The 144,179-nt window shown below is 47.2% G+C and overlaps 1 protein-coding gene and 1 pseudogene across 12 annotated transcripts; both read right to left on the bottom strand.

Moving 5' to 3' along the window:
• Positions 1-9,320: 9,320 nt before the first annotated feature.
• LOC142577851 (very long chain fatty acid elongase AAEL008004 pseudogene) lies at positions 9,321-11,937 on the bottom strand (annotated as a pseudogene).
• Positions 11,938-27,868: 15,931 nt separating this feature from the next.
• LOC142579501 (very long chain fatty acid elongase 7-like) lies at positions 27,869-123,566 on the bottom strand. Of its 12 annotated transcripts, XM_075689757.1 has the most exons (6): positions 123,427-123,547; positions 122,799-122,971; positions 85,591-85,700; positions 84,792-84,893; positions 29,717-30,044; positions 27,869-29,144 (listed from the first exon to the last, which is right to left on the bottom strand). In XM_075689757.1, exons 4-6 carry the CDS (start codon positions 84,815-84,817, stop codon positions 28,629-28,631), a joined length of 870 nt encoding a protein of 289 aa, XP_075545872.1. In that variant the 5' UTR covers positions 84,818-84,893; positions 85,591-85,700; positions 122,799-122,971; positions 123,427-123,547; the 3' UTR covers positions 27,869-28,628. The 12 variants fall into 12 exon arrangements, with proteins under 12 accessions (XP_075545872.1, XP_075545871.1, XP_075545873.1 ...); XM_075689756.1 differs by lacking the exon at positions 122,799-122,971 and having other exon boundaries at positions 123,427-123,566; XM_075689758.1 differs by lacking the exons at positions 122,799-122,971; positions 123,427-123,547 and adding an exon at positions 122,301-122,449.
• Between the last annotated feature and the right edge of the window lie 20,613 nt (positions 123,567-144,179).

Below are 144,179 nucleotides of genomic sequence, written 5' to 3'. Positions count from 1 at the left end.
TTTGTGCATCATGCGCGTATTCGCTTCTTTTGTGCGCATTATCGTGCATTGCCTTTTGGTCAGCGTAATAAGCTTCTAGAAGTCGTGCAAACTTTATATCATTCAGCAGGACAACGTCCAAACACCTGCACGCCCGTCGGGTCGGCAGCATGGCATTTCATTTGGCAGTTAGTTATAAAGTTTCCTTTTCCTTGAACTAGTTTTGAAACTTAGTGTTCTTGAAGATTAACTTTTAAGCCGCCATTATTCTGGCAGCTGTTCCGTTAAAGACTGCTTGCTTTACAAAGCTCGACGAGTCATTTTGAAGACATTCGCTCAGGATTATCCACCATTTGATCCAAACCTTCTTCTAGAATTGATCTTTCCCTGTTCAGGGAGAAAAAAAGGAAAGGAAGGGAGCTTAACAAGTTTACAGCATGGTTTGCTACCGCACACTAGGGGAGGGAGAAGCGGGAATACAAAAATTGGTAGCGTCGTTGCACGTTCACTAAAACAAGTCCATAATGCGCATGGTCTCTTATAAGTTACAGTTGCGCTCAATGGGCGTGGCGATGGCAGCGATAGCAAGCTCGCCATGCCTGTGCTCAGCGTAAAGGGCACGTCGAAGCTTTCCAGGGATCATAGGCATATTTATTTATTATTTACTTTCAAATACTGCATCCCTATTTAAGGCCTATTGCAGGAGTGGAGTACAACAATACGCAAGAAACAAGAAAAGAAGGCAATTGAACATAATAAATAAAAAGGAACAGCGATCTTATCACAGTAGTGCTTCTACAAAATCAGACAGTGCCAGTTCACGAACAGAACCGCGTAACTCGTTCCAACAGTCGACAACTCTCGGGAAATAACTGTGTTTGAACGTGTTAGTGCACGCAAAGAAAGGCTTTAGGTTGAGGGTGGGACAACGTCTAGTTGGAAGGGCACTGGCATACGAGATGTAATCATGAGCGGATAGTCGACGACATGAGTGAATAATTGAATCTAATATCTTCATGGAATCTATATGCCGCCGAGTGCATATAAGAGATAAACTCAAGGAATTTATTGCGGATGAGGGCGAAAAATCACGATCGCAGCGATGACACATGAAACGAACACCCTTCGTTTGCACCGGTTCAACTTTGTTAATGTCGCAAACTTTATACGGGTTCCAGTCACATGAAGCGTACTCTAATACAGGACGAATGTGAGTTTTATACATTAGTACTTGAGTGTGTTTTGGCGATTTAGATAATGTTCGTCTCAAGCCACAATAGGTATAGTAAATATACGATCTCCCAAACTCCCAATGCCGGGAACAAGGCCAGGAAAAGCTTCCTTCGGCACTTTGTCCTTCCCAATAACGAGTGCGTGCCTCAGTTTGCGCAAAGGAACGTGAGCCACCTCAACGTCATATTTACTCAGCACGCATGATAAGGTATCTCTTATCCAGGGCAGGTTACGAATGGAAGCGCGTTTCTTCGGACGGGCACTGCCAGCTTGGGAAGGGCTGAACGAACGGCGTTCGCGAACTCACGGTCTGCTGCAGCGAAACACGCACGATTTGCGGGTCGGCGACCGTGTTGCAGGTTTACTTGGCAAGCGGCGTCCTGTTGGCGAGCGGCGTCCAGCTGCCGAGTTTCTTCGGCGACCTTACGAGCATTTTGGTCCGACTCCGTAGTTTCTTTGCCAGCCAGCTGCGACGCGCTCAGCTTCAGGAATGCGAGTGGGAGAGTTTGCAACCTGCGCCTCGAACGCGCAAAGGCGTTCTGCTTCACGCTGGCGTGTCTCTCGCCGAACAAAATCGAGATTCGCCCGTCGGCGCTGCTGCCTTTCTGCACCGCTTAAGCGCAGCAGTTTTCTTACTTGGTGCCATTGCAAGCGAAGCAGTATGTGGCACGTAAGCACTGCTGATGCATGTTGGAGCTGCACTCCGTAGGCGATGAAGTGCCGCAGGCTAAACGGACGTGGAAGGTAAACCACGTGCGCAAAATGTCAACACCAGGCCATACCGTGTTAAATCCTCCACTGTACGCTTTGTTTAGCGCTGTGACCATTGAGAAACATACTGCCGAAGTGCTCCCTGTCGGCGCTCGTTAGTGTCACGATGTAGTCCTTCGCTTCACAGCTCCTAACTCCATCTCACAAGCTGATTTCAGCACTGCCGAAGGTACAACGTGTACACAGGTAATCTGCTTGAGCAGGGGTATAGAGTTCCGGGCATAACTGGCTATAGATAGACATATTTTTATCCCTACGTGATACGGTACAGCGATACGTGGCATGTTAGCACGCTTGCGCGTGCACGTCGTATACTGAGAATTACTGTGGCCATTACCGCCAGTAACCATAGCAGCCGCCCTAACCGCAATAAACTATAGCAACATGGCAGCGGCTATAGAGCGCCGACCACCCACTTCGATCCGATTTCGCGCTTGTTACTGGCTCGCCGTCCTGTCAGCAAGAAACAAGCGTCGAAATCCGTCGTCGCTAAATCTATCTCAATCTGAGGCAAAATCATTAGGTATGTTTTGTCGTGATTATTGAGATAGGCTGTTTGTTTTCACGCTGATAGCACTGCAGACATAGAGAAAGAAATTTCTACAGACACGGCGCCGAGCCGTAAAACTGGTTTGATTGCTAGTTAGCAGATGGCGCCACAGCATTAGCATGAGTGATGCGTTGACGATGTGAAGCGCTATAAGAGCCTAATTGTTCACTGCATCATTAATTTACTACCCCGCTCTAGCATGGTACGTGATAACAGCAGCAAGCAAACGCCAAGCAGAAGCCGAGCCGATGCTGTGGCGCAAGTGAATATTTGTAAGGGCATTCGCCCGTACCACTTGCAAAGGAGGCTGCATGGGAAAGTGCACAGGTAAAGCGAAGCCCTGCTGTCACATGCATGTAAACGCAGCCCATGGTTACGGCGTGAAAGCATTTTTCTGTGTTCAACAAACGTGCAGCATGTAACGGGATGACGAGCAGACGCTGAGTAGACGACGCGGCGCGGATGAGCAGATCTCGAGGGGCATTCGACCTTCCTATTGGCTAAGAATTCGTGTAGCTTCCGCAGTGCTGCAACCAGCCAGCTATTTTGCTCCTCGGCGCCAACATCACATCCATTACAGGCAGTCAAGCGTGGACCCCTGCATAAAACACTTTCGTGTTAAAACTAATTCCTGGCTACGAGGGCCCTCACCGCGTACTACGTCAAGTCACCCATGTCGCCTATGAAATATTCCCCGCCAGCTCTACCATGTCATCTGGCATAACCTCACCTGACGTTATTCGCTTCGCACGGCTAAAGCTCTACCCCGTTATTCGTGAGGGTCCCGTTTGACCCGGCGGGACGGGCCTTTTTCCGCCGGAGCTCGTGTTACGGTGAGGTGAAGAAGATAACGAGGACGGCTCCGAAGGCGACGACAAGTCGACACAGCCTGGCTGGGCTCTTTTCCATCTCCGCGAACGCTCTGCTTATTTAAATACATCTTATAAATTGTTTTATACGTTTAACATCATTAAAAACTTGAATTGGATCATCATAAAAGTCAGGGCTATGGTCTGTTCCGTCTCCGCGAATGCTGTGCATACTTAAATGCATCTTACAAATTGTCTTATACGTTTAACATTATTAAAAACTTGAATTGTGTCGTCACAAAAGTCAAGTTCGGTTTTCTAAACTTCATAATGGTTATGTAGACCGAAATAACAGGCTTAAAATTATTGATTCAATTTACCTGATTTCGCATGTCGCACTAAGCGCGGTTCAAGGTGCAACACTTATGGGACGTAGAAGGCTGACGTGAAATGAAACTGCCGTCGCGCACTTCCGTCTTCCCACGGTCTGTTTACTTCCCATGTTCTGAGCTCCGCGCAGCTCCCAATCCAACACAAGGTCACTTTAGCAGCAGGGGGCAAGCCAGACCGCTTTATCTCGCGGTATGGGGAGGCTTTACTTTACGACACACCACCACGTGACACGAAGGTTACATCACGTGCCGTGCTTCGGGGTCCCACGTGTGTATTCACGTAAAGTGAACGAATAATTTGACGCCAGCTATTTGGGTCTGTATGGCTATATTGAATTGAGGAAACATGAAACTAGACTTCTACGCCGATTCTCTTCAACTTTCTAATATGAACTTGTGCCGTAAAGTTCGCTTATAAAAAGTGAATGTTTTTATTTATTTGGTTAATAGATTGCTTTCGTTTTTCTTGCAAACGATTCCAGCCTCGGAAGATAATCCACTTGTAGCGGCGAAATTCGGGTAAACTTAGTCGTCGTTCTAACCGTTCGAACTAAAAAAAAAAAGAAAGCAAACATCGACAGAGTCCAGGAAGGGTGATGAATATCTGAGCGCGCACGGGTTAAAAACTCTGCGCCATAATGTAGAAGCGAGCAAGAAAGCAAGAAACTCTTTGGAATGGACAACTTTCCAAGGGCACCGATGAACCGCTGCTACAGCAAGTTGCTCGGAAGTTGCACTAACGCCTTCACAGCACAACAAATTTTCGTTTAGAATTTCACACACACACGCACACGCACACACACGCACGCACGCACGCGCGCACGCACACGCACACACACACACACACGCACGCACGCACGCACGCACGCACGCACGCACACACACACACACACACACACACACACACACACACACACACACACACACACACACACACACACACACGCGCGCGCACACACACACACACACACACACACGCACGCACACACACACACACACACACACACGCACGCACGCACGCACGCACGCACACACACGCGCGCGCGCGCGCGCACGCACGCACGCACAAACGGACGGACAGACAAGGGCGGGCGCACACAAATTATGTCGAGCCTTGTGTTAAGCGGAATTGCTCACTATACTAGCGAGCGCGACGGACGCCTTGAGCGCATTATGGTTTCAGAGGCAGCATGCGCAATGTACGTGGCTCAATTGAAATCCGTTGTATCCACAAGAAGCGTTTACTTTCTCATTACCACGCAGCCGCTGATGTGCAAAGTCGAGATTTCTGGTTCTTTATTTCTTTTTTTCACTCCCTCAGACGGCCGGCGCCACAACCGCCGCGATGGATGGATGGATCGATGGATGTTATGAGCGTCCCCTTTGGAACGGGGCGGTGGGTTGCGCCACCAAGCTCTTGCTATTATTCTGCCTAATCTCCCACCTAGGTTAACAATGAAAAAAGAAAAAAAATATGAACTACCACGCCCAAGTTTTCTGATATCCTATTGCGAACTGTGCTTTTGTACGTCTCCGTCTTTTGTCGTTTCCCTACTTTCCTTCCACCAATCCTCCAGTCGCCTCTTACTAATGCCTATTGCGGACCTGTTTGCTTTACCACTGCTCCCGCTGAACCCAAGGGCTTGAAGGAGGCCAGTGGTGCCTAAATCGACCGCTGGGTAGACGTCTTCACATTCAAATAAAACATGCTCCGTCGTTTCCCTAGCTTTACCGCAGCAAGCACATGCTTCTTCTTCCTTCTTATATCTCGCTTTATAGGTGCGTGTTCTAAGGCATCCTGATCTCGCTTCGAAAAGTAATGAGCTTCCCTTTGAGTTATCGTAAATGGTTTCTTTCCTCATTTCGTTCTTTCCTCTTAAGTAGTTACTCGTGGCAGGTTTCTTTTCCATTGCCGCCACCCATGGGATTTTTTCAGCCTCTCTGACTTTCCGCTTGACCTTCTTTGTTGCTGTGTTGCCCACCCTACAGGCCGCATACTTGCGGGTAAGCTTCCTAGTTCTTTTCCTCCACTGTGAATCAATGTTTTTCCTGTACAGATACCTGAACACCTTCCCAGCCCATTTACTTTCTTCCATATTCCTCAGCCGTTCTTCATACTCAATTTTACTGCGAGCTTCCCTCACTTCAAAACTAGTCACGCCCATATCACTCTGCACACATTCATTTCTAGTCTTTCCGTCAGCACCCAATGCGAGGCGACCCACTGACCTTTGGTTCCCGTCGAATCCTCATTGTACCCCTGATTTAAAGCAAGCAACCGCATTTCCAAAAGTAAGTCCTGCAACCATTACACCTTTCCACATACCTCGGAGGACCTCCTACCTATTGTATCCCCATAGCGCTCTGTGCTTCATTACGGCTGCATTTCTCTTCCCCTTTACTGTTACGGTTTTTTCCTGTGTTTCCATATATCTATTGCCTTCGCTTAATCACATCATCATCATCATCTTGGTTACGCCCACTACAGGGCAAAGGCCTCTCCCATACTTCTCCAACTACCCCGCTCATGTAGTAATTGTGGCCATGTTGTCCCAGCAAACTTCTTAATCTCATCCGCCCACCTAACTTTCTGCCGCCCCCTGCTACGCTTCCCGTCCCTTGGAATCCAACCTATAACCCTTAATGACCATCGGTTATCTTCCCTCCTCATCACATGTCTTGCCCATGCCCCCATTTGTTTTTCTTGATTTCAACTAAGATATCATTTACCCGGGTTTGTTCCCTCACCCAATCTGCTCTTTTCTTATCCCTTAACGTTACACGTCCATCATTCTTCTTTCCATAGCTCGTTGCGTCGTCCTCAATTTAAGCAAAACCCTTTTCGTAAGCCTCTAGGTTTCTGCCCCACACGTGAGTACTGGTAAGACACAGCTGTTATACACTTTTCTCTTGAGGGATAGTGGCAACCCGCTGTTCATGATTTCAGAATGCCTGCCAAACGCACCCCAGACCATTCTTATTCTTCTGGTTATTTCAGTGTCATGATCCGGATCCGTGGTCACTACCTGCCCTAAGTAGATGTATTCCCTTACCACTTCCAGTGCTTCGCTACCTATAGTAAATTGCTGTTCTCTTCCGAGACTGTTAAACATTACTTTAGTTTTCCGCAGATTAATTTTAAGACCTACCCTTCTGCTTTGCCTCTCCAGGTGAGTGAGCATGTATTGCAGTTGGTCCCCTGAGTTACTAAGCACGGCATATCATCAGCGAATCGCAAGTTGCTAAGGTATTCACCATCAACTTGAATCTCCAATTCTTCCCACTCCAGGTGTCTGAACACCTCCTGTAAACACGCTGTGAATAACATTGGCGAGATCGTATCTCCCTGTCTGACGCCTTTCTTTATTGAGATTTTGTTGCTTTCCTTATGGAGGACAACGGTGGCTGTGGAGCCGCTATAAATGTCTTTCAGTATTTTTTACATATGGCACATCTACACCCTGATTCCGTAATGTCTCCATGACTGCTGCGGTTTCGACTGAATCAAACGCTTTTTCGTAATCAATAAAAGCTATATATAAGGGTTGGTTATATTCCGCACATTTCTCTATCACCTGGTTGATAGTATGAATATGGTCTATTGTTGAGTAGCCTTTACGGAATCCTGCCTGGTCCTTTGGTTGGCAGAAGTCTAAGGTGTTCCTGATTCTATTTGCGATTATCTTAGTAAATACTTTGTAGGCAACGGACAGTAAGCTGATTGGTCTATAATTTTTCAAGTCTTTGGCGTCCCCTTTCTTATGGATTAGGATTATATTAGCGTTCGTCCAAGATTCCGGTACGCTCGAGGTCATGAGGCATTGCGTATATAGGGTGGCCAGTCTTTCTAGGACAATTTTCCCACCATCCTTCAACAAATTTGCTGTTACCTGATCCTCCCCAGCTGCCTTCCCCCTTTGCATAGCTCCCAAGGCGTTCTTTACTTCTTCTGGCGTTACTTGTGGGATTTCAAGTTCCTCTAGACCATTCTCTCTCACATTATCGTCGTGGGAGCTACTGGTACTGTATAAATATCTATAGAACTCCTCAGCCACTTGAACTATCTCATCCATATTAGTAACGATATTGCCGGCTTTGTCTCTTAACGTATACATCTGATTCTTGCCTATTCCTAGTTTCTCCTTCACTGCTTTTAGGCTTCCTCCGTTCCTGAGAGCCTGTTCAATTCTATCCATATTATAGTTCCTTATGTCAGCTGTCTTACGCTTGTTGATTAACTTAGAAAGTTCTGCCCGTTCTATTCTAGCTGTAGGGTTAGAGGCTTTCATACATTGGCGTTTCTTGATCAGATCTTTCGTCTCCTGCGATAGCTTACTGGTATCCTGTCTAACGGAGTTACCACCGACTTCTATTATACACTCCTTATTGATGCCCATAAGATTTTCGTTCCTATCCTAAACACTAAAGTCCTCTTCCTGAGTTAAGGCCGCATACCTGTTCTGTAGCTCGGTCCGGAATTCCTCTATTTTCCCTCTTACCGCTAACTCTTTGATGGGCTTCTTATGTACCAGTTTCTTCCGCTCCCTCCTCAAGTCAAGGCTAATTCGAGTTCTTACCATCCTATGGTCACTGCAGCGCACCTTGTCGAGCACGTCCACATCTTGTATGATGCCAGGGTTAGCGCAGAGTGTGAAGTCTATTTCATTTCTAGTCTCGCCATTTGGGCTTCTTCACGTCCACTTTCGGCTAACGCGCTTGCGGAAGAAGGTATTCATTATCAGCATAATATTCTGTTCTGCAAATTCTACTAATAACTCTCCCCTGCTATTCCTAGAGCCTATGCCATATTCCCCCACTGACTTTTCTCCAGCCTGCTTCTTGCCTACCTTGGCATTGAAGTCGCCAATCAGTATAGTGTAATTTGTTTTCACTCTACCCATCGCCGATTCCACGTGTTCATAGAAGCTTTCGACTTCCTGGTCATCATGACTGGATGTAGGGGCGTAGACCTGTACAACCTTCATTTTATACCTCTTATTAAGTTTCACAACAAGACCTGCCACCCTCTCGTTAATGCTATAGAATTCCTGTATGTTACCAGCTATATCCTTATTAATCAGGAATCCTACTCCTAGTTCTCGTCTCTCCGCTAAGCTCCGGTAGCACAGTACGTGCCCGCTTTTTAGCACTGTATATGCTTCTTTTGTCCTCCTAACCTCACTTAGCCCTATTATATCCCATTTACTACCCTCTATTTCCTCCAATAACACTGCTAGACTCGCCTCACTTGATAACGTTCTGACGTTAAATGTTGCCAGGTTCATATTTCTATGGCGGCCTGTCCGGAGCTAGGGATTCTTAGCACCCTCTGCTGCGTCACAGATCTGACCGTCGCCGTGGTCAGTTGCTTCGCTGCTGCGGCGGACTGAGGGCCGGGGTTGGATTGTTGTGTTCATATAGGAGGTTATGGCCGAGTACTGCACCAGAGTGGCCAATCCTGCTCTGGTGAGAGAGTGCGTTACCGGTTCTGGTCACCGGGATCAGGCAGCACTCCAGGCCTGTTTGTGCAATTTTATCAACACGCGGATTTTTTTTTTAATCCGGTGGAAAATTGCGCGGCACCGGGATTGAAACCACGGTCCTCTTGCACGCGAAGCGGATACTCTACCGCCACCGCAGGAATTGTACGCCTCCTTGACCCTCCGGTGGTGTCTTCTTTGATCAGTCAAGGTGGACCAATCTGAGCTCGGTTAAACCGCGCAGGTGGCACTCAACTAGAGAAACCTGGTATTTATGACCTGCACCTGTGTAGCCGTGCGGGACATATACCAAGGTATTTATATTCTGTTACCCGAGGTATTTCTTGGCCCTGTATCTCCACTGCCTGTTCACTGTTTTCATCGAATACCATAACACCTGATTTTCTAACACTAAATTTCAAACCTAATTTGTTGCCTTCCTGTCCACAGATATTAGCCAGATGTTGAAAATCACTTTGCTTGTTGGCTAGAAACACAATGTCGCCCGCATTAAATAAAGCTGGGAGTTGCTGCTCTACTACTGTACCAGCCTGTTTGTATGAGAGATTAAACCCGGTATTACTATCTTCTAGTGCCCTCTCCATCCTCACCATGTACCTCATAAAGAGCAGCGAGGATAAAGGGCACCCCTGCCTCAGTCCCTTGTTGATATAAACTTCCTCCTCGCTCCTCATCCCTTCCCATTCAACGCAAACGGTATTTTCTAGGTAAATCTCTCTCAAAAGCTGTAGACAGTCGTTACCTAAGCCTTCCCCTTCCAGCATATTCCACAAAATGTTGCGGACTACGTTGTCGTAGGCTCTTGTAATGTCTAAAAAGGCCACATACAACGGTCTTCTTTCTTCTTTTGATATTTCAATACACTGAGTAAGAACAAACAAGTTATCATCCAAACGCCAACCTATTCTGAAGCCATTCTGAAGCTCTCCCAATATGCCATTATTCTCTGCCCATGCTTGAAGCTTTAATTTGATTGCCTGCATTGCTAGCCTGTATATTACCAATGTAATGGTCAACGGTCTATACGAGTGAATTCTGTTTTTTCTCCCCTTTACCTTTATAAATTAAATTTATTCTACTTTGTCGCCAAGTGTCTGGTATTCGTCTATCTTTTAAAGTTTTTTCCACTGCTTTCACCAGAGCTTCCTTACTTCTTGGTCCTAGTTCATTTATCAGCCTAATGGGAAACTCGTCTTGCCAAGTGGCTGTGCGCTTAGGAATTTTCTCTTCCGCTTTCTTCCAGTTTAAATTTGTTAGCACCAGCTCCTTTTCCACTTAGGTCTCTTTCATGCTCTTTTTGTCTTCAAGTACAACCTCGTCATTGCCTTGGAAAGATTCGGCTGTTACTTTTCGGATGTAATTTATTGCCGTTTCTCCTTCCTCCACTTTCTCCTTCGTGCTCCTTCTCCGCCTCCACGGGAATGCGTGGAGGCGTGCGCCATTTGTTGGTGTTGCAAGGAACACAGGAGCGCAAGCGGCACGCGTGCTCCGGTGTCATTGGTTGCCCTGTTCTGCAAGAGAACAGCCAGGTTACAACCACGGTCGCGAAACCCGGCGAAGTTCACAAAGAAAAGCTTCAATTTTGACAAACCTGTCAATTCGGCGAATTTCGCCAAACAACAACTAAACCACGAAACTCTATTTTATGTAGCATTGCACAGCAGGGTAACTCTGTACAGAAACAATTATGTCTTCAAAGGAGAATTCTGTAAGCATAAACAAGTATCTTCAACACACTTTCGGAAAGTCTCAGGCACTCTTTACTTTCAAAGTAGCCCAAATAACTTAAGTTCAAGAAACTTCAAGCAAAAAAAAACAGCGCATTTGTTCACTGACGGAACCTTCCATGGACCTAAAGCTTTTTCCTGGAGTAAGATTGAATGTAGAACACGACGAACCACACAAAGAACAGGATCGCGTGCGCGACCAAAGTCCACACGAAGAGGCCAACGTAGTTCCCATCGGCGAACACCATGCCAACGGACTGCGCAAACATGAGGACAAACTGCAGGATCTGCATCATGGTCATGTACTTCTTCCACCACAGCAGGTGCTTGTAGGCTGGACCGAGCGCCGCGAGGAAGTAGTACGCGTACATGAAGACGTGCACAAACGCGTTCAGGCACATTATGAACATCTCGTGCGACTGGCCTCCATAGGCCACGTTCAGCCACATGTTCCAGGCGACGGTCACGTGGTGCACGACGTGCAGCGCGCTGACCTGGTGGTTCTTCTTACGCAGCACAAAGAACACGGTGTCGGCGAGCTCGAAGACTTTTAACATGTAAAACCACCAGGACAAGTGCACGATCTCGAGGTTGGCTGGAGAGTCGGTCATGTCCAGGCCCTGCAGGAAGGTGTAGCCCAGGTCCCAGTAAGCGAGCTTCACGAAACGGCACACGAAGAATGCGCTGAGGAGGGTGGCCGAGAGGTTATAGACGAGGATGCAGGCCTTCAGCTCGAAAGGCTTGCGCCGGGACATCCAGCGGGGACCGGCCACCTTGACGAAGAACACATACGCGGCCGTGATCATGAGGAGTGGCAGGGGATTGCCAGTCAGCGGCCAACCTTCGGTCCGGTGGTCGCGCTTTGGCAGCCACACGCGGCTGGCGTCGTCAGAGAAGAAAAGCGTAGACGAAGTCATTGCGGTCGACGTCGTGCGTAGGCTTCGTCGAGCGAGAAGGAAGCACCGTTCCTCGATGAGAGTCCTGCAAGATCACAGAAGCATACTGCTCAAAGGCGGCTTTTCTTACCAGCAGTTTCAGCACGGCCCTATCGAACGACGCATTCGGTAGTGACACGTAGGAACACCGCCGGCTTTTCTTGGCTATTTACAGCTGCCGCGGTGGCTTAGCGGCTTTTGTGTTGCGCTGCTAAGTACGAGGTCGCGGGATCGAATCTATTATTCATAAGAAACAAGTAAAAGACACTTAGTTGTGAATATGACAGCATTAATTTCAAATTGAACGTCGATGAGTGGTCCTTCGAGTTGCGAAATTCTCGCGGGCAAGCGAGCGCATTCAGACGCTTGGCCAACGCTTCCGTTTAGTACGGTGAATAAGACACTCGGCTTCTCAGCGTGGGCTGGCAGGTTCAAAACTCCCTAACGCGAACGTTTTTTTAATTTCGAATTTAACCTGTTGATTATAGCATAATTTCTTCATAGCGATTACCGAGGAGAATTCAGAACGCATGCGAGTACTTGTGCGGGCGAGCAAGGCCTGGATTACACAGGCTTCCGAGAGCGAGCCTGACATGGCGTTACGGTAATGCCCTCTCCAGCCACGCAACAACTGGCGCGCCAGCGCGGCAGCAGGTGTTGCTTTTCGTCCGCTCTGCTCCGTTCAGGCGCGTCTGCGACGTGGCATCGCAGCCAATGGGCATTTAGGTTGGGCGTTTTCGTTAAAAAAGCCGTTTGATGCTTTTGCATCATAAATAAAGAAAGCTGTCAAGGTGCGCGTCAGCCCTTGGGGAAGGTGGTGGTGCCGACGGGGAACTGAGCACAGTGACCAATTTATTACATTTCTGCCTATAGTTGTACACGTATCGCTGGAGGAAACATTTGAGCCTGTTGCTGCCGGACGGAAACGCCGGTTTAGACTTGACAGGCAGGGATAACTTTGGCTATTGACCTGGATTGCAGATAGTACGCTTGACTGAAAGCCGTGAATAATGAGTGGCGCGAGCAAAAACGGAAATACATTCAGGAGCGTCTACACCGCTCGCCAATGAGCAAGATTCTGAAGATAGAAAAATAAATGACGAGCGCATCCACACAAGATATACTTTTGCACGAGTTATATGAAAGCGTTTACCTTTCCTTGGGAACTAACCACAATGTTTCGTGTCAAACTATTATTGTAGGCTGACCCCCGAAGCTATCGTCGTCTAACACAACGGTAAACACCTCACGATTGTACCACCGCACAGTGGTGGTACCGTGCATAATTCCGGGGGTGGCACGGTGGTAGGGAAAGCGTTCTCGTATTCTTCCCTCGTAACAGCTAGTGTTCGTAGGCGCTGTCGTCGAGACGCTGCGCCTTTGGTCTCAGAATCTCCGCGGGGTTCCTTCCGAACTACTCTTTGAGGAAGTGGCAATCGAAGTTCCTATTGCATCCCGCGTAAGGGCAAGGACAATGGATTTAGGATGTATTGGTAAAGTACAGTAGTAAGGGAAGCACCACCCATTAACATAGTGCCAAGCTAGTGCACAAATAATCACTTCCAAAACATGCTAAACGGAGTCATGGAGAACAACCGGGATTGGTGGTTTATGATTTTTGCCATGCTTTCTGTAGTATTGCGAATGAGATTGAACATGACCACTTAGACCTGAGACATCGTGATACTGGAGAGAAGTACACTCATCTGTAGCTCTCTGACTGCTTCCAGACGTCCTGATTGTTGCTGCCGTTAGACCACATCATTTTCTGGTTGGATGAACGAATGAATAGATGGTATTCCTGCCGCCTCACTATTAGAAGGTAAAGAAGTGGGAGCATGTAGATAACTTCAGAAAGATATGTTCAAACAAGAGCATGTCCAACGAAGCGAATGTTGAGTGGGGGGCTTAGTGGCAAACGCGTCCTCCTACCAGCTGCACATTGACGTATGGGCAGGACTTCTATACCTGGCGGCACTAATGAACATTTCTTTTATTTCGATGTGAATTATACGATCACTCGAGACGTGTTCCCGCCTTCGACGCTACCACCACCATAGTGCTATCACGATATCGACGGCGCATGTGCAGCCAGCCCGCGGACGATTAGAAGCATAGAGTTTCCTACAATTGCTAGAGGGAACCCAGGCGCTGGGATCGTTCAGCCACCACGTGTGCTCCTCGAGACGGAAGGTGACACAAAACAATCTACTGAGCACCAAACCGCGGTCCAAAACACGATCTTATGGGCGCCGGGACACACGGGGATAGCAGGGAACACAGAGGTGGACGGAGTAGCTCGAGGCTTATACTACAAGCCGAGCTCCCAGCGAACCCGACCGCGAAGAGCCGTCGACAGTCCCCAAGGAGTACTCGGCCATTCTAGCCCGTTAAAGAGGTATCAGAAAGATATACCCCCACTCACCTAAATTTCTAATTACAGGGCAGAGGCAGTCGACTGGAGACAACTTCAAAGAGGCACATTTCGCAACCTATACATACTAAACAAATTGCACCCTACACGATACGCAGACAAATGCTCCTGGTGCAACATGAAACGCACCCTCTATCACGCTACATAGGAACGTCATAAAGTAAATGCGATTACAATAATTAGAAACCCAAGTGCGTAGCAATGGGAGGCACTGCTGGCCAGCGACCACCGTGACGACTTAATCGAATCGGTCTAGTGCAGCGAGCTCACAAGGCGGCTGAGGCCAGCGGAACCCTGGATTAAGGGAGCAGCTGACCCTGCTGAGCCCAGCTGGGAAAAGAAACATCAAGGCTGAAGATCCCGGCGGGCAGCCGCGAAACACCTCTGTAAATAGAGCCAAATAAAGTTTAACAACAACAACAACAAAACAACGGGAATGATTGGCAGTACACGTATTTGTCTGATGCTCGTGCCTGGGGCTTCAGACGTTCTTGTGACTTCGTTTATTACGCTTAATCTGGGCCTAAATTGGCCTGAATTCCAAAGCAAATTATACATATCATACAAAGCCAACAAACACTGACAACAAAGGCAACACAGGGGAAATTACTTGTGCCTAATAAATGAAATAAGAGAGAGAGATGGAGAGAGAGAAATAAACTTTATTGCTGGAACTGGCTTCTTGAGCCCAAAGTTATGTGGCCTCCTCAGTACAGGTAGCCATGGCTCGCTGCCGCCGCCCGAGCCCTGTTCACCAACCGTAGCTGGCTGTCAGGGTCTTGCGTCACCAGCAGAGCTTCCCACTGGTCGTCCAATTCTTCGTCTGAATCCGCTTCTTTCTGCATGTTGTCGCCTGGTGGTGATGATGACGGTGGTACCTCTCGATTATTCCTGCACCCTCAGCACCATATGGCGCCAGGTGTTGGGCGTGTCCGGCAGGCAGAACTTGCAGTCTCGCCCTTAGGTGCCCGGATACATGGCCTGCAGCAGTGTTCCGTGTGGGTAGGTTTCAGCCTGGAGTCTTCTCCAGGTTACCGCTTGTTCCCTACTCATCGTCTTAAGCGCGGCCGGGTAGCGACGCCTCTGCTTCCTGTAGTGCGCGAAGATATCCTAGTACTTCTTGGATATCCGTTCATCATCCTCGTCACAGTCGTTGGTCCGTGTTCTCTGGTGTCGGAGATGGCTCGTCGGGCATGTTCTCGAACCGCGGCGTGCCCCGCCTGGTTCCCTGCGAGACACTCGTGCCCCGGCGCCCAGAGGATTTGTGCTGCTTCTATCTCGGTGTTGTTCAAGACCTGAAGTGCTGCCTTTCCGATCCTTCCATCCGTATACCTTCTGCATGCTTCTTGCGAATCCGTAACCATGGTAACCAGGGTCTTCTAGCACGTTGCGATGGCCAGGGCTATGCCCAGCTCTTCCACTGTGCTCGCGTCCTTGGCACGTATGGGTGTGGCTGTAAGTTGTTCGCCCTTCTCGTCGACCACGCTGATTCCAAATCGGTCGTTTGTTTTGTACGCAGCTGCGCCCGTATGTCTCACATTTTCTTCTTTGCTGTTGGTGCGTTCGAGTATGTGCTTGAGCGCCTGTATTCTCGCCTGTCTCCTTTCCTTGTCGTACTCGGGATATATGTTTCTGGGAATGGCACTTATGTGTAGCTTGTCTCTGACCTTGTGTGGGATACGCTGAGGTAGGTGCCTTTCACCCTCGACTAGGTAGCCCAGACCTTGGAGCAGCTAGGGCTCTTCCCGTCTTTGTCAGCTTTAGTCTCTCCAGTTGGTTGACGTTGTGCGCTTCCACGAGCTCTTCCCACGTGTTGTAGACTCCCATTTTGAGTAATTTTGCTCTGGACGTGGAGGGGGTCAGACCCAAGGCAATTTTGTAGGATTTTCTGATGAGGGCGTTTACTTTGTCTCGTTGACTGTTCTTCATGTCAACGTATGGGGTCCCGTACGTGATGATGCTCGTTAGCAGCGCTTGTATCATTCTCGTGCAGTCTTCTTCCTTGAGTCCGTGACTTTTGTTCGTCACTATTTTGATAAGGGGGTTTGTTTGTTGCACTGTTCTCTGAATTTTTTCCAACTCTGCTCCCCCGGCCCCGTCCGTTTGAATCGGGAGTCTGAGGATCCGGAGCGTCGTAACCTGCGTAATCATGATGCCTCCCACCTTTACTACCGGGTCTGGTACCTGCTGCGGTTGTCGGCCTCTTGTGCGCTTTGTTAGCACCAAGAGCTCCGACATTTCAGGTGCGCACGTCAGTCCACATGCTTCCAGGTACTTTTCCGTAGGGTCAACCGCTTCTTGCAGAGCGTCTTGCTGTTTACCTGTTGGCCCTCCCGTAGTCCAGATGGTGAGGTCGTCAGCGTATATTGTGTGACCAATCCCTTCTATTTGCTTCACTTGCTTGGGTAGCGAGCTCATCGCCAGATTGAATGGCATCGGCGAAATTACGGAGCCTTGTGGCGTTCCCTTTCGCGGTATGTCAAATGTCACAGAACGTAAGGTGCCTATCCCCACTGGGGCTGTCCGTTCTTTCAGAAAAGCTGTGATAGTTATAGATTTTTTTCGCCGCAGTTATATACGTTGAGGTGTTGCAATATGGCTTCGTGTGACACGTTGTCGAAAGCCCCTTTCACGTCAAGTGTGAGGATGGCTCTCTTGCTGTGCGTGTCCAGTTTGTCGATGACTTTTTCCTTGATCTGTAGCAGCACGTCTTGCATGGACAGGTGAGCTCTAAATCCGAACATGGTGTTTGGGACGTGTCCGTTTTCTTCGAGATATTCGATCATGCGGTTGTGCACCATGTGCTCGTAGAGTTTCCAGCACACGAGGTGAGGTATATAGGTCGAAGGTTCTGCACGCTGATGGGCTGTTTAGGTATCATGGTTACCTCAGCATGTTTCCATTCCGGTGGTAAGTTACCGTGTTCCCAGCACTCGTTGATGTATTCTAAGACAGCGTCTGCAGAGGGTCCGTCAAGGTTCTGGAGTGTCTTGTTGTTTATTCTGTCGCACCCCGGTGCCGTGTTGCGGGTGAGCTTGCTCAAGGCCCTTTCGATTTCTGCTTCTGTGAAGAGCCGATCGAGTACTATGTTTGGGTTGCCTCGATATTCGTCGAATTGCGGATCTACAGTTATGTTCCGCTCCGTACCGAGGAACGTCTCCTTCACTTCTTTGATAATGTCTTCCTCTTTCCCTGGGCGGTTGTGTATGAGTCTCTGCACTTTCTGTATTGCGGCGTTCTTGTTCTCCTTCTTTGATAGAAGAGTTTTGAGTACCGCCCAAGTGTGCTTGCTGCTTAAGGTCCCTTGAAGCTTGTTACATGTTTCGCGCCAGTTCTTTCTTTCAAGTTGTTCAGAGTACTCTTGCGTTTCCTTCATCAGCTTGGAGATTCGAATTTTGAATTTCCGGTTGCACTTTTTACGCTGGCAGCGTTTCGCGAGACCCCTGCGCGCCTCCCACAGGTGGAGTAAGTGGGGGTCGACCACGGGGGTGACTTGCGACAGCTGGATTGTCCTCGTATGCCTCTCGGCTCTTTCCACTACTCCTCTGATCCATATTTCTATGTCGTCTATCATCGCATTAATGGCACTGTTGTCTTTGCGAAATGCCTGCCAGTCCGTGATCTTGGCTTTTCCGATCTTCATCGTTGCTTTGTGGTGCGGAATGGTCGTTTGCACTATATAATGGTCGCTACCCAGATTCTCGTCCATGCAGCTCCATTCATACTCTTTGAGTCCGTGCACGAATGTGAGGTCGGGGCTGGTTTTTGTAGATACACTCTTGTCGATGCGCGTGGGTGTCTGCGGGTCGTTGAGTAGCGTGAGGAGGTGTTGTTGGGCTATGTTGTGCACATCTCCTTTTTTATTTCAGGCCGCATAACCCCAGGCCACATGGGGAGCATTAAAATCTCCAACGACTGTAAGCCTGTCACCCTTGCTCAGCTTCTTCCCCTCTCGCATTAACTTGTCTAGATCTTTTAGGTGGTCCTTTGGTGGGCTGTACATGTTTAACACAAAGAGACTTTGCTGCTGTTTTCTCTCGGCTACGATTTCGACAAGGGTGTAAATGAAATAAAGAACAATAAATAAATGTAAATGAAAGTGGATGAAAAATAAACAACTTGCCGCCGCTGGAGAACGATCCCACAACCTTCGCATTTCGCGTGCGATGCTCTACCAATTGAGCTACCGTGGCGCCGTTTACCCATCCACTTACCTGGGTTTTTATGTTTCCGAGTAGAACCCTGGGAGTGTTAGCCAGTGCCACCACTCACGGACCTTGGCGGCGGATGTAGAACATGCTTTATGCCGCGGGCGTCACGACAACGTGATCTTTTTGGGTGAAGGCAAGCGGTCAATAAACCCACACATGCTTCCTGAAAGCATCAGTGTTGGTGTACTAAACGAGAAGAAAGGGGTTTAACCGACGAATCTGATTTTTATTAGTCATATCATACGAAGCCTACAAACACTGATACTAAGGACAACACAGGGGAAATTACTTGTGCTTAATAATTGAAATAAAGAAACGATAAATTTATGGAAATGAAAGTGGCTGAAAAAGCAACTTGCCGCAGGTGGGAAACGATCCCACAACCTTCGCATTTCGCGTGCGATGCTCTGTGGGATCGTTCCCTACCTGCGGCAAGTTGTCTTTTCATCCACTTTCATTTCCATCTATTTATCGCTTCTTTATTTCATTTATTAAGCACAAGTAGTTTCCCCTGCGTTGTCCTTTGTGTCAGCGTTTGTTGGCTTTGTGTGATATGATTAATAAAAATCGGGCCCCTTGGTTAAGCCGAGGGGCCCGTCTTCTCGTTGAATGCAAATTATACGTCTTTTAATATAGAGGGCAATAAGACACTGCAAGCACGCATAATCGCTTCTAGTTGCAGTGGTGCTGATTGTCCATCCATCCGTGGCGTAATAGCTTCAATTTTGTGCTTGTGCGCTCGAGGTCCTGTGTTCGAATCGTGCCATCGGACAATTTTAATAATGTTTCTTTAATTACATACGACGCAGTGCTTTCTTAAAAACGATCACATTACGAAGTCACGAAGCCATATACAGCCATAAAGACGAAGTTTAGGCAAATTCATTTACAATCCATCATTTCTGTGATGGCTGAACTGCCCAGCTTGAAACACCCGTAGACACTATAGCGCCACAGATCCATTTACTTCTATGAAACACTACGGCCAAGAGGCCCCCGGGGACGCGAAATGCGTTTGGCGTCCTTGGCGATAAACTCGGCTGCCGAGGCAATGCTGTGCAAGCACACACCTATCGTCCTGCTTAACAGCCGTATTGAAACACTGGGTTAAGCGGAACGAATAGCAAATGTCAATTTAAAGCTATAGATTGTTTTCATTTGATGTCAGGAACGCAGCGTGTCGTATTACTCGATCGTGGCGAGCATGTTGACGGCAGTGACGCACCTTATCATCACGCTTACATCATATTGCTTTTTGCTTTTCCTTTTTTTTATACTTAATATTTTCACGTCACATTTCTTGTTTACGCAGCTTCTCGACGCGCTGGTACCCTAGTATGGCGGCCAGCGTGACGTCAATGAGCACTATACAAAGGGTGCCTCACGTAACTTGAGCCAAGCACTAAAAATACGCAAATTCCATGTAGCTGGGCAGAACCAAAGTACTGTTGCTTGCCGTCGCTTGGAGATACTCAGATTATCTTTTTGCATTCCGCCTAATTAGATAATTAGTCTTGATTAATTAATCATGTTCTCAAATATTATAATTAAATGGGAAGTGTTAATGAGGAAATTGTAGAGCAACATGGAAAACTCCCGCTACAGGTTTCTGTTGCTCGATACGTGCTACACATAAAAGTGTTTTTTCCGAGCGTGAAAGAAGCCCGGAAATACAAGCAAAATTGTCGCGCGACAGGCCGCTCGAGGCACTTTGCGTGTATTCGTGGGCTTCTTTCACGCTCGGAAAAAACACTTTTATGTAGAACGTATCGAGCGACAGAAAGCTGTACAGGGAGTTTTTCATGTTGCACTACAACTTCCTCATTGACACTTTCTATCTAGATACAATATTTGAGAAGTTGATTAATTAATGAAGACTAATTATCTAATTAGGCGGAACGCAAAATATAATCTGAGTATCTCCAAGCGACGGCAAACAACATTACTTTGGTTTGGTCCATATATGTGGCATTCGCATATAATCAACTTGCATCACGAGCTAAATAAAGCAATGGCACTGCAAAATTTCAGTGACTGTTTTTATTCTTTTTTTAACATTTGCATTGTTGCTGTCCATTCGATCACTTGGCGGCTGTAAATCCTTTGAAATATTATATTAAAATTATGCAGATCCAATGCACCTGTTCGAGTCCTTGTGAAGCGAAGCTTCAGTAAAGTGCGTAAAAAATGCTTTGCAAGTAACGACGATGCCTGCAATGTTGCGCACTTTTTTGTGTGTAACGTGTAATCTCATGGAATGCGCACGTGTATCCAGAGCAACGGTGACAATCTTATTATCATGCAAGTTTTACGTTTGCGAACTGCATCGTCCCCAGCTATGTCGAAATGCAAGCACCAAATCAGGTGAATGCACAATGTATGATGCAAAGGTTGTGGGTTCGGTCCCTACCGGCAACAAGCTATCTTTGCGTCCACTTTCATTTAACTTTTCTTCATTAATTTCTACATTTCAATTTCATTGAAGCAAAGCTAATTACCCTATGCTTTACTTGGCTTCCATTGCCTGTTGGTTTATTATGGTCGCTATACAGTTCCGCGGACAATATATGGGCGAATAGCCGTGGCACGCCGTCTAAGAACTTTACACTTACTATATGTAAAGCCCACATTGCAATAGCACAAATGTAGGTGGGCACCGCAGAAGCCTGAGGCCATTTACAAAAATTTCTAAGGCGTCATCAGTTCAGATATTTGCACACGTAAATTCACCTTTTTCCGCTCCGATTCCGAAGCGTGGCGTACAAATAGTAGCAGTGGCGTTGCCAAAGCGATGCGTCCGACGTTGTTCGGCTCCTCGAGTAAATGGGTTCACCACCTTTGCGTGCCTCTTTTCTCGTGGAGCTCACCCTTCGGCGACAGACGGAGAGAGTGCTGCTAGCAGTGCAAGTGCGCGACGATGTATTTGATGCCTCAGCAGGTCATCGCAACGAGCTGCGTTGCGTCACGACAGCGTATAGCGAATCACACGGGGACTGCATCTCCGTGGCCAGTTCGCGCGCAGTTGTCGAATTGGAGACAAGCAAGATGAATTTTTGTCGACGAATATCTCAACAACGAATGACATTCTTTTAAAATTTCGTAAAATTGCAATGCTCCAGTCTTCTGCGGAGGCTACCCCCCCCCCTCCCGTAATTCTATAGCGGTAATGTGAGTCCTAAGATCGGTAATTATAAATTTCGCAATCTAGTATTAATTAATGAAATGACTGCGACGGCTGGTATACCGTTTACAGCGTCCGTGTCCGTCGCGTCCGTGACCGTTTTTAAATCAGAAAAAGAAAAAAAAATGTCCTCCTATACACGCAGCTACTTGGCCCTTTTAAAAAGGGCGCCGTATCTCTGTCCGTAATGAAAACGAAAGAAAAAAAAATAAATGCCCGCAGATTTCACCGATTGTTCTGCCCCTGACTTCATTTACCGGGGACATTTGCGCGACATTCAGCTGCAGTTGGTGCGCCGCATCTGGAGTAGTGACACATTGTTGATTAAGCCAGTAGCTCGGGCTAGCTGGTTTTTCATACGGGGAGTCTGACTGGCGCTAAAAGCAAAGGACGGTCATAAGACAGGGGGGTAAGATAGCACCGTGCATTTTATCTGATGTCTGTTGCTTTCCTTTCAGTGCTACGCAGATCCCCACACTGGTGATTACATTGGCACCCAAATGTTTTCAACGCACACAGGGCCACACATGTGGCGTAGTATCTCCAGAAGCTGGTGTCGTTTTGCTTTTTTTTTTCCTGATGCTATTATCAGCTTAAAAAGCAACCGGAAAGTTCGGGTAGCTCTACCAGCTCGCTTTCCAAGCTGGTTACCCTCAACCGTGTGAAAGCTAATCATTCCAACTCCCACGCGGGGCGTGCAGCATTCCAAGAGTGTTTGCAGTGGAGCTATCACCATCACAAAGGCTAGCCTTGTCTTGGAGACTCCAATCACCCCGCACACAGGGAGACGACAAAGTGAGGGCAGATGGTGAGTGCGCATACTAGGGTGACTCTGAAACAGCGACTCCCATCAGATGGCCCGAGAAGAGAAGAGTGACAGAGGCGACCAACATGGCGGAGCCGGTTATCGACGACTCAGACCAATTAAGGGCAGCACCAATTCCTTGGTGACCCTTTGCCTCCAACCTCTCCTCTGATTGTTCCTTCTATGGAAGGGACCGTATTTAAGACCGTGAGGGTACACTCGAGACTCTGACGGTGATATCTACGTGTTATCTACCCTGTAGATAACACCTAAATATATTTATTTGAAGAGGAAAGGAAGCGAGACCTCAAACGGCACGTAAGACGAACAGGACGAGTGGTAACTAGCAACTCAGTCCTGTCCGCTTCTTCGTCTTACATCCCGTCTGAAGTCGTGGTTCCTTTCTTCTTTATAAATGTCAGGGGGCCAAACTGGCCCAAAATCTCCCCCTCCCCTCTTGAACGTAAATATATATTTATTGTTTTTAAGCATGAAATGCTTTTAGCTCCCGTTGTCGGCGACCTTCAAGTGACCTTCAGCCAAAAGCCAGCGCCGTTACCCGGGAACTCAAACGAGAACATCGGGGCACGCAAACGATAACATCCTGGCGAGTTGAGAGCACAAAACGAGACCACCCGCGCAATCAGTCAAGACCGCATTACATACGCTAGTTACTTCCCAAACAAGTTACAAAAGATATTGCTTTCGAGTTCATCCAAATGTTGGTTCACAACATCGTGCACTCAATCTGTAACTTCTAGTACGCTGAAGTTTTATTTGTCATTTCCAATAGCGACTTTCAAAAGGCAGATACAGGGCACTTTTCACTTGAGTGTCATCTTTTGGCGCGTAGACAGAGCTGCTTGTGCTCTTTTCAACGCCAGTGGTCCGTGAGGTCCGCGGCGCCTTCAGCCAAAGAGGTGTTGGTCCGGCGCGCCGGCAGCGTCCCAGCCGGTAGCGTCGAGCACACCGCGGATGACCGAGAAGAGACTTGCCGAGAAGAGACTTGCAATGAAGTTCTGTCTGTGACAGGAAACTATTGCATCCATATGGACCATTGCAGAGTATGGTGTGGTGTGGTGCGCCATCGCGAACATGCACTACACCCATTTTAAGACTGTGGTTAGTGTCATCTCCAACCAATCTGCTTTGCCAGTACCCATTTCATGCTTGCATCTGCTCTGGATTACGGGAGAGCCAGCTTTTTTCCTTTTTCTCGTCCTCAAGGCACCCGGCTTCGTCGACGTATTCTGGTCGTGCTCTTACCACCGACGCCTCGCTGTCTTACGTGCCACTTACCTGAACCTGGCCATCCAATGACCTGGAACGGCCTTCTTTGGCACGTTACCGCCATTATTTTTCCAACGCTGTTTTAAAAGGCCGCAAATGATCACTTCCGTGTTTAATTACTTGTAGATGATTTCTTTTTGATTTTTTCTCTCGGTCTCTTTTTTTTCCCACGCCTTATGAATAACTCCTTTGAGGTTGTCTTTAAAGTACTAACATGAAATGAAACGAAGTGAAGACGATCACGGGCCCGTTCCCTTGTTTATATTTCATACAAATCCTCCCGCCCCCTCCCACTGCAATAAATACCACGGAAGGAAGGAAAAAAGGACGTGTCACTACGCATTTTGTTACACCATAAATTTTCAGAAGGGAAGGACCCGGGTTTAACGCCCACCTGCGGTGCCTTCTTTCATTCCAATATTTTGTCTTGTTTTATCGTCGTCGCGACGACATGATGATGGTGAGTTATTGGAGTGAAGATATTCTTAAGCACAAGACACATCCACGCATCTTTGGCGCGGCACGCGACATTAGGAACTGTTCGCTGTATAAAGAAGCTAGCAGGGCAAGTAACCTTGCTCTCTATGCGTGTGGCAGGCTTCCCAGTCACCATATGTCTGCAATGTGCGCCTTCGTTTCGTTTGGTTTCGTTTACTTGTCGCGTAATAGAATTCGCTTACTAACCACTCCGCTGCAGCGGATAGGTATGGAGAGGAGTACAGCTACTTCAATAATGTAACAGATGATTATCTCATCGACCTATATAAGACTGCTGGCGGAGCACACTCTCACTGCTTCATTGGTATTCTATCCAAGAATCGGCTGAATACCTACGTCGGCATTTTATTTTATTTTTATTTCTTACTTCTGTAGACGGAGGGCAAATCTCACGAAACTCCGTATGAATATCAGCGATCTTAACTCGCAGTAGCCTTCTCGCATCGTTTGTTTCGGTTCTGTTTTGTGCGTTCGAGAGTCAGCAGCAGCGGCCCCAAGGCACTTTGAAGTCTGAGGAGGAGCTCCCATTCAAATAGGAATTACGGTATTTTCTATAGTCTATTATGAGCTCGTCGCCTCCTCCCCGTTTTGTTTCTTTCCACAAATATCTGTCCGTCCGTTCGTCCTATCTGAGTTCGAGGCGACGTAAAGAACACAATCAGGCTTGATGGAACGGAAGAGCAGTTTAATGTGGGCGAATTAGTTCATCTTGAAGGCACATTGAAGCAGCGTGATATGGAACGAGTGCATCCCCTTGTGCAGGTTTTTGCCCTCGTTCCATCGCGCTGCTTGGTATACCTTCCGCAAAAGAGCACGTTCTTAGGAGATAACAGAGTACCAGGATGGGAAAACAGCTCAATCGTAGGCAAAGGCAAGATGGTCTGCGCACAAAATGCTATCGCGAGTGAAAAACGAGAAATAAGTGCGGTGATGCAAGCAGCAATTTGGCTAACCCGCCCCTCACCCGTCGACCGTGCCCCTCCCAATCCTTATGAAGTTGAACGGCTTAACATTGAGTTTACCCATAAAAGAAATTATGGTTCTTGTTTCTTGTTGGGAGATTGCTATGTTGTTTTATTTTCTTCCAACTTACGCATGTTGCCATATTTTAGCTATAAGGGCGTGAAAAAAAATGTGGTGAATAGGTTCGAGTAAATGCTGTATATTGTTTGCGGGAACGCTGTATTCAATGCATTTACTGTGAGCAAGCAACACAGCAGTATGCAAAATGACGATGGTAATGGTTGTCACCCCCACCACCATCATCATCATCATGAAGCGGTGGTGATCATACAAAAGTGCGGCGTCGCCTGTACCACATCTACACAAACTGTCCGTGAAAATATTTTGATACAAAAGCATTAAATGGCCCATTTAGGAAAAAAGTTGGCGCCTGTCGTCTGGACAAGCGAAAAACGGCGCCTAAATTCCCATTGGCTGCGACGCCCTGTCACGAGCGCGCCTTGACGGAGCAGAGCGGGCGAAAAGGAACACGCGTGCTACCGCAATGTTGCGCCAGGTGTTGCGTGAGGGGGAGAGGGGGCCCCCCGACGCCACGTCATTCTCGCTCTCGGAAGCCCGTGTTATCTACGCGTTCATTGTCCGCGCAAGCTTTCGTCTGCGTTCTAACTGCACCTGAGTAATCGCTACAAAGAAATTAATCTATAAAAGAACAGAATTAATTCGAAAGGAAGAATGTTGGTGGTAGTGAGTTTCAAACTTACAACCCCACGGCCTGATACCGCGTGTCTTACCTGATGATAATGATGATGATGACGATCAGTGACCATTCCTTTTGTAACAGGTGGGTAAACTGTTACCCTGGTAAGAACAGATAAATAAACGTAATAGAGAAAGAACTAGACTATATGCACAAACGTGACGTACATTGTGACGTCCCCTATTCATTGTTCACAGTACGCCTCATCGTCGCGCTAGCGTCCACCACTCTGCGAGGCGTCGTTTAGTCGCTGCCACTGCGAGGCCCACGGTGCCCTCCCCGCCTGCACGAAAACCTAGCGCTGTCGGTAGCGCTGACTCCTCCTGCGGGAGTGTTTGCAGGCTTGCACGTCGCCTGACGATGTGTTCAATGACCTCTACTACCTTGCCACATGCCCTACACAGTGTGTATTCGACAGAGGTGTCGAAGTGCCTGCGGTAGGAGTCCCAAGAGTCATTCTACCCGCGCCTCAAATAACAGGCTGCAACCGACGCTCTTGTCCTATACTCGTGCCGACCAGATGTCCGTCTTCCAGGCTTTGTACTGCTGCAGCGTGGACTTTGACTCCATAGCTAGGCGCCGTGCCTCCCTCTCCTGTTGGCGCACCCGTTCGTTCACTGCTTTGGACCCTTTTTGGGCATTGTCCGCTCGCGTAGGGTCGCCGAAAAAGCTGAATTTCTGGACCAGGTGTTGAAGGCGCTTCACCCGGTGTGTGCGGGCGCAGTTCGTACTGATATAATCGAACACTTTACGTGACAGGCATTCTCTGTCATCAGCCGGCGTCCGCCATTGTACGAAATATTGCTACGCGCTTCTCTGGACTCAAAGCTACACCATCCGAGGGCTCCCTGTGCATCTACGGCTTCATTGGCGACCTTACCATGGCAGGCCCCTCCTATACGGCCCACCGCCTGCTGACCTCTCTCCGGCCGTTCCCGTGCTTGGGCTGTCAGACAAATGACTGCATTTGTAAGCGCGGAGACGTGGACCGCTGCGCATAACTCGCGAACCATGAGGAAATGCTTAAGGCCCCAGAACCTCTGTCTGCGGAGGATTTCTGACCCGCCTTGAAGCCTTTCCTCTTCATGCGCGAGCGTCTATTCAGGCTGAGCACACAGACTGACATCCAAGTATACCTGTACTCTGTCGCCTGCTTGTGTGACCTGGCTCCCTGGAAGAGTCATAGCGCTCGCCTTCCGTGGAACCGAAGCATGCCAACTCAGACTTTTTGGCGCTGAATGCAGGCCCAAACTCCGCCAGATTGTTCGCGCAAATGTTTATCTTGGTCTGAAATAGTGCTCCATCAGTAGAATTAGCTACCGGGAGTACTTACTATGCCTAATCATGCTTATTTGTGCAGTGCTGTTGAACAATACCTATTGGCGCGATGAATGTTTTCCACATTCGAAGTATGGGAAAGGTGCTTGTTTTACAAATGTGCCCTTTGCTTTCGGTTGGTGTTGCTTGTTAGATTTTGCATATGCATGCCCCTCTCCCCCTATTTTTTTTGTCTACGCAGCCATTCCACCACTGCGCTCCTTTGAGTGACTTGCGCTATTCACCATGTAACAGCTTCTCTCGGGTTTCCTAGTCAACATACTCAGACATTCTCCCTCCTAAAACCGCCTGTCATCGATCCAAACCCACAAATAGCACAAAGAAGGAGACAGTAGTGAGAATTTGGCAAAATTCTCTAGCAATAGACTTTCTGCTGGTGTATGTTTTTCATAACGAGACGCAAACCACCGTTGCAGAGTTCGGCAAAAGCAGGGTTAGGTTGTGGTAGCAAATTGGAATACATAGCGATGAAATAACATGAACCAAGGTTGAAATGAGCGTATATTGCATTGTTTATTACGGGCTATTTACAGAAGCCGCCAGTCCCACGTGGATACGGCGTGCGCAGACGCTGCGTTCTTCGAGGCGTGTTCCCCGCGGAACGCGGTCGAGGAGTCGCGTGGTTGAAAACGATGAACATGTTAGGTCTATGTATCGCGTAACAAACACGTTTAGGAAATATAAATAAGCCACACTTACTGCATCATTGCCTAGAAAACATTCAGGAGTAAGGCACCGTCCTTGAGCTTCCATCAGTTCTTCGGGACGCACAGTACCGCGTTCGCTTATTCATTCACTCAAACACGGAAGCAGACGCAGGCACCTACGTCGCGCCAGTTGCACAGTTGCGACGCATCGGCGCCGGCAATAAATGAGCATCGTCCTGGACCGTGCGTCGCAACACCGCGCTTCGTAAGCGCGACCACCACTCAGATTCATCACACATCGCACGATCGCCGGGCTCGGAGAGGTCACTTCGGCGTATTTTGCACTGCAAGGTCACTGTATACCGCTGAAGTCTTTCACAGTGGTGGGGGCCCCCACCGCCGTCCAATTTGGCAAGCGTTGGAAGGTCGATGTCGCGTGTTCCAAAGTAGTAGCCGGCGCACCGCGCCCGCTCTCCTACCGAGGTCACTCGGCGTCGAATCTGCCCCATCGGCGGCAACGAACTTTTCTTATTGCCTCGCCCCGCTCAGCGCGTCAGTTTGATGAGCGCGTTTGATCGGTGTGCGTTTTGCCTCGAGTTGCAGTTCCTCACTGGGCCTTTACCCGCTCGACCTTCCACTGTTCGTCGGGCGTGGAGCCGCCGCACTTGACAAGTCGGACAGTGTTGGACTTGTACGAGCGGATGTAGAAGCTGAGGAACTGAACGAAGAAGATGAAGCACTGCGACAGCATGAACAGCGGCAGCGAGAAGTAGGGCACGCCCAGGGTGAACACGAGGCACACGTTGCGCACGATCATGAAGATGAACTGGACGAGCTGTAGCCGCGTCAGGTAGCGCTTCCACCACAGGTGACGCTGCACCTGGGGTCCCAGCGCGGCCAGGAAGTAGTAGGCGTACATGAGCACGTGCACGCTGGAGTTGAACACGGTCTCGAAGCAGGCGATGGAGAAGCCGCCGTACGTGATGTAGAAGTAGGTGCAGAAGGACACGGACACGTGGTGGAAGACGTGCAGGCCGCTCACTTGGTTGAACTTCTTGCGCAACACGAAGAACACCGTCTCAATGCACTCGGACAGCCGCAGCACCAGGTACCACCACGAAACCTGCATGCAGCAACAAGAGGATTTGCAGTGGCAATCAGCTATCACAATCGAGCAAAGCTATCACGCAGCTCGGCGCGTGGGTCTGTTTCCAAACACGCTATGGGAAGCATAGCACGCGTGAAATACGTTCTAACTGCAGCCCTGAGTGTCGTACTGTAAAGAATTGCCGTGTACTGGGGCACTTACATAACCTGCAGAGTTATAGCTAGAGGATCATAGAGTTCGAGTCAGACTAACAAGTCAAAACCGAGTGAAAATTCTGGGCTCTGGCACATTGGGTAATTTTACTCGGAGGTGAGGTTACAGTTTCATTACTTGGCGCCACATTCGGCCAGATGTGTTTAAATTGCTTTTAGTACATACCGTGACAGTGCATTGGCGAACAGTAGGTTGTCGTTCTGATTGAACGGTAGGTGCGTAAAACAAGGAAAGTAAGGTTCTGACGTCAATGTAGTGTCCACATATCGTCGAAACGCCCCATGCCAGTAATCTTCAAATGAAAGACCTCTGCCATACGAACCTAAAGCACGCGAAAGAAAATCGAGCAAGTATGCCTTGAACTGCTGGCTCACCTGCAGCAAAAGCATGGTAGTCGGCCTACTAGACAGGTCCGGACCCTGGAGGAAGAGGTCGTAGTGGCCCGTAACGAAGGCGTAGTATCCCACGCGCGTCGCTATCGCCAGGTTCGCTAACACCATGGCGGCGTTGTAGAACAGGATGGTCTTGCGCAGCTCGAATGGCTTGGCGTTCTTCATCATGCGTGGCCCCCAGATCTTGACGAAGTAGGCGTAACACGCCAGCACCGTGGTCACCGCCACGGGGCTTCCGATCAGCACCCATCCTTCGACTCGTGGATCCCGGTCCGGCAGAAACCAGCTGTAGGAGTCCTTCACGTTCATCCTGCGTGACGAAACAAGATGGAAATTGAGGTGACGGAACAGCAGCTAGCGGGGCCAGTCTACTGACCGTTGCATTATGCGAGCGATTGATGCCATGCATCGCGCGCCTAGCTAGCACGAATGTTGAGATCGTCACCGCGATTTGCTTGCCGTTATCTGTCACTAAAACGTACCAGCAAGCCCAACTCAGCGCACTGCATCTACAGTTGATCTGCGAAGGGTGAAAGGCGCCACTTTAGGTTGACTCCCGCGACATCCATTACTCCTTATGCACAAAATTCATCGTTGTGATGCTGCAGGTCCTCGTGTGCATAAACATTGCGGGCAGACGAGGATCTTAGAGAATCATCTTTTAGCTACAGTCCTGTAGAGAACGGGCCGGCTGTGACCTTGAAGTAGGCGTTCAATAATATGGTGTTCGCGCACAGATAACTACAGAATGAATGAATCAATCAAATACCGTGACTACGACCATAAATGTCATTCTTCAAACTTTCTCTACAAGTTGTGCGGTAGGTAAAGAAATTCTGGAAAGGTGTGGCACACAGTGCACCATACTGCGGGAGGTTTAAGCGCTCGTGTGCTGCTCCAGAGGATGAACGCAAGAAGGGTGTTTGCAATTTGCACGTTCCTAGTCACGTACACGTCGTAGCTTGCTCGCCACGGAAACAGAGCAAGCAAAAGTGCATGCACCTTTGAAGTACGCAAGTACTTTTAAGTACCTTGCTGCCATAAATGAAAGAGTCGTATATTAAGACATATAGACTAGGATATTTGTACCCATCGATGGCCGTCTTCGCAATGCTAGAAAACATTCCCGACCGTTTTGCCAAATCAAGCTGCAAGAAACGCAGCAAGAAGCGAAGCCTCGTATGAAACTTTGCGAAGTAACGCAAGGGCGCTGCATAAGGGTCAACGTGACGTTAAATGAAGACCCGTACAATGCGCCCCACTTCCCCTATGTGTAGAAACGTCATCCACCTGAGCCAGATCGAGTGCACTAAAATAAATGTCGGCCCTCGCATGTGGGTGCGCGCCTGTAGTTCCGGTAAACACATTACCAGCTTGACCATCAGCTCTGAAGTGTAAGAATTCAGCTCATTGCAATGTTGCAACAACGTGCACGTTGTTTTGTCGCAACAAAACTGCGTGGCACGCCAGTGTACCTGAGAACCACTGTACGAGACGAACATCAGGAGCAAGTTAAGCGCCAAGCTACAAATTCAAACCAGAACACCAAAATGGAAAATAAATGAGCTGGTGGCACGGAACATACTGGCGTATTTCATTAGAATTTCTACGTTGCGATGCACCGTTGCGTGGGAGGTGAGCGAGTCGCGTCCACACGCGACGTCCTTCAGCCAAATTTTAGCACTTCTGTGCACTCGCGTCTAAATCCGCCCTGCTCGCGTTTCACTTCGCATTGCGGTACGTTTGCAGTCTCTATAAACGCAGTGGCGCGCGCAATTTGGCACACGCAGCACCAAACAGCGATACGTTAAACACGTAATGACCGGTGCGCACAAACGGCCAGCCACACTACTTGCGCGTGTGCGTACGTGCGCAGCGGTACATACATGCGATGCTCGAAACAGCTGTCGGTGGCTTGCATCGTGACGCGAAAGAAGGTCATTGAGTTACGCAGCATCGCACTCGGGCAGCGAGGAATGCTCGCTAGCCATACGTGATCCCCATCGCAGCGTGCACCGGCGCAGGAGGAAACGGCGCTGGCAGCGTAATTAATTCGGCGGAGTGAAAAGCCGCCATGTGAGTAGGAGGAAAAATGGAACGCGGATGAGACAAAGGAATGACGACGTGCCTGTATCCACGGCAAAACATATCATCCAACCCATGCTCGATGAGCCACTCGAGAATCGCGTATAGAGCGGCACGCAGAAAGTGAACACAGCCACACAGAGAAAGTGAACGCGGTATTCTGTTGTCGCCAGCGCAAACTGGCGCTTCCCGGAGCTACCAGCGCTTGACAGGACTGCGAGTTAAATCCCTATCCGTTGGAGGCGTTAGAAAAGCGGCGAAGCCTGCTTTCCGACCAAGAAGAATCACAGTGCAAAGAACAGAAAAAGATGGGAAGTGTGCATGTACGTCGACGGACTGGACATGTGGATTGCAATATGCGTGCGGCGCAATCACGATTCTGAAATGTCGCGAGATAGGATAACAGTTTTGCAGTACGACAAATATGAGTTTCGTCGTAAGGGCGAAGTTACGAACGCAATAGCAACCTGTAATAGTATTACGCGAAGCGCTAGTGTAAGACTCGTAGGTGTAGTCGCAGTCTGAAATGAGGTAAACATAAGCAGACTAAGGAAATACGGGCTGTCCTGCTAGGGTTCCCGTGTTTGAATCCTGTTATCGGAAAATTTTATGTTTATGAATTAACGCCAACATCTTCCCTGGGCCGATCCCGGAAGTGGTGCACAGCCGCGCGAAAAGAAATTACATCATCTTCAGGGTTGAGCGGTTATTGTTGCGCACCTTTGATATACAAGTCGGAGAAGATTTAAAATAAAAGGCATGCGATGTCGATGTTTTGTTTCGTAACATTTGTGGGCTGCCATTCTTAAATTGCTTAGGAATAATATTGTCAGGAGTGCAAGATCCGATATGACCAACTTTAGTGATAGAATGGCGTGGTAATATAACGCGGACATACCGCACGTAATATATAGCACGGCGTAACATATACGTATACGGAAGTATATGCGGAATCTCAGAGCGACGCCGAGAATTCGCTTGGAGTACCCATGTAATTGTTATTGCAATAAAGAAAAGGCCGCGTCAATAGCGATCGCAGGAGGAAAGAAATAGAGGCAGTTCTTTTATATGCGTCATAGCAGCACGAAACATGCAACGAGATTAAGTTGTGGTTAAAATAATTGCACATGAACCGCTCCCTGAGCCGCCTACTTGAGGTCCTGCCGTCATATGCAGTCACACGGGTTTCCACGATATGCTTTAACGAACCATAGGAATGTAGGATTTACGACAGCGGCGTTATTCGAACGAGTGATTACTTCTGAACGTCTGGGGTTCCAACGTGAGGCAAAAGCGTATTTATACACGAACGTTCTCGATTTCCGTCCCAATCGGAATGCGCTCACCGCTGTCGGAAATCGGACCCGCGACTTCGTGCTCAGTTGCAGAGTGCCACAAACGCGGCAAGTAGCCGTCAAATTGGTGAGTGGCCTCGTCAGTTGGCAATTTTTTCTACAGTGGTACCAATTTCAAGAAGCTGCAATCAAGCATTCGGACAAGTGGCCCCGCTTCGAACACATGGACGTGCTGCGTTAAGCCGACACAGGAATGCACCACGTGAACTCGGCGCTTCATGCAGGGAAAAGCATTCCCTGCGAACCTGTGCTTTGCATTTCATTAACTTTTTTTTTAACGTGGAGCTGGCGCCTCTTATACCAATTCTGCTTAATAGCAAAACGTGCATCATAGCTGCCCACTACCGTTCATAGCGCTTCCCGACGTAGCAGTATAATGGACCACCAAGCGAGTGCATAATTTTCTCGATGTCCTGTTCCCAAATTTTGTGTCATGATATCGCCTAATACACCTTTAGCGAAACAAACCAAAACCGATGCTTTAAAAAGCCATTTAACTAACTTATTTATGGCGCTCTGTAGTTTCATTTCCTTGCGACGGTTTCGAGAAATTTCATTTAACGCAATAAAATAAAAGCAAATGAAAATAAATGTTATGCCAGGATTAGTTTAAGCGCGTTTATTCATGGTAATGTTTTCAATGCATTCATCGAGTTCTTGTACTACCTTTTTTTTTTTTGCTAGACTCATGTGTTTGTCCTTCATAAAATATGCATTCGCTAGCAACAGATGACTTAAACAGAGGCGTCTAGTTTTCGTGGGAAGAAATTTCACAACACGCGCGCAGACCTCGCACTCTGGGCACAAGACCCTGCGAAAAACTTAGCGTGGCAAATTTGGTAACCGAAACGTCGCTAACATTAATTGCCACGTCTGCGGCGTGTTGCCCCGATTATATTCGTGTGATTCATTAAGAGTCAGCTGACAACTGTACGTCCTCATGTTTTAAAGCGTAACCACAAACACACACACACACGCACACACACACACACACACACACACACACACGGGCACCCAACCTGAGGATTCGCTAGCTGCACAGACGTTATGCGATGATGACTTATTGGCATCAGCTTTGAAACGGGGGGGGGGGGGGGGGGGGGGGGGTTCTTTATTTACTCAGGTATGCTGTACATGCTTTTCATTCTAGTATTTTTCTGTACATCTCAAAGCTATCTACCTTGTACAGCTGCCTATGTCTGTATCGGGCCCGGTCGTATCAATCTCTTCCCTGATTTTTTCCAACAATACTCCAAACGTTTCTTGCTTATCTAGACTGCTGACCGGTTGATGCTTTCGTCCACTTTAGATCCAAGGGCTTCTGGAAGGTGTACGTTACCCACGGGTCTCGCTAGGTGAATCCCCTCCAATTCCTCTAGGATGCGCCGAGTGGTCTCTGGGTGTTTGCTGCAACATACAGACGCCTCATCTAGCTACGAATACTTGCTGCGGTATGTTTTTTTGTCAGGCGTACTTAGTGCCGCTACCTGGTGGTTGTTTCGTTCATTTCTGCATGATTTATGTTGGAAAGGATAAGTGGTGGCCTAACACCAGCGCGATGAAGCAAACAACAAGACGGGCAAAATAGTCGCGAGAACTGGAAAAGAAAAAACTTAAGCGCACATAACATGAGTGAAGCAGGTGACCACATTACGAGTGTTGCCTTATACGCTCGTGTTGCTGATCCTCATTAACAGAGATAACTAGACAAAGAAGGCTAAAAAGCGTCGAACTCCGGATATTGCACCAATTTTGTTATTTTTGGAGGAAAGCGTTAAAGAAGGTTCATGTTGACGCACTGCTCCTAAAGCATGCTGTGCGTGCGAAGTCTAGTTCCACTTTCTGACGCTGCAATAGAGCAGTATGCCAACTGAACAACATGTGCACTCAGGTGATAAAGGGCGAAATACGGTGAATGAGTGAATACCAGTCCAAGGGTAGTTGTTCTCGAAAAAAAAAAAAAAAGAAGAGCATCTCAACGTACGCGTATTATCAAATGTTAAATCTTTCTACAACCACTGTTATCTAGACTTCCCACACGCCATTGTGATTCCTTTTGCGATGGCTAAACACGTTTCAAGCGCCAGACGTGAAAGGCTGAAATTCTCGGCGTCCTTTAAGTTCTCGCCGCACTACTAAAGTACCTGTTGAGGTCATTTCGTTGCTGTACCCAGATCTCTCGTCTCATGAAATACTGTACTTAACTTCAATTGGTAGACATTTTCCTCCTAAAATTGGCACGAACTGCAATCAGCCTATCCTCTTTAGCCCGACTATGTCGTATTCGTAACGACCCCGGCAACGGTCACCTTGAAGGCGTCCTTACGATATTAGTTCTTCGATGGCAGTTTCGAGAACAGACCAGCTTCGGCTACGTAGATTGCAGAAAAAAAAAGAAAATACGCGTAAAAGCTAGAGGGTCCCACGTTTCAAACAAGACAACGCCGAAGCCAAGGTATGCATAGTTGCTATCGAGACAACAGCGGAGACAGAGACGACGGGTTCCCACGGGAAGGCGCAGAGGTGACGAGGAAAACTCGTGCGTCACGCTGCTTAGCGAAGCCTGGGAACAAATGTAATGCCCTGCCTCCAAGAAACAACGGAAGCACGTGCAACGCCATACATCACTGCAGGCTGGCAGGCGACGCCAACTATTGCATAACACGACGAGCCATTATGGCGTAATTAATGCAGCAGGGCCTAGCATATCGTGCTATTGGTATAGAGACCGCCGTTGCAGTGAGCGAACCTTAGACGCAGTGACTTTATTTTTTTGTTTTCTTATCAGTCTCGTCACTACGCAGCTGTTACTCGCCTAACTGGCCAGGGGAGATTAAAGAGTTGGTAGACGTTCGAAATATCTTTTATTCATCTTAGTGGTCGCTTCTCTTACTCGAGCCGTGCGGTTAGCTTTATCAGCATGGCAGAAAATGCATCCTCATGGTGAGCACGGACATTCTCGCAAGATTATCGGCATGATGAACATTCCCCTAGCAAGAACCGCTGGCAACAGAATTCACCAGACACTTTGGAAAAATTAGCGGCTGTGCCCAGTTTCGTTACTACTCGGACTACATACTGATTGCAGTTACGACTATCAACTTCTTGCGGGCTTAAGTCGAACTGCCAGTGATTCACTATACACAGGCCTGACAACCATGCAGTTTGAGCAGCCCTTCAGATGGGTTTGTGCTTTCCCGCAAGTGTATGGAGCACTTCATATCGCTCGAATGACTGTCGTCGCTGTACACGGACAACACGTTAACCTGCACGCGCAATCAAGGTATCGGTTACAGATCAAGAAAAAAAACTTAACAAAACCAACGAAAAGAAAAGGATCGCCCAGGCAATCGCAAAACAAAGCAAGAAAGAAAAGTGCCTCAGGTAGCCTGAAAATAGGTGCCGAACGGCTGGCTCCATACCTGAAGAGACCCACTGGCGCCGCACCCACCCTTCCGACAATCGCGAGCGATTCTCCTCGGTCCGATCCAGACACACGCACTGGCTGTGTCAAGTAGCCGAGGTGTGCGCGGTGATCACCCAGCGCAAGCGTGGAGTAACGGGAACGCTTGGCCGTGGCTCACTCGAGGTAGGAGAGTCGCGATACAAGCGGCAAACGAGCCGCACCAATGCACAGCTCGGCGGCGTGCGACCACGCACTGTCGTGTCTAGCGATTGGAGAGAGCTCGGATTTGTGTGTCATGGCACTGTATTCGGATCAAGGCGCTGCTGTGATCCCTATCGTCGCAGTCTCCTTGAGATGCCTCGAGCCCGCTGCGTACGGCGGCAACCCCGTCCAAGTGACCCGAGTCCTTGGACCGAGCGTCGGAGCGATCCCGCCACGCACTTTTCACTCTGCGGCGGCGGAGGTTCAATCTCTCCCTTATCGCCGCCAGGATTTATCTGTACCCGCGATCTGTTGCCGAAAGCCCGCGAGTTCGTGCAAATATGCCTTGCATGCACCGTTGCTACCATGCGGGCGCTTCACTTCTTTTCTTCCTTTCTTTCTGTCTAGCTGCATCTTTATATTGTATTTATCGATCGAACCCCCTCTCCCTTCTATTCACTTTCACTGTTGGGCAAAGCAGTATTTGTAAAGAAATGCGGACAAGCGTTGATCGACTACGACCTTTTGCATCTAGTGGACGCGGTGAGTACGTCCTCCATCTGCGTTGATTGCGAAGTCACGCGCTTGCAGTGTAATGACGCAGAATAATGAAGGCGTGTTGCGACTCAGTTCCCGCCTCATAGCCTTTCCGAAATGGGGCCTCGCTGAAGTTGCCCTGTCCTTGCAAGCGTTTGCAAAAGTGCGCTACAATGTCGGCAAGCCCTCTCTCCCTTTGTAATCGCGGTCAATGTTGTGCCTACTTTCCCCCCAAGCAAGGTTAATGTCACACTTCAGTGTAAACTGGTTGCGGCACATATACGACACTTATCGATGGTTTTGATAGAGTGACCTGCTTGCGTGGGTGTATATAAAGACTGTCCACATATGCGACCGAAATATAGCTCGTGAAGCACGCAACGAAGCACGTGACAGAACGGAAGGGGGCGTGAAAGATTGCGAAATTCTTGCTCCCACTCCAAGGATCTACACTTCAGAGATGCAGCTGCATGAAAGTTAGTTTGCTGTGAAGTAGCTTGAAGCTTCGCCCTGGTTCATTGACAAGAAAAAGACGATAAAAAGAAAGAGAAACTTTGTGCTAGTTCAGCAGGCGTACTGAAAAGGGGGTTTTATGAAAGAAAGTGCGCTGTCCGAGTGGCATTGCAGCCCGCTTAGCTGTTTCTGCTCACATGCTCAGACAAATGACACGCTAAAGGCCGCAATGTGTTGGCAACACCGTGCTACGCTGCAGTTTGAAGCATTGTGCACAGATATCTTCCTCGCTATTGATCCGCGGCTGCACTCTAGACGCTGTTAATCCTTGAAGCCTGACGTTTGCCTTACTTTAATTCCGAGTTACTTTTTGCACGGTGTGCTACAAGAGCTCATACATCCTGATTATTCAGCGGTAAAATAAGCGGAACATAACAGGCACAAGACGAAAAGCTACAGCTGCCCTTTAATGCCTAAAGTGCCATAGGATGCAAGTAAAGCTGTGAATGTATAAAATTGACATCTTTTCTCATAACTGAAGCCTTCTAAGTACGTCTCTTGGTGCTGACTTGCGCAAATAGTAGATGCAGTACAGCATTATTGATGTTCTTTATTCCAACACATCTGCTTAGTGATGGCTAGTCTGACATAATTACATATCCGGAAAAAAAAAACGGAAACGCAGCTGTCGTCATGTCTGCATGCGGTGTGCCTCCTTTCTTGCAGCGCTGTAAATATGTCAAACTACTTAAACCAGCTAGCCCAACTCTCCGCAATAACTAGTGATGGCTAATCACGACGCAGTTTTAATGAAGCGCTGATCTAGCTTTCTCGGATTATTAGCTTTTCTTGTAACCGCTGTTCTGCGCGACTCAACAGTGAAGTTAGCTGGCCTCAAGTGCCGAGCACTAATAGCGTTTTCATTCTTCCTAAGCCCGCGCGTGCCATGTGGAAACCGTCTACAACAAGAGCCGACCACCAGAAGACCCTGCTCGTTCGGTCGCGGCTTATTCAGACTTACTGAGCAAGTCTAAAGCGGCGTGTCAGCAAGCCTGCTTCGAAGCAATGTCACGAATCGATGCTTCATCTCATACACATGCGTCGCAATCGATATTCCACCAGAGTAACCCAATTACAACCTAAAGAAAACTTTCGCGCGTCGCTCTGCCTGCCGGCACTCAAAACGCGATTAATTAATAAAGCCTCGAAAGCAGGTCCACCACTGCGTACTTACAACTCTAGTGGCCGCATTATTCCTGGTGTTCGCAGGGGCTTCCGCGTGTCGAGCGTCCTACTTCGCCGTCAGCTGAGCACAGCGACAAGGGCAGATGGACTGCGCGCTCGGTGCACGCGTGGTAGTCGTTTTAAGAGCTTGACAAGAGAAAAAATGCACGCGCGCCGCTCTGGGGCGGCTGGCGGGTGAGAGGGATTGGTCGCGCTCAAGGTGCCACATGACGTCGTCATCGTTGTCGTCGCGGAACCATTGTCTGAGAAAAGAAAACAATGAGACGTCCGCTAAATGGCTGGCCGCGGCGAGTCGGCCTGTTCGCTACCGCGGGTGTATCTTTGAGCGGCTGAGTTGCACTTTTTTGTGACGAGAAACAAAAAAAAAACGGGGGGGGGGGGGAGTAGGGGAGAGGTGCTAAACCGCGTTTGCAATCAGATTGGCCAAGGTCGGCTAGCCAGCCATGCGGCGTCAAACGGAGGAGTTGACGAAATGAATTGCGTATGCGGGAACGTAATTCTGCATGCTGTCCGGCAAAGCAGCCTAAACAGGCGTTCCTGGGTTAAAGTCGGTTGCTTCTCTGCCGAGTGAACGGGTCAGTTGCCTGCGACGTGCATTTGACGTGAGCTGGCGAGAATTTGGATGTGAGAGGTGGCAATAGCCGCGACCGCGAGTGCGAACAGGTTCATCTCCCCTAGTGCAGGCGGTAAATGAATCTGAAATTAGCGCGTGCAGTAGAAGTGGTGCACAGAGCAATCCGCGTGCACAAATTGGTATTAATCTTGCACTTGGGCATCGTCAGTTTAATCGCGCTATCGCTTCAGCAGTCGCTTCGAAACGGCAGCGCGCGTTTTCCTTTGACGGAAAAGTCCCGAAGGTAACGCTCTCTGGTTTCATTTTTTTTTTCGTTCTTTTCTTTTTTCGTGCTTGCAAACGCTTCAAAGGAGGATCTGACGCCAATGAAGCAATGCGTGTGACCCTGACGTGGACTAGCTCATGTTAAAAAAATATATGAATGTAGTTAAGATGACCTTGAGCCTCGCTGCGACGTACAAAACACATTCGAAAACGCTCCGTCGTTCTTAAAATTTCTTCAGTATTTGCTGGGTCAACTCATCCTCGGAGCAGAAAGAAGAAAGATCAGTTGGCCAGAACTGCGCTCAAACGTTACGCGACAGAATTTCGCACTTCTAGAAGTCATGCGTATGAAACGGAGCGCACACGTGCCCAATTGCGGAACATTAGGAGAGGGGAAAAATAATTTTTAAAAAAGTAGGCAAGCGAAGCCGCTATAGCAACCTTGCGCGTCGCATAATGCATCGTATAAATGGCGGCCGCGAGCAATTACCGGATTCTTGGCACCAGTCGCCAAACGTCGGGTTTCCCGGCGTGAATAAAAACTGCAGGAAGCATCGGTGATCGATATGCACATTTTATCTCGCGGATAGTCGCCGGCAAGAAACATGTTCACAACTCAAAACGATGGGCTCCAGTGACTTCGGCACAGGAATGTGCTGCTTCCTGAAGGAGCAGCCCCTCTACAAATAAGTCACGACTAAACGACCGGCTAAAAAGCCGTGGGACGTTGTTTAGGCCTCGGGCGGAAGTTTTCCTCGAAAGTGCCAGCATGCATATTGTGTCAAACGAGCCTCTAAAAAATTCGGCCTGCAATTTCGCCGTGTCAGATCCCTTTCACTGCGTGAGATCCCCCCCACCACCCACCACCCTTTTTTTTTTGAGGCCATCAAGCACTGGCCATCACAAGCTGCTGCTTTTTGCCCCATGTTACCTCCACGCCAAAGAAAGAGAATAAACCAATGGAACCAGGCGCGTACACGAAAAAAAAAAGAAAGTTACGACCGGAAGGCGGAAGGAGAGTAGACAGGTGACTTATACAAATACAGGATGTGGATGGCTGCCGGTCGGCGACTCTACCTGTCAGGCAGAAACCTCGACCACCACGTCCCCACGGATTGCGATGACAATGGCGTCAGGCAGGACCAGTCAGCAGACAGCAGCAGCGACAACACAGGCACCACGAGCAACAGCATCATCATCATGCAGAGCGCGCAAGTTTGACTCCACCACTCCGATCGTCGTCGGCAGCTGAACGCAAGGGGTTGTTTGGGCGTCTCCTCCGAAGCCAAAGGCTGACAACCATCTGTCCGCAGGCAGTCTAGAGCGGGCCTGTTCTCCCGCGCTCGGTCGGCCGTCGGTTCCAAACTGTCCATCAGATACTCGCCCTTGCCGCGAGAGCGAAAATCTAGAACGACGCTCGCCCGCGAGAGCGTTCGCTTTCGTTTTTAGAAATCTCCGTCTCCTCCCTCCCTCCTCCCCGCCCCCCGCCCCCCAACTAGGCGTCTTCTTTCCTCCCAACCTCCCGCCGCTGCTGTTCTTCCAGGTGCGCCTGTGGGCAGAGAAAGCTCAGCGCCGTCGTCGGCGCAGGGATTGCGGCAGGCCGACACAAGAGGCCACGAACTAGGAAGAAGCGGCGAGGAAATGGGCCTCGGCGGCGGCTTCGGCGGCGACGCTAGACCCTGCGGCTTTCTCTCGAGACAGCGGAATAGGGCGGCGAGGGACACGCACTTCCTCCAAAGAGGAAGCGAACGTCCGCACGCTATATCCTGCGCTTGTGCACATAGTATGCAAGCCAAAGCGACCCAAGCTAGTCAGTCGTGTAGCTGGCGGCACCGTTGGATGTCCGTTGTCTGGCTGGCGAGAGAGAGCATGCGAAGGAGAGGGGCCAGACAGGCGGTGAAGGCGAGTCGATCGGGCACGCTGCCTGGCGCTTAGAGCAGAGACTTCCTCGATTTGGTGTCACGACGCGGTTGTGGTAATGAAAAATCATTGGTTGAACCGGGGGACAGAGCAACGTATGCTTTGTCGAATGTGCCCTCTGAGCAGTGCAGTTGCGGAAATTCAGTAAGAGTCATCGAGGGCATCAACATAAAAAAAAAGGAAAATTGGCCCCCCGGAAATAGGAACGGTGAGTGCGATGGGGCATCGTTTTCTGGAGCGCCGTATACTGTGCCTGGACAAGTGGTCAGGAGCACTAAGTGCACCTGCAATGAAGATGCATGTCTACAAGGAGAGAAAGAGGAAGTAAGGTGAAGATCAAAGGGGAATAGACGCTCCGCCAACGTATACATAGACATTGAGGTCAAGTTTCGAAGCGGGTGAAGGTTACCTCGCTGTGCTTCGTAACGGCTGAGGCGTTCATATTCCCGTGCGATCCGGTGCGACGTTTCGGCATTAGAAATGAGCCACCAATCGGCCCCACTTTCTTACGTTGACTTCTTTGCAAAGAACTAAGTGTCTTCTTCTCAATATGCAAATTGACATACACCTTTGGGCAGCAAGGCCTTGCTTCTTTTTTGTTTTTCAGGTAATATGAAACCATTTCTCACCAAACACTGTCCGCTTGCGAGGAATACAAAATTTATAGAGATTTGTACTGTCTATATAAAAGGCTGTTCATGTTGTGTGTGCCTTCACGTGCTCAAGACAAAATATTGGCGATTATGGGCAAGACGGAAATATCTGTGCGCAGAGTTTGTATTTCTTTTCTGGAGACCGCAGATTATAAGTAATAAGACTCACATCCGGAGACGATAGTGAGTATATCAATGCTAAAATATAACAAAACAAAAAAATGTTTGTATCATTTCCCCGAGCAAACGAACGGGGAAGGAGGTTACTCTGGGCCGAGGTCATTACATGGTAGTATAGATGCAGTGAAACGTGCAGTACAGAAAGCTTCTCATCGATCTTAGTTTTCTGAATGCTGAAATATAATTGCACGCTGACCTCTGCAAACACTTAATGAAGTGAGTACCCTTGTTTCACCGCGCACAAAACACTTCGTAAATCACTCATACGTTACCAACCAGCGAATGTTCATGAGGACGTGTGATGTTTAGCGACAAGCGAGGATGCTTTAAATAAAGCCAGTGAACTTAAATAAACAAATTTTATAAGATGGCCCTAGAGAATAGTGGTCACGTCTCTCAGCCAAGGTTTTACACAGTTACATACCTTAATAAACGTAACTGATAATACTATAACTTATAATAAAAGGCAGTGCACGAGTAAGGTATGATAAAGTATATCGCATATGTATTTTCTGTTTCTTTACTTCGTCTTGCCTCTTCTAAGAGAAAATACCTCGTGTCCCAGTGAATATCTGATCACTCCAGCTCAGAACGACTCGGTGCTGCGAAAATGTGAAATTTCCGAGAATTTGAGATTTAGAACTATAGCTCACAAACGCCCCATCACCAGATCCAGATTTTCTAAAACAAAAAGAAATTCGGGATGAATGATCAGAAACCATAAATCCTTAAAGAGAATAAAATCAAAGCGGAGAATAAGTCATTACTGTTCGCCTAATTTATGACGTCTGAAATCTCCTGGAGAACCATCTTTTTTATTTGAGCAAACTCTGGCATTTAGCGTTTTTTCTTCTCTGTAATGATGCATATGAGCAGTGTATTTCTTTTTTTGTGCACATACTAAATTCGAAGCATTTCCTGGCGAACATTTGCGACTTTGACAGTGTCTATCTAGCCGCCTACGTCTTGGTACTCTCGTGGTCGTTTCGCTAACTTGGTATGTACCAACATTGGCATAGTATGACAAGAGTGTATGACGAACATAAATCATGGGTCATCACATGAATTTCTTGATATGCGTCTCATGTAGGTGTCGAAACAGCCGTGCCTACGTGTTGGTACTCTCATGGTTGTTTCGTTAACTTGGTAGGCTGCCCGCACACAGCTTCGCGTACCATCGATTCCCACAGGGCGTAGGATCTGCCGGATTTTCTTTCTTTTTTTTTTTGTACACGCTGTCACATGTGTATGCGCGCTTGCAGTTTTATCGGCTCTTCATTGTGTAATTGTGCACACTTACTTCAAATGTACTAGACTAACATTTCTGCTGTGCTGTTGCAGTGCGTGCAACTGTCGTATTACGTCAGGCACCACTGCCATTTGTCCTCTCTTCTTAAGTGCGAAGATGCACGCTTGAATAAAGTCTTTAATTAAGTTAAATTAAATTCAGTGTAGCAGAGGAACCACAGCGCCATCTGAAAAAACTACACGAAACTATACGCGTTTTCGTTTATACTCCACAGTCACTGGCCCATAATCGGGTCTTTCATGCCGAGCGAGCGTGTTAAATGGTCTGATAAAAAAAAAAAAAGGCCCGATGATAGCGCTCGCTGAGAATTTGTCGTCAAACGTTCTCCCCCATTGTTCCCCCTTCTTTTTTTCTGTCGCGACGGTGTGTGTGCGTGCGAGCACGAAGAGCTTCGCATCTTATTTCTGGAAGTCCGTATATATACGTACAGCCGCTTGCCGGAACGAAACTGGGCCACTTGGGGGCCTGACGCACCACACGGCGAATGTACGCCACGTCGCCCCCACCACCTTCTAATCCCAAAGCAGCAATCCGTGCCGGCTCGAGAAAGGCGTGCGAGTTGTGCGGAAGCATGGGAGTCAGCGACACGGTCGACTGGCTCGCTCGCTCGCTCGGTCGGCTGCTGTTACGGAAGGGTGCAGGGAGGCGGAGCCTGATGCTTGCTGTGTCGCTTATAATAGATAGGCAACACTGAAGAAAGAAAGAAAGAAAGAAAGAAAGAAAGAAAGAAAGAAAGAAAGAAAGAAAGAAAGAAAGAAAGAAAGGAAGGGGCGGGTGTGGACGTATGAAGAAATAAATGAATAAAAAACAAGGATATATGGAAGAAAGAGAGAATTAGAGATTTTTAAACTATGAGGTTCAGATTCCCGAAACTACACAGCCGGTAACGATGGACGCCGTAGTGGAGGTTGATTATGACCACCTGGGTTTCTTTGATGCGCACGCGAGGGGCTGTATACACGAGCGTTTTCGCACTCCACCCTCGTCGGAATGCGGTTGGTAATCGAACCCGAGACCTCGTGCATAGCACAAAACAACATACACACAGCCCCCGAGCCACCTTGGCTGCTAGAAATAAAGAGGAAAACGTAAAGGCGCGAAGAAATTAATTAATGAGAAGAGAGACAGAATAAATGAAGCAGATAATCGAGAAAGTAATGAAAGAAGGTGCGATAGTAAATTAACGTTATAGAATGAAATAAATATACTGGGAAATGAATATGTTACGATGGAATGAAGTAAATAATGAACGTGTGAAGTGAAAAAGGAAAATAAAATTTGCAGAAGGCGAGAAAAGAAAACTAAGTGCCTGCCATACTGAAAACAACAAAAAGAATTTGAAAGCACCAAGGAAAATCTGAAAAACGCCGACAGGAGCTATGCTTACATCTTACGCTGACTAAATGGTGCCTGTCTCTTTTTTTTTCTTTTTTTAAAGGCAAGCGTGTCTGTGATGCCAGAGAAATAAACGCGCTGGATAACACACGAGGACATCAGCTATAGTATTGCAGTCACTCATAGAGCGGTTGCCGTATCGGAACAGGAGCCCAGTGTTAATATCCAGTTGAATAAATGTTCCCCTTTTGTCAGCAGAAAAAAATCACAGTTTCTCCATAAGGGCGAAGCAATGAATGCGATAGCAACACGTTAGAATATTACACTACGGGTAAGGCTCGTAGCTGTAGTGGCAGCGTGAACTGAAGTAAACTTAAGCTGACTAAGTAAATAAAAACGAGCTGTCGTGCTAGGGGCCCTCTGTTGGAATCCGGCCATGGGACAATTTCGTTTATGTTTATTAATTAAAGTCAACGTCTTTCAAAGCGACTTTACCACCACTTTTCTTTTGTATCGGTTATGTTTCAAATCTCTTTCCGGGGCCGATCCCCAGATGTAGTGCACAGCTACAATAGAGAATGAGGATGCTTCACCTGTTCTGCAATTCAAGAACGCCCCAGTGTTGGACCCTTCCAGAGTGCACGAAGCATCCGTGTCAATAATTTCTTCTTCGTCGGATAAACTTCCGAGGTAATGCGTGTGCCTTTGAGCATAGTATTCCGTTCTCTCTTTGTCCGAGGCTTGATTCATATGCTTCGGAAGTGGACGGTTGTCTGTCACTGTGATACCTTCCCATGCAGGAGTGGTGGGCAAAATTTTAGGTAGGTTTGAGACCTATCTTGCTTCTGATAGCTCTTCCTGCGCTGGTCAGTTTGAGGCGCTCGTTCTGGGCTTGCAGTGCCAGTTCTACGTAGTCACCTATTGGGAGAAGTAGACCTGTTCCGTAGAGACCTTCGACCTTCGAGTACTTTGGCAGCCCTATAGCGACCCGGATGCATGATTTGTTGATGCTTTCAATTGTGTTGAGCTGGGTCCGCGTGATTGGAAGGAAAGCTAGGCCATAGAGGAACGTTGAGTTGAGCAGCGCTTGCGCGAACCGTTTGATTTGACCATCGTATAGACCCCATGCATTGCTTGTTACCTTTCGCAGCACCGTTGTCTTGACGTGAGAACGTTTTGTTTTTTCTACCCATTGCGTGGACTTTGCGTTTTGTTGGTATATGATACCCAGAATCTTGATGTTTTCTTTGCGATGAATGCTTGTGTTTCGAACACGAAGTTGGATTTTATCTCGAATGAATTGTTGCTGTTACGACTGTTATCGGTTATCAGCCTTATAGGACATCATCCGACCCTTGTTGATCTCTTATCGGTCCTTATTAACCTTATGGGACTTGATCCGACCCTCATCAACCCTTAACGGTCATTACCAGAATTGCTCCGACCATAATAAGCCCTTATCGCCCTTTAGCACTTTATCCATCAGCGTCCAACTATTATAAACCGTGATGTGACCCATATGGCCACTCATCACTCCTTATTATCCTTATCAACTCATTGACTGCTTATCTGTTGGTGCTTCGTGATGCGGAGAGCACGAGCCCTGAGAGATCGGTGGCATTTCGGTCAGTGAAGGAACGCCCCAACGGAAGGCGCATCCCGCGACGACCGAAACATATCGGGGATGTGATGTGTTCGGCAATAAATCTTCGCAAAATCGAAATTTTCCTCATGTCTGCAATCCCCAAGTCAGCTCTGCCTGTGGTCCTAAAGATGGTCTTTATTCCACCATCACCAAACCTTGCAAGAAAGCCTCTGTAGAAACTGTTCTCCTTTGAAATTTGTTTTGTACCACCGGTACAACACATTCATGTGGTTCAGATATATTCACCTTGTCCAAGCGTCGGTGGTTTGCCCAGTGGGTGGGACACTCGGCTTCTGAGCGTGAAGCCGTAGGTTCGAAACTCGCCACTGCCAACGTTATTCCTTTCGAATTAATTCCGAATTCATATACCTGAGTTTTTTTATAACGATTGGTCTTACGTGACTGACTGGTGGACGGATTTCCTCGTTGGGCAGGCATAGAAATGCTTCCGCACTTAAATGTCGCTTGGATTGTCCATATAATTGCTATCGCAAGAAAACTGGCCACCCGCAGGAACAAAAAAAGAAATCATGTGACTCCCACGCGTTATGGTAATCGCTGAAAGCGAAGCTGTTTGCGCTGATTGACGATAATTGGTACAATATGTTGACCCGCTCCTACCATGTAGATTATACACCATTTCCACCACCCCCAGACCAGATGTGCAAGATAGCAGCAGCAGCAGTGGAAAAGTTGAAGGAAAGAGGCAAAGCAAGCTTCGCTTAAAAAAGAAAGAAAAAACGCAGACGCGCGGCAGAGAGGGTCGGACAAATGAGAGCTCAATGAACCCCCGTGACGCCAGCAGATCGGAACAGGAGCGCCCGCATGCCGGACCGCACCACGTCGCTGCAGCAGTGCTGGGAGTGGAAAACGTTGGAAATGAGAAAGGGTCTCACCGGAGAGTGGTGGGATACGGAAGTTGCACTGTTTCTTTCCACAGGAAGAACGCGGACTTCGCGAAAATCTTCTAAAGAAGGGGTTCCTTCGGCACTTACGTAATCGCCGATCTAGAGCCGATTATACGTAATGTTTCGTTCGTGTAAGAATCGGCTACCGGAATGCAAGGACTCACGGGGTCAGTTACTATCCCCCTTAACATATGGCACGAATATACCCACAAGGGCAGAAAGACCATTGTTCGCAACGAAAAGATTAATATAATTCCTTACTAGCGCTCTTGTGTGTCTAGATTTCTTTTTTTTTTCTCTTTGCACTTGAGGGAGGAAGGTGAAGTGGAAAGGGGGAGAGACAACTTGAATCGTGCCTTTGTGGGATGTGCGCAGTCGGTTCTACATAGCTGAGGCCACAACATCTACCCCTGCCTTATATATATCATATGTTTTATTAGTGAACTGCTGTCCTCCAGAAGCGGTCCACGTAGAGCAATGCCGGTACCTCGTAGAAGAAGAAACGCACCCTTTTTACCATAGCTGTGAATCCCTAAACAGTGATAGTAATAGTCTTTTGAATGCTCGATTCATGGCCGATCGCCCAGGATGGGTGGTTCCATTTCACTAAGGAACAAGAACAGTAATCTCTCACTGTGTTCGCGCCATGAGCACTCAGGTAAACAACAACATTTGTCACTAGCGGGCTGGACAAAGAGATTGACGTGACATTTATGTCAGAAAACAAAGGGTGTACTGGGGTTCGGGGCGAGATGTGACATTGCAAGACAAGTCAACAGCATTTCGTCAAGGAATCCTCATATAGAATTCGAAATAAAGACGTATATTGTTGTACGAAAGGCAACTGCCTTGTGTTTCATTCTTAATGTTGATTCTTAATCGAAAAGGTAGTCGAGAATGTCGTTATTCGTGCACAACACTTCAATGGTAGTCAATCAGAGAGAAGATAAAATGCAGGTGGATAAAATAGAGAAGCGGTCAATGGCGGCAGAAGGCGGTGGAATGAGATCACGAGATATTAGTGGTCATACGGCCTGCGTTGTTGCCGCAGTACAAGAGTACGTGGAGATTTTATCGGAGTGGACGTTATCGTGCTGCGGTCTTAATTAGAACGATGCAGATTGTTTTTATCCATCACTTGATGTAGAGGCTCCTTCCCTACATGGCGTTGTGTTAAACCGGAAAGACTGACGTTAATGAATTTAGTCATCTCATTGCGCCTGCATAGAAATGTGCTTGGTGGTTTAGCTTGCATAGTTCTATACTGTTCTTCCCAATGTGCGCTTCCCGCGTGCCCTTTGAAATAGGCGTGCTCGACGATGCGTGAGGGGTCATTGTTCTATTGTAAAATGTCTACGGTAAAGAAGCCGAGGTCGTGCATATCTGCGCTTACTAATCCATTTTGATGGGTTTGACGGCGAACACAATACATGGTCACAAGCAAAAAAATAAAGTCTGGATGCGTCATGACCGCTTCTACGACATGAACCTCGCGATACGCCAGGCAACATTCTGCTCAAGCACACTCGCACGTTACACGTAGATCGCATGAACCAGTAAATCAAAGTGCGCCCGAATACATGCGCGAACCTCTGTCGGGGCTATGATTTGGCTACGTTAGAATAGTCACTTTCGGTTGCGGTATCGGTAAGGTTACCGTGAGCGACATTTTTGCCCCTTACAAACAGCTTTGACCGTTACAAACACCTTTGTTAAAACTAAGAGCGAGCAAATATCGACTCACGTTTGAAAAGACATCGTAGACGGCAGTGCTTCCACCGTCCTGCACTCTCCGTGCTATAAGTCCCGAAGAGGGTCCTCCTGTGGAGCTGACTGAACTCACGCAAAGAACGATAGTGAACGTTCGAATGACGAGCATCCGAAGCGAGCACCATATATAAAACGCGCGGGAAGGGGGGGTGTCCACTGTGACGAACGCGCACGTAAGACCTTCCTGCGCTGTTCTCACTGACGTCACGGATTTCTACTGGCAGCAAAGGAATACGCACGTGGAATCGAAGGGTGCACTTTCGAAATCCAAGCACTAAACAAGAAAATGAAAGAGTAAGAGAGGGTGAAGCGATTTCTAAACAGTAGAGAAGGGAGCAGTCAGTCTGGCGGCCTTCGGCAAAGCCGGTTTGGCTCCTGTATCACTCAAGCGCTTCGTCTATAATTTTACCGCACTTTCTCACGAATTTGTCGCGTCTCTCTATCGTGTTCTTTTCTGTATTTTTTGTCTTACTCCACCCCTCGGGTTGACTATACATTCCAGATCCTTCGGGCAATAATGCTATATCGGCATGTGTGCCGATTGTTTTCAAACTTGGATGTCGAGGCCACACGCAAGGTGTGCACCTTCGTAGCGAGTGAGGTCGTCTGGTTACAGTTGCCTTAGCAGCGCGCGATACGTGCACGGTGCGAAGTTGATATAACGTTACTTTGGCAAAGGACAATGCTCTTTGTACGGCGCCTCAGAAGATATTGCCCCTTGTCACGGCAGCCATCTGGCACCATGTATTGCCGAGGGCTAGACGAAGTGAAAGTGTCTGTTATCACGCCCGTTCGTTCGCTGTTTATGTCCCCTTCAAAGCCCGTTCATACGCTTCGTTATACTAGGCTGCAAGAGACTCTATAGTTAAACAGTATTGATTTCCCTTCTATTCCGGCATATCGTGGTGCATGCTGTAGAAGAGGCAAGAGGGGCAGAGAAAATGAAAAGATAAAGAAGCATAAACAGCAGAATAAAGCTGAGGGGGAGTCATACGCTCTCGATCCCTCCCTTTCGAGCTTCTTCCTAAGGGGTCGCTCCGATACCGCTTTCCCTACGTTGGCCCCAACACATGCAGTCGCCTTCCCGTCCTTCTGATGTTGCTGTGAATTTTGAACGGTGAAAATTACCATTTCCTCTCGAATCCCCTAGTTCTAAAATCTGACACAGCTGTCGCAGAAAATGCAACGTAAATCACGCGCATGATGGCACGAGGACTAAGGAAGCTAGGCACCCCTCATCTTCCTTTTCTGGGAGTGGGTATCTGCAAGACGATTCTGCCTGCAGCGACAGTAGTAGTAGTTGTTGTCACGAATAGCTATGGGGAACTGTTCTTGTTATTGTTTCCAAACACTAGTTTATACCCACTGCTGGAGATTGGCCCGGAAGCAGGTGGTTTCACATGCGTTTTGGCCAGTGACCAGTCGCTTGGAAGAGCGCACCTCTTCTCTTCTTTCGCGCGTCCTCCTGCACGAAAGAATATACCTTTACTTTGCCATTTAGTCGCATGAGATAATTCCTCAAGGCGAAAATTAAGATAACACCGGCGAACGGACCCCTGAGGAGAGCACCTGAGATTATATTACAGCAGGCGGTGCTGGATCTCCAGGGCATCCCACGGTCAGTAGGGGGATCAAAGCTAGAACCAGGGCGGCCCGTGGGTTGATGGAGGTTCCGGTGAGCTACGAACTTACGGACTAGTTCGAGTACCAGCTTTGTTGACCCTGTTGCCTTTTTGGTGTCCTGGTGGCGCCGCCAAAGTGTGCTAGACAATGACATGCTGTTTAGTTGCATTGGCCAGCTCGATATAACGTCCTGTAAAGACGCATTCCCTCCTTTTCCATATTTTTTTCCCTCTCGTGTGTCAAAATACATAATTTCGCATTTGTAAAGCAAATCGCACAAGCAGATCGTCATCAATCTTACAAAAATACGATTCCAAAATTTTATGTCCTCATCATCAAGCATTAATTTCATTTATTTATTTATTTATTGGTACGTCAGCCCGTAAAAATCAAAAACATCCAAGTCTCCTTGCTTCTTTCTTTATATTCATCAAAATGACCTGAGCTCAAGTAACCTTTGCCTATTACTCGCTATAGGCTGGTTTTGGTTTCCGTCGTCTCCAAATGAGGTGCTTTTATGCGTATTGTCACTTTTGTTCTGCAGCCTTCGTAGTGCTGGAAATCGTAATTTTGATGTCGCAAATCTCATCAGAATCACGGCCGTTCCCAGTTGCTCAGAAGCAAAAAGGAAACAAAGAAAGAATTTTAGCAGATTTATGCCATTCTTAGTGGGAATCCATCAAAACAGCGTCCGACGAGAAGGAAACCCTCATAGATTTATTGAAGGATTTCTGCACTAAATATTGCGCTTCTTGCAAATAGGATTAGGATAAGAATAATTACGGAATTTGCGATTTTTCCAGGCAAAGCTTAGGGACTCAGTATTATCTACACTGGGGCTTGTTCTCAAACGTCTACCCACGTTCGCCTGCCTGTGTGGATTTTTGCCAAGTCGTCCTTGCACACACCGAAGCCCGCACGGATATAAGACAGATGCGGTAAGCCTCCTATGATATCATAGCAGTCAACGTTGTAATAATAATAATAATAATAATAATAATAATAATAAAGATGACGCTGATGATGATGTTTATTCATTTTGAGCTTTTGTCCAGCGTTTCACGGAAGTGCTCCTCGGTCTACATCGTATCCTCCAACCTATCTTTTTGGTCCTTCTTAGTCGGGTCATTGTCTGTCGACAGCTGACTCGATGAGATTGAGCCTTAAGACAAGCTCGAATGTCGCCTCCACGCGTTGTTTTCCGATGAGTCAAAGCAGCGACGGGATAAACTTTCACGATTGGGGTACACGCGTACTAGCTTGCTGTTTTAGTTTTGTTACTTTTCTTTTAAAAAAGAAAGTGTTAAACCCGCAGTTCGAACTAGCTCAGTAAATAAGAAAAAAGGAGGAGGAGGAGGAGGAGGACGAGGAGGAGGAGGAGGAGGAGGAGGAGGAGGAGGAATAACCTCCTTGAATGTGAGCCGTCGGTAGAATCGGTCGAGGGGGCGGCGTAACAACTAGTCCAGGGTGCCGTGTCCCTGAGCTGACAGCTTGGCCCTGGTCTGTCACAATATTTTATCGTAACTACGCGTTTCCATGTTTTCATAACTCCACGCTTCTAGCTCACCAAGGACAGTGTAAGCAACACGTAACGCGCTCATCCCGCCCATTAAATAGAAGCCCACAGCCAAGTTATTTTCCCTCCGAAAGCACACGCTCCTTGCGCTCTCGGGCGGCAACACCACCTGCGTCGATCTAGAATCACGCCCGCACGACTTGTGAAAGGACCTCGATGTCCTTTCGCAGCTTTATTTGTCAGAAGCATTAAGAGAGTGAAAAGGCGTGTGGGACGTGTTAAAAGTTTGAAGAACTCTTAATACCCTGCGAGCTACATGTGCAAAACCGCATATATAGTCGCCTTTGTGTCGCCAAATGCCCGGATTACTAGTACAATTTCCAGTTCTGTCCAATAACCTCCGCCGTTCGCTGTTTGAATAGTTGTTTGGATCACAGCCGTATTTCTTGTTCTTTCTTTTTATCTTTCTTTTTGTATTTTTTTCTTCAAAACGAACATCTACAACTTCGTGCCAGAATATGGTTTTGGAAACTAGCAGAGATATTGCTATCGGTGTCGCTTTGGTGTTACCGGATGCCTGCTGTGGCTCTGTTATTATTCAGTTCCTTGCTGAGTAAAAGTGCCCCTTGGGTGACGAGTGTAGCCGCGAAGGTCAAAATTATTGTTCGTTTACGAAATAATTGTTATTTGCAGTAACACGCGCCAATGATTTCCCTCACACAGCGTTTTTCAAGGACTTGCCTTGATAAAGACAAGTCCACTTGTCGGAACGATGGCTCCCGCTTTTTCCTTGTTCTCATTTCGATCAGGGTCTTGAATTTCAATTTCCCGCCTTCCCCGTGTTTTCCCTAGCGTTTAATTATAGCAGCAGACTGAGAGAGTTAGCAAAAGAAGTTGCAGTTCTGCCTTCAATGCGAGGCCGCGACGCGATTGCTGGCACAATATTATGCGGAGTAAGTATTTCACGATTTCGTGCGGTATCGTTTGTAGTAAATGTCCTCAGATGCGCGGGAACATTCTTCTTACGGGAAGAAGAAAAGTTATGTTCGGGTCGTCTTGATCATGATTGTGATGATGATGACGACGACGACGACGACGATGATGATGATGATGATGATTTACTGGTATCCACTTTGAAACGTGGCGGTAACAGATAGTCTCCTGGCGTGCTTGAGTTAATCAGGTGTGCTGTGCACGGTGTTCAATAGTGGCTATTCAGATCGCAGCGCGCTTTACGAGTGATCGTTGCACGTCGAGCGTGGTTTGCGCGTTGTTTCCGATAACTATGCCGGACTGCGAATGGCGTTGTGAATTGTACGTTCCGCCCAGCCCTTAACACATAGCAAACAGCGTGCGGCCTGCTTCCCGTTCGTGCACGTTCAAACGTTACATTTGTTGCGTCGGTGAGCGCTTGCTGCATCATGAAAAAGTAGGCGACCTGGGAAAATAGGCGACCGAAGCACCGGCTCCCCCAGTCATCAAGAATAAACTCCACTGACCAAGGAATGTAGAAAACAAAAACAAAAAGGCAAAGCAAGCGAGGGTACAAAGGAAAAACGTATAATACTTTCACCATAAAGGCGAAGCGATGAATGCGATAGCAACATCTTAGTTTACTACACGAAGTATGAGGCTCGTAGCTGTAGTGGCAGTTTGAATTGAAGTAAACGCAACCTGACTAAGCAATACCGAGCTGTTGTGCCAGGGGTCCTCTGTTTGAATCGTGTCATCGGACAATTTTATTTATGCTTATTATTTGAAGCCTACGTCTTTTTTACCGATTTTACCATCCCTTTTCCATATCGTGTATGTTTCAAAACTCTTTCCTGGGCCGATCCCGGAGGTAGTGTTCAGCCGCGCCAATAAAACTGCATAATTTTCAGGTTCGAGCTCTGTTATTGTTCCGCACTGTTAATATTTAAGTCTCAGAAGACTCAAGATAAAAGGCACGCGCTGTAGGTTTTTCTTTCATGACATTGGTTTGTGGGCTACCATTTTCAATGTTTTTAGGAATAATTTTGTCAGGAATGTAAGACCAGGTATGAGCAACTTTAGTTATAGAATGGTGTGGCAATGTAACCCGCATATACCGCACGTTATATAGCATTGCATGGAATATAGCATACATATACCTAAATATACGCTGGAACCTCACGGCGACGCCGGCGGAAAAAATTAGCTCGGAATAGTCATATAATTGCCATCGCAATAAAATATCCGAGTAATGTATAACATCGCTTGCTTGCTTCGCCGCGGTGGCCGTGGACGATCGAGTTGTTTGCTACTGGGAGAGTTTGTTCGACCAATCACCAAACAGTACGGTGGTGGCGTTCGGTGCATCCAGTGCGGTAGAAAAGGCTGCAAGCTCGCGACGTCGAGACGCTGATAGATTGTGGTGTTGCTATAGGATGCTTTTGCAGTTCCAGCGGCGCTTACTGAGCGTCGCCTACACAACTGCTGCTTTGACTGCAGTGTGGTGAGTGTAGTGCACGGCAAGGACTCGTAAGATCTTGATGAGGGCTAGTTGGTTCATACTTAGAACTGAGGTGAAACAGCGCGAAAAGGACGAGGACACAAGGAAACAAATACCACAGACAAGCGCTTGTCTGTGGTATTTGTTTCCTTGTGTCCTCGTCCTTTTCGCGCTGTTTCACCTTAGTTCTAAGCAAGGACTCGGTTTGCATCGTCTGCCAGTTGGTCATCGCAAAAAAAAAAAAATAATGGTCAGGGCTGATCAGCAATTTTTTCCCGCAATCACGTCAGCTCTGTCCGCGTCCTGATGTGTAAGTGTGAGGTTGCAGCAAAACGAAAGGGAAAGAAATCTCACTGCCCTTCCACTCTGTGAAGAAAGATGACCAGCGAAGCTGTGTATGTGGGCCCTTAATGGCAAACGGCACCTCCGCCGCGGATGGGCCCCGCATTTCACTCTCTTCGGTATCGGCCAACGTACGGGGAGTGTTTGACGCCTGCTGCACCTCCGCCGCGGGTCGGCCCGGCATTGCACCATCTCCGCGACCGGCCCACGCATGGGGAGTTTCTTGCTTACAACGACACGAAAATTTTTTTGGGTGGTAGAGGTATACAGCTTCACTATAAAATTGGAGGACGCTTAAGCTTTGCCTTTAAGAGTGGAACGCGATAGCAATCAAAGATACCAGATTGCTTCTCATCTTTCCTGGCAACCGCAGCTTATATAAGAGTAATGTTTACCAGGAAACACTGGCGGAGAACGCTTTTCACGAAGGCAAGCGGGAGAGCGTTCTGATAGAAACGCGGCTTGTTGCGTGGGCTGCGGATGCGCGGAGGCGAACGCCATCTGGATGGCGTTGCAAGGAACCGATCACAGCACGTCGCTCTATGAATGGCAGAAACGGTGGAAAAAGGGCTTAGGTTTGAGTTTCCGCCTAACAGAATTATGTTTTTCGGTATATCTAAATTACGATCCAACGCTATCGTCTTTTGTGAGTTCTGTTTGTTTTGTACTTTACGGTTTTTCTGGCGCATCTTACTTTGAATAATTCAATTATTTCAGTAACGCCTCTGCACAACGCGGAGAGCCTGCGTGGTAGTGGTTGCGAATGATTTTTCGCTAAACGACATCCGACGCAAGACGCTCACGCCGTATCTTATGCGGCAAGCTAGGACACTGAACACTATCGCGTTAAAAGAAACTTGAGATCGTGCAATGCGTCAATGTGGACTAGTTTGCGTCAATACGTTCTCATGGCTACGTCAATGTAGGCGGATCAATCGTGCGAGCTGTGGCCTCACGTTCGCAGGCTGAATGAAACAAATGGGAGGGATATCTTTTAGTCAAAATGGCCAATCGCAGCCTTTTGCCGCGTGTTGACGGGTGCAGCCAAAACAAGCGTTTCATTATTATTATTATTATTATTATTATTATTATTATTATTATTATTATTATTATTATTATTATTATTATTATTATTATTATTATTATTATTATTATTATTATTATTATTATTTGGTTCCGTGAAGCAGCAGTTCTAAGCAACTTTACAGGGTTATCCATTACGTATCTCACCACACGAATGTCAAGTCTGGAGTCCCACAAGGATGAGCTTTGGGACCACTGTTATATTTAGTCTACATAAACGATATATCGACTAACATTCAGTCTTCCATACGTCTTTTTGCTGAAGATGACGTAGTATATAAAGAAATAGGAAACCAGAACGGCACTTTAAACCTGCAATCCGACTTAACGACTCTTTCACAATAGTGCAGCAAATGGCAGATGAATATTAACATCGAGAAAACTAAATACGTTAAACTTCGTCCCAGTTTCAACTTTTTGCCTAACAAGTGCCCAAATAACAATTCTGCAGTTGAAACAGTTTCGTCGAATAAATACTTAGTAGTTCACTTGCAACTGCAACCTCAAATGGAATGATCATATAGAACTAATCACTAGCAAAGCTTTTAGAAAGCTTGGCGTTCTAAAACACCGCTTACGCATTGCTAATTCCGACACCAAACATCATGCATTTAATTCGCTGATTAAACCATCATTAGAGTACGCTTCTAACATATGGCATCCACATCAAGCTTACCTTACTGACATGCTGGAATCAATTCAAAGTAAAGCCGCTTGATTCATCTCGCCCTCATAATCTCGTTATCACAGTTTGTCATCCATAAAAGAAAACCTTGGCACCTTACCTCTCGTAATCCGCAGAAAACATTCACGATTATCCTTTTTTTCGCAGTGTTTATTACAATAACAGTGCCTTTTCACGCAAATTCATTCATCCAGCAGCCCACATCTCTTCCCGCATTGACCACGAACTCAAGGTATACCCACCCTTCGCGCGGACTAAAAAATATTCACGTTTACCTTTAGTCTTGTCACTGAATGAATTATATGCCCTTTCGCCATTCATTGTCAACATTAAGGAATTATCTTCTTACCAATCGGCTTGTCTAAACTACCTTAATGAGCAAACGTGCCATGCCAGGTGATGTTTTCTAAATTACTATGTTATCCTGCTTGAGCGCCCTGCTACCTTTGATCACTGTCATGTATATGTTGCGTTATTCTAAACAGTGTTGTAGTTCGATGTTCTTTTATTGCATTATATGTGTTGGGCTGCTGAGCACGACGTCGCGGGATCGAATCCTGGCCACGGCGGCGGCGTTTTGATGGAGGCGAAATGCGAAAACACCCGCGTACTTAGATTTAGGTGCACGTTAAAGAACCCCAGGTGGTCGAAACTTCCGGAGTCCTCCACTACGGCGTGCCTCATAATCAGAAAGTTATTTTGGCACGTACAACCCTATAATTTAATTTAATTGCATTATATAATCATTACGCCATGCTACTACTGGATGCACTGTTTCTTCTTAATGCTGAAAATAGATATGTTCTTTATTTTGTGTTTTGATCTTCATGCTTATAAGCCCCCTTTTGAAGTTTCTTGTTGTTGTTATCCTCCCTTATGTAATGCCCTGTTCTGGGCCCTTAGGGTAAATAAATGAAATGAAATGAATGAAATAAGCGCCCAAGCAGTTACTGTAGTTGACTCAGTAAGTCTGTGTTCTTATACGATAGAACAGTTCGAGATGGCTGAACACCAGTACAGAGAAGAAAAGCGGTGAGCGCTGAACCAACGACTGAGGCTTATTTGGAACGACATAGTTCACATGCCCTGGCCAGATCCACGCGCTTCCCGATTTGCGTTCAGAACGCAGTATCCAGTTTATGATTTGACAGACGCTGCTCCCCTGGTAGAGCTTCACGTTGGGTCCTCCATTTTATTGTTCTTTTTTTTATTCCGTGCGTTACCTACGATTCGTTACCTCTTGTCGTAGCAGAGCGCTAGGCAGAATAGATTTTATGCAAGGGAATCTTTTCACATATACAGAAGGATTTCATGACGTCACTAACTGTGGGGGCTCACAGACGGTCGTGCACGTGTAGTGCACGGATAACAAATGTGTTACCCGGGTTTATCCCTCCTCTCTTTCCGCCATTGGCGTATAAATCAACGTATAAATGTACACATGAAGTGCTTCGAGTTTGCTTTTCTATTTTCTTTTTTTATGACATTTGCAGGAGAGGATTACGTTTTCTGGTGGCACCGGATACTGCTCGTCGCGTGGCCAACAGAACACGGAATACTGTTGAAAGGCCTGGACGGGAAATTACGCGAAGTAGTCCAAGAAGCCACAGGCGATTTACAGTTGCATAAGTAAATAAACGTACTTGGGATCGTCCCAGAAAACTTACAGAAGTTCGCAGTTTTTTCAGACGAGTGGATGAACGCGAGCACTTTTTCTTCTGCGAAAAAGCGCCTCTCAGTAACAGCCTTAAAGTCGGCTTCTTGCTTCCCGGAGAAACAGAGCACATAGAATGGCTGGAAAGCCTGGTTGAGCATTCTCTCGGAAAATGAGTTTCCTACGCTCCAGTAGTCAAAAGCCCGCGCGCGTTTTAACCACGAACAACGCTGCGAAACCATTAACAACGCTGGCTAAGAGGTTTGCCGCAATTTCCCGCGTATTAGCATAAGTGACCAGCCTTTTCTCGTTCCCCATGTCTGCAAATACGATATTCTTCCCGAGCGTAAGCACTTGCGGCGCCGTGTTCCATTATCTCTTGAATTACGGGTCCGCGCGCGCAGACCATGCGTGCCCAACGCGTGCACGCAGAGCTCCCGTGTTATCGCGTGCTTTGTTTGTTTATTTTAGTCACTCTTCCGCATGCGCGAGCCGTTGCGTTTGTACCGGAGATTGCGTTGCTGAACTTGCACGGGGAGAGCAGGAGGGCAAAGGAAGTTGGCAACGACAGCCGTCTTCGGCCGCGTAGCAGGCGCCGCAACGCTGGCGTGCACACAAGTTGCACGAAACTCCAGCCGGAAAGGCAAATGCCGGAAGGCTGTGAGCACAAAAAAAAAAAAAAACCGCATTTCCGCGGTCTGATGCCGTGGAGACATGGTTTGCCGGCAAATGGTATGCTCGCTGTAATTTGCCTGTGCGGCCAGGCCAAGTCTACAGCTTTAACTCGTTCCGACGCTGTCACAAGGCGTTGAACAAGTGTCACAAGGCGTTGAACAAATGTCACTCGGCGCATCGCCAGCGTGTGTCACAGTGCACTGTGACCTGACCGCGTAAGCGAACTGGCTGAGACAGGCTGACGCCCGCTCCAGGGAAACGGCTTTTCAAGTCGAGCGTTTATATCTGCGAAAATTACGGATACGCAGACAGGTACTCTATAGGCTTGAAGCTAGCCTACACGCAAGCACTGAAGGCTCCCAACTTTAGGCTATAGGGAGCCTACATACAGGAACACTACATGTCGGCCGCCTAGCAGGGCATCCGCACACTTTTAGTAATTACAGCAGTGAAAAAGTTTCCTAAAAAGGCGTTCTTTGCTTGCACACCTGCTTAGTACCAGGATGATGCAGCAGGAATTGTAATGCGTGAAGGCTTTTAAAGTATTGTCGCGCAAAGCTCGTTGAAGGAGATGGCGGCATAACTATATTGCATTGATAGTCTCTCTTTCCTTAATAAACCCGTGTTTACTATCATCATTTTCTTCGTGGCCATCGTCATGATCCCCACATCGGTTATAGTGACGACTAATAAAGTTATCACGATCGGCATTTCGACGACCACGACGAACAAGGCAGATGAAAAGGCATCGACCGCACGCGAGTTGGCACGACCTGACAGCGTCGTGTATCGCAAGTGTTTGTCTCTTTCTCTCTCTCTCTGTGTGCGTGTGCGTGCGTGCGTGTGGGCGTGCATGCGTGTGCGTGTGCGTGCGTGCGTGTGTGCGTGTGCGCGTGTGCGTGTGTGTGTGTGTGCGTGTGTGTGTGTGTGTGTGTGTGTGTGTGTGTGTGTGTGTGTGTGTGTGTGTGTGTGTGTGTGTGTGTGTGTGTGTGTGTGTGTGTGTGTGTGTGTGTGTGTGTGTGTGTGTGTGTGTGTGTGTGTGTGTGTGGGAGAAGCCACGAGCCATCTGTGGAAGAAGCCATTGCTGCTGATGATATTTTTTTGCACAACGGAGCCAACTGTGGAAGTAGACGACGACGGCGAACGCGCGAGCAGTGGCACGAGAGTGTTCGCGTGGTTGCGCCACGGAGCTAGCGCGAACGAAGAAGACGACGACGCTCTGGTCATTGCTGATGATGATAATTTCTGCTCGCAGACGCCACGAAACCCCGGATCTGAGCCATATGCAGCTTCGCTGTAAAAAAGATGGGGGACGCTTAAGCTTCGCATTTAAGAGTGGAACGTGATAGCATTCAAAGATCCCTGACTGATTCTCACGCCTCCCGGCAACTGGAGCGTATGTAAGCGTAGCATTTACTGGGAAACGCTGGCCGCGAATGCTATGCACGAAGGCGGGCTTTCTGGAAGAAACGCGGCGTCTGGCGTGGGTCGCGATGTGGCGGAGGCGAGCGCCATCTGGAGGTATTGCAAGGAATCGGGCGCGCCGCTCCGTGACCCCCGAAATACTAGACAGCTTTAGTTACACGTACGTAGAGGCTTCACGTACGCAAACGTTAAAAGCCTACGTACCTTAAGCGCACACCATCTGAAACGCTTTTAGCTACACGTATACGCGACGCACGCCAAGAGGGACCCCGCAGCTCCATCTATTGGGAAATGTGAACACGGCGGTAGCCAATTCAATCCTGTCGCCGTGTTTCGATGCGAGCCGTCTGCGCACGCGCGGCCCGCTATCGCTTGTTCGTAATCTTGCGGAACTCCCGCGCGAAGCTGCCTACGTGCGCAAGAAACGCACGCAAAGAATTGAATCTCACGTACGTCCGTGAGACGCGCGCGCGCCCGCTACGTTCTGCGCATGCCTACTGCTCACTCGTAGAAGCTCTACGTACGCAAAGGCTCTACGTACGTGTAACTAAAACTGTCTACTGTCTACTGACGCGCCGGCGCGCGCAAATGGCAGACGTCGTGGCCGGTCTATGACTGGTGAAACGCTGGAAAAGGGGTTTCTTTGAGTTTTCGCGCAACAGAATTAAATTTTCTCGTACAGTCCGATTACAATCCGATGTTATCACGTCTGTAGGTTGTGTGTAAGTCGTACATTAGGATTTTGCTACGTATTTTAGCTTGAAAAATTCAATGAGTTACATACACAGATCTACCACCGAGGAACTCTTACAACGCCGCTCTAAAGACGCCGGTCTTGTCGACGCAGCTGCGACGGAACGCCGTTTAGACGCAGGTGGCCGTTAAGCCTAGCCTCGACGCGAGCGACGACATACAATGACCGGGGCGCCGTCCAAAGGAATGCATGACATAAAACCCGTTTGTGTGTAATTCGCTATTGAGAATACTACCTAGTTAATTAGCCGAGTGAAACTTGAAGGGCTAGAGTTTTATTCTAGAGGAAAAACATGGGGCAGTCCGTTGCCTCCCGTATATGTAAGCCCATGCATGTATTGACAGCAGACGAGAATTCCACAATATTTACAACCTCACTGTGAACTATATAATTATGAAAAGTATTATGAAACTCTGCCTAATGTTAGAGTTATCTTAACTGCTAAATGTCATATAATTTGTTTCGTGACAGTTTCGATAACGCAAGAGTTACAGCCATTTTCTGTAACCATACTTTCTCCGTAGATGCCCTTGTATTGGCAGCAGACGGGAATTCTGCGACCTTTACAACTTCACTTTGAACTAATTACGATAAGTAAACGAAACTCTGCGTAATGACAGAGTCGTCTTAGCGGCCAATTTCAGTAGGAATTTTTTTCCAAAATACTTATGTTAGATTGAGATATACCGAGCATTCGCGGGAAAGTTGGGTTTAGTCGCAAGGTGTTTTCTGTTCGCCACCACCATTTTTCCGGAGGGTAGCCAAAGACAGCTTAGCTGTAAAACCAAAACGGGCTGGCCGCAAGAAACCTGCTCTAGGATCCATGCCAATGATGACAATGGCAACATCACTAAAGGCTGGGTGCGCTGAGGCGCTGAGGTCGACGTTATTGTGAGCGAGGTATACCACTGGAAAAGCTGGCGCCGCCATCGGCGTGACCTGGTATGAGGGATGACGTAGACACAGCGGCCGCGTCGGCTGCTTTGGAAGCGCCGAAAGAAGCTAAGTCTTATCTGCGCTGCGGTTCTGATAAGTGGTGAGCTTTTCCCGCTTCGGGTGTCTGCTTGACAATACTTGAAAGCACTCTAATAAGTAGTGGCTGCCTTTGAAGGCGTCCAACATAGTAGGCTACGGCTCGGTGCCGCAGTGCCGGTCGTATACGCAACGAAGCCCGATGTCAGCCTTCACACGTATCCGCTAGACAAGAAGCTGCGTGAAGCTTGAAACTTAGAACCGGCAAGCAGCCGTCGGCTACAACTCGGACGTGCAGCAAGGCCTTCTGCGAGGAAGATTCTTGCTATGGCGTCGGGGCTGAGATGTTCGGTGAGTGGCATAAAGCGCGTACTGAGACGCTCGCCCACGCGAGCTGCCATGTCACGCATCTTTGTTATAGGAACTTCTTGATGCTAGATACTGGCATGTTCACTGGGATGGAAAGTGAACGCTAAGAAGCACATTAAAAAAAGGGCATGGCATAGGCTCATGTTTGTGTTAGCACCGAACAGTGAATGTACTTAAGAAAAAGAAGTAGCGGGAAATTGCTCATTGAGAAGACCGATAAGCATACAATGTGATGTAACTTGAGAAATAATGATATTGAAATGCCCAAGAATTTAGAAGAAAAGGAAAAGATTGAATCGTCGCGATGGCACATAACAAGTCACCGATAGGCGTCGAAGTGCCTGGTTATAACGAAATTATTTTCGAACAGCTCTGATAGCGTCCACGCAACAATGGTTGCTCGCGTACTGTCAAATGCTCATGATAGTGATCTAAAGAAGGCAATGACGCTAGATTCCGCAACCCCTGAGGGAGGACGGCGAAGCATCGTCAGGGGATAGGGAGCGGGAAGCGAAAGAGCGTAGCGAAAGGAAGGAGAATGAGGCTTAATGGACTCCGCTACGTGCGACAGGTGGCAGTCCTCAGCAAAGGCGCCAGCGTTGTAGTCGGCGCTCACAAGGTGGAGATTAGATCGCGTCTATATAATGCCCCTAAATACAATTACGTCTATAAACTCCAGCAATATTCGCAGCGCAGGGAGCCAGGGACGTACCGGGAACAGCAAGTCAGTCTCTGTGGTCGCTGCAAGGCCGTGACGTCTGTAAGTAGTGAGGACTATGGAGCGTTCCTGCGCCAAGTATGGGCAGGCACAGAGGAGGTGCTCCAGAGTCTCGGGGTCTCCGCACATCTTGCAGGCAGGTGACGTGGCGCGGCCCTTGGCGTACAGCCGGATCGCAGTCCAAGTGCAGCCAGTCCGCAAGCGCAAGAGTGTGGAAATTGAATGTTCATATGCTGCAGCCTAAAGCTCGCGGCTCGGTGCGAAAACGCGTTCGCAGCGAAAGCGAAATACTGTGCGTGGACATGCATGCAAACGCGCAGTGTCGGTCGCTGCGAACGCGTGCGATCACTGCATCGAGGCTTCATTCTATTGCGCTCCCTTTGGTTATATGGACAGCCCATTATAAGAGCATAGTTCACATAGTTTGCTCTCAGCGACTGCCTACCTTTCACGCAAGAAACCGGTTCGAGGGACACCATCGCGGCGACTGCGCGCAGTGGGCGTTCAATGTACATATTCAGTTAAGAGACAGCGCCTGTAAACCATTCTGCGCTTTGTATGCCCAAGATTATTATTTTGACAATAACAAACGTTCGTCGCTTCGAGAGTACTTACAGGATTGTCAAGGAGGGCTTCTCCTCTGGTGTTTTCTTTGAGTGCCGACAGCCAAACGGACGAGAAGCACGCCACGTTATACTCACACCATACAAGCGAGACGTTTCTGACAGATGGCGGTTCCGTAAGTTCTCGCCGCCAATACACGTTCTTCTTCCGCGTCAGTTACGCTTTCAGAATGTGTAATATTTGTTCGCGTAGCTCTTACAGGAGTATGTTTAACAAAACGTTCTTCTCTCAGCTAGAAAACCTCGCGGCTCCAAACTACTGATTCGCTTTAGCCACGTAAGGTCAAATTCTTGAAAAGTTAATCTAAGTAGCTTTACTAGTTAGGCACACAATTTTTCATGTTACTTCGTGTCCAAAGGTTACCGTCTGAACACTCTAATGATAACATTATTCCCAGCAAGATCTATATTGGCTTATTTTTTAAAAGTTTGATGCGGTTAAACAAATACCGCCTGAATATTCACGGTGTGGTATGGGCTTCTGGCAAAGCAAGTGCGAATTCTTGGACACGTTTTCTTCATGCAAATGCAGTTTATAACTGTGTATACCCAACCGTGCACCTCTACCTATAAACAAGAACTTACCTACATGAAACATCTCAGCGTACATCACACGAGCTGGACAAGAGCATTGTGTGCGATTCCCATTAGATTTCAGAGCGTTGATGGCATCAAGCTCGATTTACTGGCGTTATCAGGAATAAAAATAGCTTCCTGGGTAAAAGCATTGGATATTCTCTTTAGTTATTGGTAAAAGATGGGGAGCACCGTTCACATGTGCGTTGTAATGAAAAGTACCGAAGCATTACGATGAGTGCTTTGCGGCATATATTTTGGCTGCCTAATGTTAAAAGCTAAAGAAGAAAACACCGCGATATTGTGAAATAAATGATAACATACTTAGTCACGTGAAATATGAGCTGAGATGAAATATGCACTGCGGACATGTGCGTTGTAATGGAACATATCAAATTTTTGGGATGAGTGTATTGCGCAAAGTTAATTGACCATCTAAGGTTCTGAAAAAAGAAAATACAGAGATATGGGGCAATACTGCCTTGCGTACAGTCACGTTAAATATGTGCTCTAACGTGACACCCGTAGTGGATGCAGCCCCAAAACCGCATGCCTACATTGGCACAATAAATATTGGTTTATTATTTACCAGTAATCGGAACAATGTTCAGCTCTTCAATTTTTGACATGTCGATGCCGCAGTGCAGCCTGGAGGCCCCTTCGACCATGCTAGAGATAATATTTCAGGTGACTGTACTACATTTATTAAGGCGAAAGCCTTAAGTGGCTCATAACCCCGATGGCCTTGGAAAAAAAAATGACCGGAGGACGCTTAAGCTTCGCCTTCATAAGTGAAACATGATAGCATTCAAAGATTCAAAACTGCTTTTCATGCTTGCCGACAACTGCAACATATGGAACTGTAACGTTTACCAAGCAACGCTGGCAGCGAATGCTATACACGAAGGCAAGCTTTCTGGTAGAAACTCGGCTTCTTGCGTGGGTAGATCTCCTGTTATTGTATAGCGCTTTTATTCTGAAAAGAGGTAACGTAAAAGCTATGCGCTGTAGGTGATATTTTTTGGTGTGCGTGCGTGAGTGCGTGCGTGAGTGCGTGCGTGCGTGTGCGTGCGTGTGCGTGTGCGTGTGCGTGCGTGTGCGTGTGCGTGTGTGTGTGTGTGTGTGTGTGTGTGTGTGTGTGTGTGTGTGTGTGTGTGTGTGTGTGTGTGTGTGTGTGTGTGTGTGTGTGTGTGTGTGTGTGTGTGTGTGTGTGTGTGTGTGTGTGTGTGTGTCATTGCATTTGTTTGTGGGCTGCCGTTCTCAAAAATTCCGAGGTATAACTTTGTAAAGAACAGTGGTTGGGTATGCGTGGTTCGTAATTTGGTACGAAATTTTTTTGGTGAGGCGACGTCTGACGCTGGATTTTCTGCGACAAGGGTCCCTTATCGCTATCATTTTCAAACGCGTCGTCGGCTTCAATGGTACAAAAACTAACATCATACCCCCTCAAGTAGGCAAAAAAAAAATGTAACAGCTCATTCCTCTCGTAATGCAGAGGCTACAAGCAGTCATCAAAATGAAGCGTACAGTGCATACATTCATTGGAATCGCACATACAACATACAGAAACGCGGCGTCTATATATTCGAGGGGTCAAAAAAAATTCACGTGACTTTGTCAATGGCTAATACCCCCGTAGAGAGAGAGAGAGAGAGAGAGAGAGAGAGAGAGAAATTTATTTACAGAAAGGCAGACAGGTCGGCCTAAGCTATAACTTGCTCTGGCCTGCTACTCTACATTGGGGAAAAGGGACAGGGAGGGAAACGGCTGATGAATGATGATGATGGTATAAGGAAGAGATGCGTATATACAAATTCACAGAGTTGTAGCATCTCTAAAGCCGTGCGTCCAGCCCAGTGGCTTGGACGAAAGCTATAGTGGCACTTGTTATCAGGACTGTGCTGTTTCCATTAGGCCAATGACCTAAAGGAAACTCATCTGATAGCGGCCTCTTATGAATCTTTGCAATGGAAAAGACCAGTTGCTGTCGATCTTGCGCGTACGTGGGACACACGCAAAATATATGATAAAGTGTTTCTGGCACCTCACAGTATTAACAGTTTGGGCTAATGTCACTGCCACCAATCATACGTCCATAACGGCTGGTGAATGCGACACCAAGGCGAATCCGGTGCACCATGCTCGTTTGGCTTCTTTTCGGCTTGTGAGGTATACGAAATGTCATTTCTTGGTCCCATTTGTGTACTCGCTTGTGTCGCCGATCAGGTTGGCTCCAGTGTTCCAAGGTACGGTTGCGTACTACGCGATGAAGTAGGGCGATTGTGTCTGTTCGTGAGAACGGAATGCGTACTTCGGAAGCATTATGTAAAGCAGTTTTCACTTCAGCGTCTGCTTGTTCGTTTCCTATCACGCCACAGTGAGAAGGCATCCACTGAAAGGTGACATTGTGGCCATTTCTAGTTGTGTGGTCGATATGCTCTGTAATTTCTATTGCCATGGAATAATATGGGCCTCGTCTGATGACACAGTCAATCATTTGAAGAGCTGGCTTGCAATCACAGAATATGCGTGAGGAGGCTCCTCGGAGAGAAATCGAAGTGCCTCCCGGATAGCAACAAGTTCTGCGCAGTTGATGTTGATCCATGGTCCAGCTTAAACCGCCGAGCAATGAGCATATGTGGAATGACGAGGGCTGCAGTGGAGGCATATGGTGTGACAGAGCCATTGGTATACACGTGTGCAGTATCACCGTAGTCTGCAGAAATGTGCAACTGGGTAAGTTGCTTGAGGCCAATAGATGCAACGGATGACATTTGAATAATTCCAGGGATCTGAAATGTAACGAAAGGTTTAGGCAGAAGCCACGGGGGTATTCTCGGAATACAGGCGGGAGAAAATCTTGACGGTAGAACACTCTGATGACGCGATATAGTCCTTGAAAAGCTGGAACCTGGGTGGGTGGCAGAGAGTGATGACAGAGGATGGTGCTTGTGTCGGGTCAACACGCGAAGGTACATTCGAAGAGGCTCGCAGAGCAAGTATACCCCAATAGGACAAGCACGAGCTTCCGCTATTGTTCCATTGGTTGACGTGCATCGTGGGAGGCCCAAACATGTGCGCAATGATTGAGCTTAAATGCTCTCCAGCGAGCACACACAGCTAAGTCACATGCTTGAGAGCGCCCGTAAGCAAGCAAAAAAAATGCAATGGCTGCAAAGGCAGGGGCTACAAGCGCCCAGAAAAGTGAAGCGAACAGTGCATACATTCATTGCAATCACCCATACAACACACAAAACAGCCTACGTTTCAATCCGCTGGGGAGAGGATGCAACGCAAAGTCGTAGAGTAACGTCGTTGACGCGAGTCTGACCGAAGCCGTATCTAAGCGTCGAAAACGGACCGAAGGCGCCGAACTGCAAAAGCAGCAACGCGACGATGCGAGACGACGCATTACCAAATGTGCAGCAGGCTTTCGATCGCCTTCACGTGTTGCAGGAGTTTAACATGTTGTCGATTTTTCCAACTTTTTCCGGTGACCTTTCTTCAGCGTCTAACGTCTGTTACAACGTTATCGTTTGGTGCAAGAAGCTCTTGAATGTATACGAAATTTACAATATGGTACCACATATTTTATAGCGAAATAGTGTCATGTAGTCAGAATGCGCGCGTGAAGCGAATACTGGCGTACATTGGCGATCAAACGCGAGTGCCATACATTGGGCCAGGATGTACTACGGTGGTTTATGTCTGATTAAACCCACACCTTGACATACAGATCAGATTCTGACGACGCACCACAGTGCGCGCCGCGATCGTTGTGCTTTGAGCGTCGCATCTTTTACAGGAAACAAGTACGGGAAATAAGGAGTTAGATTCGCAACTCCCAATTCTGGAATTGCCGGTGTCCTTCACCATCACTTCTGCGTGACAGTAAAGACATACTACATCTTCATTTAGGGAATTCGGGGCAATGGACTATAGAGTTTTGTTGTGCTTGCGTTTACTCCTTTAACGCAATATTTTATAATTCACAACTCACTTTTTCGTCTAACAGATCGCTAAATAGAGTAACTTGGATTTTAGCAGGATGTGCTAAAAGGAAAGAAAATGTTAATGCTTATTATTCAGGTATCACGGGACGGCAGAGGATAAAATGCAACAAAAATATCCTTACCATATTTAAAAGTATGTCCCCTTCAAAACGATTAACCTGAGTTCCTCCTTCGCAAGCTGATACAGAGTAGAAGGCGGTTAGTATCGTGGGCGCTTGACAAACGTCGAACATTCAAACGGAGAGCTATTCTCCTGAACCCGCCGTGGTTGCTTAGCAGCTATGGTGTTGGGCTGTTAAGCACGAGGTCGCGGGATCGAATCCCGGACACGGCGGCCGCATTTCGATGGAGGCGAAATGCGAAAACACCCGTGTACTTAGATTTAGGTGCACGTTAAAGAACCCGAGGTGGTCCAAATTTCCGGAGTCCCCCACTACGGCGTGCCTCATAATCCGAAAGTGGTTTTGGCTCATAAAACCCCATAATTTAATTTTTATATTCTTCTGAATATTTCATTTCGGGAATGCATGTCACCCGCCAGAGTTTCACTCCGCTTACCAACCACGTAAAAGACGAAACTGCTGCGTGAGGAGCATCGTATGTCTAAAACCACGCGCTAGCATAAACTCAGATCACCTCTATCGTTGTCTTTTGTTGTTAGATACGAAATGGAGATTTTATATCTCTGTACCTTCAATTCGAAGAAGGCGGTCCGCGACCAGTCCAGTTAGGATTCTCGAAGGATTAATTGTTGGGCTAGTTGATTTTGCAAAGCTGAACACGTAAATTAGCGCGATAAAAGACACGAACACAAGAGAGGCAAGCAAAGGTGAGCACTACTCACAACTGTTTGATGGCATGGAAGGATTCTACATAGATATCCCATGCCACACGTGCCCATACAGAACAATATGAACGGGCACGTGTACATCAAAGGCGGTTGCACAAGAGGGCGAATTCAGAATCACGTAATGCGGTAGACGGCACACTGACACTTCGATCTCTGTTCTTGGTAAAGAAGGCTGTCAATTTGTCAAATTAACCGGGGACACGATTGTGAAATGGCCAAATATATAGGGGATACGCACAGGTGCCCAGAGTGGCACTTCGTCGCCAGGGCGCAGCATCACACTGCGGTTGGCCGAATCGTAGCGATTCTTGCGGGCGTCTTGGGAGATGGTGTTCACGCGGGTGAGGTAGCGGCCGTGGACAAGACTGGAAACTAATCATTCGGAAAGAGGCACTCCCGATTAGACAGGGGCCAAGAAGAGAAATCAAGGATGAAATATTGTGGGTGGCTGTAGACAAGGAAAAATTGGGAAAGGTGATGGTATGTTGAGGGGCGATGCTGTAGGCAAAAGTTACAAACTGTCGAATTAGATCCCAGTTTATGTGGACCGGGCGGACGTACAGAGTCATCCACTCTTAGTACGAACATCGCGCCGTGTTCGTATTAAGAGTGGACGACTCTGTACATTGAGATAATGTCTGAGGGCATACAAATAAACGCTCGGTTAAGCCATTGGTCTGTGGGTGGTAGCTGTAAGTTGTCTTATAAACAGTGCTGGTGGCTCGTAGAACTTCTGAAAGAGAGGAAGACCTTGCCGCGGTCGCTGAGGAGAACGCGTGGGTCCTCCATGGCGTAAAAAAGATGCTTCGAGGGAAAAAGCAACTTCAGAAGCTGCGCCAGATTATAGAGAAGTTATCTCAGCATAGCTAGTGAGGTGATCAACAGCTGTCACAATCCGGCGACTTCCGTTGGTGGTCAGAGGAGGAGGCCCGTCCGACGGCATCAAACGGAGGAGCAGGACAAGGGGAGGCTTTAAGGGGCCCAGCGGGAGCAGATTTGGGGTGTTTGCCGCTTTTACAAGGCAAGCAAGAGGCGTTATACTCGACCACAGCTGAGTAGAGACCAGGCCAAGAGAACCGGCGTCGGATCCTGCCGTAAGTATTGTGATATCCAAGATGTCGTGCCGTTGTATCGTAGTGAAAAGCTTGTAAACCATCGCTTTGCAGAGGACTGGGAATGACGGGGACCAATTTGTTGCCATCGAGATTGTAAATGTAGCGGAATATGGCCCTGTTGTGCAATTTTAATAGGTCAAGTTGTCGACGAAGACGGGCGTTCGAGGGAGAGGACGGACAGCTGAGGCGATGCGGACGCAAGCGTTGCGAAGTTGCGCTAAATCAGCGTAAGTAGGAGGAGAGGCCGATAAAAACTGCGCAACTCTTTTCTTTTTTGGCGTTCCGGGCAGGGAAAGCTCAGGACTGTGGCAATATTCTCCAGGTCTGGCCGAATCCCCTCCTTCACTGACTAAGTGTCCAAGAACTTGAGACCTCGTAAGACACTGTCTATCATGCGTTCGAATGTGGCAGGCGCACTGCAGAGTCCGAAACGGATCACGTTGAATTCTAGAGTCCGTCCGGGGTGGCAAATGCCGTTTTCTCTTTTTCAGGCTCGCCAGTAACCAGTTCGAAGATCAAGAATAGAGACGTACTCAGCGCCCTGCAGCGAGTCGAAGGCGTCATAAATTCGTGGCAGGGAGTAAACGTCGTTGCGCGTGATATTGTTGAGGGCATGGTAGCCAACGCAAAAGCGTACTGACCCGTCCTTATTCTGTACAAAAACGGCCGGAGCTAATGAGAATTGTCCCACCTATTGTCGTCGCTAACTCGATCGTCGTTCTCGAGCCATTCATCGAAGTCTTCGCCGCGTAAGCAAGCAAACACTTGGGGGTCACGCTGACTGCTGCTGATGGTGTAGACGGAAGAAGGCTGCGCAGAGGCGACGGCGTTGGTTTGACAGCGTGGGTATTGACCGGACATTGAAGCAAATTATGGGGTTATACGACGACCCGAATGGAGCTCCAGAGAGAAACGCTGAAAGGACTTGGGGAATGAGGAGCAACCTTCACCACTTCTCAGGAACTTCTTTATTCTCGAAGATTAGGAGTCCCGACGACAAAGAAATCGCGACGGCTCGTGAGGATGATCATAAGTAAAGATGAAGAAGATGAGATGAAATATGGTGGTATATATATATATATATATATATATATATATAAAAGATGTCCGCGTTAACTTGAATGAAGACTTAACGTAAAACCAAGAGCTCTATAGAAATCATACCGATTGCTTAGTACCGGCATGTACTTACAGGCAGTATTTTTTTCATGACGAAGTATTAAAATTATATGTTTTTAATTAGTGAACTTGTTAACTATTCCATGAATTGCAAACATGTCAATTACAAAGTTCTAGGGCACCTCAAATAACCTCCGAATCAAGCATTTGTTTCGTGCCGAAATGAGCCTGCTTGTTTTTTCCAAGAAAAAAACAAAAGCCCGCGAAATACGCGAAATATGCAGTAGATATGCGCTCGCGCGCCGCTACACAAGCGCCTCCAAGCAACCTTTCAAAGATGCACTGCTGCATTCGTTTATCGCCACATCGTACAAGGCTACGTAATCTAGGATGGCTCGAAAGGTTTCGCGACCTTACTAGCGTGGTGCGATAAGCGTCAGCATCTGCGGACGCAAGGATGTTATGCTCGATCATAAGGCTCTCGGGATAGCACTAACCTTCGCGTATTAGGAAACAAAGCTAATAAAGAAATCCAACGAATGTAAAAAAACACAGTCTGCAAAAAAAGCACAAAAAAAGAAAAAAACAGCTCTCGGAAGAACAGAAAAGAGCCACTCGGGAGGTTATTTCAATAAAAAATAAACCAAAAGCACGTAAAGCGCCTGAGCCGCCCACGAAGAAACATCCAAAGGTGCAACTGGTTTGGCCATTTACCCTTTCTGTCTCTTGAACTCCTGAAAACAGGCAAAACCAAGCAGTCCTTACAAATTTCTATCTTTGCCGCAAGCTTTTTATGTAAGAATAGGGTGACATCCGTTTCCGCTTCTTGAACTATACCGTCGCAGTCCTGCGTCGCTGTCTTGTGAAGCTACCCATCTCGCAAAAGATTTCGTACGTTCTAAGTATATTGTTGACGGACTAGGGCGTCCTCCACAATGCCACATCCGGTTTAGCGTGGCTGCCTTCATCTTGTCACCGTTCGCCGCCCCCAGAGCCAGGATCATTTTGACCTTCTGATCCTTCGTGAAGAGCATGACTGTCGTCTTGAAGAGCAGGTCACTGGCCTGGTACCGTTGAGATCTCCCGTTATTATCTACTCTCAGACACGTCAAGCGAAAATGATTTACATAATCGGCAACAGCATATATGCTGGTCGTACAGATCCGACTAAACGCCTTAGATGAACATAGCATACGTAAGGTTTGTTTCTATTGCTAAAGGGAACAAAAGGAACAAACGTTCCGGGCGTGCCTATCTACAGAACGATAGAAGGGCGCAAAATTACAGTCCTAAGTCCGCCGTCCCCTCCGCGGCCCCTACGGCTCCGCTACGCTTATCAACGCGTCAGCGGCATTTTCTCATGATGCCGCGACCATCACATAGCGTGAAGCCCTGTTTCGAGCAGCCGCCGCTAGTAAAGTCATGTATCTGTGGCTATTCGCTTGGGAGCGCTTCAGTAGCGGCACGCGAAGGCGTATCTATTTCGTATTTTGGATGTCTCGCACGCTGGTTGTTTTTTCTCGGGCAAACCAACGAGGCAAACCTGAGCACGAAACAAATGCTTGATTCGGAGGTTATTTGAGGTGCCCTGCAGCTTTATAATCCATACGTTTGCGATTCAAGCAATATTTAAAGAGATCACTAATTAAACGCAATTGATTAATAGTTCGTGATGAAAAAATACTGGCTGTAAGGAAACGCGACTACGGCTACTATGCAGTCGGTACGATTTTTGTAGAGCTCTTGCGTTTTTTTTAAATCCTGGTCGTAGTTAACTGGGATACCCGGCATATATATAACGACAAAAAACGGGGTTAACCGAGGGGCCCGATTTTTATTAGTCATATCATAAGAAGCCAACAAACACTGACACCAAGGACAACATAGGGGAAATTACTTGTGCTTAATAAATGAAATAAACAAACGATAAATTAATGGAAATTAAAGGGGATGAAATAACAACTTGCCGCAGGTGGGAACTGAACCCACAACCTTCGCATTTCGCGTGCGATGCTCTACCAATTGAGCTACCACGGCGCCATTTTCCCATCCATTTTCTTGGGTATTTATGTGTCCTAGTAGAACCCTGGGAGTGTTAGCCAGTGCCACAGGTGGGTTCGGTTCCCACCTGCGGCAAGTTGTTTTTTCATCCACTTTAATTTCCATTAATTTATCGTTTCTTTATTTCATTTATTAAGCACAAGTAATTTCCTTTATGTTGTCCTTGGTGTCAGTGTTTGTTGGCTTCTTATGATATGACAATTAAAAATCGGGCCCCCCGGTTAACCCCCTTTCTTCTCGTTATTACATAACGAGGGTCTCGAATCCGGCAACATTGATGCCTTCAGGTAGCATATGTGGGTTTATTGGCCAGTTGCCTTCACCCTAAAGGATCACGTTCTCGTGACGCCTGCGGCAAAAAAAGACGTTCCACGTCCGCCGCCAAGGTCTGTGAGTGGTGGCACTGGCTAACACTCCCAGGGTTCCACTAGGACACATAAATACCCAAGAAAGTGGATGGGAAAACGGCGCCGCGGTAGCTCAATTGATAGAGCATCGCACGCGAAATGCGAAGGTTGTGGGTTCGGTTCCCACCTGCGGCAAGTTGTTTTTTCATCCACTTTAATTTCCATTAACTTATCGTTTCTTTATTTCATTTATTAAGCACAAGTAATTTCCCCTATGTTGTCCTTGGTGTCAGTGTTTGTTGGCTTCTTATGATATATATATACCGGGTATCCCAGTTAACTACGACCAAGATTTAAAACCAAACTCAAGAGCTCTACAGAAATCGTACCGAGTGCATAGTAGCCGTAGTCGTATGTATATATATATATATATATATATATATATATATATATATATAATTTCTTTAATTCAATTAGTAAGTACAAGTATATGTATATATATATATATATATATATATATATGAGAATAACCATGAGAAGTCAACAAACAAAGACACCAAGGAAAGCACAGTCGAAATATGCTTGTACTTAATATTTGAATTAAAGAAATTATTAAGAAATGGCTAATGAGAATCAATGAAAAAGCTTCTTGCCGCAGGTGGGAAACCATCCCACGTCTTCGCATTACGCGTGCGATGCTCTAATCAACTCAGCTACCGCGGCGCTGTTTACTCATCCACTTTCTTGGGTATTTATGTCTTACTACTAGAACTAACTCTGGGAGTGTTAGCCAGCGCCACCACTCACAAACCTTGGCAGCGGATATAGAACATCGTTTCTGCCGCAGGCGTTACGAGTACGTGATCTTTCTGGGTGAAGGCATCTGGTTCCACACGTGCTACCTGAAGGCATCAATGTTGCCGGATTCGAGACCCTCGTTATGTAAGTAACGAGAAGATATGGGCTTAACGGAGGGGCCCAATTTTACAGAAGTTCCACAGAATGGTGAAGAAACAGTGTCCAGAATTTCTGGGTATGTGCTGGATGACGTTAATTTAGAACGCGAACAGGGAGACAACCGCCGGGGCAAATGCAGTCACGTTCGCGTTTGTGTCATGAAAACAGCCCATGACACGTAGGCAGCTCTATACATGACATATTCTTTTAGATTAGCGTGAAATGCGCGAACAGTGGTTTGCTGCTGTAGCAAACAAGCACTTAAACCTTCTGCCGCATAAATTGATGCCCCTGTCGCACGAGCAGTGTCAATCGCGGTCGAGTCAGATCCGGATAGAGTGCGGCTTCACGAACATTTGAGATCGTGATTTTGTTCGATCAGGATCAATCAAATCGTGATCGAGCTTCTTGATTGCTCACAGACGTAAATCATCTGCACCCTCAATACATGCCGCCGAGTCGCACGCTCGGTTTGCACTTGGGAACTGTCATCCAGCCGCTTATGAGGTAAGGATCAGAGTACTGCACGACGCAGATGAAGAGCCTCTCGACGTACCTATGACGGCCATCTTCCGACAGCGAACTCACGTACTTGGACAAATCCATCGCTACAGATCCCATGGTAGCCACAGTGCGTGGTGTTTTACCCACCAGGGCTCTTTGCACACATCTTGCGCTTTGAGTGGCCACGATGTTGCCACGATTGGCCACGATTGGCCGATGTGGCCACGCTGTTTAAAAAGGAACTGGCCCGTTGGCGACAACGTTCAAATAAGTTCAACTATTGTATGCGTCACCTGAGCCGATCGAGAACTCTATAACAGTGAAATTGCGGTGAAAAGTGAACACCGGCAAAAGCTTTTAAAAAATGGCGGGTGGTGCTAATCGGGGAAAGTCGACGGTCCTGGTTCCAGTATATTCTGAACACCACACGACCGTCGCAGTCAAACGAAATACGGTCACCGACATATGCGTCGTCATCGTCATCGTTTGCTTGTTCCTTTGCTTACTCCATCTGCCCCTTCGTTTCCGGCTTTACTATATAAGTCGAAAACAATAGGCAACCACTGCTACAGCGCAATATATTTGGTGAGTGGCTAACCTTTCATCAGCAGATGTGATAGGTGCCCTAACGTTTACTCATCGGTATAACCAACCTACCAAGAAAAAAAAAGAAAAGAGAAGAAAAAGGAACTAAATTTTATAGTTAAAAGGACAGCCGGTCTTATTTTTTCATTGTATCAAACATGTGTTGAGATAAAGAGAGTTGCTTGCTGTGCCAATGTACTTGACGCACTTTAAGACCTCAGTTATTCTTTTCGTGATCAAGCTGGCTTTTTTTTTTAGGCAATCACCAATAACTCACTTCGCAGGCAACATCTTTGCGTGGTATTGGGTTTATTACACAACAGCACTCGTGAGGTGTAGCGAAGTTTTGCGGAATCAGATCCTTGCCGCGGCGGCCGCATTTCGATGGGGGCTGAATACGAAGACACCCGGGTACCGCGACATTTGGTGCACGTTGAACAACCCCAGATGGTCAAAGTAATCCGCAGTCCCCCATTACGGCGTGACTCATATTCAGATCGTGGTTTCGGAACATAAAACCCCGGGATTTATTTCCTTATTGGCGTTATTCGCAAAGAACTTCCTAGTTATTCCGAAGTTTCTAGATTTTGTTACCCTACTATGTTTGAAGACCGGCGATGCTATACGGAAGCTTTACTCGCACGATGGTTTATTAAAAGGTGCGGGGTAAATTCTAAAACGCCACCAATCGGCTCAAGTTTCACAACAAGCAAATAAAGCCACTTGAAAGACGGCTAGTCATTTAAAAAATGCCCATTAGTTACTGCCTGGATACCTGTATAATCAACAACGCACATAATATGGTCACCACTTTGGTGACTTTGGTTAGGCTACGTTGGGTTAACTTGATTTACCTCAGATTTACCTTTTGTAAAGTAACGTCGTTGTTGTTGTGGCCTTGCATCACTGCAGCAGTTCTTATTTTCCTCGACGCTCGGTTTACTTCTTGACTTTCCTCTTAAGACATATTGCGTTTTTCTTTACTTTGCGCAAACATTTCTATCTCTGCTTTGACTGGCCCGCGGCCTAAGCTGTGACATGGATCTCTTAAGGAGAAAACTGGAAAGAACTCTGATAAAGAATCGAACATTTCAAAGCAGTGTGCTGGCCTTCGTCACCTTTGGCTCCTCGACGAAAGCGATGGATTTAGCTGTTTTCGCGTTAGTTCTTCGAACAGCTCGTGGACACAAAACAACCTTAATACCTCCGGCAACGTTCGAAACGTTGACTGACTGCGTGAAAGACCAGGGCGCCCATGAATTTTACGAAGACGGTGAGCGCACGAGCAAGGAGTACCAAAGTTCTACCCTGAGTTACGCAGTTCGGTCACGTATACAGCCAACGAATCTCAACCGCACGCTTTGGCGTTTATATTTGGTCGCGGCTGACCTGTCGGCCTCTGCACGGCCCGTTACCTCCATGCGCCTGACCGGCGTCAGCGTAGCTGTAAGTAAGCGTAGATCAGTAAGTTGCAGATTTGTAAGGCGGCTGCTCTCCTTTAAACTTGCCGCCGTAGCACTTATAAAATATTTCTTGTAGCTGCCTACGGAGCCCTTGGCTAGCGCAGCATTAAATCATACACGCGAAAATGTTATTCAGTGCATCTTACAGGCAACATTTATTTACTCATATATTGATTTAATTAGCTGGGTTCAAAAATTGGGCTCTATGGATCCGATGCGATATTCAGTTGAAGAGAGTCGATATATATATATATATATATATATATATATATATATATATATATATATATATATATATATATATATATATATATATATATATATATATATATATATATATATATAAAATATTTGTGTCATAAGAAGCCGACCAACAATGACACCAAGGACAACATAGAAGAAATTCTCAATAAAAGAAAATGAAAGTTAAGGGAAAAAAAACAGCTGGCCGCATGTGGGACACGAACCCACGTCTTCGCATTACGCATGTGATGCCTTTACCAACTGAGCTACCGTGGACGTTGTTTTCCCGCCTACTTTTTAGTGTATTTGTGTTTATCTACCAGATCTAACCCTGGGAATGTTAGCCAACGCCACCACTCACGGCCTCGGAGGGAGTGTGGTGCCCTGGCTGTAATCTCTCAGGGTTAGTTCGAGCAGATAAACAAGTTATGCAAGTAATCGAGCTCCTCGCATTCTCGTATTCTTCTCGCCGAAGGGACTGCTGGCCACTGTCAAAGCGAGAGAAACACTAGAGCTGCGGTGACAGAAAATGTATGGTTTAAAATTGCATACCTTCCAACCTGATAACTTTAACATTCGTAAATATCCCGCGGACGAAAGGATGAGGGTAGGCTGGTTATAGCACGCATTTCTGTTAAACTCCGCCTCGCGCACACGTCATCTGTATGAAGTCAACCTACGTACTTTGGTACCGATGATTTAGCTTTGCACGCATCACAGAAATAGTAGCAAACTTGACACAGCAGAGATTGACAAGCATTGTGTTGTTTTTAGATCACAGTGACTTTTTCAGACGACTTTGCCGACGCCAGTTTCACGTGCTTTTCCTGTAAACTATTTCTGTATAAAATTGCTCGAATCAATTAAGCACAGCCTCCTGGCATGTGTTGTCCTGCGTTGCCACAAGACGGCGGCGCAAGTACCGCCACAGTTTCTCTATACTTCGTGATTCTTTTTTTTTTTTTTTGCAATGTCGCGCCAGCCCATGTTTCAACATCTTTAAAACTTTTCACGGATTGAATTTATTTATTTTTCGTAACTTTGTAATATCAGAACGAGCCCAAATTCGTAAACTGTACGAAGTATTTGCTAGAGTTGGCAGGTGTGCCTGAAGCAGGCTTCTGCGCACTCGTGAAAAAAAAAATTAACTGGTTACAACTACAATTATGTGATTCACTACAGCCACCAATTACGGCCTCACGAAAGTAATAAACCAATTTAATGAGAGCAGCATTCCGGGCAAGTTGGTAATCCATTGCTTGAATGATATTGCGCGACATAAAAAACGACACGGACGTGAAAGAAGACGACACACCAAGCGCAATTTTGCGCTTGGTGTGTCGTCTTCTTTCACGTCCGTGTCGTTTTTTATGTCGCGCAATATCATTTAAATAAACCAATTGCTCAAATTTAATCGATTTCTTCTACGTTACCCTCCTCTGAACATTTATTAACTTTGCACAGATAAAGTAAACAGAACGAGCCAATCTGGAACATTCAGTACGCCCTCTGCAGCACGTCATACATTGATTATCTACACTAACGATTTGCTTTTAAAAAAATTGTCATTCATCGCCTCTCAATAGTGTTGGTAAGACACCAGCAGTGACACTGAAAACTGGTTCGAGGAATTAAAAAAAAGGAAAAGGAAAGAAAGGAAAGTTAACCTGTTTGCTCGATGTGCGCGCTGGGTGACCACGTGATTCAGGTTGCTCGGCATATGGGTCTTCTGTGAAGCACAAGGCGCTTCATCGTTGCCTGCACTTGTAGAAGGCGCTCCCGGTTCGGCCAATGAAAAGCCGTAAAGAAATTATCCGTATGTGTTACTATGGCTATAAACGTCATAGGTGGCCTCCGCTGCCGAGACATACCAGCACCGCCGGTTGAATGAGGAAACAAATGCGGAGACCCCTGGTTTGGTTATCTAATCACGCGCATTCGCGATGCTGTGCTTGACACGATCTCGGACGTTCTACCCTAGTATCCTTTAAAATCAGGTTCTCAAGGCTACATTGCTTGCGGCAGCTTGGTGGTTCCATAAAGTAATTGGTTACGTGTAAGTGGTTACTGAAAGAGGGTAATTGAATTACAGTGAGCGTTACCGAGTAAAGAAAGTAATCGCGAAATTAAAGAAAGTCACCCAAAAATTTAGTTGATTACAACTAAATGATTACACGTAATTTGTTGCGTGCAAGTCTGGCCTGAAGGTAGCGAGAGGACCACCACAACTAGTTCGCTTCCTGCAACCTACGGGGCCTGCCAGATAGGTCGTGATCGACAGTGACGTGAGTCGCCTCAAAATTTTTTGTGCCGATTCCCTTTTCACTATGAATCTTTCTCCCTTCCTATGTATAAAAAGCATCTTCAACTCCCTACCAACGCAAGTCTTACTATCTTTGCCACTCTCAGTCAACGGAGTTCCGCTACAGCCACCGTTGAAGCTGCGCTGCGAGTAGCTTTTGTTTACTGTATATGTACCAAAGCGCTGAGTCTTGGTTCATAATCTTTGAGTGTGAACTGCATCGTAAAGGTTTGTTGCAGTAGTTACCCCACCAAGGTATCCAAGGCGACCTCCAGGCTGACCTGCGCTGCCAAAGCTGCACACGGCACTACTATCGCTCTCGAGAAAAGACGCGGCGACTCTTGTATCCGCAGCCGCTTGGGAATTCGCAGCGATCCGTCTGGTGTGACGCAAGCCATCAATGCGGACCCCTCTACAAAACGACTTGTGACTTTTGCATGCCGCGAGACCTCGATAGGCACAATCAAGCCTGCCCTCGCCACATCAGACTTAACGTGACCTGCACACGAACTACGCGTACATTAAGGGCAGGATTCAACCGAAGCACTCCGGGTGTGCAGCACCCCTGAAGATCTGCAACGGGGTTCTTTGTGAGTGCTGCCGCTATTTGTCATGGTGACAGTCTTTGAATGCGTCACTACAGTTGCAGCGCGAATCGTTCTTGGAGCTGCAGCACATTCTCGGCCCATAAAGAAGGGTTCCACCTGCGTGTTACACGCCACCAGAGCGCTGATGGTGTTTGTTTTTCACTAACCTTAACGAAACTTTCTGAATGTTTCTATTGTGTACGGGGGGTGTCTGTGACTATATGTGTGTGTTCATGTGAACACTGTGAATACTACAACTTTCACCAAGCAGCTGGAGTTGCATGCCGGGCGATATGAGCCAGCATAACATCAAAGTTTGCATCCCTCTTTCTCTCTTCTCCATTTGCTAGCGTTGTGACGTTGTCGAGCTTCGCAATTCCAGTATCGTCGTTTTGTTTAAATAATTTTGATTAAAGAAAAAGTTACAGAAAGACGTCAATGTTTATAATTCTTGTGAATGAGCAACGAATGCGTCATACGTATATTCACAGTGCGCCGTTTCTCATGCACGATTTGGCCAGTTGCTTCGACGGGTAAAGATAATAAAATGTTAATTATTGTATAACTTCTAATATCAATTGATCTGTTGAATTTAGCGTGTTCTCATATTCGTCTTCAATTTGCGTCACTGCAGGTAATCCTGGGTGCCCGGTGATATTTCTACGCCTGCATCGTGTCTTCACGCTGCTGTCGTTGGCATCATGTACAACGGTAACATAAGCCGGAACCGAGCTTCCAAAAATATTATTCCTATACGGCACTCTCGCACGTTTCCAGATTCCATATTTAATGAACGATGGCATTCGCGCAGTACTCGGCATGCGCCTCTCAACGAGAAAGCTAATTTCACCTGTATAAGTAAAATATGATTCCACTATACCGAAAATGCCACATGTGCCATGAGAGGAGGCAAGGTAAACCAGAAAATTGGCTATAGCAAAAAGCGGGTGGCGACGCCAGCTTGACATTTCCGCACCACCTCGCTGTGACGTCGTGAGTGACGTCAGCTCGCCGTGACGTGACGTCTGCTAGGGCCAACTAAATTTTTTTTGGTAAAACTGGACTAAATGGTACTCTAAAGTAGCTAAAGGATTGAACTTGGCAAGCTTCGAGAACATTTACTGAGCCGCCACTAGCCCAAATCACGAGAATGGACATTGCAATCCGTGACGTCACACTGACGTTAAGGAGCTGGGGTGGTCGCCGCGAAATTGGAAAAGTTAGTCTGCCGTTCATTTTCTCTTTTAATAATCAAATTATGATCCCAAGATTAACGAACAGTAAGTTTCGAAAAGGTACCTTGTGTCTAAACTGATTAATTTTTGTGAACTGCGCTAGGTCCTACAGACACGGAGGTAGAAGAAGGCAGGACGAACACAGGCTAACAACTGGTTCATTGAAATTACACAATGCTGCCTCTTCGAACCATGCGCATTCCCAAGCCAGGTCACAACCACGTGATCATGGAACACTCCCTCGCCAATCCCCCTCCCTACCCCAAGAAATCAAGCTCTCCCTTGAAAAGATACACTGACGGCTCGCTGACGCACCACCTGGGCAATGTCTTGCTATCAAGGAAGGTTTTAAGATTTCACTTGCCCTTTGGTCGTTTGGTCGCCCTAGCACCTTAGTTTTGTTGAACATCGGATTGCACTTCTTCGCACATGACTTACAATGAACTGGCAGGTGCTTTCCGCTGCCATCTTTTAATAAGTTAGAGTGCTCTATTCAACGATTGTTGATGCATCTTCCGGTTTGCCCCACATAGAACATTTGCCAAGTCAGCGGAAACACAGGTCAGCGGTTATGCGCACTTTCCAACGTAGATAAAACCAAGAGTGATGGATAGATGTGGCATAAAACGCAGACGCACTCATGTACCATGTAGAACAGAAGTGGTTTACGAGTTTCCGCTGACCTGTAGAATGTTCTATGTGGGGCAAACCGGAAAATGTATCAACAATCGTTTAATGGAGCACCCTAACTCATTAAATGATGGCAGTGGAAACACATGCAAGTTCATTGTAGGTCATGTGTTAAGAAGTGCAAGCCGATTTTGACAAAACCAAGGTGTTAGGGTGAGCAAAGGACCAAAGTGCACGTGAAATATTGGACGCTTCCTTGATAGCCAGATATGGCCCAGATAGGTACGTCAGCGAACCGTCAGTGTATCTCTTCAAGAAAGAGCTTGATTTTTTGGGGTAGATAGGAACTTGGTGAGGGAGTGTTCCATAGTCACGCGGTTGTGATCTGTCTTGTGCATGCGCATGAATCGAAGCGGCAGCATTGCGTGATTTCAATAAACCACTTGTTAGTCTGCGTTCGTCCTGTCTTCTTCTACCTCGGTGTCTCGTCACTAACGCAGTTTAAGTTCAGAAAAAATGTCTTACCAACTAGCCATCCTACTCACTCTCCTTAAACTGATTAAGCTGCTCTCTTTTAGTGTCCCAGCCTTTAAGCATAAAACACTTTTCACAGTTTGGCTCAGCTGCCCACTGCCACAACTGCTACAACACTGCATCGATAGCGTGAGGTTAGCTGTTTACTGACGCTCTACCACATGTTGCGCATTCTAACATTTACTTGGTAAAATTCAAATTTCACTCGGAATAGCTGCCCGTCAAGATTTTTGTAAAAAAAGTCTTACTGTCGAAGCGCAAACTTATAAGGGGGGGGGGGGGGGGGGGGAAGCAAGAGAGACGGAAGAGACGGGAGTTTTATTTGATCACGTGCCTTTCAGAACGGCGGTCTGTTCCGTTAAATGATTTTAGTAGAGAAATAGGTAGGGAGAGAATGGATAAGAAAAACAGCAAGGAGAATAAACAGGCTGAGCGCCGCTGGCCATCCTGCACTGGGAAAAGGGGATTTAAAAAGTAGAAGGAAGAGAAAAGATCACAGTACGCATCCATTAACATATCATTATCATATACGATTATTACTTTAGCATAACCGAAATAATTCGCGTTCTTTCAATTCCGCCTTTAAATATCCGTCACGACATCGCCCTTTCGTGCTTGGTTCACAAATAAGTTTAATGTGGCCAGGTTTTTTTATTTCTACTCTTTCTTTTTATTATGGGGTTTCACGTGCCAAAACCACTTTCTGATCATGAGGCACGCTGTAGTTGGGGAACTTCGGACCACCTGGGGTTCCTTAACGTGCACCTAAAAGTAAGGGTGTTTCCGCCCCCATCGAAATGCAGCCGCCGTAGCCGGGATTCGATCCCACGACCTCGTGCTTAGCAGCCCAACACCATAGCCACTAAGCATCCATGGTGGGCATGTTTCTGCTCAGTGCTGCCTGTCCCATCCTGCAAATCATGTAGATTACATAATCATCTCGGCTTTATGCGCCCCTACGGCGCGCCGGTCAATTTCCATTCATCAGCGCTTCCACGCACCATTGGCCTCCAGGAATGATCTCGCAGGTTTCATCTATAAAATATGATAATGGGAATTTCGCCAGAATCTAAGCACGCACTTATCGAGATTATATAGATAGATAAGTTTTATTGGTTCTTCCTTTGATGTGCCTTCAATGTTCGTTTAAGTTGTTAAACAAGAAACAGCCATGCGCACTGTACCTGGAATTTTCCTTGTCTTTTTCCATATGAACTTAGTTCTCTGGCCTATCATTTTTAACATGCATCTTCAGAGAGCTCTTGCGTATTGTACAGCATTTCCACCTGAAATGTATGAATTTATGTCTATAGTGCTGTTCGTTCTTATTTTGCGTTCTCATTATGTTGTACTAGCTCTCTTCACCGAATGCCTTAGCTAGTCTTGTAAGGTACTTTAAATAAATAAATAAATAAATAAATAAATAAGCACGCACAAAGTTTCATGATTTAATAAGCCACAGGCGGTTGATATAAGCATACGGGTTCAATATAAGCAGTGTCTCGATAACCACTGAAATATTAATATTAAATTACAATGCAGAATATCACCACCGTGCGTCCCCGTGTCATGGCGGCGCAGCGATATTTATATTGAACAGTACAATCTACAAACGCATAATTGACCTGGTTCTTGATGTGCCCGATTGCGAGGCAGTTTGGATTGAAAGTGATAGCCCTTGGGACTTCAATTGTAGTACACGTACAACCGTTTTCGGCTGTATATACCTTTCACCTGACTCTTCCGTGACCAACTTTTGCTCCTCATTTGTCGCCTTGCTTTACACATTACCACAACGAAATAAGAACGTAGTTATCATCGGTGACATCATTATCAACTTATTGGTTGTTTAATGCTCGGGTTCCAGTATTTAAAAAAGTATTTTTCTTGGATATGATCTTGATGCACTTTGAACGACCTAACTAGCTGTCTTTTCAACATATCCGGCACTTGAATTATGCATGCTTTAACAAATTTACTTACTGCTCCCGAGGCTTTTATCATCCGTGCCAATATAACTGACCGCTTCCGCATATCGCTTCGTTTTCGACGCGTAGCCATTCCTTCGAATACTTGCTTTTCCAAGTCGGTCTCTGACAAAAAGAAGTTCACCGATTCAATATCTGCAATAAACTGGTCTTATGTCATTACCTGCAAAGACCCTGAGACTGCCTACAGCGATTTTTTTTTGCTAATATTTGATGCTATAACTTCTTCATCCTCTAATGTTTTGTGTCGAAGAAAACATTCATCTCCCCTAAATCGATGGCTAACTCCAGGTTTTCTTACTTGTTTACGAAAAGAAAAGACAACCTTTGCAGAAAATCGAAGAAAAAGCTTCTTAGTCTGCCTTTAAAACACCGATGCAAAAAATATAGCAATGCGTTCACCCTACTTCTAAGGAAAGCGAAACTGGATTACTATGAACAAGTAATAATTCAAGCCGGTAAGAATACAACAAAGTAGTGGCGTACATTTAGTTCATTTTTAAATAAAACTGGCTCTCTAATTGATATTACTGAATTCTCTCATGACAGAAGCACCTGTCGCGCTTCTGATAGCATTGCAAATGCCTTCAGCCGATAATTTTCTAATCTGTCAACACAATCCGAGCACTCTTACTCTAGTGACATTCGTCGTTCGTTGCAATCTTTTTATCTTTTCCCAACCACTCCCACTATTATTCCTTCTTTAATAAGGTTGCTGAAAGCTTATTTTCCATACGTCTTACAAACTACTTGAACAAATTTAAGCTACTATTGCCACATCAGTTTGTATTACGTCAGGTACTCTCCACTAATCTCACGTTTGCTCCACTTACTGAAAACATCAAAACACAATTGACGACGGCAAGTCCCTTGAATCAGCCTTCATTGACTTCAATCAAGCCTTCGACTCGATCAATCATTGTATTCTTATCGACAAACTCTCTTCTCATGGTATAACTGGACCGCCACGAGAACTAATTTCTAACTACTTACTTAATGGTACTCAGACTTTATCTATTTCAGGCGTGTTTTCTGACACCAAGACAATCAACATATAGGGTCCAACAAGGCTCTGTATTAGGCCTTCTTCTATTCCTCATCTACATTAATGACCTATCAGATAGTTTGTCACCACACCCAATTCTTACTCCACGCTGATGACATCACCATCTTCACTTCAGATGACTCCATTCCAGCCTTAACTTCCCAGCTAAACAGTGATCTGCAGAGCGTTACTATTTGGTGCCTTGAAAGTAAGCTTGTTATTGATCCATCTAAGACAAAGGTTGTTACTTTCAGTTCTAGATTTAAAAAAACGATGTAACTTACTTCCGGTTTATGTAAATAACTGTGCAATATGCTCATATAAGCAATACTCATTTCTCGGTGTCGAACATGACTGTTTTCTAAACTTTAATGAGCACATTAATCGAAAAAGAAGGAAGACCGCCTACGGCGTTCGTGTTCTTCTCAGTGCTCGTCAATATCTCGCGCTCCCTACTCTAACTTCTCTCTATTTTGCGTTCATTCATAGTCATTTGTATTGTATTGTATTGTATTGTATTGTATTGTATTGAGTCATGGGGCCTTACATACAAAACTTACTTATGCACGCGAGAACATGTCCAATAACAGTCACTCAGTATTATGACCAACAGCACATACCACACTCATGCGGCTCCACTATATTCCTTGTTAAGTATCCTTCCTATTTCAAACATTACTTTCTTTAATTTATCCATTATGGCCTACCGCATCTTGCGTAATCGAAGTCTCCTTTACAATATAGGAAATATAATTACGATTAACTCTAATAATACACGGTTTTCCCATAATAATAACATTTTACTGCCTAAGTGTCGCACTAATTACGGATAAAGTACCGTGAGCTTAGCTGACATCGAAATGTGGAATAGTCTACCCTTGGAGGCTAAAACCTCGTGCTCATTATTTATTTTCAAAAGTTCAGCTCGCCTGTTCATGAGCAGTTGATTTATATCACGATCGCTGTCGTTACTTCTTCTTCCTCTCCAGTACATTTCGTGTATTCTTATGTTCATACAGTTACTTCATGTCGTGTGATTTATTCGTGTTCGATTTCTATTTGATTGCATCTGTGACACTTCATTATGCCTTCGCTTATTTACTCCCTTATTTGCATATTTTATTCAGTTTTGATTAGTTATTCTGTTCGTTACTTCATATACTTGCCAACTCCCTGTATTTGTATGTGCTGTTGGCTTGTGTTTCGCAATTGATTCTGTTTGCTTGTATTGTATGCCTGCACCTCGCAATTGCTTCTGTTATTTTGTATTATTTTTATGCACACTTTAACAAAGGTCCCACTGCAGTGTCCAGACTAAGGGACATCTTTCTGTATACCTTCCTCCATATGTAACGTCCCCATGAAACGTTCAGTAAACTCAAACTCAGACGTTCATCCTTCATTAAGTCACAGGCGGTCGATATAAGCATACGGGTTCGATATAAGCAGTGTCCCGATAACCACTGAAATATTATTAGTTATCAAACATTGTATGAAAGATAGCTTCTGTTCGGGTATACTGCGCAGGCTGCTTAAAACTGGTTCGCCGCGGAATCGCCTGTGTTTAGATGAAAACTTTGATGAAAAGGTCTGGGGGGAACACACAGGCGATGAGAGCTCGATGCATCTTAAATTCAAAGCAGTCAGGCAGGACTCCCTTCCGGCATTTCTTCTTTTCTTTAGTGGAGCCCGTTCTACACTTTTTTTTTCTTCTTAAGCTTCCCCTTACGTATTTTCCCGCCTCTCTGATGAGGACAGGCCCGTCGACTTGTTGCGTCATGGAATGTCTCTGATTGAGAATAGGCATCGAAGCCCCTCGCCCCTCCTTCTGCGACAAAGTTCCCCTTCTTAGCATCTTGTCGCGCACTTATTGCGCAACCTGGTATTTACCAGAAAAAGCAGCCCAGAGGCGTTCGGGTTTTTTTTTTTTTTTTTTCGCCTCACGGGAGCAACGCCACACGGCTGGATCGCACTGGTGCTCCAGTGAGATTACAGTCCTTGATAGCTCTTGTTTTTTATTTCACCCTAAAAGCACTCGGCCAAGACGCAAGCAATAGAAGCTTCGACTTCACCCTTCTGTTTTCTTTAACTCATTTTTTTTTGTCGTACCTTATGTACGTTTTTGACTGCATGCTTTCGATTACACATGTTTTCGTATGTTCCTGCAGCACGCACACGGTCTCCCGTACGTCACCGTGTCTCAAGTAAGACGCTGCCTGAAGGAATACAAAGTGAGTTGAATCGCAGATTCTGGGGGAAAAAAAACGAGAACGGGAGTTTTGTTGCGTTCGTGACCAGAAATTGTCCCCGCATCTAGATGTTTGCACTTGAACCACTTTTACTCAGCGTCCTTGCTTCCCAGACGCAAGACAAAGGCACGTGATGGACACGTTGCCTGTGACTTTACCATCAAAGAGAAGAAACCACGTGTTCGAACAACCTAGGCCTTCTGCACATCATATGAAGCCAGCACATCGGGTATTATTAGCATCGCAACTGGCAGCAGCCGTCTCAGAAGTCCTATACACTAGCACAGTAATATTCTTAGTAGCGCTATACTGCTATAGCAGCGAGCCGCCAAGGTAGCTCATGCAGTGATTAAAGCGTTCTGCTGCTATGCATGAGGTCCCGGGTTCGATTCCCGATCACCACGGCCCTATTTCGATCAGAGCGAAATGCAAGAAAGCGAGTGTACTTAGATCTATGCGCACGTTAAAGAATTCCAGGCATGGCGTCTCTCATAACCTCAGAGTAGGGTCCCTGAATATCATGGCTATCTGTTTAGGGTGGATACACCGCCGCCGATGCCGCCATCTTGGGTCAAACGCGGAAAGCTGGGCTTTGTTCAAATTTCGCAAAATCAATGTTCAGATTTGACGACTGCTGAATGTTAGTACATAAACGTACAATACAGCTCGCATTCTTGATGATATATATATATATATATATATATATATATATATATATATATATATATATATATATATATATATATATATATATATATATATATAAGGTTTTATGGCGCAAGGGCGAGCTATGGCCAAAGAGCGCCAATCTAGTCGCATCCTTGAGCCCGATAAGGTCTAGAGAATAGCACAAACCTCTTAAAGAAAGAAATATATCGGCCAAACATTACAGCGCGGAAATATTACGGTAACTAAACCGCCTGGCGTAAAAAATTGAACTTAAAGAAACGATTCAAGCCAGCGACTACTTAGTCTACTTAGGCCAGTATCTCTGGTTCATGAAGTTATTAGGACAAATAAGCGGAGTGCTAAACTTCCATTACTTTTTGGCACAACCTCCCAACGTTGTATTACTCAATATACATGCAGATGACATAGCAAAGTGAAGATCAACTGCTGCATCACTCACGGACGAAATATTAGGGTTAAAATGCCACCAAGAACTTTTTTTTAGTTATCGCATTGGCGAGGCTGTCAAATATGAAAACTTAAGTTGCACTTACAAATCACATAGGTCTGTGAAACGTATTGCTGAGTGGCTCGACTCATTCACCGAATGGAGTTACCACAAACATTGTGGGTTAAGACGAGAACCAAAATTTTATTACCGCAAATTTGTTTAATCGCGCAGACATTTTATCTGCATGCATCCGAATTAAATTTAACCACTTGGGCTTCGTTAACATGTACCTAAATCGAACTACAGGATCATTTTTGCATTTGGCCCTCACAGAAATGCGGCCGCCGCGGCCGGGATTGAACCCGGTAGGCAGTTGAGAAGCGACCAACGTAAAGAATGAACGATGGCTTATGGACAACACCTTTTATGAATCGTTTTTCAGTACCTGCATGAAACAGGCCTAAACGACCTCGAGCTCTGCGAAGCAGCGCCACAGCAGGTGGGCTAACACGGTGGTTAGGACAGAACCGGATACAACGTGCCCTTCTGTGCACGATTTCGCTCCGGTCCTAGACCGAACCATTTCCCAGGCAATGCAAGCACACAAGAACGATGGAAGCGCAGCAATCGTAATTTCTGTCGTACTGCTAGAGGAACGACAGTGGCAGCAGCGTGTTTAAAGGGGCCCTTTTTTAAGTGTATTTAAGGAGCAGTTGCCGTCTGTGTAGGTTGGAGTCTGCTACTCTTGTTTACTGACTTGAGAATTATGCACACACAAAAAAAGGATTATCGCTATAGGAACGATGACTAGACATGCAGTGACGTCGTTTCGAAACTCTGCGTATTAAACCAATGTTCCAGGTGGTTCACAAATGTTCCTGGGCAGGTATGCAAATGAGCCCCTTCTTAATTGCTCATTCCATGCACAAAACTCGCGAGAACGAACGCAAGAACCACGGACACACGGAGACTCAAGGAAACACGGAGACAAGAATATAGCAGAGGTGTGCGAATAGTGGTGTTTGAAACCGAATAGAATGCGAATCGAGCAGTGATAGAAGCGAGTCGAAGCGGATATCGAGTATATTTCGAATAGCTTGCGAATAATGTAGAGATTTCTCTCCATTATAGTATCAAGCAATTCTCACCTCCTGGTGCACACAACATTAGAACGCATTTGCCATATATCCTGCACATTATAAAGCATGCTTTATCAAATGCGCAAATGGAGCATAAGGAATAATTAGCTAAGCAGTTTCTTCGCAAATTCGGGTTCTTATTCTGAGTATTACGCGGGCATTCATTATTATATAAAGTTTGCAAAGGCAGAATCAGCCAATTAATATCTGTGTATATCTTTGCGACCGAATCATATCTTTGCGACCGAATCACAAATGCGTGTGTAGTTTGCGGTGCCGGCAGAGGGGCAAAAAGAGTGTGTTTAATGCGAAGCATCCTTTGCCTCCTTCTTGGCCCTTTGCCCTAGGTAGGTAAGTTCCTGTCCCGCTTCGCTTTGGTAGAAAGAAACTGAAAATAGCGTGTGACCGACAGTAGAATCGAACCTCTGCCGTCGAGCACATCAGCATATTTTTTTCTTTCTTTACTGCTTGCTGTTGCTCAGAATAGAGTCGTATTGGCAATATCAAGTGAGATTTAAACGTGCCAGCCAATCATTGGTCGATTCAGAAGTTTTAAAACTATTTTAAGCATTCAAGTGGCTCCAATCGGTCGAGCCATTCTGGTACACGACATCGCCGTATGTAGACGGGAGCGAGAACCTCCTCTCCGGACTGTGCTGGGAGAGTACAAAGACACGCGCGGCAGCTTCTGCAACGTTTTTGCCCTGGGGTTCACGCGCAATTAGCACAGCCCAGAAGGCATTATGGCGCCATTCGAGGCGCTCTCCTTGAAAAGGTCTTACTTCAAGAAGTCTTGCGATAGGTTCTCGGAAATATAGACGAATTCGTCTAATGTCAAGATGTGCAATAGACACTGCCAAACGCTTCTTCCAAATGCTTTGCAGAGCAATGAGCATGCAGATGGCATAATGTTTTTTTTTCCAGTACCTTGCGATGATGCACCATTTGACACTTTTAGGCCACGATCGCATGCTTTCTTCTTCCATTCCAAAGCCAGCCAGTTCGCTGAAACGCTCTGAGCTTGTCTTATCTTGTATCCTAATCAGTGGCGCATAGCCACTATGGGGGATTGGCCATGAAGCAGGCGGTTTTCCGTATGCTTAGAAGTAAAGCGAAACTAAATTTGAATAGGGACTATATAACTGTAATTTAGAAGTGTAATGAAAATGTTTTTTTCGATAGCTTGCACCCCGTGTCACTTCCTTGTCTTCTTTTCTTGTGGCAGCTTACGCTCTGAGGCGCTGCGTTAGACTGCACTATCTCCGAGAGTGGTCCACTTTTCCCAGTACTTACCTCGTAGCACGCTACGTAGAAATTGTGCGACGTTGTACCGACTTCATGGTGGCCCAAGTTAATGGTGCGTTAACATTTCTTCGCCTGAGTAAATGTCGTCGTCCCCCGTTTTAAGATACACTACGTTACATAGCCATAGGTACGGATGATTGCATAACAGCTAGTCGCTGATGTCATGCCAATCCGTGTTTCTCTTACCTGCGCTCATCCGCTACATGTGTAGAAACCAACAGTCACTATGTCTTAAGCGCGCGTCGAACAGCTGCCGTATAAGTGAAGCCGTTGCCGCCAAATGATCGCCTTCAACATGGCCGACGTCGAGCTGCTCTCGTCACAGACACGTACGCCCGCCACCCACGCACAAAAGCACTCAATTTGCACAAACACGTTGGCTCACCTCGTATCGCTTTGTGTAACTCGAAACAATGCTCGATATATGTCAGATGCCTGCAAAATGCTTCGCATAAGATTGATTCTCACAGTCAATGGGAACTGCACACCACATTTAGTTCGAATAGTCGCCGCAGATAGTACCAATATTGTGTAATGCAATGTATGTTGCAATGAAATGTTTTCATAATGTACTCGACGAGATGACCCAGGCTCTGCATCTATAAATAGTACCAAACAAATGCCACAGCCGAATAGCATGTCTAACTAACGTTTGATTATGATTGATCATGTTTAGCCGGGAAATTCTGGCTGCTTGAGCGACACAGCGAGCTGTCCACTGTTATCTGCACTGTTAAAAGAATGAAATTCGCCGAATATTTTGCCTCCACATGATGCTCGATCGTTTACAGCGGAATTTTCAAAAAAATATATTTGGATCTTTATTGGTGACTATGCGACTGGAGGCCCAAAATCGAATAGCGAGTATTTGATTCGATGACAGAATCTAATAGTCCAAAACTCGATTCGTTATTCGAAAGTTTCGAACATTCGCACACTACTAAAATAGAGGGGCAGTGCCTTCAACGGGCGTCTGTGCTAAAGGGTCTCGGTGTCGCTTCTTCCCTTGCTGCAGTCCACAGGCCCGCTAGACGGGCTTTGACATGGTTACAAGTGTCATCCTGTGACTTGTGTGAGCCATTAAAATTTTTCTTGATGATGATGATGTTGACCTTAGTGTCACTGCACACCTACCCACTTGGGAGGATTGGCCAGTAGTCGGGAAGATCTTAGATATGGGTTGAGAGAAGAAATTTAGAGATCGGTAATATCGGCGAATAAGTTAAGGCTACTAAAGACGCAGGACGGTTCAGTAAGCAGTCATTCTAACAAAACACAGGAGAAAATGAAATATAAGTATGAGACAATATTCCATTTCCTCAATGTCTTTCTTTTTTACATTTTTCTTTTCCTCATTTACCGATTGAGAAGGAAGTGTCATCCTGGCCATAAAGTAAGCCATTTGCCTAGAAGCCCTTCTTTTTCACAACACCCCCCGTCCACCTCTTCCAGTGCGCAGGAAACGCACAGATAACCGGATATCTTATAAACCAAATAACTTCTATTTCTTCGTCTCGTTTCTCTATCTCTGCTCTTGCGATATTTCGCAACTTCTGTATATCTTTGGGTCACCTTTATATTATGTCATCGGGTACTAACAACCGTTCCCCGACCAGGTACGATGGAAACGTTGATAAACGCGTTGACTAAAAGAGTAAAAAAAAAAAAACGGCGCCATGTACTTTCACGCGAGTGATTCGATACAGTAGCGGGGAACTCCATGACCTTCACGCGGGACAGACGTTTGCGCAATCTAGTCAAGTCAAAGTATATTATTTAGGCATCAGAAAACGGTTGCCTAGGAGGTAGACATAAAGGCAATTAATGCCTTTATGTCTGCCTCAATCTACTTGGTGATATTCATCGCGAATGCGCTCGACATAGGAGAGGGAGTTTTTCATAGACGAAGGAACTGCAACTTCGACGAAACCTCCCGCAGGTCCCCGCGTTTAAGAGGCTCACCTGCATTTAACTGCGCCCGTGTACGCACATCCACCCTATCTCACTCGCATTTAGTACCCGTTTCTTCCCGGTTCCGGCGATCAGATTATCGTTTTTTATAGCTTTCAACCCTTCCGCCTTTCTATCTTATTATCACTCGCTCCTTACATTCTCGCGTCTGTAGCGTGGCTTCAAATCACCGTGTACGCTGCGGCTAACTGAAAGAAACGACAAAAAATTATGCAGATTCCACGCACTATGGGAATCGACGTAAGCGGAGCTTTCTGTGCTGTTTGCTTTGACTGATGATAATTAGCGGTGATGTCGACGGCGAATGCTTAATTTCTTGAACGTTTTGTCCAACACAAGAGTGGTGGAGTTGATGTTAAACGCCACCTTGCGTGCACCACTGCTGTTTGTCTGCGTGGTACACAAAACACAAAGGGAGAGGTGTTTGCTTGATGCGTTGTCGGGCGCCATATTTTATAACCTCCGAGAGGGTTGAGCATTGTCATTGCCCCACATAGCACATCTCATCGTTGAAGAAGCATTAAACTTTAATTGGATTATGCGGTTGTACGTCCCAAACCACACTCGGATTATGAGGCAGGCCGTAGTGGAGCACTCCGGATTAATTTTGGCACCGTATGTTCTTTAACGTGTCCCTAAATGAAACTGCGTGAGCATTTTTTTATTTCGCCCCCGTCGAAATACGGCTGCCTCGGTCAAATCCGCGACCGCGAGCAATGCCATAGCCGCAAAGCTATCGCGGCGGGCACAGAAGTGTAGATTTGACGTGCAACCGCTTCCGTTGTGTCGCTAGACCCTGCGGTGCCCGCGAATACACGCAAAGTGCCTCGAGCGGCCAGTCGCGCGGCAATGTTGCGTGTAAGTTTGCGGGCTTCTGTTACCCTCCGTAAACACTTTTATGTAGCACGTATAGAGCAACAGAAAGCTGTATTGGGAGTTTGTCATGTCGCTCTACAATTTTCTCATTGGCACTTTTCATCTAATTATAACATTTGAGAAGCTGACTAAATAATTTAATTGAGTTCATACTTTCTGCCGACGCCAGCATAGTGCACGATGTAGAAGTGTTAGGTAAGGTAAAGTGTAGTGATCATAGGTTAGGGAGATCTAGGATTCACCTCAATTTGAAGAGAGAGTAAAATTGGTCGAGAAGAAACAGGACAACCTAGACGCAGTAAAGCTAAAAGCGAACCAAATCAACGTGACGGGAACGGAGATTCGTATCTTAGAAGCGCATGCATTGCGCATGCGCAGCTTCTGTAGCACTCGCCTGCGTTGCGGTAACAGAGGAGCGATCCTTTATGGGGCACTGACGAAAAACTCTAAACCAGCTTAGACAGGTCGATTAGTCTCGGAAAACTTCATATGCAGGTGTGAGCAAGAATCTTACTAGCACGGCAACCCGATGCCAAGTTCCGCCGCTGCTACCGATTCGCATGCTAACTACATCGGCGAGTATTGTACACGAACGCACAGTTGGAAGCACGACACGCAGGCTAGAACGCCTATCTCGAGTAGCTGCGTTATCTTAGAGTCGGTGTCACGAGTTTTGCGTAGTTGCATCACTCAGAACGACAGAAAGCTGGGCTAGTTGGTAAGGTTTCATTATGCAAAAAAGAGGTGAGGCGTGCAGACAGGACACAAGAGTAGAGAAGTGCTACCCAACTTCTCTACTCTTGTGTCCTGTCTGCACGCCTCACCTCTTTTTTGCATAATGCATCACTCAACCTTGAAACGAGGCAAATTCGCTTATTCGGCTAGATCCAAAGAAACACTGGTCGTCCTCCGAAATACGTTATGCTGCACAAAGCGACAGGAATTAGTGTGGATATCACTCAAGCATGTGGTTTTCCCATTGGACCTCACACGCCTGCATAAGTTAGAATCAACAGTCATAATCAACATGAAACGATATTTAGGAGTAGGGTTCTGGAACAGCCGCCCTAAGTCGAAAAATAAATGAATCATCTGCAGTACTTTTACGTTCTTGTCGTTGCCACAGGTAAGACATAGCTGCGTTTCCGAGATATAGCGCGACGAATGAGTCTTGACGTTTAGCATGGAGTGATAAGCATCAGGTCACGAACGGTTTTTAATCCAGCCAACTCATAAATCTTATCTTGCTCGTCTATAGCAGCTTTGCTTAGCAAGCCTCCTCCCCAAAGTGCAGAGTAACGCAGTGTACAGTTATTCTCATTAACCGTCAGCCCTTAATATCCTATTTTATCAATTTTGTTTCCTTAGTGAAACGCCCAACGCGGATCTCTGATATCTCGATATTTCAAGGTGTATGGCTCTAAAATAAAAAAAATGTCTGTATCACTCCGAAAGTCTTCAGATATACACACAGATCGATGGATGCCACGACGTTGACACGTTCCCCAAAAAAAGTAAGCACACACATCTGGATTAGTAAGGATGCGGCGCAGTGGCAACATAACGAAGTGGAGAGTCAACACTAGTCATGTTTGTTGTTCTTACTGAATTTTTTCTTGCAATTTTAAAAGATAATTGCAGTTTAACAACTGCGCGTTTTCTCACGTACTCTTCCCTTCGCTGCGATTTAACACAATTATGATACTCCATCCTCCATGTAGATGTCAGTCCCTTCTTTCAACGTCATCCCGATTTCAAGCCTGATTACTCTCACGCTAGTAAATATACGTAGTTTTCACTGACTACGGCGTCTCATAATCAATGAAATATAATTTCGTTAGCGTTATCAAACGTCACGTTTTCATAGCCTGATGTCAATGTATACTCCTACAGGAAATGCGAGCCAAACCGTGTACGCTTTATTAACGTGAAGCACAATTTATTTACGAAGATGCGTTGGACCTTCCAAGGCATTAACAATTTCTCGTCCAGCCCTTCGGGAAAAAATGATTGCCAGTTTTCCCTCGATTGATCTAAAAATCACTTTGGCCGTGGGTCAGCCAGACTGAGCGCACACCTACATGCAGAAACAGGTCAAATAGATCGCCGCCGCAGATTTCAAATGCCGTTTTGGCCCCGAAGAGGTGAGCAACAAGGTGGCACCAGTTATCCGATAGCCTCACCACACGACGCTATCATACGTTCCACTCAGGCGCGTGTAATAGTTGCCCTCGAACGTACTCAGCAGCAGAACGGCATATTAGTCTCGTATTCTGGCAAAATTAGTAGGTGTGTGTTGGGGGGGGGGGGGGGGGGGAGGCGATAACCCGTGCGGTGCTGTACTACAGACATGCCTGCCAGAAAACCATCAGAGATGTACTTGAAAACGCATTCGTACGTACAAGACGCACTCTCTATAGGCATTTGAGATGCGGCAGGACAAGCGTTGAAGGCTCATGCTTCAAACAACCAAACTAAGTGCCACGCGGGGCTTCACAGTTATTTCGAAGAGGAGTTTGGAAGCCGATGTTTAGTGAGACTACGTAGGCGATAGCGGTCAAGCGAGTTGAAAATGCAAACACGAGCCTGAGGCTGTGCTACCGACTATCGGGACATGATCCTATACGTAGGAACTTCTCGATAACATTTTCTTTTTCAATGGGGCACACTACGTTCTCTACTTCAAGTTGCAGCGTCTTTTTACCACTGCTAGCAATATTCACAATCAGGGTCTTTCTTTATGAAATTGTGTTGTCAGTCTTCGTTTGAGGGTATTCTTGTGTGCCTATAGCGACTACGGCACTCCGTGTGTTTGTGGAATCTCATAGTGGGTGTCAGGAGCTTGCTTGTTAAATCGCTATCTAAAACGCCAAATGACATATAGGTGCCGACAATCGAATTTTAAACGAATGTGTCGGTGTTTATTTAGACCAAAGGGCATAGGTCGAATTAAGGAGTGGTAAGTTAGTTTATTAGTTATACATGTATTTACTTGCAGAAAATAGTGCGCTGCAAGTCAGGATTATATTCCATAAAGCGATCTGCTTGATAGGCGTTCTGATCGAAGTTCCCTACTAATTTTTTAATAAAATTTTTAATCTATAGTATCTGGTGTTCAGCAAAAAAAAAACACTTGGATGCATGTCATTTGCTTCTGGCAGCTTAACATCAACGCTATTATTGCTATGAGCAATTCCGATAAACCTTGTCGCGAATCCGTTAATCAGCCTTAAGAGCGCAAGACACTACGGATGAAATGCACAAAAAACCTGTCCTGGCCTCAGGAGACGTTCCCGACTTCTCTCGTATTTTTTGTTCTTGTTGTGCGTGCGTGTGTGCGTGCGTGTGTGCGTGCGTGTGTGCGTGCGTGTGTGCGTGTGCGTGTGTGCGTGTGCGTGTGTGCGTGTGCGTGTGCGTGTGCGCGTGTGCGTGTGCGCGTGTGCGTGTGCGCGTGTGCGTGTGCGCGTGTGCGTGTGCGCGTGTGTGTGTGCGTGTGTGTGTGTGTGTGTGTGTGTGTGTGTGTGTGTGTGTGTGTGTGTGTGTGTGTGTGTGTGTGTGTGTGTGTGTGTGTGTGTGTGTGTGTGTGTGTGTGTGTGTGTGTGTGTGTGTGTGTGTGTGTGTGTGTGTGTGTGTGTGTGCGCACACTTATCTCTAAACCGATTTTCCTTGTGACCTTCATCTTCCGATGTGTTATAAAACCACTTGAATATTAACGAGTGCTACACTAATAGGTAATAGGCTCTCTGTCCTTTCGCAAGCTCCTGCGCGCCTAAGTTTGACGCCGGCGAACTTATAACGTGAATATGCGGAATTAAAAGCTACGACGAAAAGAAGGTGATCTGCAGTGCAAGACTTAATTTACAATGCAAAGGATGCGCCGCGCTTCCCAACCCTGTCTTTTTGCTGGTGAATGCTTCTCTGAACGTGTCTGCCGAACTTATAGCGATTGTGGCGACATTTCTGAAGGCGTGCCAACCACCACCGTGCTGAAATACTGCATAGTTCGTATACTTCCTTGTCGCAGCGGTCAGCAAAAAGGTCCCTGTGATACTCATGGGGCGTAGGTTGTGAGCATCATAAGCGCTAATATTTGATAATACGGCCCTACCGAACGCCGAACCACCAAACCGAGCACGAAGGAGAGAACCGGATGAAGAAGCATCGAAAATAGGCATAGCCACGCAGATGCGTAGAGTCCAGCGCGTAAATGCTAGCTGCGGCAAAAGGATAGTGGGCGATAGTAGGCGATAGTAGGCGATAGTAGGCGGCGGCTGCAAGCAGCAGCAGCAAGCAGTCATTTTAGGCATTTTCGCCGCCAGTATTGCAAAAATTATGACATGCAGATGAGAGTAGGTTACACCTGGCAATGGTAAGGAGCCTTTATGTCGGTTTTGGCGTACCGACGGCAACGTCAGGTGCTCTGTATGTGGTAGAGAATCGAGCAACACGCGTAACTGCACCGCTAGTACAAGAATAATTTATCCGCATTTTTATGCAGCATGAATAACATCCAGTATCGACACATTACTTCGGCCCTTTCAACTGCCTGGTTACCAGGCTATCATTGCATTTTACAAAATTAATGCCGATATGCGACAGATATGGGCGTTTCTACAGTCGCGAGTGTTTGTATGCACTGAATGTACTGAGATGAAATGTAACGTTTCTCCCTTGGTTGCTGCACTTGTTTTGCTCCAACTCCAAGAGAAGCGTGGTGGCGGGAAACATATCCTCACAGATGTGGGTCCTCTATGCAAGGTAGATCAGCCTAAACTATCGTTGTTCCAGCTATCGGGGAACAACTCTTTATAAATCTTCACAATCGCCCACTATCCATTTGCCTCGGGGTAATAATCAGTTATGTTACGGCATACCATGCTACTGTGTTTCCGTATCGGGTATGTCTCAAACCTCTTTCCTGGGCCGATTTAGGCGTAGTGCAGAGCCGCGCCAATAAAATTACATCATTTTCAGGTTTGAACTGAATTTGAGCGATGTTTTAGGGAAGAAGCTGATGCGAAAAAATTGTGGAGCGGTCACGGGCCAGCATGTAAGCGCCTGACTTTGTATATTAATCATGCAAAACTGAAAGGACACAGAGGAAAACACATAATGACCGTTTTTATTGCAAAGATATCTGGCCTTGTAGGTCTAGAAATGAAGCCGCTCGTATCATATAGCTTTTCTTCAGCAATCTCCCGAGCAACGAAGGGCGTCGCAAGGCCGCTGGCGTCTTGCAAGAAGACGCCGGTATGTACATACATGCATCCGCGGCCGACCTTGGAAAGTATAAAAGGGGGGCGCCCAGGACAAGGCAATTTCGCGAAAGGGAGCTCCTAAACAATTACCCCAATTACGCCTTCACGTAAGCCTCGCGCAAAAGAAGTTCGCGTGACGTTGTTGCCTCCGCCGACGTCTGTGTGAAACGCACGCCCCGCGTAACCGCCGAGATTTCGTTCTCCTTCTTTGTCGCTCTTCTCGCTGCGAGAGGTGAAATTGTCGTGGCCGCAGAGTAGACGAGAGGAGGATGGGAAATCCCCCCCCCCTCCAAGTGGCTGTTACGCGCTGCCCTGTTGTTGTTCGGCGTGCCGCATTCTTGTCGCTTGCGCAACTCGCACACGTTGTCAACGCAAACGCAGCGGTCAAACTATAAAGGCTTGACAAGAAAGACGTTTGAGGACGAGACGGGGAGTCTTATATCGCCCCATGCATGAGAATGAAGCGAGAGTAATGTTTAAGGCGGCCAGCAACGATGCACGGGCTCTTGCATTATTCTAAACTTCCTTTAGCGCCGAGGCATAGCCGGTCATTACCCGCGTCGTCTTGCTCGTGACAGAATTGTCTTCTTGTGCTGGTTTCGTTCAGGGGCCTCTTAAGGGGCGCATGAGCGATATGGCGAAACTACAAGAAGAGAAAAAGAAAGTGTTGCCCCTCTGCTTTGCATTGAAGTGCGGCAGAAGATATAAAGGAAACAGAGAAGATAAATGGAAAACGCTAGAAGGAATATCGTTGTGAGTGCAGAACAGTAATAATAATAAATGTAAGGAATCAAACTAACAGCGCCTTTTATAAGCACAAAAAGGGCCCACCTTCGGGCGTGCCCTTTTTAGGTTTATGTCCACGGAAAAGAATTCAGGCGTTCGGAAATACTCGGCATACCTCCTTGCGTGACGTATCTCGATAAGTCAAGCCACCATGAACCGTTCGATCAGCCAAATCTCACGAGAGCAGCGAACAGACCAAAGGGTGACGCAGGTGTTCGAACTGGAGAGAGACAAACGCACGTTCAAGTAGGCGTGGTGGTAGTGTAGATAACATGTTCTGGCGTTCGCATTCACTAACAGTTAAGATCGATATTTCGCCAATTAAGCCAGCCACGTGTACCTGTGCCCACTAGATTCCTTCCACAGATTTATTTCATCATAGAACCTTTGACAAGACATCCACGTGGCATTTTATCCCTCCACAACTGCAGGGGTTTTCACCTCCGATGAAAAAGGCTTCTTTCACTCTCAACGGTTTCTTTTTGTTCATTTTATTTTTCAGCGTGGATGGGTTGTTTTCACTTGTACCTTCGGCGAACGAGAGAAAAACTCCTCGTAACCGTACCAGCTCCTCAAAGTTCATCGCTGGTGGCAACGATGGATATCTCATAGCCTAGCCATTTCTCGATCTTTCAATTTATTCGTACCCGCCGTGGTTGGTTACTGGCTATGATGTTGGGCTGCTAAGCACGAGGTCGCGGGATCGAATGCCGGCCACGGCGGCCGCATTTCAATGGGGACGAAATGCGAAAACACCCGTGTGTTTATATTTAGGTGAAGATTAAAAAACCCAAGTGGTCCAAATTATTCCGTAGTGAGCGCACTACGGCACGCCTCATAATCAGATCAGGGTTTAGGCACGCAATACCCCATAATTAAATTTTTTAAATTAATTCCTCCCTCAAAGTAAGTACCGTTCAATTCTATCAAAGAGAAAGCATCGTGTGTTGCACTCACGTGTTATGAAAGGATAATTTCTTTATCAGTTACATTATCATGTCAAAAAAAGAAATATAGATATATAGATGTAGAAATCATACCTTTTGCTGTAATCTTATTCTGTGCTACTGTGTGCTACTGTGTGAATTGTTGAATAAGTGCGAATCGGAGCTCGACAATCGTATAAAGTCGCAAAGCTTATCCGCGAGATTGGAAAGAAGTTATCAATGCGCCAGGCGACTCCTCAGTTAATTAAATAGCTTGCTTATCGGACAGATCTAGAGAGGACTTTCTTGTGGGCGCCGACGTGCCTCCTGTAGTTTAATGTTTCGTTTGCGCTTGAAGTGCATGGTCGTATACATAGTTTATCCACATATATACTGTCCTTTCGTTCTCTTCGTCATATGTCGGGTCACTGCTCCACGCACCGCCCAGACTCTCTTCGTGCGTGTATTTTCCCCCAGCGCCACCCATAGCCGCGGTTCCTTAGGACAGTGAAGAGAAGGCCGCTCGCTCCCGGACAGGTGAAAGTTCGCGGCATTCCCGCCGCTAGCGGCGGCGGATTTGATGTATTCCGAGGTTGCCTGCTTGCGTCACGGCGTTTGAGAACCGGCTTGCTGTGACGCACGTCGCTACGCTCTCCCCGAACGCGCCGCGCGGAGATGCCGCCCGCGTTTGGAAGCGCCGCAAAAGGGGTCCCTCTGGGCGCCTGGCGGCGGCCCGCAAATTGTTGGGCGGGTTCTTACTGCGTCCTTTGGTATCGCCCTCTCTTGTTGCTCCGCTTTTTCTTGTTTGTTTGTGGCCTTCCTTTGCCGGCACTCCCGCTCACGCGCGCACGCGTATACCGCATTTCTACCTGTTTTACCTGTCGTCTCTCCTCACTCCCCACCTCCTTCACTCTTCCTGCGCTTCAATGTCGCACTTAATCCTGCAAAGTACCCAAAAAATACAGCCGAGCAGATGTTATGGGGTGCACACGTCTTGAGTGCCTGCCTTTTAAGCTTCTGTGTGAACGTTTTTGGTTCAAAGAGAAAGCCCTGCAAATTAGTGTGTGTGTGTGTGTGCGTGTGTGTGTGTGTGTGTTTTGTATATATATATATACAAGGCGGTATATATGGCAGTATATGGCGGCTTATAATAGCGCGTGCTTGGGCGTGTCTGCCGTAACGACCACATGAACCAAACAGAAAATTATCCAATGAATGTATAGAGAAAATTTACTGTGGCGTTAATTGAAACGTGCAAATAAATATAAGAAGAAAAAGAGATCAGGTCATCATAATCCGAAGCAGCACAGCTTCTCTTTATGTCTACTGCAGGATGAAGACCTCTCCCAGCGATCTCAAAGTATCCCTGTTTTGCGCTAGCTGATTCTGAGTTGCGCCTGCAAATTTCCTAATTTCATCACCCCACCTACTTTCTGGCGTCTTCGACTGAGGTTCACTTCCCTTCGCACCCATTCAGTAACTCTAATGGTCTCCCCATTGTCTACCCTACGCATTACATGGCCCACTCAGCACCATCTTTTTTTTTTGTCTATTAATGTCAGTTAGAATAGTGACTCCGCGTTTTCTATCTGATGTACACCGCTATCTTCCTATCTTACGCCTAATATTTTTCATTTCATCGCTCTTTGCGCGGTCTTTAACTTTTCCTCGAGCTTTTTTGCTAACCTGAATGTTTCTACCCCATATGTTAGCCCCGGTATTATGCAATGATATTGCACCTTTTAAAAAAAAATTCGACGACAACGGTAAGCTCCCGGTCATGATTTCGTAATGCCTGCCGTAAAAGCTCCAACCCATTTTTATTCTTGTTTAAATTTCTCGCTCATGATCAGGCTCCCCTGCGAGTAATTTATCTGGATAAAAGTACTCTTATCTGGATAAAAGTACAGATCTGTCGATTTCAAATTGTTGTTATCTTGACAGGCTATTGTATATTACCTTTGTCTTCTGAGAAATAATCGTCAACCTTTCTCGTACAATTTCTCGGTTAACTTCTATAATTCGTTGCAATTCGTCCCCTGAGCAGAAGAATGTTACCTGCAAACCGAAGGTTGCTGAGATTTTCGTCTTTGATCTTGAGTCCTAATTATTTCCAGTCTAATAAATTGAATACTTGCAACCATGCAGTGAATAGGGTTGAAGAAATTCTGTCTCCTTGCTTCCTGATTATGCAGTGCGTTTGTGGCTGCTAGTATCTCTACTGAATCAGATGCCTTTTCATAGTCTATGAAAGCGATATAGAGAGTTTGGTTCTACTGATTATCTGATTGATGACAATGATGTGATCCATTGTAGAATACCCCTTCCGGACGCAAGCCCAATGTCTTGGTTGAATGAAGTCATTTGTTGCCCAGATTCTACTGAAAATTACCTTTGTGAATATTTCATGCTATACTGAAAGCAAGCCTAGTGGGCCTATAATTCTTCAGTTCTTTAACGATAGAATTAACGACAAGATTTAAGTTTGGATTTGCTAACTGTCAAGGCTGATAAACAAGAAAAAAGTGAGTGACACTCGAAATTGTCACGGTCGGAAAGATTGCGGACGAGTAAAATATGGCCATAGCGTGAAATCAGCCAGAACAACAGTCGGCATGGGACAGGGCAAGATGTACGCTGTGAATGACACGTAGAGGGATGTCATCAGTAATTTCTATGATAGAGTAAAAGAAATAGAAGAACTCTATACTGACCTGTAGAGTCCTCAGAGCAGCCACGCAACGTTCATTAAAAGTAGTGGTGAACAGGATACAGAAGCTTCTCGTATAACTATCGATGAAATTAGAAGGACCTTGCAAGACACGTCCCGGAGAAAAACGACAGGAGACGATGGAATAGCAGTCGATATAATCAAATATTGAGGGGATATATTGCTCGAAGAGCTTGCAGCCCTTTGTACGCAATGCCTCATGATTTAACGTGCACCAGAAAGCTGGGAAAATACCAACATCATACGAATTCATAAGAAGACAAAGATCTAGTACACATGAAAAAGACACCAAAGGAAGCGTGCGGGAGTTCCCCAACCGCCGTTGCTCATTTGGTAGAGCATCGCATGCGCGCAATGCGGAAGAAGTGGGTTCGGCTGCTACCTGCGGCGAGTCGCCTTTTCGTAAACTTTCATTTCCCGCTTCCTTGTTGCCTGTAAATGTCAGTTAAAACCACAGCTATATTTTCCTACGCTTTCCGCGGCTTCATTGTCTGTTGGTTTCAGCTGCTTGCGACACACAAACACCGAGCCCCTTCATTCTCATTCTTCTCGTTCATTATGTGTGAGTGCGTGCGTCGGAGAGGAGAGGAACGGGAGGGTCGGTGTGCTGTATGCGTATAAACGCGGTACTTCCTGCTCGCCTCTGTCTTGAGTGCTTTCAGCCTGCCGGTTTGACCCTGCAAAGACCTTGTCCGCACGTAGTGTTCTTGTTGCTTTTGCCTCAAAACATAGCTTTTCTTTTTTTTTACTTTTTTTTTGAGCGAGAGCTGACCGCAGCGGAGCTTTCACTGCATCTCCAAGGATGATGAACGAAGCGCAGACTTCGTGAAGGGACCAAGAGGCGCCCCTCCCCCTTATTTCTTTTTTCCTTTAGCCGTCTGTCAGATACCATCGCGAGTATCGAAGGGAGCTCCGTTATAAGTTCTAAAAATAACCTGCAGTTCTTGCATGCCTGTCCCTTTTGCGCCGTTCTGCCGTCAAACCTATCCGTTTCGTCTCTCGCCGCCGTCGCATCCTCACGCGGCTTGATCCCTGGAAAAACGTACGGTGTTATGAAGGCGCATCGCCTGCTGAATCATTGGAACGCAGACATCGTGCACCGCAGAATAACAAAAATGAGGCATTGCGGTCCGCCCTGACGTGGAATTAACAACCGGCGAGCTCCTCACGGTGTCTGCTGCGTTGTTGTGCTAGACGGCTCGGACGTTGCACGGAGTTCCCTGAACCATCCACGTGCACAGTGAGTGCTTAGATGCAACACAGACAGTCACGGCGGCCTCGGCGGTTGCGCTTTGACTGACAAAGTCCGGGCAATTAGATCCTTTTCTCATCATGAGCCATATTGCTGAATTCTGCAATGATGGCGCTTTGAGCAAATCAGAGAGCGCGTAGCAGCCCTGTGGACCAATTGGTGCCTACAAGATGGCGGCATTTGAAAATTTCCAGATGCTGTTACCGTGGTCCAGAATATACCGCTCCCCAGACGCGCTAGCTGCTGAGCTATGGTATGAGATTCGCTCTCGGTGATATTTGGATGGGTGTTTTGTGCTCCGCCCATACTCATCAGAGTATTGGCGTCCGCGCGTGGTGTATTTTGGAGGCTACAACAGGCGATAGATGCCCGAAACAGGGTGACGCCTCTCAGGCTCGCGAATCGCTTCCGTCACTTGCACTCAGCAAAAAGCATAGCCTCTCAGGTCTGTTTCTGTTAACCAGAGTGAGCCGTCGCTGGGGCATCGGTTTGGACACCACCGATCCCAGGGGTCAGTAACCGGTGGCCCGCGAGGTAGTGTTGTGCGCGCCACAGCACACCGCAGGAAGGTAGCTTCGGCATGCATTTTTTTTCAGGTTGTTTGCAATGTATGCGGTATTGTGTAATATGTGAATAATTCCAGCTGTTTTTATATTTGCGCCCTAGTGTTACTCGATTACATTTATTTCTCTTTTATTATTGAAACTTCAGCGCCGCGTTACGCTTCATAGCAGCTGCTCTACTACTCGACCCGCGGCCTCAAAAGCTTGCCGGACCCTGGCTTATTGTTCTGGTACCGACCGATGGCGGCGTGCGAGCACGTCATGTTGTGAACTCCTCGCGGGCTAACAGGCGCGCGTTGAGACGCTAGGCAAGTTTTTATTTGACCTTATCAAGGCGCAGTTTGAACGCAGGCAAGCGCTTGCGTGGCCAAGGAACACGCAGATAGCACAGGCTTGCGAGAGCGAGGGAGGCGTCGAGGCGATTCCCTCTCCCCTCACGCAACACCTGGCGCGCTATCGCGCAGCAAGTTTATCCTTTCCCCCGCTCTTATCCAAGCGCAGGCCTCCTGCCTAACATATACTGGGTACCCCGAGCTTTTGTTAGTTTCAGTCGCAGAAAAGATATTAAAGAAAATCAAGCTGGGAGACAAAGCACCAGCTCACAGCGCTGCCAGAGACAATAAGCCAGTCGCGGTGCTTTCTTACTTGCACAAGATTTCGCACAGCTTGAAGTAGATAGGCGGCAAAGTAGATGCTAAAGTTGTTTTTTCTGCCACGGAAAAATTATCAGTGCTCTGTAGGCGTGTGAATGCTCGTGCCACACGACGAAATATTTGCAATACTAACCATAGGAAGCGGGTTGGAGCCTGCGCCCTGGGTGTAGCTTACATGATTCCCTTGACTTGCGGAAAGAAAAACGTTGGCCAAAGAGGCAGATGTTTAAACGAGCGATTGAAAGAGCATTTTTACTCTGCTTATACCACCATGCAAGGTTAATTTGGAGACTGCAGAGACTGCCATTGTAACCCTGAATTCGACAACTGCGTCGTAATTTCTAAACACCGAGAACAGGTTACACGTGAAATCATAGAGGCTGACAAGATACAGCGGCTGGGCGACCTTCGCATCAGCATGCCGTCTATTGCCCTCATAAAAAACGAGATCAAGTATCTGGCTCTGGTGCAATCGGGGTTCATGTGTGATTTAATGCAAAAGTTGTTGTTTTTTTTTCATTGCTTTTGCTCGTGTATATATAGTTCTGGCGATTTCGCAAATCGCACTTATAAAGCCCTATAACGTCTTTCCGATACATTATAGTTTCATCTGACATGTATCTTTCGATCTGTTGCAGTTTGTGAGTATTCATATTTAGCCACCCTCTTTCCTCAACCTGAGAAACAACTGTCCTTGTGCCGTAAAATGTGAGAGCAGCCCCAGCTTCCACCTTGTTCCTTTGGGTGCTTGCTTCCCGTGCTCCCTCGTCGGGAACGGAAAAGACCTAAGAAAACTACTACAACTCAAACGGGAACACGGCCAAGAAAGCAGGCGGGTATAACGCTTTGAAGACGATGGCCGACTCATGGGCCTGGTATTCTGCACAACGCGAAGCGCTCAGAGATCAGGCAACACGCTCACGCGCAAGAACACACACACACGTACAGGGTGTAGTGAAACGTGCGAACACACCCAACGCCAACAGCAGGACTCGTTGGTTCCTACTTTTCGTTAAAAAAAGAAAGGCCGAAGCACTTTTGTTGCGTTCTTATAAGGTCGTCCAGTGGCAGCAAGCCCCTAGCTGTGTGCCGTGAACTCTCGCAGCTGGAGACGCCGAGTCACAAACCAGAGATAGCGTAAACCTCTAACTTGTGAAACGCGCACAGATAACGTTCGTGATTTCTACTCGCCTGTACATCGCTGAAAAGTGGACGAAGAAATTCCTGCAAACGATTCAGGAGAAAAGGAAACTCTAATCTGCTAATGTTAAATGACTCCTGTCACCTTGTCTCCTTTAGTGGCAGGAAAGGTTCCTTACGTGCAAACTATCACACCGTGCATCGACCATAACCCACTCGGAAAGAAGAAATAGTACAGGGTCACCTTGCGTCACATTCGCTTTCCGTAGAGAACGGTTCGTGCAGAAGGTCCCCAGAGTCCATGTACATGCACTCGGCTCGAGCTGCCCTCGTTCCGGAAAGTGAGGTCAGGTATTACGTCATCGCCATATCTTAAGAGGCTCCTCCGCATGCAAAATACTGGAGACCTATTAATAAGGTGTGCGGCGTTCACTGAAGGCTGAACAGAAAAGCAAAGCGGGGTCACCGAAGCATTGATATTTGTCTTTGTGAACCGTCGAGACTCCGACTGCATACAGAACAAGCCATATTGATGGCTCTTAACTCTATCCCTGCTGCGCAGTGAAACTCCACAATGCCTGACGTCGGTTCCCTGTAGCTTATCCAATGAGTTTCTGCAGCAGTTATTGCCAGGGTGATCAGTTTCGCTCAAATTAAGCCCATTTACTTGACTCTACCAGGCGGCTTGCAGCATTCCTCAATCGCATGTCAAAGTCTCTCGTTGCATTTATTTATTTATTTATTTATTTATTTATTTATTTATTTATTTATTTATTTATTTCCCTGTCTATCTATCTCTTTTCTTGCCTTTTATATTCGGGCTTTCTTCTCGCTTTTTCTTTCTTTTTTTCCTTAAGGGTAGGGTGCAGAGACACGTTCGTAAAAATAGTAATACATAGTGATTTATTGTGTCAATGAGTCTGTTTGCAAGAGTTATGTTTTCACGTGGCGTTGAAGACGTGGTACTTTATATTAAATGCGGGAGTCTCGTCGGATATACGAGCACAGCGAGCTAAAATCTATCGCCATCATTGCTCCACGTAAGGTACCGTTACAATATTACTAATCTGGGGCTGAGTTCACAAAGCTTGTCATTCGTAAGTGATCTTTGCAATTGGATGGCCGCCTTCGCTAATGATATGAACAGCATTACGATTGGCTAAATTTTCTCTTACGAGCAGTTGTAGCGAGAAGGCTTCTTTGTTTCAATACCGGCCCTGATGTGTTACAGTAACGTTCAAATAAGCGTTACCATTCACGTTTCGACAGTCTTTGCTCGACGTTTTTAGAATAGTTTGCCACATCTGAAAGCGTCTGTCGTAACACGTTAGAAACGGCATTTTCTTTTTTGGGTTGGAAGAGTCGAATTGTCGCACACATTCTTTGGATAAAATATTCCGCGTGTTTTCGGTTGCTTTTAGACGTAAATATTAAAGAATATAGCCAATAGCTTCAGAATAAGAAAAAAGGTTTGGGGATACAGCAGGCATGCTGCTTTGTTCTCACAAGTCTAACACATGCGATCAATTTGAATTAAATTATTTTCGTTAGAAACAGTGCTCATGTCTTGTCCCTTTCGTAATCCCCTTTCCGAATTCTACGCTGTCTCTTCAACCATATTACCAGGACCGTACAGTTTAATACTTAGGGGCGGATTTCACAAATATTTTTATTCGTATATACGAGTGCTATTTGCAATAGGCTGGCCGCTTTGGTTAATCATACGTCCGACAACAGGATTGACTGGGATCCTGCTCTTCCAGCGTTCCAACGTAAGAACTTTTTTGAATATGGGTAAAAATGAACTAGAATGAAATCTGGCCCTACCACAATGGGTGCCACGGTATATGCGAGGTTTCTTTTATTTATCTTTTCTTATCGTTAACGAAAATTTTTGAAATCAGCCGTGCTATTTAGCAATATACTACTTCTAAATCTAGATTACTCTCGGAGGCGAACGTTATTTGCGCAACAAATCGAAATTGTTTCTTGAATAATTAACGAAGTTTTGCTAATTAACTCTTAAACTAATTAAACTAATTAATTAAAACCATGTCTATTCCGGGACGAGTTCTGAAGGTTAGACCAGTTTTAATACATGCGTTCCCAAAGACACCTTCACAGTGTATCCGTATGACTCCGTGTATGCGGTCGCGTTTCTGACGCGTGGACTGCTTGTATTAGCGTCGTGAAATAAAACCATTTAAAAGCAACAGGATATGTTGTGCACTTCAAAACACCAATCGAACGACGAAGGCTGAAATAAGTCTTCTTTCCTTTCCGACGGGCACGTCTCCAGAAAGTATACAGTGGGCGGTGAAGCTCCCAATCGGCAAACACGTGACCGTGCCGGTGAAAGTTTGCATCGTGCACTTTGTTGGGGCCAAGGACTTCTTCCGTAGGGGCATCGGTAAGCAAAATACTAACTGTCGACATTGATCACGAAAGCATAGGCACTGATCTTTCACGACACGCTACCGAGTCCACGCCTATGCCTTACGACGTTATAAGGCTTTCGGAACGCCACCGCAGCAGTTGATTATTTGTAAACCCGTTAGGCAGCTGTGTCTGGTTTTCCAGCACAAGCGGAAAATGAATGGCCCGTTCATTTTGAGGGGTGGTCGATAGCTTTAACAGGCTATATGCCACGCTGCATACGTGAATGAATGTGTTTTGAATGTGTTCTGAATGTGTTTTGAATGCGTTCTGAACGTGTTTTGAAGTACGCCTCCGGTCCTACTTTTTGGCACGGTAGTTTTATGACAGGTTTTTAACGTTCTAGACTGTTGCGCTTGAAGGACTGTGCAGTAACACTCCTCGTTGGAGCAAAATAAGCAAGCAATCCTTTTTTTATCCCGGGCTCGACGGCTGCATTTTGATCGGGGCGAAATCTAAAACGCCCGTGTACCGTGCAACAAGCAGGTACACCATGCTGGATATGCATGATAGTCACTTACACTTAATGCGGGGCGTGCATTGTTATATTCATGAATGTCATTAATGCAAAGCGTGGTATGGCGTGTGGAAAGCGCGACTGAAAGATACAACAAGCTCATGCATATTGATACGACTGAAGAAATAAACGCGAATTCTTATGAGGCTTGCCTTGAACATGCGACGTCTGTACAAACAGCCCTTGAATAGTAACAGCTTCAGCACTACATGCGTTGACGGACGCCACGACAAATAAGGTAGCGGCGTCCGGAGATTCCCTGTCTTCTCTTATAGAGTGCCGGCTCCTTTTTCCGTTTCTTTTTTTTTTAACAGGCTTGAAATTGATCCATAATGTCTGCTAAAGACACCCACTTTGCAAAAATATAGCGTCATCACTACCCCATTCCGCAGCCGGTAAGGGGACAAGCTCGGCGTGCTACGACACAGACGCGCATTCGGTCGGCGATCCTGCAGGAGTCGTATTTTGTAGCGCATCGGTTTCCGAAGAATTCGCTTTGCGAGCAGCGATTGGTCGCCGCCTGGGTGAGGCAGTCGCCTCGGGGCGCGCACGCATATTATGATGACGTCACGCATACGTCGATCATGCGGAAACCGAATCCATCGTCTGCTACGAAGCGAAGTGGCGCGAGGTGCTTCGGTGTGATCCGAAGGCGCAGTGTGCCGTGTTCGTGGGCGAGATGGGCGTTCAGAGCAAAATGACGGCGATGGTGATACCTGTGGCGTCTGTCGCAGTGCTTAGTAGGGGTGAGGCAAATGAAATTTGGCGGGTGGGACAACTTAAAATTTAGCATTGGGCCAACTTAAATTTGGGGGTGGGCCAACTCCAAATTTTGGGTAGGCCAAATTAAGTTTGGGGGTGTGCTTACGCATACTTAGACAACTACAGTGGAGTTTCTCTACGCCAAGTTAGCGCACGACGTACCACCTAGCGGCATGAATGGGTCGACCGCAGTAAACAAAATAGGCTAAATCACTCACTGCCAGTATGTCGCACACAAACACACACACACGTTTCATAATGAAAAACATAAACATCATCAATAGCATCAACAAATTATTTTTATTTACAAAGAAGCGTTTCTAATTTGCAATACTTTCGCTTGGTTTGTGACGTTCATTCCCAGAAAAAAAGAAAAGAAACCTGCGCGCTGATTGGCCTCTGTCCTTCCTCTCGTTCTCATTACGTTCAAATGTGTCGCCATCGCCAAACGACTGCTTCGGAAACCGAATCATTAGAGACTTGGGCTCCTGATAATCTCTGTGCACGTCATCGTGGATCATCTGGCTCGCCACCTATAGTCCATGTGCATAGCGAATCCTGACGTGAAACGTCAGTTTGTTCTGCATATGGGGTCGCTTGCTAAAACCTCATGTAACGAAAACTTGTTGGGCTATTATCGCTTTTATATCGTTGCAACCGTACCGACCACGTGCCTTATATACTTTGGTATCATTTTGTACAGCAGCCATCACTCGATGATGCATGTGTCGTCGCGTGCACAGGCGGCGCTGTTGTCAAGGCACGCATGACGCAGTCTGAGGTCAATTCAACTTCCCAATCAGCGTTGCGGCACTGCGTTTGTCGATCCTAGCGGGAGTTGTCTCTTTTGAGAGAGCTCACTCTATTATTGTTTCATCCATCAAACTCAAACCTCTACTCATCGGGAGCTATAAGACTTACAGGTGGGCAATTTGCACACTTGTAAGCGCTCCTTGAAACTGCTCATGATTTCGTGGCCATTATTGACGCTCAACCTCAAATCGACGCAGTTTTTTTTAGACTTTCAAAAAACGTTTGATTATATTTAAAACTGTAGACTTTTTTAAGATAAATGCTGTACTAAAGAAAGGAAATGTTAGTGCTGTGTATATAAGCCTATTTGTGCTCCCGACGACAGTGTGTATTAACTGGCCAAGTTTTCTCGCTGGAAGGTCCCGCAATGGTCGGTCCTGGGACCGCAGCTTCTTGTGGTATCTATAAACGACATTATTGATCAAATATCTCTCCAAATCAAACTATATGCAGGTGACTGTATAATTTCGCAAGACCAATAATCATTACGACTAGATACACTTAAATGAGCCTCTTAATCAGTTGGAAGAATGATGAGAGACCTGGCAAATGAAGATCAACCCAGCAAAAAAACAGCGATGATAATCACCAGAAACCGCTCGCTGGTATGCAATTTACCTACGGTTTAAACCGATCTTTTTTGTATGAAACAAAGAGTTACAAGTACGCGGGCTTGATATTTGCTTCGTATCTGCGACGGAATGAGGGTATTTCTCACATCAAGAAAAGAAAGCAGTAATCAAAAATTTATCTTCAGGACGGACTTTGCGTCAGGTACCAGAAGATGTTAAGTTAAAGGCATACAAAGCGCTCATCCAACCAGTCGTTGAACATGCGTCAGTAAGCTGGTATTCACACATGAAAGAAAATATCGCTGTTAGAAGGCGTTCAAAGAAAATCGGTCAAATTTGGGTACGGCGCCTACAGCTGGCGAGCTAGTACTTCTGGTAAAATAGCTGAACTGGATTCTGTACAATACCAGCGTCATTCAGCTTGGTTAGAGCACCTAATCTTTCACAGTAAAATAGGAATGTAAAAGGACGATCTTATCCAGCATATCACCAGACCAACTGTGCGCTAGCGCCACTCCAAAAAAACTACAGGACTTTTGCAGTCGGATCGATATCTTTAAAATTCATTGTTTCCGCGAACGGTCCAAAAGAAGGCCGCCAGGCGACGTTGTTGAACGCTCATTCTCTGCAAATTTCGTAGCAGTCCTGACAGCCCTGACAGGTAAAGTTGTTACTAAGAATGTGTTTCGTTTGCTGCCTCGTATATGCATATATTTCCCTCTGCATGTTTTACGATGTGACGTATACCCTGTATCGGTGCTGTTGTACACAAAACATTCCATGTATATTCCTGTGTGCAAGTGCCATTAGGTGCAAGACATGTATCAATCACTATGTAGTGATGAATCTTGTATCCACACTCCTGCTAACAGCCTTTTAAGGCCAGCAGTATTGTTAATATAAATAAATACGCTGTAGAAATCTGACGATTGCTCAGCTATCGGTTCAGAGGGGCATATACAGGTTGCCCAAAATAATTTTAGCCATACATTTAAAAATGAAAGGCACTCCGGACGCGAGTTGAACCGAATGCATAATGTTGTTACTCAGGTTATTTTTTATTTTCCCCTTGTTGTGTTTGTTGTGTGTTGTTTTCCCCTTGTTGTGTTTAAGTAATCAACTTTTTAAGTATTGTCTGCAGACCCCAAGTGTGATATGCAAAGTTGTAGAGCATCTTGAGAAGCCTCTCAATAAATTGTTTCCAACACGATATATCTCACATGGTCCTTTCTTTCCGCGTTCCAAGGAAAGCCCGCGAAATATGAAGAAATACCACGTGACGGGGTGCTTGTGCACTGTTATTGTGCTGCTCTCAAGCGTGCGATGGATAAACAAGGTCGGCTGCCCAGCAACCACCTGCCAGAGCACCGAGCCATGTAACCTCCTCGCACCCCACATGCGTAGGGCGGAGTCGTGAAGTCGCAGGCGAGTAAAAGCTTGGAACAGCCGGCGCTGCGACACCACCTCTCGCCTCCTCTACTCCGTGCGTACGTGCTGCTGCCATGGGAAGACGGACGGAAGTCCGGACGCCCGAAGGAGAAGCGGCTTTGCAGGAAGAGCGCCGTACTGCCAAACGAGAAGCGATACGTCGCCGCCGGGCTGATCCGGAACGCCGCGCCGAAGCTGCGGCTGAGAAGAGGCGACGCCGAGTCGAGGATCCCAAGTTTCAGTACAGGAAACGCGAGAGTCGACGCCTGAACGCTCGACGTCACCGTGAAAGCGATCCCCGCCAGCGACTGCTCGAAGAGTTTCAGCGCCAAGCCCGCCGAAAACTTAGCAATACCTAGCGTAAACTCGCAAAACCTAGAAACGACTTAGCCTAGCCTACCAACAACTTCGCAAAACCTAGCATAACCTCGCAAAACCTACAAACTTAGGCAAGCCACGTAAAATCTAGGTGATCGCAAGCTCCGCTGATGGCTCCAGCCTTGCACCACTAGTACAAGTTGCGCACGTTTTTTTTTTTTGTTGTTGTTGTTGTTGTTGTTGTTGTTTTTATGTAGCGCGTATTGAGCAACAGAAATCTGTGTCGGTAATTTTTCATGTTGCTCCATAATTTTCTCATTGTTACCTTTATTCTACTTATGCTATTTCAGAAGTTGATTAATTAATTAAAACTTATTATGTAATTTAGGTGGAGTGCAAAAAAATATTCTGAGTATCTCCAAGCGACGACAAGCATTACCTTGGTTCTGTCCAGCTACGTAGCATTCGCATATTTTTAGACTCTGGCTAAAGTTAACTGGGACACCCTGTATATATTGACAAGTGTACTTGTCTTTATCGGGCGACACGTTTCACCGCCTAACAAATGCTATCGCACAGCGCAGGGCACGCCTACATGTATCGGAAGTTTCTGGAATGTTATCGATGGTTCCATCCGCTGTCTGTGACCGAACCTTATGTAAACTGATTGCATGTGTGCGCGACGCGAATAATGTAGAACTTTGTGGAAGATACGCGGGTCCCAGCGATTAGTCTGGAACATTCGACGATTGATGTATAAAAGCCGACATGCTTGACCCGTTGATCAGATTTTCGACGATCGCCAACCGTGTTCGCCGCTATCGTTGTGCTGTAACTGTAGCCTGTTTTGTGGGCACAGGTTCGCCCAATAAAAGTTAGTTTTGTCTTTCACAGTATTGCTACTGTGTTCTTCAACGTCGCCACCACGTGACATCTGGTGAAGGTACTTTTCGTTCATGTACCGGACGCCCCGGACAAGCCGTGATCCAAGCCCGGACCGCAAAGAGAACACCAACGTAGTCCCGGACCATCGAGCAATCCGCCGTCTTCAACAGCTGCCCCCGGAGCACGGACTTCTACCTGAGAAGACCAAGAAAATTGTGGCCAAGGCAACCCCGATGGCAGCCCCAGCGTCCCCCATCGTGCTGCAACAGTCCAGAGAGCCTCCGACGTGCCGCGGTTCAACATTCGAGGACCCGGAAACCTGGCTTGAGACGTATGAGAGGGTCGCTGCTTTTAACAGCTGGAACAGCGACGACAAATTGCGACATGTCTTCTTCGCATTAGAAGACGCTGCCAGGACGTGGATCGAGAACCGAGAATCCACCTTAACGTCGTGGGACCTGTTCCGAAGCGGCTTCCTGCAGACCTTCACAAGCGTCGTACGCCGAGAACGAGCCCGAGCACTACTAGAAACCAGAGTGCAGCTGCCTAATGAAATCACCGCGATCCTTACAGAAAAAATGAGCCGCCTATTCCGTCACGCCGACCCGGAAATGCCCGAGGAGAAGAAAGTCCGCCTACTCATGCGTGGTGTGAAGGAGGAACTTTTTGCCGGAATGGTACGAAGCCCACCGAAGACCGTCGATGAATTTCTTCGCGAGGCCACCAGCATCGAGAAGACACTCGAGATGCGAAACCGGCAATTCGACCGCCGCACGAACTCGACAAAAGACGCCGGAGTTCAGTCACTGGCCACCGACGACCTACGCGAGACTATCCGCGCGGTCGTGCGGGAGGAGCTACAGAAGCTGTCCCCATCATCACAGCCTCAAGTGGCTTCGATTGCCGACGCCGTACGTGAGCAGCTCCAACAACAACTCGGAGTAGCCCCTGAATCGCCGCAGCCTCAGCCGCAAGCGATGACCTACGCCGCCGTCGCCCGCCGTCAAGGTCCCCCTCCACGACCGCGCCAGGGCCCCGTAACGCCGCAATTCCGTCGAGCACCACCGCCGCCGCCAGCACGCCCACCCGTCGCCCAGCGCAGCTACCCGAGGAAAACAGACGTTTGGCGCGCTCCTGACCACCGCCAGCTCTGCTACCACTGCGGAGAAGCGGGTCACGTCTACCGACGATGCCCATATCGGGAGATGGGACTGCGAGGTTTCGCCGTCAATGCTCCGCGCCCGCAGCAAGGTGAACGCCCTCGCGATGTCGCCGACTACCTCGCCGATACGCAGTGGAGCTCTCGACGACCGTCGTGTTCGCCCTCACCAGGCCGCTACCTGTCGCCGCAGCGCCGACCATACACTGGCCCAGCCCGGGGCCGGTCAGCGAGCCCATATCCGGAAAACTAAAAGCAGCAACCGATGGAGGTGCGGTTGCTGTTCGTCGAACTGACGAAGATCCTCCGCCGCCGACGAAAACACCGAAGAAACTACCTCGACGACATAACGACACGCCGCCATCCCGACGAAGTCTGGAAGCAAAGAATACGACAACGAAAGGCGACTTGACGACGCGACGTTCCAGCTTCAGTTCAACACGACGCAGCCGTGATCCGACACTCAGATCTAACTGCAACGCCAGGCAAAGAACCACCGACCTCGACGTGCTTCTCGACGGCCACGCATTTACCGCCTTAGTGGACACAGGGGCCGATTACTCCGTAATGAGTAGACACATCGCCGCCCAGTTGAAGAAAGTTAAAACTGCATGGGAAGGCCCTCAAATTCGAACCGCTGGAGGACACCTCATTACGCCGACTGGAATCTGCACGGCAAGAATTACCGTTCATGACCGGACTTACCCTGCCACCTTCGTTATCCTCCAACAGTGTTCACGAGACGTCATTCTCGGCATGGACTTCCTGAACCAACACGGGGCAATCATAGACCTGAAGTCAAAATCGATAACGCTGTCGGAAGATCAAGCGATACAACCGGAGAGCTCTCGTAGTCACCACGCCTTGAGTGTGCTCGAAGATCAAGTGAGCATCCTGCCTCGCTTGAGCATCGTTATTTCGGTCGGCACCGAAATACCCGCTGACGTAGAAGGCGTCATCGAAGGCGACCAACGTCTACTGCTCGAGCGTGAAATTTGCGTCGCTCGAGGAATCGCTCGACTGCACGGAGGAAACAAGAAAGTGTTGCTGACAAACTTCAGCCAGGAGTTCAAGCACATCAACAAGGGCACGACAATCGCATACATCGAGGAAATTCTGGAAACCAGCAATGCGTTTGTCCTCTCGGATTCTGCCGCATGTACCCCGACGACTGTAGCTCCCGAACCAGACTTCGACGTAAATCCAAGTCTCCCCGTGATTAAGCAACAGTAGCTGAGAAGCTTACTTCGACGATACAAAGAGTGCTTTTCGACGTCATCAAGGATTCGACAAGCGCCAGTCGCAAAGCATCGCATAATAACCGAAGAGTGTGCTCGACCCCTCCGCCAGAACCCTTATCGAGTTTCTACACGAGAACGTGAGGCTATCAGGCACCAAGTCTACGAAATGCTGCGCGACGACATCATCCAGCCGTCCAAAAGCCCGTGGGCATCTCCTGTAGTCTTGGTGAAGAAAAAGGACGGAACCCTACGTTTCTGCGTCGATTATCGTCGTCTGAACAAGATCACGAAGAAGGACGTATACCCCTCCCACGAATAGACGACGCATTTGATCGGCTCTGCAACGCTAAATACTTCTCGTTGATGGACCTAAATTCTGGTTATTGGCAAATAGAAGTCGACGAAAGAGATCGCGAAAAGACGGCCTTCATCACCCTAGACGGCCTCTACGAGTTCAAGGTTATGCCGTTCGGACTGTGCTCGGCGCCTGCAACGTTCCAGCGCGTGATGGACACGGTGTTAGCAGGACTGAAGTGGCACACCTGTCTCGTTTACTTGGATGACGTCGTCGTCTTCGCTGGAAATTTCGACGATCACCTCAGGCGGCTTGTGATAGTACTAGACGCCATCAAGTCATCATGGCTTACTCTGAAGCCGGGAAAATGCCGCTTCGCTTACGATGAGCTTCTGTTCCTAGCCCGCGCAATCGGTAAATCTGGTGTCCGTCAAGACCCGCAAAAGACAGCTGCCATCCCACAGTTCCCGCAACCCATCGACAAGAAGGCAGTGCGTAGATTCCTTGGCCTGTGTGCCTACTACAGGCGCTTTGTCAAGGACTTTTCACGCATCGCTGAGCCGTTGACACGTCTAACTAAATGTGATGTTGAGTTCAAGTGGGAAACGCCGCAGGCCGACGCATTTGAAGAACTCAAACGACGCATGCAGTCGCCGCCGGTACTTGCGCACTTCGACGAGTACGCCGATACAGAAATCCATACTGACGCCAGTAGCCTAGGCCTCGGTGCCGTTCTAGTCCAGAGGAGAAACGGAGTCGAACAGATGATAGCTTACACTAGCCGGTCGCTGTCAAAAGCGGAAGGCAACTATTCTACGACCGAAAAGGAATGCCTCGCCATCCTTTGGGCTACAGTTAAATTTCGCCCATATCTTTATCGCAGACCATTCGAAGTCGTCAGCGACCATCACGCGTTGTGTTGGCTAGCGAATATAAAGGATCCTTCAGGACGACTGGCGCAGTGGAGCCTCTGACTACAAGAATACGACATCACTGTAACCTACAAGTCCGGACGAAAACATTCCGATGCCGATTGCCTATCACGCGCCCCCATTGACCCGCCGCCGCAAGATGACGAGAATGACAACGCCTTCCTTGGAATGATAAGCGCGGAAGACCTCGCTGAACAGCAACGGGCAGACCCGGAGCTAAAAAGCCACGTCGAATATTTGGAAGGGCACACCGACGTTGTCCCCAGGGCATTTAAGCGAGGACTATCTTCCTTCACGCTTCAAAACAATCTACTCGTGAAGAAGAACTTTTCACCAGCCCGCGCCAACTACCTTCTTGTTGTTCTGTCGGCACTGCGTCCAGAAGTACTGCGCGCCCTACATGACGATCCGACCACCGGGCACCTCGGCTTCTCCCGGACGCTATCGAGGATACAAGGAAGGTATTACTGGCCGCGTTTAACCGCCGACCTTGCCCGTTACGTCAAGACATGCCGAGACTGTCAGCGACGCAAGACACCACCCACAAGGCCAGCCGGATTACTACAGCCGATCAAGCCTCCTTGCCGACCTTTTCAGCGGATCGGTATGGACTTGTTGGGACCGTTTCCGACATCAACTTCCGGAAATAAGTGGATCGTCGTGGCGACGGACTACCTCACCCGCTTCGCTGAAAGTAAAGCTCTGCCGAAAGGCAGCGCAGCCGAAGTAGCAAAATTTTTCGTCGAAAGCATTCTGCTGAGACATTGCGCCCCAGAAGTCCTCATCACCGACAGAGGACTGGACTTTACAGCAGAACTCACCCAAGCCATTCTTCAGTACAGTCATACAAGACACAGGAGGACAACTGCCTACCACCCACAGACGAATGGTCTTACGGAGCGCCTGAATAAAACACTCGCCGACATGCTAGCAATGTACGTCGACGTCGAACACAAGACCTGGGATGCCGTCCTGCCGAACGTAACCTTCGCTTACAACACGGCGGTGCAAGAAACAACACAGATCACGCCGTTTAAGCTGGTTTACGGCAGGAACCCGACGACGACGCTCGACGCTATGCTGCCGCACGTCACTGACGAAGAGAATGTTGACGTCGCTACCTATCTCCAGCGCGCCGAAGAAGCCCGACAGCTCGCTGGCCTACGGATCAAGAACCAGCAGCGTACCGACTGCCGACACTACAACCTCCGACGACGCTTCGTCGAGTACCAGCCCGGTGACCGTGCTTGGGTTTGGACTCCAATACGTCGACGAGGACTCATTGAGAAACTATTGCGACTTTATTTCGGACCCTACAAGATCATCCGACGTGTTGGCAAACTGGACTATGAGGTCGTGCCAGACGGCATTTCGCAGTCTCAGCGGCGCCGGGCACGATCTGAGGTGGACCACGTAGTGCGTCTGAAGCCCTTTTACGAACGCTGATGAACTTCCTTATTTTTGGTTTGTTTGTTTTGTTGTTTCCTTAGTTTTGGTTTGATCAGATTTTCGACAATCGCTTACCGTGTTCGCCGCTATCGTTGTGCTATAAGCGTAGCCTGTTTTTGTGGGCACAGGTTCGCCCAATAAAAGTTGGTTTTGTCTTTCACAGTATTGCTACTGAGTTCAACTTCACCACCACGTGACAATATATATATATATATATATATATATATATATATATATATATATATATATATATATATATATATATATATATACATATCTTAAGAAGCCAACAAAAATGACACCAAGGACAACATATGGGATGTTACTTGTACTTACCAATTGAATTATAGAAATGACAAATTAATGGAAATTAAAGTGGATGAACAAACAACTTGCCGCAGGTGGGGAACGATCCCACGTCTTCGCATTACGCCTGCGATGCTGCACCAATTGAGCTACCGCGGCGCCGTCTTCCCATCCACTTCCTTGGGTATTTATGTTTTTACTACTAGAAGTAACTTTGGGTGTGTTAGCCAGTGCCACCGCTCACTAACCTTAGCGGCGGATGTGGAGCATCCTTTCTGCCTTTGAATTTCTGCGCTTGTGATTGATTTAGTTTTCTCCCAACAAATTTCCCAACTTCGCAAGTGTTTTGGAAGGGTCTCGCCAATTCACTACATGCCTTTAATACCACTTAATACCACAGGGACGCCTGCAGCGTGTAAAATTTACCGCCTTCCCCATTCAGCCACAATCCTCTGTTTCTCTTTCTATACGTTTCCGGACGCAACGTTCATGACTGCCCATGGTCCTGTAGTTCCCCCTGAAACCTAATCAGGAGCTCAGCAGCCGTCACGGGCTGAAAAAAAAAAATAAATCCTTACCTTGAAAACTCCATGAGGCAGATGTTTGCGAAAGCATTCGGGCCCAGCGTGGAATACTGCCACACCTTAAACGGGTGCGGTTTGCGTAAATCCCTTTGGAGCGGCCGACGGCAAGACAAACGCGCAATGATTCTGTGTGTCGCTGTGCGCTCACCTAAAGAAAGGGAGAGGACGCAGAGCCAAATCTGACCACCACGTTCCCTCGGTCCCGCAACTCCGCGCCACATGTAACTTTATTTAGACATTTTCTTACTCTTTCTGCGAGCATTTAATCCCTCGCAAAGTTGTGCGACGCTGATGCGCGTAACCAATGTCAACATGTTTACGGCCGTGGTTTGGAGCCTGGCCAGGTAGCACCAAAAAGGGGAACGAACAGAAAGGATTGGGCAAGGCCGTCACCGACTAACAGTGGCTGGTTCTCTATCACGATTCCGCTGAAGCTGAAAAAGACAGCGTAATAGAAAAGGGAGAGCTTAGATATAAACGGGGTGGCGTTACCTAAGCAGATGTCTCGTTCCTTCCAGGCGTCAGTTGTACGGCGGGAGCTCTGTTTATAAGTTGGAAACCCAAGCAGCCTTCTCAACACGCGCCAAAATGTCAGCGCAGCAGCGCTATCGTGTCAGTCCCAACAAAGCAGGTTCGTCGCGATTACGAGCCTCACGTCTGCATAGCTGTAACAAAATACACCGCCATACGGAAGTGACCGTGCTAAAATGGTGGTGTGGGAAAAGAAAGGAGCAGGGTGTAGACGCAGCTGAATCTTAGGAGAGAAATAAAAGTAATCATGCATACAATTGTAGCATAATGCTACAGAGAAAGCCCAAAATGGCTCCACGAAGTAAGGCTATTCGATTTATGGACCATACTACGCTCAGCATGGTAACCGCGGCTCAGCAACCAACTCAGTAACCATATAGGAACAGTGAAAGAATATTCACGAAGTGGTTTGCGAGTATGTGGCATTTAAATGTGTATTAACCATGTGCACATGGGAGCAGCACATTTTACTGTCACGGACCAGAAGGCGAGATAACAATTACTTAGGCCAAGAAGTCTATGGTATTTAATAGTAGGGAAACTTGGGCGAGTTGGAGGAAGTTCATATTTGACAAACAGCAATACTTACCATACGAGGACGACGAGAAGACGATCACAACACAAGCGCTGACCTTCAACCAAATATTTGTTGGAAAACGACGCGCGTACATAGACAAACTCCACCCTTGCTGTACGATAAGAAGCCCTGCACGCGCAGCAGAAACCAGCTGCGTGCAACGAAAGTGATGACGTGCGTTAAAAAATAATAAATAAAGAGAAAACACGTACGTTAACGGGAAGATGAAGCTGAATTCGTTAACCTTTCTCGCACAGCTGGCGAAAGGTTCTTCGAGATACTTTCGTTTTACTTGCCGTCAGCATTTGTTGAAAGTAACGGGAAGACGTTTGTGCAAAAGTCAGAGGGTTTGTTATCGAGTGAAAGGGTGGCCGCCATACTAAGCCATATTTTTCTTAGTCGCGTAGACAAGTGGGTCACCAAAAATGTTCGGTAAATTGCATTTTATTGTCTTCAGGTACGCTGATGAATCTCTAACCATCACGGAAAAAAGTGACCATAACTGTGAAGTTGTTGATATATATATATGAAAGAAATTTACATTTGAGTTACCTCCTAATTGTGAACTTCAATTTCAAATCAGACTCAGGCTTCGGGAGAGTCATTTATGCTGTCAGTGTAGGCCCCGCTCTGGAAGAGTGCTTTCAAAATTTTCTTCTGGGTATTCTGAGATCATGAAAACTGCTATTGTTCAGGCTGCACTGCGCTCTGTGCTCCAGAAAACGTGCATACATTCGCTAAGGAATAGTTTCCAGAGTCAGATTGAAATATTGCAATTGGCGGGCTACCATGACAGTAAAATCTTGAGGGCCTGTCACAATATGGTCAAATGGGTTAAATGTTGCAATAAAGTACAAAAATCGAAAGAGCACGTGCGCAATAAAATACTGGTAGCTGTGCCTATGTACACAAATTATTGCACAGCTTGAACAACGTAGCAAATAGGTATGGCGAGCGTGTGGTCATTTCCGCTCGCAGTATTGCTGCCAGTATTTGTGTCCGCTTGCAAAGAAATGCTTCGTTCTCTGGTACGGCTTGCAGTCTGTGTTTTGGAAAGTCAGCCAATAAATACGTTTTCTGCAACACATGTGTCGTTTAAGGTTGCCGTTGCGATGCGGACATATATACGTAGGCCGAACCGGCCGTTGTGTGAATATTCAATTGAAAGTGCACTTGTCTTCTTTGAAAGGTTTCGGGGGCCTGCTTTTGCCTGCGCATTGCAGGGAGTGTGGGTGCGTACCACTAAAAAAATAAAAAGTCGCAGTTTCGCCCGAAAGGCGAAGCGCCGATTGCTATAGCAAATTAGTAGATAGCTATGCGAAGTAAGGATAGTAGTTTTATCGGCCGTATAAACTTGTAAACATTCAATTACTAACTAAACAAGCGCGGTGTCACGCGCGCACAGGCAATGAACACACCACGCTCGATGACTGCGGAAACTCGCTGTGAAAAACGCTGGAGTGAGGAATCGTGGCAGCAGCAGCGAGTGAATTGACCTTCGTGCATCTCTCGCTTCAGCGCAAACGAAACGCCGAACCGGCACTACGCGCACTCTCCGAATATCGCGGATCGCTTTCAAGATGAGGCCCGCGCGGACGCGCACTTTAATATACGTCGCAGATCGCTTTTTGACCTCAGACTCTGCCCAGGCGGCACTGCGGAAAAACCCGTCACCAGCGCCCCCATCGCAGACTTGGCGCGAACTGAGTAGTGCAAAAAGAGCTGTCCACAAGCGAAGGTGCATAGGCCACAATGGACCCTCCGCTTTCGGTTGTGTTGAAGCACGGTTTCCTAAATATCAAGGAGTTGGAAAGCTTCTTCCGCCCATCCACGCTTCGGAAAGGGAGGAAGCTCAGCAGGGCGAAGTACGTGTACAATATAAAAGAAGTCTCAGCTAGGTGTTATTTCGGCGTGTTGCAGCTCGCAAGTACAGAGAGCATCAGGTTTGTTTATAGGCATATCAGCATAAACATCTAAACATTTCAAATTGGTTCATATTAAAAATGTCCTGAACACAAGACTTAGGCATCTCCTATATTTTTATGCACGTTATTATCGTAATGTTCTTTTTCGCAATTATTTACAGAGAGTAAATCCTTCCATAGCCTCTTTCATGGCAGCAAGCAGCGTGCGATCATAACGAAAGTAAACTTCCTACAGTGCACATTTGAAAAACGCAGTCGAGCAGGCTCAGCACATTGCCAAACGTGCTTGTTGTATCGGCGCAGGACATACAAAATACCGAAAGTAGAAATGAGCTCGCGATACAACGATGCTCTAGAACAGGATTTTGAATTCAGAAACGAACTAAAATGTTTGGTTAAACTGACCTGCGAAATCTATCCGTTCCATTTGTTGAGTCGAGCGGAGGTGGACGTCTGTTAACAGGTGGAAATATCAATCGCACATACGCAGGATGGTTCGCACCGTTGTTTTTTCTGTTGCCAACACTTCGAAGTGGCGGCTGCAGATCCTTGAGTTGTCGCTTGGTTACCACGGTCCTCCGTCAGGGCTACGCAACACAATTACAGCAGAATAAAATTGTCGCACTTTCTCATGCGAGCCGCTGTGTTGTGGGGGATGCAAGTAATTCGATTACCCAACACGTTGAACGGCCCGTATCCAGCGCTCTCGCCTTTTCCTTTCATACGATCGCGACGGAAATCGGTAAAACTGAACGTTGTTATTCAGTCTTCACGTTAATGGCAATTTACAACACAACAGTAGCGTCGATTGCGGCGTTTCTTCGTAGCGCGCGGAGCTATCGCGGTTGCCGTCGTTTCCGCCATCAGTCTGAAGAGAGAGCCAGCAAGCGCTTTATGGCAGTTCGGCGGCGCGTCCGACTAGCGTAGAAATTCATAGCTCTCTGTCTGGGTGTTAAATGCGCAAAACACTCGCAATATGGACCAAAATCTAGTTAAATCATTGTTTCGCAGTCGCTAGCTACATGAAGCGTCTTGCGCTGGAGTTTGAGGTATAGTAGCGGCGCCTGGTGGCGGCGCGCGACACGTTATCTGTGTAGTACAGGCTTGGGTAGTATTGAGCCCTGGCTGTGGCGAAGCACGTTTATTGGCCCAGAGCTCCACCACTGGAAAAGCTGGCGCCACCGTCGGCGTGACGTGCTATTAGGGATCACGTGGACATAGCGGCCGCGTCAGCTGCTTCGGGAGCTCCGAAGCGAGCTGAAAACGAGAGTTTAAATTCCCTCGTACGCTGCGGTCCTCATTTAGTGGCGAGATTTTCCCGCTTCCAGTGTCTCCTTTACAACGCTTGAAAGCACTACAATAGGTAGTGGCTGCCTTTGAAGGCGCGCAACATGGTAGGCAACTGCTCGGTGCCGCAGTGCCGGACGTACGTAATGGAGCCCGGTGTCAGCCTTATTCACACGTAGCCGCAGGACAGGAAGCTGCGTGAAGGTTGGCTCGCGAAGCATAAAACCGGCATACAGCCATCGGCTACAACTCGGGTATGCCGCAAGCACAGGCGCGAGGAAGAGTTCTGCTACGGCGCCGGGTCTGCGATGTTCGGAAAACGCGCACTGAGACGCTCGCCCGAGTCCGCTGCCCGACTAATGTCATGACGGTTTGGTATATGAACTTGTCGATGCTATAAATAATGGCAAGTTCACTGGAGTGGAAAGAGAGCGGTAAGAAGCACATTAAAAAAAAGCATCGCATATGGTCATGTTTGTGTTATGAATTAATGAACTGGATTACAAAAAAGAAGCAGCGGGAAGTCGCACGCTGAGAACACCGATAAACATACAGTGCGACGCAACTCGAGAAATCATATTGAAACGTCCAAGAATTTAGAAAAAAAAAGATTGAATCGTCGCGACGGCACATCACAGTCCCCGTAGGCGTCGAAGTCTTTACAATGAAATTATTTTTGAACAGCTCTGATAGCGCCCACGCAACAATGGTTGCTTGTATACTGTCAAATGCTCATATTCTGCGGCCCAAAGCTCATGGCACGGTGCGAAAACGCACACGCGGCGAAAGCGAAACAGTGCGCGAACAAGCATGCAGACGCGCAGTCGGTCGCTGCGAATCAGTGCGATCGCAGCATTGAGGATTCATTCTATTACGCTCATCTTAGTTATACAAACACTATAAGAACATATTTCTCATAGTTTGCTCTCAGCGTTTACTTACCTTTCACGCAAGAAGCCGGTTCGGGAGACTCCAGCGCCGCGACCGCGCGCATGGCATTCACTGTACGTATTCGGTAAAGAGATAGCGTCTGTAAACGATTCTGTGCTTTCAGTTTGCCCAAGATTATTATTTAGACAGTAAAAAAACTTCTCTCGTTTCGAAAGTACTTGCAGAAATGTCCGGGAGAGCTCGCGCGTAATGTTTTCAGTGAACGCTGACAGCAAAACCTATGAGGAGCGCGCCGCGTGATCCCTCATACTACGCCAGCGAGGCGCTTCCGATAGATGGCGACTCCGCAACTCCTCGCCGCCAATAGCCCGAGTTTTGCTTCAATTCGCCCTTTTTTCTGCCCTGTTGCGAGTGCGAAACAGCTCGTCACTTCTCACAGGCCACGCTGCGAGCTCGCCGCAGCCTACACTTCAACGAAAACGGACTCTCCGTGAGACCTAATGCTGGAAGCAGAAGGAATCGGCGACGCCGTTCCGGAGAAATCTAGCTCAGCCTCGAAAAAGTGTCACCGTCGTTACTTCTGCGTCGTGGGCTGCCATGAACAAGAAGGCCTGAATCCCAACATCGGATTCCACCGTTTTCCTTCAAGGCCTCACGAAGCGGAGCGTCGGACGCGCTGGATAGCTTCAGTTCGTCGCGCTGAGCAAGCGAAACTTCGCGCCATGCTCACTGTTTCGCGTGTCTTGAAGCTTGCTTGATTATCTGCGTCCTAAAATTCGGTCTTTTGCACCTACAGTCCCGATGGCAGACCGACATAGCAGCAGGCATGACTGGTGATTCACGATTAGAGAGCTGGCCACAGCGACAAATAATAATTCGACCGGTGCGACGTGGTGAAGAGACCAGCAGGTGTGTGCAAATTTAATCACAAATGGTCGGGCTGATTCGGTGACAATTCACTACCCGACTACGAGCAGCACAGGTTAGAGAGCTAAATGTGCTCATCCTTGACCTCAAGCCAGCATGTTGAGGCAGCGCAGCAAGATAGTACTGATTTCAGCCCATCGATGTTCGAGCGCTATCATTAAAAGCTACATCAAGCGAGCAGCGCACGAGTTCGCGCTGAAGCGCGATTCGCAGGTACGTTACTGCGAGCTCATATGCATTGCATTAGTTATTTATCAGTTGCTAAAGGGACAGATGGCCGCTACTACAGTGCAGGCGTAACTACTTGTCTAGCGGCATGCAGTCAATAAAGATTGCAGGAGGCCCGCCGTTTCGCGGCATGTCGAAAGACCGCTGCCGTCGCGGCGCGTACCGTCGTGCGCTCGAGCAGTTCCGTACACATGATGTCTGCTTATCACTGCTGTGAATTCATTTATACAAAACATTTCCTCGCGTTTGTGCGCCTGAATCTAGCAGCGTGCAAACCTTACCTGAAGTTCAAATTCGTACGCCACTCGCTTCACTTGCGATTGACACCGCGCTAAAACTCCGCCGCTTATTTCTTGAACGGCGCACACGTATTCGGCGTTGCATAATTTATTGCCTTTACGCAATGTGCCACCTCTGAAAAAAATCTTCGGCGCCCGATATTCGCTGCAAGCCGTGGGACAACACAACCGAAAGTGGCGGGTCCATATTGTAAATGTGCTTTCCGAAGCAGACGACCGAGCTTGATACTACCCAGTTCAGGACAGAGGGCGCTTTTTAGCCCCATTTTCGCAGCTCCCCCTGGGCAATGCAAGAGCCCTTAGCAAGGGAGTCGGGCTTCGCATTACCATGGTGGCATTACTCAAGTAATGCCTCTTCGCACCGGCAGGTGGCGCTACGCGTCTTGGAAAACTCCAGAGTATGACGGCGCCCGTACGGCCGCGCCGTAAGCTGCAGCCTGCAGCCGCCGGAGAAGAACGCTCCGCCTCCCTCGCCTTATCCCCGTGCCTCGCGCACGACAGAAGGCGCGCTCCTCGTTCGCGCACGCGAGATTGAACCGTGTTCGCCTTCTCACCCTCGCACGCTGTCAGTCGAACAAGCAACATACGGCACTCGGCGACGATTTTACCGCCCTTCTACTTTATTCGGGACCTAACGGCTACGCCGACGCCGACGGCAGAAATGCGCCTGGAGTGTCCGTATAATTGCGAACGCATTAAAAGCTCTATTCTAACACGACAGCCCTAACGGCCCCGTGTGTCAAAAAATTCGATGTAGCGTCGGACGTCGCTTGGCGAAAAATAATTCTGAACCACAAACTAATTCCGGACGGCTGAACTAATTGAATTCCTCAAACTAACATGCGTCAGCAAAATCGTAAAATAGAACCTAAACACAACCTACAGCCAGAATAGCGTCTGATTGTAATTTGAAGATACCAGGAAACAAAATTCTGCCACGCGAAAACTCAAACACGAAGCCCATTTCCAGAATTTCTACCAATCACAGAGCAGCTATGGCCACCGAGATTTGCGCTCACGGTTCCTTGCGAATACCTCTGGATGGCGTTCGCCTACGCCGCATCGCGGCCCACGCAAGAGGCCGCGCTTCTACTAGAAAGCTCGCCTGGCTCGCCTTCATGGTGGCCGCGAACGCTGTAGCTTTCGCCGCCAGCGTTTCTTGGTAAACGTACATACGGTTACATAAGCTGCAGTTGCTGGGAAGCGTGAGAAGTCGGGGATCTTGGAATGCTATTGCGTTTCACTCTTAAAGGTGAAGCTTAAGCGTCCTCCGAATCTTTTGTTTCCTCACAAGGACCAATGCATAATGGAGGTAACTTCTGCAATGAAGCCTTATTTATTTGCTTCCATTATATAAGGGGAAAGCGTGTTAGCGTTTGTTGCCCTTAGTAAGAATAGTTGGGGTTCCTAAAAGGGATTTCCAAGTTAGATTATACTCGACCCGCGTACATTTTATTTTTTTTTTAATTCCAATTCTTTGCCTGGACGGAGCCAAGATCAAAAACGAGGCCGTCCGAGGTCAAGAGCTTGTCGCCCGGCTTTTCACGCGCCCGCTCGTACGCCACCACTGGCTTGGCGCCTCCTCTCCTTGCTCCACTCGCCGGTACGGCTGGGCGCGCCACAACATAGACGAGGCTCGGTTGCACTAGCTGCGCTATGTTCACGTAGGCCTGTACTTGCGGATGCGACAATGGGCCCCTCAAATGTAAAAAGCAGAAGAGGAGCGGAAGCGTACAAAGGCTCTGCAGAGACCACAGAGGTATGCGATGCGTACCGAAGCGGCGAGGCCCAAGAGATATGCGCGGCCACAAGAGAAGCGACGCGCGGCCGAAGAACAGCGGCACCCCAAGCGAACGGCCGCTGAACAGGCCATCGAGACCAAGCGGCGGCGGTTGAAGGAGCGCTCCTAGCGGTATGCAGATGCATAGTCTCAAAAGCACTTTGTCAAAGACGAATTTGGTGCGGCGTGCTTGGCTCGTGCCCGCGTAAGGCAGAGGCTTAAGCACTCACCAAAGTGAAACGAACCGTGCATACAACACAACAAGCACGAAACAAGCATCCGAACCATATGATTGATGATAAAGTGCTCCTGACAACAATGCGAGGCACGCAGCGCTCCCCGCATACGTTTCCCGGTAAAGATTACTGTTGCACAAGCTGCCGCGGCGACGGCGGCTTGCGACGTGGAGAGTGACGTCCCCAGCCCTTCGTATATAAAAAAACCAGCCTGGGAACTGATTTCAATGTTGCAGCACCGCAACGGGCGGCGGCGTGTTATCAAAATTACCACTACTACAATTACTTTTAATTATTATTATATTACCTTTACACTAAACTAATAAAACACTGCATACCACGCTCAGAATTTGTAGTGGTGGTTTTCGAGAGTTTTGCTAGACATCCATTTTCGCAGGGCCGTTATGGCGAGTAGTTATTTTTTCTTCCTTAATTCTGCGAAGAACAAGGCCGGTGATGGCGACATTTGAAGCAGTTGTACAGATGGCTTTATACGTATGCACCGACTCGCTGCACGCGTGCTGTTCTGTGTTGAGCTATGTCGGGTGATGACGTACGGTTAACCTAAAACAGAAGTCAGCGTGAGGCCTGAAGAGAAACCGCTTCTGCTTTAAAAATAATAGTAGAAGGAAAAGATATAACAAAGCTTGCTTACGCAGAACGCATTTGAATCGCAGATGCGTGTGTTCGGGGAGCCTAAGTTACTGTACGCGCATGCTACAGAATGTAACCTTTGGTAGCATATAGAGGAGCGCTATAGGAGAGCCCACCTCGCCCATGCTGCTTGTGGTCTGTTCCCCACCACTTTAGAAATGCATCCCGTGACTCAGCAACCCGCAGCACAGCGCTACATCTGCTGAATGCGTGTGGCCAGCGTACATCTGTGCCAGCAGCGCAGGTTAGGTATCTGGATAGCGCAACAAAACGAGGACACAAGAAGAAACGAAGGCGAAGACAAGAGTTTGTCTCCAGTGGCAGTCGATATTGAAATAATCCTACACATGGGAACGGGTATGGAGCCGCCATGTTGGCCACGTATACATAGAGTGCAACCTGCATTTTATTACCTTTACTCGAAAACTCATCTGGGCATAAGGGCAGTGGGTTAGCAGTGGGTCCCCAGCGCGCCTCCTATAGATAGCTTTCAGGGAAAACATATCTAACACAATTTCTGATTGCTGGACTCAGCCGAGTGCACTTCTGCAGATCAATAAGTTAAAAGACAGCCTGCAGCTTGCTCAAGCACAATGCGAGATTGAGTGGCAGGAAAGAGTGCACTATATTCCCTTTGAGGACATTCTTCTAGATAGCATTTGTAAATGTGCACCATCCACTTCATTCTAGTGAATGTGTTGCTACACACTCACGCACACACGTGTCGTTAAATGTGCTGACTGCCTTTTCCAGCTGTAAGCTAACATCTGGATGAGTGCTTTCGGCTGGGAGTTTGAAGTTGCAGGCTGGTTGCAGAATGCTGCATTGCCTAACTATGCCACGTTTTCTCCCACTAACACTGACCAGCACATGTTGCTTCAGCTATTATATCCAGTGAATGCCGACGACTCACGGCATGACAGCTGGCCATTTTTTGTTGCAGGCAGCTTTAAAAGATTGTTCTGTAAAGCAGCGCATTTAAAAAGATTGAACAGGTAACAGGGTGAGCCGACTACATGCAGTATCACCATTTGATAACAAGTAAAACAAATGGTGGCGGGGGGGGGGGGGGGGGGCAACAAATGGATCCACCGGGCATAAAAGTCGGACTAGCTCTCTTTGGAGAGTCCGAAGCCCGACAGCCAGATGCAGTAGATGGTTGCCAAATTAAAATTGGCAGCACAATGTTCCCATACAGCGGAGCAACAGACAATGACTCGTCAGCGATCCATAAGTGAGATCTGCGTATCCATTTCTGCACATCCATGAGCTCTGCACATTCATAAGCTCTGCACATCCACAGACAAGAGCTTGTCTTCGTCTTCGTTTTTTTCTGGTGTCCTTGTTTTGTTGCGCAATCCAGATACATCTCAATGACGACCGGCCAATGAGCCCGTATCGCCACCCTCGCAGGATAGGTTCGGCGGTGATTCCCGGCGAGCGTGCGCTGCATGAGTGCCAATCGCATGCAGCGCGGCACTGAGATTTTGCTGCCTTTTCGTTCCTCACTCCAACTGCCGCTGTAATGTGTAGCCGTTTTAGACACCGTTTCAGCAGCCTGACATGAACACGCAGTCCTTGTTTTTTTTTTTTTTGTAGGAAAAAAGTAACAGGAACCGCGCTAAGTAGTCGTACGTCGGCTGTTGCATAATAAAAGGGTGTCGCGTTCAAATGGAGGAAGGGAGTAGGTCGGAGGAAATCCCCGATTACACAATCGCCCGGAAATTACCAGAACGAGCTATATCCACACCTTCTTCAGTCCTTCAATTCTTACGACTTCAAGGACACCATCAAAATGGCGTTCGTGCAATGAAATTTGACGTCCGCTGTGTAAAACACAGTAGGTGTGGCGTTAGAGGTAGCTGGAAGTGTTCAGAAGAAAAAGAAGAGTCGAAACTCCGCGCACAATTAGCTTTGTGCGGTTTCGCATACGCACACATATCGATTTGTATGCTCAAGGACGCTTAGTCGTGAGTGAGTGAGTGAGTGAGTGAGTGAGTGAGTGAGTGAGTGAGTGAGTGAGTGAGTGAGTGAGTGAGTGAGTGAGTGAGTGAGTGAGTGAGTGAGTGAGTGAGTGAGTGAGTGCGTTGAATATAGTCAGTTCTTTGCCGCGTTGTGCCCGTTGCACCCACGTTCCGCAAGATAACATCTTGTCTGAAAGCGCGAATGTCTAACGGCGAGACAAGAACCAACAGAAAGCGTTCATTTTTGTGTCTTTTTGCTTCTTTCTTGATCTTAAACGTTCGCACTTTCACACAGGATGTGTTAACGCCAACTAGCCTGCACAGTGACGCTGTAAAATCACACTTTAGCTATAATGGCGATAGGAAATTGTCATGACATATTGAAATATTAGTGTAGGCTGAATAAGACGAGGATACTAGAAGAACCCGACTCCTGAAGCGCCGTATCTGATTGGCTATATTCTCATCTCGTGTCATCATCTTGCTGCGCTACAGCATATAATCACAAACCACGAACTTTCTAGACTCAAACGATTTCTTTCATTCTTCGCAGCATGGTTTTTCGCACAGGTTTTTCGTGTACAACTCGAATGGCTTCCTTTATTCATCACTTAGGCTTAAAACTAGACCGTAACCAACATACTGATTTTATCTTCTTAGATTTCGCTAAAGCTTTTGATAAAGTGTTCCACCAGCTCTTTCTCATTAAACTTTATGACCTAAATGTTAACACTAATGTTCTTAACTGAATTCCAGCTTTCCCGAGCATGTCTTTCCCAATTTTCCTTTGTCAATAAGCACATTTCTGACCCTCTGCCCGTAACGTCTGGTCTGGTTCCCATTGGTCAGTACTGGGACTTCAGTTGTTTCTAATATACCTAAGCAACTTGCCTCTACATGTGCCATGTCACATTCGTATGTTCGCACACGACGGACTCATTTATCGCGCTATCACTGATTCTTCTGAGCAAGAAGCTATTCAAAATTAGCTTGACGCTATTCAGGAATGATGAGATCACTGGCTCACGACACTTAACCCCAGTAAATGTAACTAATTTTATTTCTCGCGTCGTCATGACCACCTATCTTTCCCTTACACAGTCGGTAACGTCCGCGTGGAAGCAGTCGAATTACTTAAGTACTTAGGTGGCACCTTGTCACATCATTTAACCTCGTGCACGCATGTCGCTAACATTGGTAGCGTCTGCAAACAAAATACTGCAGCCTTTCTCAAACGTCATTCAAGTCATGCGCCTCATCACTTAAACTTGCTAGCTTACACGTCGCTTATCAGACCAAAGCTTGAATATGCCGCTGCCACTTGGGGCCCGCATCAAATATAATTTAAGATGCACTTGAAGCCGTACAGAATCGTGCGACCTGTTTTATTCATTCGTCGTACTCGTACCATACCGGCGTATCGTTCTTAAAAGCAGAATCCGCCCTACTCTTGAGCATCCACTCTTGCGCATCGCCGCCACATTGCCACTTTAGCCTCGTTTCATATATATATATATATATATATATATATATATATATATATATATATATATATATATATACGAGAAGAGAGGGGGTTCACCGAGGGGCCCGATTTTTATTAGTCATATCATAAGAAGCCAACATGCACTGACACCAAGGACAACATATGGGAAATTAGATGTGCTTAATAACTTAAAAAGTGAAATGAAGAAACGATAAATTCATGGAAATCAAAGTGGATGAAAAAACAACTTGCCGCAAGTGGGAACCGAACCCACGAATTCGGTTACCACCTGCGGCAGGGCTAGCTGTGCCTCCCACTGCTCCATTGTCACATCGCTATTTGGCCTATGAGGGCGCTTAGTGCACTCCCAGGTTACATGTATTAGGGCGGGTATGCCAACGCACCAAGAGCAGTTGGCCCTATAGCGAGTGGGATACATGGCGTTTAGAAATTTTAGATGATGGTATACCTCTGTCTATTTCGCGCCAATCGCGGCGCCCTCTTCCGCGCTAAGTTGTTGGTGAGGCGGCGGGTATCTTCTGCGGACTCCGCGCTAATGAGCAAGAATGTCTTTGACATTTAAATTGATGGGATTTTGAGAGGGATAGTGCGAGTGGTTGGGGTTAGAAGACTACGCCGTCGCTCAGTTGGTGCACTCTCGAGCTAACCCGTTAGCCTGTTCGTTCCTTGTACCCCCCGTGTGTGTCCCGAGTACCAGAGTAGGCGATGGCGGTGGTTGAGATATTTGGGAATTATGACGGAGCTAGCCGGGCAGTCACATGTCCCTTGAGAAACATGCAACATATCTCCCGGGAGTTCGTGACCACAACCGAGTCCCTTTGCGAACGCTCCGCGTGAGCGAGGGCGATTGGCACTGCTATCATTTCAGCCAAGGTGGGGGACGCCGCCGTTGCAGACGTGGTTATTCGCTGCTGGCAGATCGCGTTCACGACTGCCAGGGCGTAGCTCTTTTAGTAGCGATGCCCAGTCGCCTCTGCTTATTCAGCTACGTCCGTGTAGTACGTATAGTACCAAGGGTTATTAGAGTACGCCGATTGAACATCTTGTGCGCGTGCTTTGCGCCTTTCCTTGTTGTACTCGATGTGCATGTTCTTGGGAATTGGAGCTACTGTAATTTCGTATGTCACCGAAGGAGGGAGAGGCACGGCCTGTTCAGTGACATAAACGGGGTATGCTGGGATATTGAGTCGGGCCAATATTGCCCTACCAGTTTTTGTGAAGCTGAGGCGTTCCTTCTGTCGCATCAGAGTGGCCTGCCTCAGTTCATCGAAAGTATTATGTACTCCCAAAGCCAGCATGCGCTCCGTGTAGCTAAATTTAGGCGGGCCCAGAGCCGCCTTGAAAGCGGTTCTAAGTATAGTGTTGGCCTGCCTCTCCTCTTTTCCGTTCAGCATTTGGTAAGGTAAGCCGTACATGATTCGACTAATTGCTAATGCCTGCACGAGCCTCAGGTATCGTCTTCCCCTCATGCCCAGCTTTCGATACGTCACTCGAAGTATCATCTGGTCTATGCTGTGGGTTGTGGATTTGAGCGTTTTGAGCATCTGTGCTGCTCTCTCGTCGTTCTGAAGCCACAAACCCAGGACTCGCATCGTGGGTACCTCTCGGATCGTGTGGCCCTCAACCACAATGTTAATCGACCCTCTGGATTTCTTGCCTTTGGCGTGCATCCGGATTACTTCGGATTTTTCGGGCGCGCACTTCAGCCCACTTCATGGGGAAAATTTCTCGACCGCTAATACTGCGCATTGGAGCGTATATTCTTTATCCTCTATGGAACCCCAGCTCACCCACAGCGTGATGTCGTCCACGTAGAGCATGTAACCTAGGTCGGGTATGCGATCCAGATCACGTGCGAGGCGACACATCGCCATGTTGAAGAGCAGAGGCGATATTATCTCTCCTTGAGGTGTTTAACTAAATATCTCCGATGTGATTTGGCCAACACTGATTCGCGCATCGCGGTTGAAAAGAAACGCCCTTATGCAATTGAAGGTACGCTCGCCACAACCCCCGATTTCGAGTTCCTCGAGTATTGCGGCGTGAGAGACGCTGACGAAAGCTCCTTTGAGATCTAGTGCTAGGAATAGTCTCTCGTCACCGTATACGGTATGTTAGTTATAATTTCGTCTCTAAGTAGGAGGACTGCGTCTTGACACGATAAACCCGTGCGATATCCTATCACGGGAACCCGTTCCGGTCTTCCACGTGTCGCTGCAGTCTGTTATGGATCGCTTTCTCATAGAGCTTTCCCAGGCAGGACGTGAGCAATACCGGCCGGAGTATATCGATCAAGGGATTGTTATTTTGGTTTCGGGATCACGATTATTTTAGCCAATTTCCATTCTTGGTGCAAGTCACCCTTTACCCAGTACTCGCTATTGAAAATCTTTGTTATTTTCGCTAGGTCCGCCAAATCCATGTTTCAAATCGAGGAATTTGTGATCCAGTCTGGGCCCAGTGCTGAATCTTTAACTGCGGCTTGTGACGCCTCGTGCACTTCGGCGTGCGTTATTTATTCGTCTAATTTAGGGTTGGCTTCTCCCGCATATGGTCTCGTCGTGTAGGGCACCCGTTACAGTCCAAGACTTATCGCCCCACCAGCGAGCAAATATCACCGCACGGGCCGTGCCCTTCAAGTCTCCCGGCCAGGCACCCGCGCACAGCTACATTTACCACCTCCTTCTTTCCGCGTATAGCCTTAGAATGGAACGACCTTCCCCACAGTATTTCCGCTATCAACTCCCCATTAAGTATTTAGCAGAAAGTGGCATATTGTCTAAAAACTAAATTCCGTGGCTTTGCGTGCCAAAACCACGATATTCTTGCATTCTGCCTCCATGGAAATGCGGCCACCACAGCCGGAATTGAAGCCGCAGCCTCAAGCTCGGCAGCGCAATGCCATGGCCGCTGGGCTACCGCAGCAAGTAACAGATTACCTGTCACGTTGGTACCACGTGGTTACCATGGTTAAATATTTCTGTGTGTCCACCTGTTATGTAATATCTCATGGAGGAGGCCTTAAGGTAATAAGATGAACTGAAGTGAAGCAGTACTTCAGCTACAGTCCGATGCAGCAAATTAGTCATTGTGCCGTGATGAAAACCACAAGGTGGACACCGCCTGATTCGAACGATTGCGAATGAAGAGAGCCAGAAGAAGGCACCCAAGTAGTACGTCGAAAAGCTTATTAAATATTCACGAGGACGATAAGGCAGCAATGAATTCCCTTTACAGTCTCACTAAACTTCGCGAGGCGCGATTTTCCTCGAATGCCGAGGAAGCGCTAAATGGCACCCGATATACCGCGCACCGCCCAGCTTTCACTGCTCGCATACTTTCGCTTCCTGCTTGGCCCGGCTCGAACGGGATGTTGCCGCAGCCCTTTCGTCGCGTAGCCAGCACACGCTGATTCACACGAAGGCCGGCGAATGCGATCAATGCGATTTTGCTGACTCCGCAGAGGAAACGAAGAAGGAGCGCGGATCGTCCGCTTCCTCGTGTTTATAGTCACACGTTGGAAACGCTGGCCCTCGTTAATATTTATATGGCGAGAGCGAGGCACGTGTCTCGTGGAATTCTGACTGCGCGTACGTAGCGAACCTACGCGCGATAATTGCTGCAGTTTTGAGTCGCTCATGCCGGTTCGCGTGCAGTTCACAGACGAATGACAAAGTCGCAGTACCATAAAAAAAAAAAGAAGCAGTTCCGCCAGTGTTGTGAAACCTCGCATCTGGCATTTAATAAGCTCACTTGCGTCTAACTGAAGCAAGATAGAAAAGTGATTCATTTTAAGCATAAGACGCCTTACATTCTGTGCAGCTTGCAGTGCGTCACTCATATCGGTCAAAAACAAGATGTTTGCAAAAAATGATCGTCCTTGCTTCCTGTGATTGCGTTGCTCGACGCACGTATTAAACCGTTAGTTCGACGGAACGGCGTTATGTTTGTCGTGAGCATTCCTTAGCACGAAGGGGAGACGTTTATCTCCGCGATCAGTTGGCTTGTTCTCTCCGACACTATCTATACGGCACAATCGACGTGCTTGTAACATTCGCACCGGTTTCGAATGAAGAACTGGTCAGTTATTATTGTCTACGTGACTTCGTGGCCTTCGGTAACCCCTGAGGTGACAGGTTCAATGTTTTACTCACACGTGTGCTACCCCCGCAGAGTCTACGTGTCAGTCGAGGCGTGCGTGGCTGTAAGGTTGCGCCTTGAGCCGTGCTGCTGCAATGTTGGCTCGTAGTGACCACATTCCCTCATCCTACCGCGACGGGGTCCGGATAGTCGCCGAACCAGTTTACGTCATTTGCAGTGGTATCCGTTTAATGAAGCGTAAAGTGAGTGAAAGCTGAGAAATAAATAAACGAATTGCTCTTTTGAAGACGAGTGTGATGTCCTGCGCAAATTGGACAAGGAGAGAGAAAGAGCCACGCGTACACATCGTGTTGTGCCTACACGACCTTCGTCTAAAGTCTACAGACCGTATATTGCGCGATACACCGGAGGTCACGTGAAAGCTTTCCGGCATGATGTCCACCGCTTTAGAAGCGTACAATCATACGCCTGAACACGCATTCAGTTTCCACTGAACAGGCTACCGAGACAGAGCCAACAGGACCTTATAAAAGCCTTCTGTTGGCTCCGATATAACGTACGTGGTCGCTTTGTACATTGACGTACGCTTCAGTATTGGTGCAGCGTGCGCTGAATGGTTCGTGGACTGCCAGCACGGCGCCCTAGTTGTGCCTCGCTGCTCGCGTTTTCTTTTCCGTCTGTCTCGTGCTGCGCTACTCTAGATTGATGTGCTCGGTGGGTTGCCTGCAAGTTTCAGCTTTACAGTGGGCGACGTCGAAATAGGTGCAGTGGCGGAGGCCTTGCCAGCGAGTCTCACAAGGCTATATGACCTCCTACAACCAACAACCTGTTCCTAATTCATTTAATCATTCATTCACTCATTCATTCATTCAATTTTTTTCTCATTTCCCCCATCTTCAACATTTAATTTCTGATATTTTCTTCGACTTTGCCGAATCAGTTGCCTGCCCCTGCTTCGGCCTCCTTGGTTTACTAGGTCGAGCCACTTCTCGCGATGCACGAATAAAAAGAAAACGCTTTCATGTTTCTTAAGATCCAAATGCCTATAACCTGAATGACCAACCGTGACTAACTGATTGTGTGAATGTGTATGGGGAGTGCGAGCTGAGAACTTCTCTTTTCTCGTTCTGTACGTCTTTCGGTCCGCTTTCTCCCCTCTTCCAGTGCAGTGCAGCGTGGCCAACCGCGCCCATCTGGTTAAACTCCCTGCCTTTTACTTTTCATATATATATATATATATATATATATATATATATATATATATATATATATATAGCCACACTTATTTTTAGATCAAACTCGTTGCATCGTTCCACTAGAATCAAATCGTCATTGACATCTCGCAGCTACAGCTCTGTTTTCTCCTCAATGCGTGGCAAAGCAGTCTTGCATTTAAAATGCACCGAATACCACCCAAATCGGGACGCTTATTCGCCCTGTCCCTGAGCATTAAGGAGAAATTTATCATCGCACTTCATCGCCTTCATCTATATCGAACTTAACGCGCGCTATCCACGTACACCCGGCCACAAAATATTAAGGACCATTAAATCTGAGAGAAAGTTTAATATCTTCGCAGCCTCACAACGCAGCCTGGTATTGGAATTTCGGGTCTCGACTAGAATATGCTAACAACATTGTAGTATACAGTTTCACTGGCTATTGACAGGCTGCTGGGTAACTGAGCGTTTTGTGAGATCCCGTGGTCCGTAAACTTTTGTGGCCGGCTGTACCTCCGTGCGTTTGCTTCTGACCTGACTCTGCCGCCAGACAAGAGCGGTGGACGAATCTATTTGCCCTGCTCACTGGTCCAAGCGTTCTTATACGAACTGTTACGTCTCGACACGGCCAAGGGCATTAATCAGACGTTTGCCACGAGGCAACCCTGCTCATCCATCAGCGCCTATCCAGACGTCAACGCAAAGTTGACACCGATCGCTGAAGAATACACAAAAAGCCCCCTATCAATATCCGACAGCCTGAACTAATAATGAAAAGGTCCAACGTCAAATGCTACTGAAGAATGGCGCCGACCTTGAATTCCCAGGTTGCTATCATGTCCCATATCCCATACCAGGCTAAGGTAGGAGTGCTACTAAGGTAGGAGTGCATCGGAGGTGGGAGTGCTGCGGAACGATGCGACATTATGGGCGGGGTATTACAACCAATTCGACGATTAGGATTGGCCGCGATACAGTCTTCAGATTCCCTAGTCGAGTAGCCTAGGGAAGATGACAGTATTAAAAGCGGAGACCTTTCGTACAGTAAGACCGATGTGTCTTGATGTGAACTCGGACGTTTAACATGCCCCCGCATGGGGTGGGATTCCATAACTGTAGTCGTGTAACTAACGTCAAATAAAACCTATTTCCTTCATTCCTACTGCTGGACGTACTCGTCGATGGGCTTGATGGATTCCTGGCCCAAACGCCACCTCGAGCCGCAACATAACACTCACTTTCGTTTCTTCGACTATAGTGACGATGAACTGTACATCGCATAAGTGTTGCCCTGCAGCTTGAAAATGTTTTAGAAAAACTTAACTTTGTTTCTTTATAACCTTGTGTCGTCGATGTGGATGTGCGTGTTTTCCTTTGTTGCTTTATTCTTACGATATAAACCGTCGCCATAACACATCCAAAAGTACTCTCGCTCATTTTCGATCCGATAAAACAAAAAAGCGTAAGGCCTGCTCAAGGGCGTATCTTTTCAGCCACAGAGCATGCCTCTGTGGCTTTTCGATCTCTTTACGATGGCTCCGTAGATATCTGGTGACCTTAGCGTGCCGTAATCGTTAACGAGATGTATCGGAAAGTTCACCTTGAATACGTAATCGCTCCTCGTTTACAAAAGCAGACCCTGAGACACTTGCGGTAGGATCTTGCGTTCACAGCATTCGCCGCACTTTACGGCCACCCTGCTGTAAATGGGCATAACATATTACCGTTGCGGTGGAATTGCTAGGCGAGCCCTTACAGTTTGCCCGCGGGGCGCTTGCGCAGATTGTACCTTGAACTGGCACTGACAACAACGGTACAGCGACATCGTCGCCATCATGGCCAACCTAGCTGAGTTAAATGCAGGAAAAACGCCTCACCCGCAAGTCTCAGATTACATCTGTCATACGTGAACCGAACCCAGCTACACGTCCGCGAATTATATAATCGCATCAGCGCATCTAATCTTCTGCCACTACCTACTGCGTCTCCCATCCCTTGGGGGCCATTTAGCTAATCCAATTGTAAACAATACGTTATCTGTTCCTCGCATAAGGCCTGCTCAACTACCCATCCCAGCTATGCATGGTAACATGTGTGCACCTGCGTTTGCTTTCGATTCAATGCTGCCGCATTCTTTATCTCCTAATGTCATGCCTACTACCTTTTTCGTCTCTCGTTGAACGGCTCGTGACGGTAATTGTACGGTAAAACGTAATCTGTTCTCCCGCAGTCATTGCCCTCGTGAGTGCTAGGAAACGAAATAGAAATTTTCAGGTTGCCTTCCACTAACCTCTCGCGCAACAAATACAAGGGTGATTCCGAAACCGTAAAACTAGCAAGCACCAGCGCCGTATCGGAAGTTTTATCTACAGTGACGAAAAGACTGCTGGCACCGCCATGCGAGAGGACGTAGTGCAGATACGGGACCTGCACATATTTACAGAAAGAGCTCTATAGATTGGTCAATGTGCGACAGGCTTACAATTTTTGAGGGCTTCCAATCGCAGATACTGCGAAGCCGTAATTGCCACAGCTTAGACAACCGATTACCGGCCAAGGATAGGAGCGTTTCAGTTTCGACGTGAATAGGTCCGCAGGGCTATCCAGTCGCCGCCCTGCGTATGACTGCTGGCCCTGAGATTAAATCTGAAGTGTGAGATATGCAGAACACGTATATGGATTCGGCACAGCTAACTTTCTCTCATTCTCGCCAGACACGCCCAAGTTCAAAAGCAGGGAAAGTAGCGATAACGAAGAAAAATAAGGGTAACCTTGTTGCTGATGAACTGATTGGCTCGCGACGTTATCTTCCTCGTATATCGTTCAAGAGTTTATCAGTAAAAATATAACCATTAAAAGCGCCAAACTCCTGTTGATGTGGAGCATTTACTATAGAGTTTGTTTCGATGAGGCGCGACTGCGCTAGAAAACTTTGACCTATGTGTCGGTGATGAGCAGTCGTAAGTAACAGAAAAGTATGTCAAAATATTTTGGTGTAGTATACGTAATATTATGCTCTATGTTGACTTAGCTGTGCTACGTGAAGCAATCTTTGTATTTGCTAATGGTAGTAAATGTGCACCTTCAATTCCTTTTTCCATTCTTTCAATTCTTTTTTTAGGTGACAAGGAGTGAGCAACACCACTTTCTGATGTCTCCCTTCTTACGCATGTAAATAAAACTGTGGCATAGGGCATACTAAGGGAGCGAAAATATTCATTAGATAAAACTTCATTTGTTCATAAGTTCATTTGTGACGACAACAAGAAAGTAAACATTTCATTTTTTTTTTAAATATGTCACCAATGGTAGCGATAGTTCACAGGCAGAAGCACTAGCCCGAAAGCACTCATAAATGGGAACAATATAACCTTTTATTCGGCGTACCTTCGCAAATGCTATCATTCCTTCTATAAGCGAAGTAGACAACTCAGAAGGGTTTGGGTGCGAGCTAGTTGGTACGGATCATTCTTATTTAAAACAGCGCCAAAAAACACGGACAAGGGAGGACACAGGACGAGCGCTCGTCCTGTGTCCTCCCTTGTCCGTGTTTTTTGGCGCTGTTTTAAATGTGAATGAAATAGACAAGTTTCACCTGATCTTTTCTTCCAATGTGAGCGAACCACCGGTGACGACACATTTTATACTTGCATTTCGCCGCGCTAGTTCCTAAATTCGAATTCAAGCTATAGTGATTGTTAGAAATAACAAGGGTTGGCGTCTTACACGCAGCTTTAGTGGACAGC

The sequence above is a fragment of the Dermacentor variabilis genome, chromosome 4, assembly GCF_050947875.1.
Source record: "Dermacentor variabilis isolate Ectoservices chromosome 4, ASM5094787v1, whole genome shotgun sequence".
In the NCBI taxonomy this organism is placed as follows: Eukaryota; Metazoa; Arthropoda; class Arachnida; order Ixodida; family Ixodidae; genus Dermacentor; species Dermacentor variabilis.
Note: the sequence above shows the minus strand (reverse complement) of the source record. Positions and strands in the feature narration are given on the sequence as shown.

What these genes read in the sequence shown, in the direction of transcription:
- LOC142579501 (XM_075689755.1), bottom strand. Translation starts at nt 41,056, where the DNA reads ATGATGATGATGCTGTTGCTCGTGGTGCCTGTGTTGTCGCTGCTGCTG. An exon ending in TCGAGGTTTCTGCCTGACAG is followed by an intron (nt 30,045 to 40,931) that starts GTAGAGTCGCCG and finishes TTCGTCACGCAG; the next exon opens with GATGAACGTGAAGGACTCCT. An exon ending in CTACCATGCTTTTGCTGCAG is followed by an intron (nt 29,145 to 29,716) that starts GTGAGCCAGCAG and finishes TGCTGCATGCAG; the next exon opens with GTTTCGTGGTGGTACCTGGT.